Source organism: Pogona vitticeps, chromosome 1 (genome assembly GCF_051106095.1).
Source record: "Pogona vitticeps strain Pit_001003342236 chromosome 1, PviZW2.1, whole genome shotgun sequence".
NCBI classification, from domain to species: Eukaryota; Metazoa; Chordata; class Lepidosauria; order Squamata; family Agamidae; genus Pogona; species Pogona vitticeps.
In genome coordinates, this window is record NC_135783.1 from 151,529,809 (window position 1) to 151,651,704 (window position 121,896).

At 41.6% G+C, this 121,896-nt stretch overlaps 1 protein-coding gene across 4 annotated transcripts; it reads left to right on the forward strand.

Annotated features, from left to right (window-relative positions):
* Window positions 1-33,457: 33,457 nt before the first annotated feature.
* On the forward strand, window positions 33,458-109,668 carry SNAP25 (synaptosome associated protein 25). Of its 4 annotated transcripts, none has more exons than XM_020806845.3 (8): window positions 33,458-34,014; window positions 83,003-83,138; window positions 84,383-84,424; window positions 92,848-92,896; window positions 97,993-98,110; window positions 103,467-103,592; window positions 105,603-105,747; window positions 108,103-109,668. In XM_020806845.3, exons 2-8 carry the CDS (start codon window positions 83,067-83,069, stop codon window positions 108,169-108,171), a joined length of 621 nt encoding a protein of 206 aa, XP_020662504.1. In that variant the 5' UTR covers window positions 33,458-34,014; window positions 83,003-83,066; the 3' UTR covers window positions 108,172-109,668. The 4 variants fall into 4 exon arrangements, with proteins under 4 accessions (XP_020662504.1, XP_020662506.1, XP_020662505.1 ...); XM_020806847.3 differs by lacking the exon at window positions 97,993-98,110 and adding an exon at window positions 97,726-97,843 and having other exon boundaries at window positions 33,473-34,014; XM_020806846.3 differs by lacking the exon at window positions 33,458-34,014 and adding an exon at window positions 34,772-35,310.
* The last annotated feature ends 12,228 nt before the right edge of the window (window positions 109,669-121,896 follow it).

Consider the following 121,896-nt stretch of genomic DNA (forward strand, 5'->3'; position numbering starts at 1 on the left):
TGTATCTCATGGTATGAGCCTCAGGGGACTGGATTCTCTTGGTCCAACCACTTTCACGACCATGTCTAGTGGGGGCGCAAGAGAAGTCTTTTCTGTGGCTGCTTCCAGAATATGTAACCCCACTCCCTCGGGAGGTGCAGCTCACCCTTTCATTCTTCCTGCTGGCAGGTGAAAACTTTCCTCTTGAGAGAGGCTTTTGGGAAGGGAGCAAGCAAGTGAGATGAGAAAGTCTTTTAAAATCTGACTTGCATTTTTTCAATGATGTTTTTAAATATTTGAATATTATAATCTTAAATTTTAATTGGTATGCTTTTAATGTAGATTTTAAATATTGCTATACACCACCTTGCTTCCTCACTGAGGGAGAAAAAGTAGGATAAAAATTAAATTAAGGATACACTGGCATGCTAAATTGCTTTGATTCAGCTTTGCTGAAATTTGATTTGCAGCCTGTATTATGATTGAATTCATAATCAGTAATCATACATGGGCTATAGATTGATTTGGGAGTTCAGTGTTCACACTTGACGCAATCTGATTCACAATTCAGCCCAAAGCCACCTTATTTCCTTCCTTACTGTGGTCCCACCTCTGCTGATCCCTTTGTGGTTCACTGACAGGCTCCTTGATTTTGAGAAGGTTGGACTGTATTCCAGAAAAAGTGGCAGTGCTCCAAAATTCTTCTTAATGTGTATAGAAATACTTCATACCACAGTAATATCTTTTATTTTGTATGAGGTGTTTCTGTTTTGTTTGTAACTTAATTCTCATCTGGAGGTGATTTAGCACTAAACTAGTATATCAGTGCTTGTGGTAAGGTGGTAAGGTGATCTAGTGCTAATCTCATATATATAATAATAATAAAATTTTAGAAGATAATCAGGGAGAAATAATGCAGGGATGGGTATTCCTGTGGTCCTTAACATAATGCCCCAATGACCTATATTACCATAATGCCACCCAAAGACACACACACCCGTCTTTACAAGAATTAACCAACTGACCACATGGAGAAAAATCCATTTAAATCATTCCAATATGAAAACAATAGAAGCCCCCAGTAGCAAAGTAAAAAAGCTGCATTGAAACAAAAAGGGCTGGACTGATTCGAATAAGTCTTTGTATCATGTGACCAGTAAAAAAAATAATTTGAGCTCATCCATTTTATAAGTGGAGCAAATCCCACTGTATTTGACCCTCACAGCCTAAAACAAAGAAGAAGAAGGAGAAGCAGGGGCCAATTCATGAAGGGGATAATTGATCTGATGCAGGAGGCTCTTCTTATATTTTTAGGGTTGAACAAGATGCCTCAGAGAGTTCATTGTAAGAAGCAGCAATTCCTTAAAAGCTGTTGAACTCTAATCCTGACAGCTTTTCTGATTCTTCATCACATATTAATTAGTTTCTTTCAATTTGTGACCAGCACCAGGAATTGAACAGAAGTTTAGCTTGCACCCTGATTGCTCAGACATGGTGTTCAGAGAGGGTGGCATGGCTGAAACCACTAAAGGCACAAAAGAAACCCCACCCATTTGCTTCTAATGAGGTATTCACTATACCATCTGATTTGGGCTATTTTGATTCACATCATTCAGATTCCCACCCCCGCCCCATCTCGCAATTGGCTCCAAACAGCAAGTTCGTTCACACAGGATACAATCTAGAAAGTCTCCCAAGCATTCACAGTAGGTGGTAAGGCTCTCACATCTTGTTTCCTTTCTCCTTGAAAGATAACAGCACAGATCTAAAGATGATGAGAAAGTTCATCCAATAAAGGCTGCACTCCTTGCAGCCTCTCTTTTGGGCTTGGCTCCTTTAAATGCTGAGATTCTGCCCGCATCCCTGTTTTTCTTTTGTCTCCTGCTCCAACAGCCAGTCAGTGGAGCCATTCACAGCACATTCTCTGAGCATAAGATCTATGATATAACAGGTCAGATCCCTGCAGGCTTGAATTGACAAGGAGGAGGAGGCAAGCAAGAGAAAGGGACAAGCTGTTGAAGTAGTGCCGGCGTTCAGGCAGATCTCAGCTCTCTTAGGGCACAGGAAGGAAGGGGCAGCAAAAAAAAGGGGGGGGGACTAGGGAAGCAAAGCCAGCTGCCAATGTTGGGGCCACATTTGGAAGGGTAAATTTGTGTCATGAATTAGTCACAGAGCTTGGCAAGCTGCTTTGGGGGAAGAATGTGTGTCATAGCAGGCTAGAATCCGGAGCATCGTCGTATCGCTGTTCAGTCATGAATAGCTTTGTCAACTGCTGGATAGCTCAGTGGGATCCCACTGTGCCTCCTTGACACGGGCTGGACTTGATGATCCATAGGGTCACTTCCAGCTGTGCAGTTCTAAGATGATGCCGATGCTATTGATGATGATGTCATTACATTCATTGTTCTCATCTCAAAAATAACCTTTCTGGTTTGCCATCCCTGTATCAGGGCAAGAGATGGAGATGAAAAACTGTGATTATAACTAGAGGCTGGATGCATTCCTCTGGAAGTTTTAATGTACAGTAGCTGTTTGATCATTGCCTCGTGGCGCAGTGGTTAAACCGCTGTACTGCAGCCAAAACTGTACTCATGACCTGGGGTTCAATTCCCAGGTAGCCGGCTCAAGGCTGACTCAGCCTTCTATCCTTCCGAGGTCGGTAAAATGAGTACCCAGCTTGCTGGGGGGGGGGCAATGTGTAGCCTGCATAACTAACTTGTAAACCGCCCAGAGAGTGCTTGAAGTGCTATGCGGCCATATATAAGCAGCACGCTTTGCTTTGCTTTATTTTTTATAAATGTTTTTGCATCTATGTCAAGTCATGTGTCCTGCGGTTCGTCATTGGTTAAAGTTTCAGCCTTTTAAAAGTAATTTCCTAGAATTCGAAGGTTTCAGCTTGAGTATTATCTTTGGAAAGAATTAAATTAATTATATTGTTCTGCAACATTGGGTAACAAGAATGTGGAATTGAAGAAGGCAGGATACATGTGCCTTGATTGCTCTGTATTTTTCTCACTCAAATTCAGCATCATTTTTTATCTGGAGGTTCACTTTCCAATGTGTTGTGACCCAGAGGTTGTAAAGTGTCATGAATTGCTTACCACTGTGCAATTATCTTGATTCAGAAAGATTTCTTCAGAGCATATGGGCATAAAAGAACATTATCACAATAGCTGCATTCCTACCATCTGTTTAACCTTTCGGTGCATAAACATTCCCCTTCACTTGCTAAATCAATTATGTCAAGTTTAACTGCACATAGTTGTTGGGCTCTAGAAAGAAAATGTTTAAACAGTCTTAAGACTACAAAGCCCATGTCACTGTGTGACTGTAAGTGCAAGTAGCTACGAAGCTTTTGCATATGTGAAGGCCTAAAGACTCGGCTGTATCGGCCTAATCCACACAAGTGAAAACTTCTGATGTTTTAAAAGTAAAGCAAACAATTTTGAAAAGAAAATTGAAATACAGTGGTGCCTCGCTAGACAGTTACCCCACATGACAGTTTTTTTCGCTAGACATTGGCTTTTTGTGATTGCTATAGCGATTCGCAAAACAGTGATTCGTATGGGGGAATTTCGCTGGACAATGTTTGGTCCCTGCTTTGCAAACCAATTTTCACTAGACGACAATTTTGACAGCTCCCTCCGTGCTCGCAAACAGGTGTTTTCGGGACCTAAACTTCGCAAGACAGCGATTTAAACAGCTGATCGGCGGTTCGCAAAGCGGCTTTCCTATGGCCGATCTTCGCTAGACAATGACGATTCTTTCCCATTGGAACACATTAAACAGGTTTCAATGCATTCCAATGGGGAAATGATTTTCGCTAGACAATGATTTCGCTAAACAGCAATTTCAGTGGAACAGATTATCATCATCTAGCGAGGCACCACTGTAATAAAAATCAGCCTGTATGATCTTAGATTAGAACATGTTGATTGTTTTTCTGTGAACAGTCCAGTTTTTCAGCATAGGCAAATTGGATTGGAAACCAAACCCCTATATTCATTTCTGGAAGGTGTTGCAGATGCAATTCACAGTTCAGCTAACAAGTGAGACAGGGGGTTTCAATGTGCGACGTCTTCTGATGAAGCTGAGAAGTGACTGTTACCTCAAAATCCTCTGTTTCTACCTGCTTTGTGGATGAGACTGCAATGGGATGAGTAATTTGGAGATCATATGCCGGCATAGGTAAGAACAACTGAAATGCAAAGGCTTGGTTACCTGCAGACATTAGAAATCAAAGGATCACCTTTTCATTGCTTTTGAGTGGAGGATCATCCCTAACAGAAAAAAAAAGCAATAGAAGCATCTTGTGTCACATTAACTACAAGCATGTTTTGTATAGCATAACCTATCATGGACTGTGGCTGGGTTGCAGCCTGCAAAAGGTTATGCCACATAAAAGGTGCCCATCTTTAAGGTAACACAAGATTACTTTTTACTCAGTGTTTCTTATTACTCTTGTGCAGTCTCAGTTGCCCTGAAAGAAGAGGTTTAAAAAAATTAAAAACCAATCCAGATGCTAATGTAACACTTTGGATGGCTTTCTTGGCAGCAAACATGTTCTTTTGCTGGCGTGTGGGAGAAATTTATTTCTGTTCTAGATTCCTACTCTGTGCCATGGAGGTGCAGAGAGAGAGAGAGAGAGAGAGAGAGAGAGAAGCCGTAGCAGCTATAATTCCCAAATAAGCGGCAGAACTGGTGCATTGCATGGCAGAGATCCCAGCAGAAGGAGGACGAAGCCAGGGAGGCAAAAACTAGCAACTGTCAAGAATGTGAGTGAGTTAGAAGATCTGCCATTCCAAAGAGAAATGGTCTCTGGTCTTTGAATACGAACTGGGTACTTTTGCCTCCAGTGTCTGCCTACAGGCTCATCTCTTCTGCATGCTAATAGAGCACAGGAAAAATGAAGTATCACAATGTCATGCTCAGCAAGCTTTATGACACTTTGATCCTGGCAAGACCTGACTTCGGGAGCAAGGTATGGCACAAGCAAAGGGATGTGGTGAGGAACTGGCTCAAAACAAAAAGCCGGAAAGCCCCTGACAACCCTCCCTTGCAAGCGGACTGTGTTGTCGCACTGCCAAATTGCATCAAATATACAAGCCTATTTTAAGTACTGCAAGTACCCAGAACACCAGCAAGAAAAACACAGAAATCTAGAATACATCATCAAGATCTTAATGGCAATGCAGAGCTGGGATGGGGGACATGTGGCTCTCCAGATATGGCTGAGCAGCAACTCCCATCATCCCTCAGTACTGTCTAGGATGGCTAGAAATTTCCATTTCACAGAGTGACTTTTTTGCATACTTATTGATCTTTGCCTTAATATTGCCTATTAATATTGCAAGATGCCTCCATGTTCATTGTTCATAGATTTACATATTGTCTTTTATTGATGTCAGTCACCCTTATATACTCATTGATTTCAACTTTCAGTATTGTTTGTAAGCTACCTTGGGTCCTTTTCAAGGAGAAAGGTAGGGTAAAAAGTAAGTAAGTAAGAAAGTGAGCGAGCGAACGAGCGAGCGAACGAACGAACGAACGAACGAACGAACGAACGAACGAACAAACAAACAAACAAACAAACAAACAAACAAACAAATAAATAAATAAATAAATAAATAAAAATAAATAAATAAATAGGATAGCTAAGGCTGATGAGAATTTCAGCAGAACAACATCCAAAAGGCAGAGCTTGTGACTGGCGGATCCTTGTAGTTCAAAAAAAAGTGATTTCCCCAAGCTTAATCTGAAGGGACACACCTCCCCCACTACTGCTGTGTGGTTTCGTGCTTGCACCTTTATGCTTATTAAGGCAGGAGAGGGAATTGTGTATTGCATGTTGTCCAAAATATCCTTGCCATCTGTTCAAGAGCTCATCTGCTGGAAATTCTGTTTCAGGGCCCGCTCAAGATTAGCTGCTGAGTACCAAAATTGGTCATTTCTTTACATCCCTAGTCCTGCTTTAATGGCTCAAAGATGCACTGGTTCCTGGCTACCATGGGCATTTGGCTGTTGGCAAGGTCATATCCTTTGGTGATCTAACATAGAGAAATGAGTCACAAAAAGAAGCATGAATTTGAGAGCCTATGAATTGTCCTAACATGTCCTTAAAGAATTGGATCTAGTTGACACAAGATTAGGAGAAAAAAATAATATAAAGAATGTCGATTTAGAGCAGATTAGAGTACTTGTCCATGGACCTCAGTATTGCCTGTTTAGACTGGTAGCAGATTCCCAGGGTCTTGGGCCAAAGTTTTTTCCCATCATTGTCACAGGACCAGGACCAAAACTTTTGCTAGCAAAGTCCCAGGATTTTCTGAATAGAAGGGATCACAGAATCATATACCACCTTGCTTGCTCTGAGTTAAATCGCAGTCCACACAGTAGTTAGGACAGAGGATTTTCCCCTGGAACAGTATATTGTTGCAAGCTGTCAATGCTATAATGCAAAGCATTCGAAGGTGGTTTGGTCTTGAAAGGCCAATTAAGAGCCATTAACTTTAATAATAATAATAATAATAATAATAATAATAATAATAATAATAATAATAATAATAATAATAATAATAATAATAATAATAATAATAATAATAATAATAATAATAATCCCAGTCATTATTTCTTGAGATGGACTGATTCAGTGGTCAGCATTTTCAGCATGTCCTGAGAGTTGCCTGGCTACAGGGACTGTCAGGCTAAGCACCTACACTTCCAAATTTACCACTACATCATCCGTGCGGTGAGTAGTTAAAATGTTGGCTTAGGACAGGGAGATACAGATCCTGGTTCCCATTCAGCTATGAAACTTATTGGGTTAAATCTCAGTCTATACTTGTTTGCATGATCTACCACACTGTTTTGAGGACCAAGTAAAAAAGAGAAGAGCCATGAACACCTTTCAAGCTCATTGGAGGAAAGTAAAATTTTTTTAATGCTTTTGATTGTATTGTTTGTTTGTATTTTATTGTTTTTATTTTCTGTTCTGTCAAATTGGGCTTTTAATTGTGCTGTTGCTGCGTTTGTTGTAAACCACCCAGAGTGGCCAGATGGGTGGTCAAACAAACAAGCAAAGCCAAGAATATAAATTTTACTAATAAAGTAAAAATAATTATGATTATTTGGTGAATTTAGACAAATCACCTGCTGTGTCTTTTCCCCTAGGACAATGGCAGACAGCTGCAGCCTTCTACCTTCGGTCTAAAGCAGCGGTTCCCAACCTTGGGTCTCCAGATATTCTTAGACTGAATCTCCAGAAGCCTCCACTGCTAACTGTGTTGGCCGGGATTTTTGGGAGCTGTAGTCTGAGAACATGTGGGGATCCAAGGTTGGGGACTGATGCAACTCATGATCTGCTGATTGTTAAAGCTACTTTTCCATTCCAAGGCCATGTCTGATTTCCCATCCCTGCTTTCCTCACATAGTAAAGTCATGTGCCCAGGTCCTGGCAATCCACAGAACTGCAAAGTCTCTTAAGGCAGTCTGAGAAATAAGGGACTGAGAAGGAGATCAAAACAGCTCAATACCTCCACTTCCATCTACATCTGTCAATGCTGGGCTCAGCCCCCTTAGTAATAGGGTGCCTAAGCCATGCTTCCTTGTCCCTTTAGCAGCTAGTTTGAGAAGCAAATAAGTAAGAACAGCTGCTCCTTCATCATTAATGTTATGACTGCCATAGGCTGGCACATGGGTAGGAGGTCTTCTAACTCTGAACAGAATCTGGAAATGTTCCATACTTTTGCTATCACTGTCTGATCTCATGGCTGCTGGCCATGCTGGCTGGCAGATTCTGAGAGATGTAATTCAGATAAGGAATTTTTCCATGGCTCCAGTTCTAAAAAATTACTATTCCAGCTCTTCTGGATCAGAAAGTTAACTTCATCCCATGTTTAAATTCAGGAACATTTGCCACTTAAAAAGATTCTTATATTTTATTTAATTACAAATGGATAGTTTAGATGATTTAATTTTAAATGTTAGCAGGGTATCCCAGTGAGTTAGGCATCTGATTGTGGAGCCACAGGTTGGGAGTTTGATTCTCCACGGTGCCTCCTGCAAGTACAGCCTGTCTGTGTGGCCTTGGACAAAACTGCACAGCCATAGGATGCCCTCAGAAGAAGGGAAAGTTAACCCACTTCTGAGTATTCTCTACCTGGAAGATCCTGAAAAGGGTCACCCTAAATCAGAATTGGGTTGATGGGTCAGTACTACTGCTACTGCTACTGCTACTGCTGCTGCTATGATGATGATGATGATGATGAGGAGGAGGAGGAGGAGGAGGAGATATTTTCATGTTGTTCAAGTTTGTCTGAAAGTAAGGACACTTACGCAAAAGTACATCCCACTGAACACAACGGCTGAAATCTTGTAGCTTAGTCTAGTACCTTGTGCTAGAACAGGCCCATGGAATCAATGAGAAGTTGGTAAGCCACCTCCATAAATTCCACTGAATAGAATGGACCTACTCTAATACAACTTACTATGCCAAGCAACAGGATTTCAGCCAATGAGATTTCCTAATGAATATGCAAAGGTTTGCCCTGCAAAAATCATTCACCTTTCTAGAAATCCTATCACCACGTCTAGATTGTTTATGGACTCCCCATGCCCACCCCAATACCACAGGACTCTTCATGATTGTAACCATGCAAACATCAGAAAGAACATTTTTCTTGTCCAGGTTTTCCCTTTAAACGGAACTGAGAGTTGCTTAACAGATATTACAAGACTTTTCTTTTTAAGGGGGTAGTGGGACAGTGGTAGGAACTTTCTCTTCAATATAAACAAATTGCAGGGTACAGAAGGGAATGGTCAACATTTTCTCATAAAGTTAAGGACTGTGAATTTGTTTTGTGAGATAGTTTTCCTAAAGGACTCCTCACAGCCTTACTGTGCATCTCCGTGAGATACAGAGTGTAATGAATCCATTTATTCAATAGGGGCTTTAGCTGTTGGGAGGGCTGTGACTGCAGAATACCCAGAGATCTATTACACAAAATGTTGCTGAAATTTGAATGACTGAGAAGTGGCACTGATAAAGTAACATAGATTTTGTTCTGGAATCAGATTCCACAGACAAGAGCGCTTTTTCTGAGGTCGGCTATGATTAAAAGCCTTTATTTTATGTCCAGTCAGCTTTCTTGGGAAATGCAAGTCTTCATGGAATATTTAAGCATTTTTAAAAAATCTGGCCTCAGTCAGTGGAAGTGAATATGGGCTCCCAGATCTTTGCTTTGGAAGATGATGCCCATTCTAGACCAGGGCCCAGAAAAGCTACATTTTTTGGACAGAGACTCATAGAACCCCTGAAGTAGCCTATGCAGTTGCTCTGTTGGCTAGAGGATTCCATGAGTTGTAGACCCAAAAAGTAACTTTTCCAAGCTCTGTTCCACGATATACATTTTTAGAGATTCTTTCTTCAACTGTATATTCAGTGAGACATTTCTTATGGGAAGAGGTTAAAACTAGGGGTGGGGAACCTTCAACCTAAACTGGTTGAAGGAGATTTACCATGAAGTACATGGAGATTGCTCAGAGGCTGCTCTCCAACTTCTCCTTCTCCAGAGGCACAGAGATTCTCACAGACACTACTGCTTTTCCTACTTGGGAGGGTGATTAGGAGACTCCTGTTGTCTCTGATGAGTTGATTAGCTACTAATCCTTATAAGAGGGGTTTTGGCTTCCTCCTGAGAATGTATTATTCTTTTCCCTCTCATCTCCACCTAGCAGCATAACGGTAAGCTTGGAAATGCAGGCGCTCATCACAACAATCCTCACAGCAATGTAAAAGTATAGGCAACTTGATCAGTCCGTATCAGTATATGAGGACTTATGTGAAGTTAATGGCTCTTAGCTACCCATTAAAGACCAAAACAAGCTCAGATATTTTTCATTGCAACAAGAATAGCTCACTCTCCTAACTATGTTGAGGACAGCTGCCAAGGGGAACAGGGAACTCAAGGGGTGGGGGTGGGGTATGGATAATGTCATAGTCCCTGCTACTCAGAAAGGACCAAGGCTTCAGCTCTATGAGCCCTGATTCTATTACCTCACTGTCCCCATCATCTGTCCATGCATTAGCACAAATATCTATATTGAGGAACACATGGATAGAAATGTGTGTGTGGAGGCTTCCCCAGGTCAAGGAACCTAATCATGTAGTATTCTGGGGTCCAGGGAAGACTTTACAGATAAAATATCTAAAATATGGATAGCTGGACAGGGAAAAGCTTAGTTTCAATGGTCACATGTTATCAATGACCCCGGCATCCACTTTCTATACACTCTGCTCCTTCATATGAGCCTCACATGAAAGAAGGTGTTGAACCACTCGATCAGTCGGGATGACCTCCTTGTAACTATTGCTTGAATCAGTTGATGGCTCATGCCTTCCATAAGTCAGATACTAACATCAAGGAAATGGCATCTGGAAAGATGTTTGTTGAAGGTGGCAACCATCCTGTCACACCTTCCTTCTGGAAGTCTGCCCACGTTCCACTGCGTGTATTTCCCAGAAGTAATGAAAAATATTTTATTTCAAAACTTCTAATGCTGGGGAGATTTTAATGGAGAGTGAGTAGTATAAACATCTGAGGATAAATGGAACTGAAGAGATATTTCCCATACAAACCTTTCTTTATCCAATTGTGTGCCCTGAAACTCGTGAACATCTTTGAATGAATCCATCCATGGTACGGTAGTTGGTGGAATCACTAATATATTTCAGGTGAGGAGTAAGATGGGTCAAGAAACCTCATGCCTACTGGTTCTCAGATTCTTGGAAACCAGTGCTACTGTTCAGTATGATTTTAGCCTGATCCACAGAGGCACTTCTTGTACTTGTGAGCAAAGGATGTGTGCTCAGGGTTATTTAACACATATCAATTCAGGCTCAAGTGTTAGGAGATTCTGTGTGTGTACTCTCCTGCTTTGTAGAGTGAAACACAGTAGTGCTTCAGGAAAGAAATATAAGCTATGCAGGATTGAAATTAGGCTTTGGCTATTCTGGGGCACACATTTCTCATTAAGAATGGAAGAATTTGAGGCTATACATGTGTTGTTGGGCCACAGCACCTATCATCCCTAACTATAGGCCATAATGGCTGGGGCCAATGGGAGTCTAACACCATTTGGAGAGCCACCAGTTCTCCCTACCTCCTTTTTTTGGTTCTTCTCCAAGCAGGTGTAACTGTGTGAGGAGGAACAGCCACCATGCTGTCCAAGGTCAAGCTTGGGAATGCTCTTCTTCTGCACAGCTTCCAGTGACCATGCTGGTTGGGGGCTCTGAGAGTCGTAGAACTGGGGGGACCTATCTGTAGCTGGGAGTTGTTTCTGCTTCTAGAACTTGGTATATTCCAGGCTTGGTACAGTCATAGGGCAAGCAAGCATACATGTGATTACAGTCATGTAAAACCAGCAAATGGAAAGGTATTCCATTCATGTTCTCCGTTCATGTTAACTTTGCTTCACCTTCTCCCTTAAATTGTTGAGAGCTTATCCTAAGATCCATTCCATGCCCCCTTTTTGTTGTTTAGTCGTGTCTGACTCTTCGTGACTCCATGGACCAGAGCACGCCAGGCCCTCCAGGGAAGATCAGCAAGCTTACTGGGAAAGTTGTTTGTCATGGCTGATCTTTGTGACCAGGAGCCATAAGATACAGTCTGAAAACCATGATGAACTATGGGCAAAGCTTCCCTGAATTCATGTATGTGAAATTGTTGTAAGAATGAGAGAGGGAGAGGGAGAGAGAGAGAGAGAGAGAATCATGCCCTTCTGGAGGGCAGGGCTGCTACTATAATGTATTCCCCAGGGAATCCACAGAAAAGTCAGCAAAATGAGAAGCGCAAGGAACTGCAGTATTTATTGTAGACATTTCATCATTATATAACAATAATAAATCTGCACTTAATAATGTTGTATAGAGACGGTGGAGTAAAATGTGACATGTCAATGAATCACTCATAAGAAATGCATGAGAAATTACATGCTACGGACCACGAGTTATTATGTAAGAGCTCAAGTTATTTCTGAAGACGGCAAAGGGCGGAGGAACTCCTTCAGGCAGGCTAATTGGCTAAGCAGCATTCAGAGCAAGAAACGCTTCAGTGCACTGCTGCAACCAGAAGTGTGCCAGGTCTGTGATAAGTACCATCCTAGGCGTGCCTAGTGAGTTCACTGGGGCTCACTCCAAAGCACATGACCCTGAGTTTGCAGCTGAAGAAGCAATGATTGACATGTTTCATGCATGCTGATGAAACTGATTAAGGGGCTAGAGAATGCATTTACAGTTAGGATTGCTAAGCCATTATTACTAGCCATGTTATCAAGAAATTCAAAATCCCCACACTAACACATAGACCAGAACACCATTATTCTTCTGATTTTATCATTCTCTAAATTCTGCGCAGTGCCTACTGGAAAACTGCACTGTGTGAAAAGTTGCATACACTAAAACGTGTATGTTAGGTAAAGATGGGAGAAAGATGTCTGTGTTAGGGAATGTTGCATAGGTACATACAGGCAGATGGTTATGCAATTTGGAGGGGCACAGAAATTGAATTTTCCATCAAGCTAAATTGACAAAAATGTGCTTTCAAAATAAAAACTGAATATATTTTTTTCTTATTCGCATTTTGCCCAGCATTCTCAATATTGTCTGTTGTTGCTTTTGTAAATCTCCCAAGTTTAGAAGAGGATCTTAAGTGTTGCCATAAACTATGAGCAAGATACAGATTTTAATCTCTCTCTGTGGGGTTTTTTTTTTTTTTTTGACATTTTCCTGGAATAAAAAAAGATGAATGAATACTAATTGTGTATCTTATTATAATAAACTATAAAATTTTAAATCATGGAATGGTTGGGTTATTTTTCCACTTCAGCTAAAATAAGATATACTTGTTGATGCATATGCTTTGGTTCATTTCTGTGTCCAGTCTTCAAGCTGCAAGTCTTGTTGCACCAACACTGCCTCATTGAAAACAAAGCACGTTGTTGGTAGGGTTGGGAGATACTGAGGCTTAATAGAAATATTTTAAAAAAATTAAGAGAAAAAAACATTTAGGAAAATGTTTCCCCAAAACAACCCAGTGTGTGCTCAGACAAGGATTCATCCTATGATTTGGTCTGCTCTGGAGACAAGCTGGTTCACTCTTTTTTCTAGTGACCACATGCCATATGAGCCAGTCCATTCTTGATCCATGGCTACCTGTACCATTTTGGGCCCTTGTCTGTGGCTACTGGTGTTTTTTGTTTGTTTGTTTGTATTTTAGTGTAGGTAGGATTCCTCTGTTTTGTTTGGTTCCGACGTGTGTGATTGCTGGGATCAAACCAAAGTGGATGGCTTAAGCTGTCCAAATGCTGAAATCACTCAACAGTATCAGGGACAGAGAAGTATATCAAATGTGGTGTGCCATTTGAGGTGATCAATAAAAACGTGCACACACGCACACATGCGCGCGCGCGCGCGCGCACACACGCACACACACACACACACACACACACACACACAAACCTGTTTGTCCCCTCCTGTCTCCTCCTCCATACTTTGCTTAAGCTACATCACACCCATGAGAAAGCTTCCTCCCACTCCTCCATGGAGGGGGAGAGACAGAATGCAAAGGGTTGTTGAGTTTTTTGTCCCTCAAGGCAACACTGATGTAATATTTATTTATTTATTTATTTATTTATTTATTTATTTAACTTATATGACGCCCACACTACCCGAAGGTCTCTGGGTGTGACTTAAAATATTGACGCTTCCTCTTTCTCCCCCTCCTCAGGGGAGTGAGAGGAAGCTTTCAATTTCCCATGAGTGTCAAGTGGCTTAAGTAAAGCATAGAGAAGGAAACAGGAGGGGACAAAGAGGGTTTCTTTCTCTCTCTCTCTCTCTCTCTCTCTCTCTCTCTCTCTCTCTCTCTCTCTCTCTCTCTCTCTTTTGGACCCATCACCTCAAATGGCATGCCATAACTCAAAGTGACCTGAGTAGCCTGATCCAGCCTAATCCAGGCCAGGATAATTTGGCCATTTAATTGTATTTCTAGCATGAAACTGAGCATGCTTCGTGACCAAGGAACTATCTTTGTCTTTTAGGTTTGTGGAAGGAAAACAGAACAAATGGGAAGGAGAATGGAATGAGGTACATAGAATCCTGACCTGAAGCATCTCACAATGCCATCTTTTTCTATATAATTGCATTCAATATTTAATCAGTGTTGAGAGACACCCTAGACTATAGTCATGGTCCTCAACCAGTGGTACACATAGACTACTTCTCTGTCCAGCTGCTGGTGTACATATCACTAGTAGGACATAGAAATATTCTACCTGGAATGCAGGTTGATCAGAGCAATTCCTAAGAATGTATTGTCCCTCAACCCCCATGATATACCACCTCCTGCCTATCTTATCAGCCATGGACTATTCGTCTATAACCTTTCGGCATGCTAGTAGTGACTATAGACTATATACACAGTGTTTTTCCTAGCTCTCTGTCCACCCTGCCTACTAATTTACCAAAAATGATTATATTTATCATTGGGATGGCAAATGACAAATATAACAACAGAATGTCTGCAAATATATCAATGGCCTTCCAGAGTGAGGTGGACTTTTATATCATGATGGGAATTTAGGCTCTTTGATCGGGTAATTGGTGGGACATGAGATATAAAGGTTGTGAACCACTATGCGAGAGCACCATCAAGGCATAGGGAATAACTGGAGAGAAAAGATCTCCAATGATCACAGAGCATATGAGAAAGTGTAGCAGTGGTAGAATAAGGAGGAGAGTAAGGCTGTGATCACATGAGGAACTAGATTGCAGTTTGGACCACCTGAGGAGTGGTCTGGTGTGATCTATTTCCCAGTGAACACGTGACACATAGGGAAATATGCTCCCTCCCAACTCTGATCTTTGCCTGTATGATTACTGCTTTTGGGGGCTAGGCTGGAATGATTCCCAGCCTAGCCCCCAAAAGGATTACTTCAAGAAGGATTGAAGGATTACTTCAAGGGAGATCACTCCCATTAAAGCAACCCTTTCTGGTGTGATCAGGTGCACCTTGGCAGCCATCTGACTGCACCCTGAGTCTAAATGCTTACAATCTGTAGCCACAAAGAAGAAGAAGAAGAAGAAGAAGAAGAAGAAGAAGAAGAAGAAGAAGAAGAAGAAGAAGAAGAAGAAGAAGAAGAAGAAGAAGAAGAAGAAGAAGAAGAATTTACTTTTCATCTTGGTCAATGAAAGCAGACTCTATATCGGCATCAAAAGCTTGTTCTCATGCAAACCCAAGCTACATTATTCAGTCAGAATAAGAATCTACATGTGTGTCCGTACAAAGAGCAAGGTCCAATTTGATCATTTCACGATGGTGCTGCTTCCATTAGCAGAACCAGACAGGATGATTCCCTCTTCCTATGGAGATCTTTATCTCCCCCCCCCCATGTCTTCCAAACCTTTTCTGCAAGGCTGGGAAACTATCAGGGCCAGGTGTTTCGGAGGAGAGGAAAGTCTTGTCTTGTTGTCATTGATAAAAACTCTTCTTTGCTGCTGTTTCATTGCTTCCAAATTCTTCTTTCCCATTTGCTGAGTCACTGAGTATTGCCCATAATTTTCACTATCTGGGCAAAGAACAGCACTACTTGTCTTCTAGCTGGAATGAATATCAACAAGGTGATACAATCAAGAGAAAGAGGACTCAGTGAAGGCTTGTACTCCTCTAAAGAGTAGATACCTTTGACAAATGCCTTTTATGGATGATTAAGAAATGGGTTCTCTCTCTCTCTCTTTCTTTTTAAAGAAATCTCACTTTCTACTGCTGCAGTGAGCATCTTTAGGGAAGAATTAAATTGCAGATTCTGACTGTACCAGCACCATGGCGGTGAAACATTCAGACCTCCAAAATCCAGAGAAGAATCTGGCAAAGGAAAAAGCTATTATGTGGTTACTCAGCATCTGAAGCGTCAGCCTATGAACGAAATTGAAGCGCTCTCACAGGACTATTCATGAGCCTATTATAAAGGAAAGGAGGAGAGTCTATCCTTTACCATGGAAATCCCAAGGTTTCACAACAGTGGGTCTGGAGACGGAATGCTTCTGTGCTCTGATGCAGAGGGACCTCGGGGCAGCCATAATCTCTGTACTTGACCTATCTCCAATTGCCAGGGTTTGCAGGGTTAAAGTACCTGTATTGGGAGGTAGAAGTCACATCATTATCATCCATCCCTTTCAAGCTTCCCTGTAAGCCTAGCTGCAGTCCTCCCAGCCTGAGAGAGAATCAGATAGTTCAAGGAACAATATACCGTTGCAAGCTATGGCTATAATAATGCAAAGCATTTGAGATGGCTTGTTCTCAAATATGCAATTCGGAACCATTAGCTTTACAAAAAACATGCCTCTCTTTTATCTAGATGAATCTTTTTTGAAACCTCTCTTTGATGAGTGGATGGCTATGGAGAAATAACACGATGGGCACCTGCACTTTGCAACGTACCAGCACACTCCTTGCTATCTCACAGGCTGCTGTGAACATAAAATGAAGATGAGAAGAACATGTACAGAGGCTTGAGCTTATTGGAGGAACGGCAAGATACGAATGAAGCAAACAAACAAGCCACAGAGATACTGTCAATACTGTCAACTTCTTATGCACAGTTTAAATTGGGGAAGGGGGAGAGAAAGGTGCTCACTTTCTGCAGTCAGTGGATCTTAAACCATTTATGTGCCTCATCAGGTATAGGCTGGTATTCAGTGATTTCCACCTGCATTCCCAAAACAACTTATCTCTGAAGAACAGGGAAGGAGGGATCATTTCTCCCTCTCTCTGCAGCTCTTTGTAGAGCCTCTGCTCTGGAAGTTTTAGGACAGAGCTCAGAAAGTTATTTTTAAGAACAGTGAATTCAGTGACATGCTGAAGCCATCCATAACTGAGCAGACGTGGGATGACAGATGTAGATCATTGCTTGGCGCATCTTCACAGGGAAGGATGAGGAATTGCACCATTCTGAGATTTCACAGCATATTTGAATGCTTCCTTGCATTTGCAAGGGTCTGTGTGTGTGTGTGTGTGTGTGTGTGTGTGTGTGTGTGTGTGTGTGTGTGTGAGAGAGAGAGAGAGAGAGAGAGAGAGAGAGATTAAAGTAACAGAGCAATAAAGCAAAACAAAACAGGATAACTGCAGCTTTGTTTCATGGGAACTTGTCGTCTTTAAGCCTTGGATGGGTTGTTTGCCTCTTTCTTAACAAACAGCTAGTCCTCCTGTGCTTTAATGGGGGGAGGGAGGGTAGCCTAGTCTTGTTTTCAGCTGGAGGCAAACAGTCTTGCAGGATGACAACATTCTTCATGAAGACTCTCACGCCATGGAAACACAAAGACTTCAGAGAATGCTCTTCACATCCCTGGATTTGGTTCTATCTTATCCCATTACTGCTCATCCTGGACAGCTTTGGCATGCCGTTATATTTAGCCTTCTTAGAAGTAACCATCTATGCTGAGGACCCTCTAAAGAAGATGATGAAGGAGGGGACTGCAGCAGGAATGAGAGGACAGGAAGGCCCCTTTGCTTAAATCCAAGTCCATCCATGCAGTGTTTGATCCTGCCCAGAATATAAACAATTCCAAAGTGATGCCACCACTGCTAATGTGCAGTTTCCTGAAGAGCTGAAAATTCCCCTTACTTTCTGGAGTTCCTGAGAACATTTAAGTGCTGCAATGCAGTGCTTTTTAAAGAGAAACAAATTGAGAAACTGGTCATAAACAAGAGACACTGTTACTCAAAGAGTTACCTCAGGAGTTCATGGGAAGATACCCTTTTATCAAAGGCCAGTTAATTCATCTTTCTCCTTCTCTGCTTCTAAAAATGATAGCTTGCCAAACACAGTGCCCTTTACTGCATCTTTTAAGATGCCTTTATCAGGGCTGGTGCACATTCTTTAATGCTTCACTCCCAGGAGTTATTGCAGTTAGATATTATTTCAAAGTGTGTAACATCAGCACAATTCGGTGGGAGGGAGTGGCTGGCTATGAGTGGCAGCAGCATGGATGCCATCTTTGTAAATAAAATGGAGGGGTGTGAAATGTCGCTTGTCACACCCTCCCCAGCAAGAATGAGAAACTACAATATTCTTTGCCTTGCCATTGAAGATAGTAAGGAATTTTATGGCATGGACATTGTGTGCAATAATGAAACAAATTAATACTGCCTGTAATTTTTTTTGGTGCAGAATTGTCCAGCCCTAGGATGACTGCTGCTTTATTTAAGGATCTGAACCATGAGGTGGATTGTTGGTATCTAGTATTTTGTCCAGCCCCTGCTAAAAGAGCATCATGGAAGGAGTCACCCCGCATGGCCATTTTTGGCCTTAGAACCCATGGGAAATGACACTAGGCTGAACCAGTTACCAGTTATATTAATGGGGGTGGGGGGAACCACACTGGTTTTCTAGAATGCCAGGAGGACTCCAATGGCTTTGGCCAGTTTTCCAAGATTTCAAGAAGAAACAAAATAAATGCTCCAGTTATCCAATGATAAAACTGCAACCCTACAGCACGTTACTACAGCATTCCCCAACTCTCTCTCTCTCTCTCTCTCTCGCTCTCTCTCTCTCTCTCTCTCACACACACACACACACACACACACACACACACACACACACAGAGAGAGAGAGAGAGAGAGAGAGAGAGAGAGAGGCAGAAATACAGATTATCATCTATAGCAGGGGTCCCCAACCTTGGGCCTCCAGATGTTCTTGGACTACAACTCCCAGAAGCCTTCACCACCACCTCTGCTGGCCAGGATTTCTGGGAGTTGAAGTCCAAGAACATCTGGAGGCCCAAGGTTGGGGACCACTGATCTATAGTACACTGAGAGTTAATGTGGAAGAAGGGGCTAAAAATGTGATATCAGACCTCTGTATAAATTGGCTTGGACTTTTGTGGCCCCTTCTAGTCCATGACAAGTCAGACACATGGAAAAGTGTCAGAAAGAAGTGCCAGCCCTCTTATGGGCAGAGCCTGCTTAGAAACCACATGTGGGTTTAGCACTCCAGGGATGCTGATCAGTCTCTACCTTGCAGTTCCACAAGTCAGAGACCAGTTCACCACAGCAACAGGGCTTCTGCAAGGGGGTAGTGAACACCTCCTCGAACAAACAGTGAGGAGTGTGCAGCTTTGTATGCAGGGAATCATTGTGTGTGTCATGAAAACAAACAGGATTTGGGGCTATGTATGTGTGGGCGGGGATGCTTGCATCTGAAGAATGGTTCATCTAGAATTCTGTGTTAATCTCTGCAATCTATTAAACAGAATAACATAATATGTTGTGTGTCTCTTTGTGTGTGTGTGTGTCTCCCTCTCTCTGTCTCTCTCTCCCTCCTTCTTCCCCTCTCTCTAGATCTGACACCACACTATTAGCCAACGCCTGAGCAGCCTCCAGAACAGATTTCGAGACTGTCCAATGTGGTGCCAGCAGGAGGGAAGAGAGGATGGGCCTTGAACAAAAAGCTACTATTTCAGGGGTGGGAGATTTCTTGCCTTCCAGATCTTGCTAGCCAAGTGCCACTTCTAGATTAGGAGTTGTGAGCCTTTGTTCCTCCAGATGTTGTCCAATTTATACAGTCTTACTATCCATAGCACACCTGACACTGTCTGATTTCAGAAGTTAAGCAGGGTCAAGCCCAGTTAATAGTTTGATGGAAGACTGTCAGGGAACACCAGGGGTTTTCAGGTAGAGAAGGAAAGACTCCTGATGAACAACTCCTGCCAGTTAGAGCTAACAATACTAGGCTAGATTGCTCAGTGATCTGATACAGTATAAAGTCCATCCACCCCAGATGGGATGAGCAATGGTAAAGGAAGGGGTGAAATGTAGCCCTAAACATCTGAATGGGCAAAGGAGCCCCATCTCTGATGTTAAAGATAGCCCACATTTCCAGGGGTGGGGATTCAGGGGTGGTGGTACCTGGTGCTGCTGGAATGCCATATTATGCATATTTATTTAGCAGGCCATAAGCCCAACTGAACACACTGGGGTTTAATTCTGAGTAAACACAAACAGGATTATGAATCAGCTCTGTGTTCAATACCTTCTCAGAACAGAGTAAACATTCTTCAATCTTTATATATGTTGCATCCACCAGTGCATGTTAATTCTTTTTTTTTCTTTCTCTCCACCTGCCTCCAGCCCCTTTACTTACTGGGCCCACATGTGTTTGTTCAGTTTATAGAAAAGCTAGCAAGAAAACTGCTTCTGAAAACAAACTGAATTCCTATTCTCTCTTTAATTTCATGACTTCTTCTGTAGAAAAATACTCATTTCAAAGCAGGCCATACCTGCAGAATACCTGGAAATGCAGGTACTTGTGTGTAACGTCACTGGTAGCGCTGCATTTAAAAAAACACAGCACCCACCCACAAAACAAAAACAATCCAGAAAGCAGTGCTACCAAGTCAGTTAAGAACAACTAGCTGCATTTCTTTTTCAATTAAAATGTACAGTTGTTTTGGCTTTTTAAAAAATAAATAAAAATAAAGCCGTTTCCCTCACCACCACCACCCATGATGAAATGCTGCTATGGACCATCTGCAAACAACATCAAACAGGACTCTTAGCTCTGCAGTTCTTGACGTATTACCTCTTCCCCCAACTGTGATTCCACAGCCATTGCACCAAGCTGGGGAATTAGAAGACGAACACAGCATCACCATCTGCTCTCCTAGGAATGACTTGGATGACATAAAATTTATGTTAAAATGTGATTGTTTTTAATATGATATTAGTTCAAGAATATGATCTAGATTGGAGGTTCACAACTGTTTGTGCATATAAGATAGGGTTTTTGCAACAATGATCAACTACTAATGGAATTATTATTTTGGTTGGCTTGGGTATACTCCCAATTTTTTGTTGTTGGAAAATAGCAATCTTGCATGCACTAACACTGAGTATCTGTGGGAGGTACTTTGCGGCCTGAAGTGATGATTCTTTGCCACTAGTTTGACTGGAAATGCTTTTCCTGCCTCTGGCATTGCAGTCAGCCCCTTCTTTCTGTTTCCCTGGTATCCCTCTTGATTTGTTAATTGCCTTCTTCCCTGACCATCCTTAAGAGGTAACCATGGAGGTTCTTTCCCTGACAGAACACTCTACATTGTCCTTTCCCCTCTAGCTATAGCTACAAGCCAATGACTGTGAGTAAAGATACTTCTCTCTATCCAAAAATGCACCTAGAATGACTTTTACCACAGAAAGAGTTAGATTTGTCTGTTAAGGGAGGGCTGTGACACTGGACTAAGTCTCTTCACATTTCTGCCTTGGACTCTGATAACAAAAGGAATACCACATTCCTGATCCAAAACCCTTTAATAAAAAATTCACAATAGTTTATGTCCTTTGATTTTTGCTGTATATACTAAATCTAGTAACATTACGTAGGTCTCTCTCAGACAAACTAAGCTTTCGTCCGGGCTTCGACTTCTTTGAAATAGAGTGAGTGGTGGGATGTTAGATGTGGAAAGTTGGTTCCTAAAGAACGTAACTATTCTGAAGTCAAAGCATGCACAAGTTACTTTTTAGGATGGTAGCCCTCAAGACTGAACTGCTGGATAGCTCAATGGTTTAGGCATCGGAGGGTGGGAGTTTGATTCCCCATTGTGTCTCCTTGACAGGGGTTGGACTCGATGATCCAAAGGGTCCCTTCCAGCTCTACAGTTCTAAGATTATTACTATGATTATTATTCCCCAGCAAGCATTGTCAGGTGGGATAATCCAAAGCATTGTTGTCCCACATGGTAATTTTCCCAAGCTTCATATTAAAATACTTAGAAAGACAAATATTTCTGAAAGTTTGTTGATTGATTGGTTTGTCCATTTGCCTTTTCTGGCAGATCTCAGAAATGGTAAAAGCTAGAAACACAAAAAGTCCGAATGGATACTACAGATTCCCCAAATTAAACCATTGGATTCAATTTCCCTAAAGCCCCAATTTAGCTGAGTGCAGGCATTTGCTGAACTGTTTGGTTAAGGTGGAACAAGCTGAATGAGTAAAGAAGTGGACAGTGAGAGGGAGGGAGGGAGAGGGGGAGAGATGGAGAAGCCATTTGGAAAGGGGGGAAAGAGAGGGTAAAAAAGAGAGAGGGTACAAAAGTGAGATTGGGACTCCTGGGTTGTTAATCTGGATAACTCTGGTACTCTGGCTAGTAAATCAGTAAACATGAACCAGAAGGGTACATGTTTTTCCCATTAGGTCTAATGACTGTTGCTTACCACTGAGCTACATAACTATTTTACTATGGAGGATACCCTGGTGCTCAAAATGCCACCTAGAAGACAACATTAGCCGCCCAGAGTAGCCAGAGTAGTCAATTGACGAGATGGGCGGGGTATAAATGCAATAAACAAACAAACATGGACATTTGGCATCAGCCAAGCATGACTGCAAACTGAAGAAAATATCTGCTTCCAGCCACTAGGCAATACTATTAATTTGGCTGCAATTGGCTTCACCTAGTGTATAGACTAAATTGTATTCCCAATTCTCTGGTAGTAGGTTTGCCATATTTCTGTGTAATTTCATACCATGGCCAAATAGGAACCTTGAGTTTCATAAGATGATGGGGAAGGGGGAAAAGCAAAATCCCTGGCAGCCATTTGCTTCATGGGTTGGGAAAGGAAATCCAACCAAAGGCCACCAAAGATGGAATTTGAAACCTGGACTCCAGCCTGCATTTTGGAACTCACTTTTGAGAAACAGACCTGGCACAGACATCCGCCATGACCTTGGGGGACTTTCATTTTTATTTTCCTGCACTATCTGCAATATATTGGTGCACAGCCTGATGAAGACTGGTAGAGGTTGAAAGCTAGCTGTTTTATAAAATTTATTTCTAATGGTCTAATAAAGCCTATCATCTGCCCTTGCTTTTGCATTGTGTAAGGGCCATATAGCTTTCTTTGGGATTTTTTTGCTCTTCTTTTATGATGCCACAGTATTTGATGTGTTACATCACAAAGAGGAACATAAATAGAGACATTTTCTCTAGCCTAACATTTGGCTTTATGGTCCTTATGACTCGAATCCAACATACTCCTTTGGTGCTTCCCAAGGACTGCTGTATGCCCAAGTGAATATCCAGCCATTTTAGTTTGGCCTCTGGTTCAATCTTCCCTCCCTCCCTCGCTTAAATTGTGTCACAAATTGCTTTCAACTCTTTTCTTCATTTTGGAAGTAATTTGGTTTGCAGCACGAGAAGAACGCTCTTCTGGGTTGGAGGTGGAATATAAAAACTCCAGCTGGCCCACATGAGGTCAGTCACATAGTTCTCTGGGAGTATGGCCTATTTTATTCACCCACAAAATAGGCTTCTGTGATGTTGGCCAATTTCACAGAGTGGGAATAGAGGCCGAAAGAGACTTGCCAAGATTTTCCAGTAAATACAGGCTTGCACTCATTTTTTTTCACCCAAGTGCCATAGGCTGAAGACCAATAGCCATCAGTTAACACAGGTTTGGGAAACCTGTGGTCATCCAGGTGTTGTTGAAGCACAATGTCTATCATCCTTATCAGTGGCCACTGTAATTAACACCTAATGGGAAGTAGATTCCAATCAAAGATGGCAAGCTGAAGATTCTCAGAGTGATTTCCTCTTTCTTAAGAAGAAAAGACTGGTTTCCTTTCACATGGGTACTTCTCGTATATTTGACTCTAGGTTCCCCCACACATGTAGCTGTTATAAAGATATTAGAAGACATGGCATCCTCTTCTCCTCCATGATCCCTGGGAAAGTCATCTTTCCAAATCTAATTTTAATATGATGGGACACATTTGAATACATCCAGAGAATGGTTCCAGAATCTGTGCGATCCCATCGGAGTATTCCCTCTGAACATTTTGCAAGAATGTATTATTAACCTGAGTTGGTATTCATCAGTATTGTTTTGCTGTGGGAAGGCTGGAGCAGATTCACGGGGTCTGTATGATTTATGGGCTCCTCAGACTTCAGATCACGGCCAGCCTTACCATTGGACAGAGTGAGATGGGCACCTTAGCCAGCACCTTTTGCATGTCATGAAAACCTAGCAAGACAAAGATGGTCTGCAGTGCTAGACTTGTACAGTATGTGTGTATCCCAACCAAGCACTAACAGCATAACAGAGGTCCTATCCAGCCTGTATCTGTAATGGATATTGTGAAATGCTGCAACTTGTAGTCACATAGAAGAAGATGGCGTCTGTTAAGTTCTGTTAAGGTAAGTTAAAAGCAATCGAATGTGTGAGATTGTTTTTCCAGAGTTGCCTGGTACGAGAGGAGCTTGTTAGAGAGATAAGAAGGCAAGGCCAGAGAGAGGCCTGGAGGAGACCAGACAATAAGTCCACTTAATTGGAAACAAGATAAAAACACCTGTGGACTCATGAGAGATATGGGTGGAGAGATGTGTTAAGTTTTCTTGCAATTAATTGGACAACAGCTGCTGTCAAGAAGAAGGAGGTCTTAAACATGTAGAAAATAATTGTATTGTATATGTGAAAAGTTCTAAGTTGGTTTGTGGTTGATGTGTGTCGAAGAATGCCTGCAGGATGTAGTAAAGAAAAGTGGTTTGTCTTTTTGAAACTAGAAGAGGGAGGGAATAGCCCAGCTTAGAAGCAAGATGATTACCTAGAGATTTTAGAAGTTATTATTTTATGTAGAAATAGCAGCTTTATTTAACCATTGAAATGGATGAATATGTAATGCGAAATGCTTTTGCACAACTGTATACTAATAAAACTATATTAATAAAAACAAATGCTTCTTAAGAGAAGACTTGTCTTTGATACAGCAGGGCTCACATTTAAATCCAGGGATGATTTGATAACAGGTCCTACTTTGCTGATCTGTTGTGCTGTCTAAGGAAGCACAAAGTCAATGTTTAATTACTTGGAAAGTAAGCATAGGTTTTCTTTTAAGGTCAGGCTTGTCCATGGGGCTTATGCTATGCACTTCTGAGGCCTAGAGGACCAACCTTAGAGATAAAGATGGTAGATCTGCGCCCGCAGAGACTCCCTGTCCAAACATCACACTCTCTTTAGGGAGGGGTGAGTGTCACAGTCTCCACCTCCTGAAGCTGCCTTGCTTATTTCAGGCAGGGCAAGTGTCACACAGCTTTGCTCCACAAAAGCATCTGCCATTTTCATTTCCCAAAATTTATTTATTTATTTATTTAATTTATATGCAGCCCACACTACCCAGAGGTCTCCAGACATCAGATATGATACTCCAGACATCATATCAGTGCTCTCTGAAGAACAATTGAGTTAGTTCAGTACATTTAGCATGGAGAAGACAAGACTAGACGGCGAAATGATAGCGATCTTCAGATTAGGGATTTTTTTTTTCCTTCCGTGTGCTGTTGGACATACAGTGCACAGTTGGAAAAAAAATGAGTGCCGTTGGAGACTGCCAGATGTGCAACTGGGAAAACAGGAAAAATGGCCAAGTTATGCACATCTGTTTATCGAGAATGTGCTACGTAACACAATTTCCAACTGTACATTTTGTATCCAACTGCACACTAACAAAACAAAACAAATATCTGCCTCAGATATCTGAAAAGCTGTTCCCAAGAAGACAGAGCAACCTTGCTGTTGATGTTCTAGAGAGTGGGGCTTGAAATGGATTCAAGTTACAAGAAAGGACAATTCAATGGAAACATAAGGAAGAACCTCTGGATAGTAAGAGTTGTTCATCAGCAGAACAGACTACCTTGGAAAGTGGTGGCCTCTCCTTCATCAGAGATTTTTCAAACAGAAGTTGAACAGGCATCTGTCATGGATGCTCAGTTGTGGATTCTCTGTGAAAGGGAGAAGAGTACGAGTCATCTTGGGATCCCTTCCAGGCTACTGTTCTTGCATCAGAGTAAATTAAGATAGTCATCATGCCTGTGGAGCTTTGCCCTACAACAATGGACCCATCCTGCCCAAAAATTAGTTGTTAAAAATATAAAGGAGAAAGAAATTGTTACATACAGCACTGATGTTACCTGTCTGTCATGGGTTTGGAGGGAAAGTTCCATCCTATGGGGAGTGGAAGGCGGGACATCAGGAGGAGGGGCTGTACTGTATATAAATGTGAAGCCTGTGTGGAGAAGGGAGACGCTGGGATGTGACGAAGCAGCAGCTGGGAAGAAGAAGCTGGTGTGGGAGTCTGTGTGTCAGACAGGGTACTACTGTGTGTCAGAGTACCAACCTGATAGGTTCAGGTGTCTGTTGGTTAGCCAGAACTGATAGGTTCAGGGTCTGTGCTTCAAGTTAAGGGTTCTGTGTGAACCAAACTGTATGCATGTATGAATGAGAATAAGCCACGTTACTTTATCTTATTCACCTGATCATTTTATTTTCCCTGTGTGTTGTATTTAAATAAACCTTATTCTTTTATTTGTTAAAAATCCATCCCTGGTCTGTGTGACTTCTTACAGGGAATGGTTGGTGGCAGCTTAGTTAACGTGTGGCAGATCCCAGTAGGTCTGGGTTTGTCACATTGATTGGTGTCCAGCGTGTGGGATACGACTGGTCCAGTTGTCCAGTGGTCCAGCAAAGCCTTGGCAAGTGTGCCCAGAGCAAGGGGGGTCTAGTCAGGGACAATCTGAGGCGCGTAGGTAATCTTCTAGGTGTACCTCACGGGGGGGGTGCGCTAGTGGAAGAACGTGCCAACTGGGAGACTAGATTAGAGTGCTCTGAGGCAGCCTGTTTTGGCGGGAAAAAGCTGAGGCAAAACTGTGTAGTAGCAGTGATTTAGCCTGCCTGCTGAGAGGCCTAGCAGAGGGGGGTAGGCTCTGGCTCGCAACTGTTGCAAGTTAAGTGCTGAAGAACAGCAGCAAGCTATAGAAAGCTGGTTCTGAGGCAAAAGAGAAAAAAAGTGGTCGTTTTATTTTGAGGCTTGACTTTTTAAAGCAGCCTGTTCTGAGGGGGGATTATGCCCCTGACTCGAAGCCAAGGGGCAGAAATGGGTGAAGTGAAAGACCCCCAGGTTGACCAAGGTTCTGAGGATGAATTTGGCTCAGTGCAAGGTGACAGCACAGGAGAGCAGAACCCAGAACTCAGAAAATTGCTCATAGCCCAACAGCATGAACTGAGGGTGAGGGAAATGGAGGAAAGATTAGAGAGAGAAAGAAGGCAATTTGAATTGGAATTGCAGAGAGAGAAAATGGCGTTTGAATTAAAAAAATTGGAACTGATGAACCAGAACAATAATAACAATAGGGATTCTGAGGGAGGCCAACTGTCTAAAGCTGACCTGAAGAAATTCCCTGTGTACCACAAGGGAGATTGTCCTGAGGTGTTCTTTTCCTTAGTGGAAAGAGCGTTTGTGGACTTCTCAGTGAGGGAAACTGAGAAGATGACCATCATGCGATCTTTAATCAGTGGTAGCCTGGCTGAGGTCTATGCCGAGATGCCTGAGGAACTGATGAAAGATTTTGCAGAGTTTAAAAAACTGGTGTTTGCAAGACATGGGATAAATGCGGAGCAGCTGAGACAAAGATTCAGGTCCCTCACAAAAAAACCAGAGCAGACTTTTACCCAAGTGGGGGCCCAATTGGTGAGGCTGCTTGAGAAATGGCTATCGCAGGAGGGGACAGAGACCTTTCAGCAGCTTAAAGATTTGATAGCGCTGGAACAGTTCTATTCAGTCCTGCATGGGGAATTGAAATTCCAGGTGAGGGAAAGGAAACCAAAATCTGTGGCAGAAGCCGCCGAGATTGCAGATTTTATTCACCAGATAAGAAAGCCCTTAGGTGAGGAGAAATCTGTAGGAAAACCCAAAGAAACCTACAGCAAGTACTCTCAGGGACCAGGGAAAAGCCAGCAAGGGGGAGGGGCCCATGGTGAAGGGAAGCCCTCAGACATGAAACCAAGACCTCAGATTTTGGAGGGAAAACCAAAACAAGATGAGAGAGAATCAAAATACACCAGAAAATGTTATTTCTGTCAGGGAAAGGGCCATCTAATCTCAGAGTGTGAGAAATTAAAGCAGCTAAAAGGAATTGTGCCTCAGGATTCTAGTGGAACCAAGCCAAAAGCTGTGTTCTGTGTCCAGAGAGAGCAAGGCTCATTGTCACTGAGGGAGCCTGTTGCCATGGCTGCTCAGTCTGGAACGGCTGCATCGGCTGATCAGGCTGAGGAAGGTGGTCCTCTTGTGGAGGTCAAGCGATGCTTGCTCGTGAGAACAGATTCTCAGTTGTTTGAGACAGCAGGGGTGGACGTAGGAATACTTGGCCGTCAGTATCGGGGGCTGCGGGACACTTGTTCTCAGGTGACCCTGTGCCATCCAGATATTATTCCTAGGGAATATATAATCCCAAATGAGAGCATAAAGGTAGCAGGGATTGAGGGGCAGATAATCTCACTCCCAGTCGCGGAGGTACCTGTCAACTTTCAAGGCTGGAGGGGAGTTTGGCGGCTAGCGATTTCATCGACTCTGCCAGCAGCCGTGCTCGTGGGAAATGACCTGGCTGAACATGTGAAACGGGTGCTAGTGATTACACGCTCACAAGCCACCACGGGGACAGTTCAGGGGGGTAATGATGAGCCCGAGACGGAAGCAGAGGGGAGTTCAGAAGCTGTGGTGGAAACCTTAACCACAGACAGCAGATTTGGACAAGAGCAAAAGGCAGACGCCACTCTCCAGAAGTGTTTTGAACAGGTGACTGACGCCCAGCTAACACCTGAAACCCCAGTGAGATTTCTGGAGAAAAAGGGGATTTTATATAGAGAGACCCTGAGGAGTATCTCAAAAGGGGGAGATGGGATCAGAAGTCAGCTGGTGGTACCTGAAAAGTATCGCCCCATGATCTTACAAAGGGGGCACTCTGACATGTTTGCTGCACACTTAGGGGTGAACAAAACACAGCAGAGAATCACACAGAATTTTTACTGGCCTGACATAGGGAAGCAGATCAGGGAGTTCTGTAAACAATGTGATGTGTGTCAAAGGCAGGGGAATAACCGCGACAGGACCAAAGCAAAGTTGTGCCCTTTGCCTGTGATTGACACTCCGTTCAAATGCATAGGGGTGGATATTGTGGGACCTTTGCCCAAGGCCACAAAGAGGGGGAACAGGTTCATTCTCACCATTGTGGACCATGCCACGAGGTACCCTGAAGCCATACCCTTGACTAACATTGAAACTAACACAGTGGCAGATGCCTTGGTGGGGTATATGTCCAGGATGGGATTTGCCTCAGAAATAATCACAGATTTGGGCGCATCGTTCACATCAAAGCTCATGAAACGCTTATGGCAAATCTGTGGAATTAAGCACAAGGAAACCACTGCCTATCATCCTGAAAGTAATGGGTTAACTGAGAAGTTCAATGGGACTCTAATGCGCATGATTAGGGCTTACTTGGCAGAGAATCCAAACAATTGGGACCAGAAGCTGCAATCCCTTTTGTTTGCTTATCGATCAGTGCCACAAGCCAGTACCGGGTTCAGTCCATTTGAACTTTTATTTGGGAGAAGGGTGAAAGGGCCCCTTGATTTGATCAAACAAAATTGGGAGCAGATCACCCAGGATGACCCACAAGACGTTGTGACATACATAGACACCTTGATGAATGACCTAAAGAGGAATCTAGAGCTGGCAGCAGAAAACCTGCAAGCTCAAAAGGTCAGAAAGAAAGCTTGGGATGACCAGGAAGGCAGGGAGAGGCACTTTAACCCAGGGGAGGGAGTGCTTTGGCCCAGGCCCTGCAAAGAGAGCAAACTGCAGCTGGGTATCCCAGAAACAAAATACTTGGGTCACATGGTAGGGGGAGGAGTGATAAAACCCCTGGAGGCCAAAATAGAAGCTGTTCGTGATTGGCCCAGACCCAACACCAAGAAAAAAGTCAAATCATTTCTTGGGTTGGTGGGCTACTACAGAAAGTTCATCCCGAGGTTTAGCGAGATTGCGGCTCCGCTGACCGATCTGACGAGGAAGAAGGCTGATGACCGCATCCCGTGGACCAGCGACTGTGAGGCGGCGTTCCAGAGGTTGAAGGAGGCGCTCATCCAGTATCCAGGGCTGTGTGCTCCAGACTTCGACCGGGAGTTCATCATCTACACCGATGCTTCTAACAGCGGGGTAGGAGCAGTTCTTTGCCAGGAGGATGAAAATGGTGACCAGCATCCAGTGTCCTACCTGAGTAGGAAACTTCAAAAAGGTGAGAGACATTTGGCAACCGTGGAGAAGGAGTGTTTGGCCATAGTCTACGCGATCCAGAAGGCCAAGCCTTACATCTGGGGAAGACATTTTATTCTGTGCACTGACCATTCACCACTGCAATGGTTAAAGACAATGAAAACCCACAATAGCAAACTTATGAGGTGGGCTTTAAACCTACAGGACTATGACTTTGAAGTGAAGGTGGTAAGAGGGTCAGTGAACTGTGTTGCTGACGCCTTGTCAAGAAGACCTGAAGAATGAAGACGGCGAAAGAAACATGGACTATGTATATATTTTGATGACTAAAGGTTAAATGTACCTGTTTTTTGAATTTGGTTTGTATGAATAAAGGTAAATTGATGTAATGTATATGGTAAATGTTTAAATGCCTAATTGCTATGGTTAACTTAGAATGTAAGTATAAGTAAGTATGATATGGTATGTATAACTGTTTTTGTGTGTTTTATCCAGGTTGTTTTTTGGGAAAAAGCACCTTAGCTTTCCCCCTACAAAACAACTTATAAAGAGGGGAGGTGTTACATACAGCACTGATGTTACCTGTCTGTCATGGGTTTGGAGGGAAAGTTCCATCCTATGGGGAGTGGAAGGCGGGACATCAGGAGGAGGGGCTGTACTGTATATAAATGTGAAGCCTGTGTGGAGAAGGGAGACGCTGGGATGTGACGAAGCAGCAGCTGGGAAGAAGAAGCTGGTGTGGGAGTCTGTGTGTCAGACAGGGTACTACTGTGTGTCAGAGTACCAACCTGATAGGTTCAGGTGTCTGTTGGTTAGCCAGAACTGATAGGTTCAGGGTCTGTGCTTCAAGTTAAGGGTTCTGTGTGAACCAAACTGTATGCATGTATGAATGAGAATAAGCCACGTTACTTTATCTTATTCACCTGATCATTTTATTTTCCCTGTGTGTTGTATTTAAATAAACCTTATTCTTTTATTTGTTAAAAATCCATCCCTGGTCTGTGTGACTTCTTACAGGGAATGGTTGGTGGCAGCTTAGTTAACGTGTGGCAGATCCCAGTAGGTCTGGGTTTGTCACAGAAATCATTGCAACTTCCATGATGGTGAGGTCCTCTGGGTTTTGAGGGTTCCAGATCTGCACTTGAAGGACCACCCATGGTGGCACTACTGCCTACAGAGCAGTGAAAGTATCTGGAAACCTTTCATAATTCCGGTTTCCTCCACCCATCAAGATTCTGCCCTGAGGGGATCCTCTCTGACCTGGCTAGTTCTTTAATGCTACCTCCTCGCCAACAACCATTTTATGTTTCTTTCCCAATCAAGGCCCACTTCTTGTTGTCTCCCAGTTTCCTCATGATTGTAATTTCCTGCAAAAGAGTCTTTGTTGCCTGGAAACAAGGCTGACATCTCTTCCCCCCCCCCCCGCAACTGCTGCCAGCCTTAGCTTCAGGGCCGCCTGCGCACATCTGCTAGGCATCCTCAGCCACTTTTTGAAGTACTATACTAATAAGAAACCAGATGGAATGATGCATTAATAAACATTCCCTTTACATGTAGATTGTGGACATCTCTTGAAAAAAACAAAAGAAAAGAAAAGAAAAAAGAAAGGCCACTTCTATGGGATTTCTCAGTACTGATGGGATGTTTGCCAAGGCCAGTAAATACAGACACACTCCAGACCTTACCCATGAAAGGAAAGAAGTGGACACACTTTGCCACCCAGCATAGCCAGGGAGAGTGTTGAGCAGCCAGAAACAGGCAAGCCAAAAATATATGGAAGGCCATATTTTCTCCAACTATGCTCCAGCCTTTTCCAGCTCTCAGGTACAATGTGAATCCACTGACACTTTGAAACAAGGAACAGCTCCTGTACATTAGCTGCACCATTCTCTTGGGCCAGCTGTTTTTTTTAACACTTTCCAGCCACATGGGTGTCCAGGTGATGCATTCTGGTGCATCAGCCTGCCTGCATGGGACCTTCATGCTATGGCTTCTACTAATATCCCCTGTGGGTTAGGTCATGCCTACCATGAAACATATAAGAGATTACCCAGAGTAAAAGTTGTCCCTGGTTCCAAGCTGTCATCTAATCAAGATACTTGATTAACCCAATACACTTCTGCCCCTCAACCCTCTTCCACATGGGGCCATTGCCTCCATCTGCCTCAAGGTAGGGCCTTTCTCACACTCCAGTACTGTTAACTTGGCTAAACTAGGATTCATTGGATGTTTGAGACTGTGATCCTTGTTCTACTTCACTGAAAGGGAGTTTTGTGGTTGCACCTCTTCTCTCCCTTTGGACACTTTCTTGGAGTTGTGACATACTGAGGTCACATGTGCAACCGTGGGAATTTTTCTCTCCATTCCTCTTCCTTGGTCACAGATAGTCTCCGTCTAGTTCTATAATATCTACATTTAAATGAGAATTCTTTAATTTATGTGCACAATCAGTTATCACTTTTTGGGTGAGAGAGGGAGGAAGAGAAACTGCAAAGAGGTACCCAGAATATCTCTATTTCTGTTTTACTTCATAGTCCACACAAGCACAAGCTTGATGACTGCCTGATTTAAAAAATGCATATAATTTTATTTCTGTTGTGGAGAGCTTTATGAATAAGGTTGAAAGAGAAAATTCAGTATTGCAGTGGGGTGGGGGCTTAACTTCTTTATATATTTTTTGTAATTCTAAAGCAAGAATGTATTGAGATGAGTGATATCTAGGCATCTTAAACTATGTGCTAGGAACCTGTCATTATTTATGTATTAACACAATGTTGACATTGTGGCTGGTATCAGTGTGAAAAATATCTGGAAGAAATAGAGGCTTCTAGACTTTAGCTCAAAGTTTTAAAATGAGCAAAGACCAGACAGAGCAAGCTCCACTCAATTACGTAGTGTGAAACTGCTCTTTCAGCTAGTTGATTTAAAAATAAAATATAAAAAAATAGATTCTGAGGAGGCAAGCAGCTGCTTGACAATCCTACCCAATAAGGTGCAGCTTTTTAAAAGATCGGAAAATATTTAAACTATTTAAAAACGAACATTTGAAAGTTAGTAAAAAAAATATTTAAAAATACTTTGGATGAAATGGGTTTCCAACTGGCCAAATGGGCGTGATGTGATCCTCTCCCCCCGCCCACAAGCACACTGAAAAGATGGTTTGTTGGGGGCAAGCACGAGAAGCAACACAGAAAGACGAACATAGACATAAAAATAGAAGTCCACGTCGACCGGCCATATATGGAATCCTGAAGACTTCAGAGGGATACCCTTTTTGGGCCCACCCCTTTGGCGAAAACAAATCACTACCGCATTACTGCTCTCCCCTGCCTCCAACTTCATGAAAACAGAGCTGCACATACCAAGGCGTACTTTCCAAAGGAGAAGAACAAGCTCTGTTTTAGGGTCGTAGGTGGACACGAATGCCACACGCCACCGTGGCCTCTTTAAAACCATTTTCCAAGTAGATTTCTCTCTTTCAATAACGGGATGGCGGCGGGGGCGGGGAAGCAAAAGATTGCGGTATTGTGCAGCAACAGCAGCTTCTGATGAGTCAAGCTCCCACAGACGCCGGCCTGCCTCTCTCGCTTCCCCGCCCCTCCTCGCCCGCCACACACACACACATACACACACACACACACACACACCCTCCTTTTCTCTCCTCTCCTCCCCCATCCGCCCCTCAATAGATGTCTATTAAAAGCTGCTGACGTTGGAAGCGACGGCCATCTTTGATGAGGGCAGAGCTCCCATTCCATTGAAGAAGGAGACTTGGGGAGCTCCGGAGCGGCTGAGCTGACTTTCTCTCCACGGCAGCCGCACGCCCCGGTCTCTCTCGCAACCTTCCGGCCGAGGCAACCGACGCGAACTCTCCTTGCAGCCAAGGTAAGGGAGAACAACGGCGAAAAGCCTCCTGTCTTTCCTCGGGAAAGCCGGATCTCTGTTGCCCAAGGCGTGGAAGAGAGGGAAAGAGATGGCTGGCTGGGTGGAGAGCACTAACCTCCCCATCCATGTTGTTGTTTTTGAAATTGCCAACCAAGAGGAAGAAGGAGAAGAAAACAAGTCTTCCTTTCCTCTGGCTTTCTTAGAACATAGGCTCAGATTTTTATTGCTTAGTAGGCTCCTGACATCTTAGCTGCGGTTGAGTGTGCGGGTGAATGTTGTTTTCCTCTCTGAGGGTAACATGAGCGGTTATTATTATTATTATTATTATTATTATTATTATTATTATTATTATTATTATTATTTTATTTTGCTGGTTTCTCACCCCCCGCCTCTCGTTCATCCTTTCCAACATTTTGGAGCATGGCTGTGTTCTGCTTACCCAGCAAGGTGGCTGGGTCGGAAGCAGTGCGTGTGTGCGTGTGTATCTCGGGGGGGGGAACTGTGGAGGGATGTCTAGTGGCGATTTCTCGCTGCCTCTTGGCCGGCCGTCTTCGACTGCAGATGCCGGTTTCAGCACCCTGGACAGCGTCTGATGGCGCGGCCCCCTTGTCGCAACGGCCGCAGAGATCCATCAGGACAGCCTGCGCAGCTCGAAGCTGGACTGCGGCAGCCAGCTGGGATTCAGCACCTCGGACAGCGGGGCGCCGTCCACCCTGGGACTCCAGTCCGCGTGCCAAAGAGGCGATCCAGGGTGGGCATTGTGGACCGTGCTTGCTTGGTGCAGAGAGAAGCTATGAGAATGCAAACACCGCAAAGTGCGCGGGAGGGGGGGCAGGAAGGGGGGGCGAAACGGGACCGAACTCCCTCTCTTTCTCTACCGAGTCTACTCACACGCACTAACAATGTGTGGCTCGCATTAAAGTAAATACGATTTAGTACTTCGTTCCCGGCTCCTCTTCCCCTCTCGATCAATACTAATCTCCTCCCAGCGGTTGCTCTGTTTACACGCCATCACCTTGCCTCGGGTTGTGCTCGAGTCTCTCCAAACATCCGCATTCACCGCCATCTAGGAAAGAGGGAGCCTTCCCCGACCTCTGTATCGCAGAAGCCTCGGCGTTTTTCTCTTCTCCTTTCCTTTTCCTTCTTTTTCGTTCCCTCCTGTTTCCGGCCCCACCCTTACAAGAAGGAGTGGGTTCTCGTGTTACAGCGAGGAAAGCCTGCTATTAAGTAACTCAGTAATTATAATGTGAAAAGAAAAGTGACGGGGGAAGCGAAAGAAGGGAGCGGGAGACTGTGGTAAGCAAATGTTTTACGTCTTCAAACTGCAATATCAGAATCCTGCTTGTAGCTTCTTCTTCTTTTTTGCTCGGTTTTCAAGACGTTGGGTAAGCCTATGAAGGAGGGAACCCGGAACACTTTTTAATTCCTATGTTTAAATTTTGAATGACCGACGTGGTGGGCTTAAGGATCACACTGTGTGACACTTCTGCCCGAATTTGGGAAGCACGCCTAATCCCCGCGGCCGGTATTTTTCCTGGAGGTCCGCTGGAACAACTTCATTCATCTTTTCGTGACTGATGCCAGCGCCTACTACAGCAACATGTCGGGAGGCCATTCTTAAACAGGATTATGGGCAGCAGCACTGGGAGGGGGGAGCAGTCTTTTGGGAACAGGAGACGGGGGGGGGGAAGAGGGAGGGAGCTCAGAGCTGAATGTATGAAGATAAGCTATCCCACCCTCTCCCCTTGCCCGGAGGGGAGGGAGAGGAGCCGAGCGAAGACTCCCCCGGGGCTCCCACGTACTGCAGATCTCCTGTTAAAGGGCGTGAGTGCCATCTTATGTAACAATCAGCCGGGTGTCTCACGCAGTGGTCGGGCTGCTGCCGGAGCAAATGCGGTTTCCCGATGATCACGGATGCTTGGCTATGGAGGAGGTCGCTTTGCACCAGTGGGAAAGGGGCAGGCTGATGACACGAGGGGAGTTTTCTAGAGAGGCTGTAAAAAGCAAGCAAGCAAACGCAAGGGAAGAACCTGGAGGAGGACATCACGACCGGGAGGTTTATACTTCCTCAAACAGCTCCAGGCCAAACAGCTCTTTGCGTCCATTTGCGTCAAAGGCAAGCCCTACGTGCCCGAGCAGCCCTGATGATTTTCCTGAGAAGTTGTGTCTGTCTCTGTGTGCCTACCCGTGTGGTTGTGTTTCTTGACAAAAGGAGAAAGAGAAGGGGAGAAAGAAGCCCGCAGTGTTTACGGGGGGGGGGGGGACGGGGGGAAGCAGCCTCCTGGGCGCTTCCGCTCCTGGACTGGTATTAAAACTAAGCGACCTGGAGGGGTTGTTGCCCATCTAGCGTCTCCCTGGCTTTCTGTAAGAGGAGCGGCGGGGGTGGGGGGGGCGAGCTCCCAGGTGGTGCCCCGTTCATGGGTCCAGAGGGGAAAGAGAGAGAGAGAGAGGGAGGGAAGCGCCAGTTTATTTGACAGATTAGGAAAGGAGGATGGATTGAGACAAACTCCCCAAGACAAACAAGCGAAAGGCGCCGGAGACCGGCTTGTGCGTCTTTCCGCGGGTCACGTTTTGCTGGCCTCTGCGTCCATCTGCTGCATTAAAGGCTGGAGAGGAGGAGGAGGAGGAAGATGAGGGGAGGACACGCTCACCGGAGAGGAGCGAAGGGAAGCTGCTCAGCTGGGCCAGACCCCCCCCCCTTCTCTCCACACCTTCTTCCCACCCTCGCACACGACCTCCAGTTCGGTTCCCCGATAAGCCTTGAAGTCCCATTCGCAGGGTCCGTCCCCTCTCTCCGTTTTAGGGTTTGCCGGTTAGCTTCTGCTGCTTCCTTCTCTGGATTGATCGTCACGATCAGGTGCGGGGCGGACGTGGGGGGGGGAGAACCTTATGATTCAGGCTTGCGACGGCTGCTTCCCAATCCAGCCGAGGCACACGCAGCAAAATTTTTTTAAAAAGTTAAAAATGTGGGCGACAGATCACCCCACGTGACCACTATAAACACAGCCGATGCGCCTTTAAATCAGATCAGATCAAACCAAATCACATCAAATCCACCCGCCGCGTGTCCATGTCTGTGGGGCTTGGCAGGCCATCTGGCAAAGCAGGTAGGGGGAAGAGACAGGGCGGCGAAGGGCAAGCGGGCCAAGGGTGGCGGGGCGTCTGACGAGGAAAGAGCGCCTTTCTCAGCAGTCTCACGCCGACGGAGTCATCATCATCATGATCTTTGCCACTAGCTCCAGGAGCAAGCAGCAGTGTCCTTCGGCTGCCTCGTGAGTCAAGAGGATAGAGCCCAGCACCATCCGGAGGAACCACGAACAGAGGCGTAGCACCTGCCAGTTAAGAAAGAAAGAAGAGGAAGGGGAGCAGAGGGAGAACCCAGTAAAGCTCTGAGGGGGGGGGGAGGTACGTTTGGGATGGGACAGGCTCTAGACTCATTTAAACGCCCAGTCTCAGAGCTGCTTCCTCTGAACCATCTGTTTCTGAGCATGTGCAGAATGCCTTTCTTGACGGATCACTGGGATTACTCAGGAAACTTCCAGATGTAATTTCCAGGGACTCTTGGGCCCAGGCACCAGGCCAGGGAATCAATCACTTGAGAGGAGTGAATCCGAGGCTGCTAATATTTAAAGAGAGAGAAGTGAGCCAGTAAGGCCAAGGTTAGCAGCATTGCAGACCCGAGGCACCCCCTGCCCCTCACTGAGAAATGGGGAGCATCCCTCTGGGAACAGCAGAAGGAGCCTCTCAGTTTGGACTGGACAACCGCAGAATTCCACAATAGCTCAGGGGACAGCCAAAAGCTGCAGGTGATGATGATTGGATTAAGCTGATGGCTGCTTGCTTTGGCAAAGACTGTGGATCTGCCAAGAGGGTGCTATCCCAATGGTGCAATGACTCGGAGTTCTTCATTCCAAGAAATGAATTGGGGGGGTGGAAAGGGGGGAGGGAGGGAGGGAGGGAGTTCCTGGGAGAAAAGGGGGAATGCGTGGCTGAGAATCCTAAAACCTTAGTCCTGAGAAGATTCCTTTGGTCCATGATGAAAATTAAAGGCTCTCTGGAGTTAAAATAACAACAGTGATAACAAAAACAACAACATATTGTGTTGGCTTCTTCACTCAGTTGTTCTTACACCATTGCCATTGACAGGAGGAAGCCTAAGGGAAACAGTTGAGCGCAGTCATCTCCTAATTCCCCTTGCTCTCTTTGGTGAGCCCACGTTTGGCCCCTAGTGATTATGTCTGAAAGCAGGACTTGTTCTGTATGCACAGAATGCTATTGCTCACCAAAACCACAGCATTTGCGTCTGAAACAATAACAAAAATATGTCTAAGGACTGCGGAAAAGAGCTGTGACATGGCAAAGCCGCACCCCCATACAGTACTAGCAACAATATAGCTGAATACAGTTCTTTACAGCTTTATATCTTTTCACCCATCCTCTCTGTAGCTTCCATTGAAGTCCTGGAACTAATGTCATGGAAATGTATGTAAACACTGAACAGAAACGATATGAAAAGGGAAGAAAAAAACAAGTTCACAGTTGTTGGTTTCAATATCTCTAAAGGATTTCGGTGAAATTGCATTCTACAAAGCTGTGGTATGCTACCAAATCAGAGGACTAGTATATTTTACCTGTCTTGATCTCTCTTAACATCAGCTGCTGTCTAGGAGAGCCTTCCTCGATCGTTTGTCCTTTTGACTTTGATTCCCAGGATGTCTAATTGAGTGTCTGTATTGGCTGGGGCTGATGGGATCTGTAGTCTAAAATATTTGGAGGGCACCAAGTGGTGGAAAGCCTGGTCTAAGGCCTCAGCCAATGTTCTTTATCAGCTGAACTTATCAAGATGCATTTTCTTTAAATCATCAGAGAAAAAAAACTAGAAGCTTTAAGGGCAAGGGAGAAACCATTAGATATGGAATTTAATAGTGTACTTCCAATGATTCCTGGAAAGTTTCAGATGTTTTGATTTGTTCTGCATGGGATGCAGTCTTTTAACGGTCTTTCCTCCCTCAAACTTGTCTTCAGTCCCTAAATAAATACCCATAACCTCTAAATAAAGTCGTGTGAGATGTTTTATTCCTGCCTTTATGCTCAACATAATCTAGATAAGAAAAGCCAGATGAAGCATGCTTAATTCCCAAAATAGTGGCCAACTTTGCCTTGCCACCATGCAAAGCATCCTGAGGAGGAGTGGGTGTGTGGGGAAACAGTTGTCCATACTGTTGCCAGATTTGTGTGGTAACCATTCGTTTTTTGTATGGTGCAGGAAAGGTATTTTAAGTGTTTCCCCTAGATCCGGGTCAGAATGGGATGACAGAGCCATGCCTTGGTACTGCCCCACAGCAAAGAACTTCCACAGCTTTACACTAATAGCTCAAATCTAAACATGTATCTTTGATGAGAAGCCCTCTCTTGTAAGTAGATTGACCTGCTAAGGAATAAATGTCGAGGCAGCTAGAATGCTGCTCATGTAGTGATTTTTAGGTATTAGATATGAATGAATTTAAGCATGTCCTGTTGAATCTCACACAGAAAGGAAGCAAAGACTTAACATGAAAGACACATTCTGTCAGCAGTAGCTCTGTGTGCTAAACCTCTTGTTGGACTGTACCATGGTAGCCTGTGCTGAATACAGAATACATATAAATGAAAACCAAAACAAATAGAACTTTTCAGATGTCCAAAACCAGCATCTGCTAAGGCTAGAGTCTTCTCTCTGGCACACGATTATTTCATTATGTATATTATGTATATCTTACATATCTTCTGGCTGAAAAATTGCTGATTAAATCTGGTAATCTGAGAGGGAAGGATGGGGTAGTCAAAGACTCCACCCCACCTGAAATGGTACAGCTCAGCCATGAACATATATCTCAGAAGGCACAGATTGTGTAGCTCGGCTGTCAGACCCTTCCTTACCCAAGCTGTCAGATTCTGGGCTTTAGGGCTCAGTCTGACAACCTTTTGCTGAGACTTGAGGCAATATGACTGACGTAAATAGGTTTCAGTTAAAGAAAATGTATTCTGTTGTTATTAATTTGCTCTGGTTTGAATCCTGTTCATTTGTTTGAGCAATCATCCTTCCTGGCTAAACATCTCTTGTGTTGATGAAAAATTTTGCCGAACAGTGTTATAGCACTAAGCTATTTGCTTTTCAGTTCACTGGAGTGAGAGGGCAATATACGTATATATCTGGAAATATGAGTCCATCTGTTATTCTAGCTAAACAGAGCTACAGATAGCAGGACTCAACCTTTCAAAGGTTATATAGCTTCTGTGTGGAATATCTGCCATGCTGAAGATTTTTTTTGTTATCTTCCACACTGGGGGTTTATAATCCCCCTAATTAAATCCCATATTATGGCTGAACAAGATGGCATTGTCCCTTGTCACCAAGGTGCCGGACATGCACAGTGGTGGAGGGGTATATTATAACAGGTCGTTCCACAATGTGGTATGAATTCTTCACTCTACAGCTCATGTTTGCTGCAAATGTTGAAAACATTGTGCCACTGATGTATGAGGAGCCGAGCAAAATGCTGTGTCTGTGCATAGGTCAAATATATATATGTTATGTTGCACCCTTGAAAAGGACAGCATTATCATTGTTTTTATACGATGCCTACCTTGTTAGTTATAGATACCGTATCTTTTCCTACCCAGGAGCAGAGGCTGAATGCTAATCCAAGAGAGAGAAAGAACAGGAACCATTTGTCATGAATGATTCTCTGTTCTTTTTGATGACGCGTCTTCATCTGGAATGGGCCAAACTGAATTCATGCTGGCTGCAACCACCAAATGTATTTAGGTCTTCTGCTGGAAATCTTCCAAAATCATGTGTGTTTTGTGTTTTAAAAGAGAGCTCACATTAATAGTGATTGAAATGGAGCTGAGAAGTTATACTATCTATCTATCTATCTATCTATCTATTTATCTATCTATCTATCTATCTATCTATCTATCTATCTATCTATCTATCTATCTATCTATCTATCTATCTATCTATCTATCTATCTATCTATCTATCTATCTATCTATCTATCTATCTATCTATCTATCTATCTATCTATCTATCTATCTATCTATCTATCTATCTATCTATTTATTATTGGTCCAAAACTCTCAAAATTCCCCCAGTTCATTTGGCTCTTGGCTCACTGGCTGGAAAGATCCTGTGGACTGTAGTCCAGAAAAGTAACTCTCCCAAGTCTTTCACTGAACCCGCTTCTCAATATGAAGTCACATTAATGAAACTCAATGGATATATAGCAACTTAAAGGATCCATTTCGTTTCCAGGATCTGTTTACAGTTATAGCCATGAAAATAGAATGGTTGCAAATCTGAGCTTTTTCTCTTGCGTGCTTCATAGATCTGGAGTATATGAAATGTGAGCATTAATTTGAGTAAGTTGAATGCCTTTTCCCCCAGCTCCCAATGTTGTTTTTTTGTTTTTGTTTTTTAAATATTGTGATGATGATGAAAACTGTGATGTTGGTGTTCAGATAGACAGACAGACAGACAGACAGACAGACAGACAGACAGACAGGCAGACAGGCAGGCAGGCAGGCAGACAGACAGACAGACAGACAGACAGACAGACAGACAGACAGACAGATAGATAGATAGATAGATAGATAGATAGATAGATAGATAGATAGATAGATAGATAGATAGATAGATAGATAGATAGATAGATAAAAGATGACTTGCAGCACTCTTGACATGCATAGTTTTAACACAGTTAGTGGATTACAACCCCCAGAATCGCCCAGCTAGCATGGCCATGGTCATACTGTCTGGGTGTTTGTGTGTTTGTATGTTCTGCAGCTTATAGTTTCCAAAAATAACTTTTCCACTGCTAGCTGTAGGTTAAAAGCTGTGTTTCTTATTTAGATATAAGCATATGTGGTTTTTAATGATCTTCACACATAAGAACCTAGTGTCAGCGCTGACTGTTTAAATACAGAAAACTGCTTTCAGCATCTGAAGATTAACCATTCAACCATTAAGAGCAGGGCTGGAAAACATGGAGGCCCTCCAGCTGTGGAGTTTGGTGAATCAGCTCTAGGCTTTAGTTTGACCTTTACAGGAACTATCCAAGATGACCTTTACAGGAACTATCCAAGATGCAGAATCCATTTTGTGGACAGCTCCTGTATATTTCAGACCATCTACAGCAGATTTACTGCCCGCATGGAATTAGAGTGACCAGTCTTCAATGCCTTCCATGTGTGACTGAACCAGGCTGTTGGTTATGCTGAGCAGAGCTTATGGGAGTTGTAGGCCAACTGTTGGAGGGCCACATAATCCCACCCTACTCTACTCCAATGAGACCTGGGAACTGGCCATATTCTGAATGGCAGTAACTTCCCAGTCTCCCTGCAGAGAGCCTTGCGCACACTGTCACCATGGAGCATCATGACCTAAACCTTGTGCATGCATCGTGTGTGTTCTGCCATTGGGCTATGAATGCATTTCTCAGCATAATTACATGCAAAAATGAAGGGGAATAGAAATAAATCTCTCACATTGAAATTGATGTTGTTGGTATCATCTTACAATGTGTGTATGTGAGTCTTTTACTAATATTTTTCAGATGAAACCTTTTTCTCAAGGCATTTTTGGTGGGGGGAATAATAATTCATACTCCTATCATTTTCTCCCTTGGCCAGCTTACTTTGAGCTGTATGACTCAACATTAAATACAGTGATACAGCAGCAGCAGGAGGAGGAATGGCCATTAAGATTGGACTGCTAATAAGTAAAGGAGATAACATTTTATACATGTTTAAGTAATTATAATTTTCCATTTCATATTATATCTTATCTAAAAATTTTCCTACTAGATAATCTGGGTAGTAGAACAATCACTGCCAGAAGCGACACAGAAGAATAGCTGAAATGCATTTTCCTATTCTAGGATGAATAAAAGACTTTTCTTAATATAGAATTTTGGATTTTGCCATTTGGTATTTAATGTCTGCTTTGAAACTTGCTTAAATAGGAATTGTCTGCCAAAGCCACTGAGTGTTATAGTACAACAACCGATTCCTAGGATCACAAAACTTCAGCCTTAATACAAAGTTCCTTTGACTGTCTTTATCTGATCTGTTTGGATTTTGCAGTCATATAGAGATCCATGGAATATACTTTTGTCCTGTGGGTCCTAGAAGCTCCCTACCATCCTTGTTGTGCTCAGAGCAAGGGCAATTCTGGAAACACCCGTAACCCTAGAGATCCTGCATGAACTTGCAGCCATTGTGAGCCATGTCAAGTTGATTCTTTCTTCATCATTACAGGTAGCCTAGGGACATGTGGAGAGATACCCTTTGTCAAAATACCCACGGTACGCTTCCTTTTCCTATTCACCACTTCACTTGGTGTCATTTCTCACTGTTATGACTTTACATGGCCTGTCTTCCACTGGGGAAGCTGCCCACGGGGAGGGGGGCAGCTTTGGGGGCCACTAGTGAACTTCATGCTGGGGTGTAGGCCTCTGCAGGTCCTAGACAATGTTGAATTCTGACACTGGTCCAGCCTGTGAGAGAGCCAGGCAACATAGCCACAGTTGTTGCATTATCATGCTGTCCTCTAACCTCCTTTGCAATGCTGAATTATGGTTGTGTAATTAGGTGGAAAAAGGGATGTGGTGGCACTGTGGGCTAAACCACAGAAGCCTGTGCTGCAGGGTCAGAAGACCAGCAGTCGTAAGATCGAATCCACCCGACAGAGTGAGCTCCCGTCGCTTTGTCTCAGCACCAACCTAGCAGTTCGAAAGCATGTAAATGTGAGTAGATAAATAGGTACCACCTCAGTGGGAAGGTAAAAACGGCGTTCTCTAGTCACACTGGCCGTGTGGCAATGGAAACTGTCTTCAGACAAGCGCTGGCTCTACGGCTTGAAAACGGGATGAGCACCACCCCCTAGAGTCGGACACGACTGGACTAAAAATGTCAAGGGGAACCTTTACCTTACTAATTAGGTGGAGGACCACAGGGCCAAGAGCCATTATGAATTTAACCACAACATTGCACAGGCAGTACATGCTACCTATCCTTTCATACCTCTTTTAACGTACTGAGTGTAATATGATTAAAATATGCCATAGAGTGATGATCTGGTGCTGAGATAGGATAAGTTAATTTTTGAGACTGTAACTTCCAGAATGGTTCCATTAGCATAATTGTGGTTGCTGGGATATTCCGAAGATGGCAGTCCCCAAAAGTAATGCTTCCCATCTCTGATTTGGTGCTGTTACAAACCGGTCTTTTAAGAAACAAGCAAATGATTTTGGGAGTGATGGATTTTTTATGCACGAGTTAGTGCAGAGAAAGCTTGGTAGCCCATTCCTCTTTAAAAACAAGAGCAGCAGGAAAAAGAGAATGGAAAACCCCATTCTCCATTTTGGAAATTCAATGAGAATTCATTTCTTTTAAAGGGACCCACAGATATTGTATTTTATCTTGCACTATAAGAAAATCTTAACATTTGGATAAAAAAATTTTCCTGCATTGCAAGGCAGATTTCTAATCCATTACATATGTTCTCTTTTGTGACAGAAGACAGTTAGGCTTCATGTCCACCTGTTCTCTTTGCTAATATTCACAGTGTTTCCCCCTTTGCTCTACGAGTGCTCTAAGACTGACCTCGGAAATGCTGCCTGTCTATTCAGGCAAAATTACTCCCAATCTGTATGGACACTGAAGAAGCAGAGAACCATTCATTGTCTAGCTGCAAAGACCAGGGAATGGCCTAGGGAAATCACTGATAGGATATCATAGCTGTAGGAAACCAGACCAGGATTCTATCATCCTCCTGAAAGGCATGTACAGACAGGATATACTGCGAACTGTATCTTCATGATGCACACCTTTTATACAAGATATCCATGATAATCCTGAAGGAAAACGCATTCGCCCATGCTGCAGAATATCAGTGAGATTTCAAGCTAATGTTTCTCTAGTCATTGTTTCTCAGCCTGTCTGAGATGTTTAATCTTGCAGTGTGTTGCAGAACAGCACTGAGTGACTGACTAATCAGGGTATAGTGAGAGAGGTGCGTCATCTCAGATTTCTGCTTTCTCTTTGAATTTGTATTCCATGCTGCTTAAGGAGGAGAAGGGAATACGATTATGGGATGCTACATCAGGTCACATGCAACTTAAGAAACATAATGAACTATACTGTGACAAAGAACACTATCTGGATTCCCTGCCCCCCCCCTCCATCTTTCCCGTAATGTGCTACAAAAGATGGAAATGGCCAGTACAGTATTCCCAAGAAAGATTGAGGAAAGGTTGAGGCCAACCTCTGTTCTTTCCAGCCTTTGGGTCCCACATGTTTTTGAAGCACAACTCCCTGATTCTTTGGCCATACTGGCAGAGGCTACTGGAAGCTGAAATTTAGCAATATCTGGAGACATAAGGTTGAGAATTAGGAGCTCAGAGTGACATTACATGGGGCTAAATACAGTATGAGCCCTGATTAGAATAGACTTGCCTCTCGGGGTACCTACTTGACGTTAGAGTAGCAGCACAAGGTGTGGGGGGGGTTGGTTCCTGCTTGGTCTCCTGGGACAAGCAAAGAAGAGAGTTGCTGCTGGGAAAGCATTTTCCTTTGTATGTGTGAAGTATCTTGCACGAAGGATGCTGGCACTGCATTGACTGGATAGCAATTAGTGTCCTGTGTGTAAGAGTTTCTGCAAATCTTATTCGTCTGTTATCGGCCAGAATTGTGTTGGTGTCACATACAGTTTGCATAACTTGCCACTGCTAATTGCAGGTAAGAATGAGGTGCTAGGACAGTGGTTCCCAAACCTTGGTTCACCCAGGTCTTCATGGACTGCAGTTCCAGAAGTCTTCACCACCAGCTGTGCTGGCCGGGATTTCTGGGAGTTGCAGTGCAAGAACGCATGGTTGGGGACCACTATGCCAGAGCATGTCTTGGTCCTGTGCCTGGTCACCCACCTGACATCTCAATCAAGCTTCTTGTCAATGAGCCAGAATTAGTTGTGGCATGGTGCCCAGACTGTCCCGAAATCTGATAGAGTACCAATCATTACAGTTATATTGTGCCTTTGCAATGGTAAGCAATGGTAACTCTCTTCCTCCATCTTCGAAAGTACAGCCCTGCAAAGTAGGTCAGGCTGGGAGAAAGCAGCTTTTTAAAAGCAGGTTGGATAGCTGCCTGTCAGGGATATATTAGCTGTGGATTTCCTGCATTGGCAGGGGGTTGAGCTGGGTGATTCTTGGCACACCTTGCAGCTGTATGGCTTACAATTAACGTAAGTTTAAAATATGCTCCAATTAACCTAATTAAATAATTCAGACAAGTTTTAAGAAATCATATACAAAATGTGCTGCTTATGTATCCCCCTCCCATAGTGCTTAAAACACTCTCTGGATTGTTTAGAATTTAATTATGCAGGCTCAGGCTATACATGGCCTTGCCCTCCCAGCGAGTGGGGTACTCAGTATACAACAATGGAGGGTACCAACAAAGAAGAGGAAAAGAAAATACAGCCCACCCACTTTTTAGCCCTAGATATATCATCACCTGCTTAAACAGGGTATAAAACCCAAAGTTTATTAAGCTCAAAACAGGGTATATTGCTTTCTTCCTCCCTGCTTGATCTTCACTACAAACTTGTGCCTATCCTATAGACTTGGAAAGTGCACAGAGCTGCTGGCCTGGGCTGTGCTCAAATAAAGGGATGCAGATCAAAAACTTGCCCATTTGTTGCCCTTTTGGAAACATCCCAGTTAGACCTTTCTCCTTCTCTGTGCTACCAGTTATCATTTCCTGACCTCCTTGAAATGCTCCACACTTGTAAAGGATAGTGGGAAGTTCAATGGCACCATCAGATGTATTTCTGGCAGAGTTATTCATTGACCTGCAGCCCAAACCACCATGGCATCCTTCAGTCTTGAAAGACTATGGTATCGTGCTCTGTATCGAGGACTTGGAACAGCATCTAGTGCGACTGAGAAGGCCAATTCAAGAGTGACAATCCCTTCCACACTGAAGACAAATCCAGTCTTTCCCCTGTCCAGCTCCCTGATTTTGCTACTTTCGTAACTGCCTCTTTGCCTCAACCTGCTGGACAAGGGTCTCTTCAAATTGGGAGAGGCCATGATGCACCGCCTGCCTCCAGGCTGAACGCTCAGATGTCAATATTTCCCATCTGTTGACCTGCAGCCCAGAGGACCAAGAAAAAGAGAAATAAGAGTTCCTGCTGTGAACGTCATCCATGACATTGCTGCCCTAACAAGAGAAACTAGGGGCATGGGCAGAAGAAGAGATCCTAACCTCCTAAGGTGAAGTTCTGATCAAACCACAAGAATCCATACATTCACCTGGGTGCATGCAGACACACAGTGCTAGGAATTAACTAAGCCTTTCTGAAGAAGGAAAAAAAGGAAAACACAGGCAATCTGCTGCATCTGTGGAAGTGCTTCTCTTCTCACTGAAGCTAAGAAGAAAAAATGGTGAAGTGTAGATATTCATTGACAGGTTTAACCTATGAGTCTCCTTCTCCTTTGGTCCCAGCTCAGCATTTTCTTTACAAGGCGTTGATACTTTTGTTGTTGCTGTTATTGCTTTGTTATGTGCCATCAAGTTGCCTATGACCCATGGTGACCCTACGAACAAGTGACCTCCAAAACATCCTATCATTAACAGTTGTGCACTGCAAACTCAAGGTAGTGACTTTTTATTGAGTATTGTTGTCTCTACCCCCGTTCTTAATGGCATTTCTTTCCTTTTTTTAATCTTAATTTTTTAATCCTGTAAATACCAAATTTAGCACAAAGGATCTTTTGGAGTGATTCTTTGCCCCCTGAGCACCATTGGGCTATTTTCTCTGCCCCATGGTTGCCATAGAGATGCTTAAATAGTACTAATTGGATTAGTAAAGAATTAAAATTGGATATACTGTTATATCTTGCTATTATATATTCAGCCAATTCCTTTCTTTGTAGTTAGTCCAGCCACCTAGTATATGAAGGTAAAACAATTGCCAAACGGCGTTTATGCCAGTGAATTCAATGGTTGCATTTGGTTATCATGCTAAGCTATAGGTTTGAGTTTTTTGTGCTTCCCCAAGTCCTCTTCCAGTGCAGCAGGGAGCACAAGATCAGAAGCTTCTGTTCACATTGTAGATTAAATACAGTTTGGCATCATGTCTGAGTGCTAAACTGTGGTTAAGCTTAACTATCGTTAGTTGAGTCACATCAGCTTTGTAAACTTTGATTTGAAGTGGCCTTGTTTCCACCAACTATAGTTAAGAATTTTTGGATGACAGAGCAGATTGTAGATAGGGAGTTCTTTTGAATTCCACCATATGGCTACATCAAAAGGAAAGAAGAGATCATGTGAGCATTTCCATTTGTATTCTAAAATATCTGTGGAAAATTGATTCTGGTGAGTCAAATAATGATATTTGAGGTCTGCAAAATTTACTCAGAATTCAGTCAAGTAAGCAATGAACACCACCTAAGAAAACCAAGATCATGATAACAGTTAAGAAACAAGATGCCCAAGAATATAAAGGTTCAAAATGAAAATGTAGAGCATGTTAACAATGTAAGTACCTTGGAATTTGTTTGAATGAAGAGTGGAATGATAGCCCAAGAGTAAAAATCAGAACAGAGGTGATCAAAAGCAGCTTCCTGAAGATTACAAATATAATATCTACAGAATTTAAAATTGCCTTTGAAAAGGAACATGGTGTTTTGTAAGATTCTATTGTGTGGCCTGAAATCATGGACTGTAACATAGGTTATTATAAAAAAAAGATGGAAACATTTGAAAAGCGAATTTGTTATGAATGCTAAGAAATTCTTGGACAGATCAGTTTAAGAAGTACTAAAGCAAATGGATAAGGATCAAGAAACCATGAAATACAGAAAGTTAGGATACTTAAGTCAGATAATAAGAAATGAAAGGAATATATTTTAACAGCTGACCTTTCGTGGCAAAATAAATGGGAAGATAAGTGCAAGAATGAGAAGAATGAATTTGCTGAAGGACCTAGGAGATTGACTGCCACATCCATGGTCAAAATGGCCGTGAAGATGTATAATTTCCAGTGAGAAATGAACAACAACAAGAGCAACCTGCTGTCAGTATCGTTCAGTTTGACACTAACTCTTGGCAGTATGTATAAATTGGACAAGAGTACAGTGGTGCCTCGTTAGACAGTTACCCCGCATGACAGTTTTTTCGCTAGACATTGCCTTTTTCATTCGCAAAACCGTGATTCCTATGGGGGAATTTCACTGGACAATGTTTGGTCCCTGCTTCGCCAACCAATTTTCTCTAGACAACGATTTTGACAGCTCCCTCCATGCTCCCAAAATGGGGACTTAAGCTTCACAAGACAGCTATTTAAACAGCTGATCGGCGGTTTGCAAAGCGGCTTTCCTATGGCCGATCTTCGCTAGACAACGATGATTCTTCCTCATTGGAAAGCATTAAACAGGTTTCAATGCATTCTAATGGGGAAATGCTTTTCGCTAGATGATGATTTCGCGAAACAGCGATTTCAGTGGAACAGATTATCATCGTCTAGCGAGGCACCTCTTGTATGTATAAATTGGATTTAAGGAAATAAATATAACAAGTGACAATATTGTAATGTTTTAGGATACAGTGAGAAAAGCATTATGGAATGAGAAGGAGGTGACATCAGAGCCATCAGTCATTGCTCAGTAAGTCCACCAAGGAACAAATGTTTTGATATCAGGATTATTGATATCCTTAGTTATATCTGCCTTATTGCAGGCGTTATTTCCAAGCTTCCTTCAATTATGAACTTCAGGGGCTTCTAAAAGCATCCCTTTTATGAGAGGTGAGGGTTTTCAATTGTAATTGCAACAAACCACCTGAGAACAATAACTTCCAGTGGTCCCCAGGAATGGTGCACTGATGCACTCTTGTTCAAAGCATCAGCACAAAAGGAAAGAAGAAAGAGAGAGGAAAAAAACCCTGCTCTCATGGTCACTGGAAGGAAAGGGAAAGGGAGAATATTTTGAGAAAGGAGGGTCACAGAGAGAGGTAAGGAAATTCTTTTGGCCTGTGAGAAGGGTTGAGAAAAATACCTGAGCTCTCTTGGTCTCCTACACAGAGGTAAATTCTCAATTAATCCAAGAAGAGCTTGGGTGAATTTATCCATCTTGAATGGCCTTGTTTATGCTACAGAACAATAGTTTATTTCTTACATGTCTGCCCCACAAACATATAAAGCTGAAGATACAGGCAGTTCATGCTGTGAGCAGGTAGAAGGCAACCTGCTACCCTCCAAAATTTGAGAGATAATACATCCCCTTTGTCTCTATCACAAGCTGTCCAAAGCAGAGGACATGGTCTAATTTCCATAGCATTGACTCCTATACATGACCACTCCATTCTCCATTGCTTCAGGGACTTTTCTTCTAACTCCACTCTGATAATAGAAATGGGCTGGGTCAGAAGGGCCAGATCATGAAATGACAGATCAGGGGAATGAAAGGTGGGAGATGAGGTTGCCCATTTCTCCTTGCATTCATATGCACACAGGAGTGAACGATGCTTGCAACACCATCCTGGGCAGGCTAGATGGCTGCCAGATGCCATCTATGCTGACTCTGATAGTGACCTTGACAAGAAACCAAAAGTAACATTCCTATGACCTCGTTTCAGCCCATTTCCCTGTGAAAACTGAGATGTTCTCAGACCTTGAAAGTGATTTATTGCAAGTTACAAGCACTACTTGTTTTTCTTTTTAAAAAAGTAATTCGGCAAGTAGTTGGGCAAATAGTGGCATTGTTACATTTTTGTGTCATAAGTTTTAAATGTAATATTTGTTACTTTCCAAAGGTTTGGAGCATTTTTCAATTTAAATGACTTTAAAAAAAGAAAGAAAAAAAAATAACATGTTATTCTGAAGCAACAAAACATAATGTATTATCCTTGGTCTGACATCTTGATTTGTGGAAGGAAGCATTTACTCTTAGGGATGTTACATGTACATGTTCACATAAACAGCTGAAGCCAGTATGATCAACAGAGACCCAAACATTGTCTGGTGATAGGAAACACGTTACCTTACAAATAGGGTTGAACTGGAACTTCCATCAACCCCAACAAGCACGAACAGTGGGGAAAGATGATGGGAATGACTGGTCAACCACAAGTGAAAGCCACACTTTTTCAACCTCATCTAGAGGCATTATTGAGCACATATTCATATTAATTAAAATTATGGCCATGCAAAAGAAACAGCTGTCTATGAATCTGTGTGTCATTATTCTACGAGAGAGAGAGAGAGAGAGAGAGAGAGAGAGCAAGAGCAATTGGGTAACAGATTTAATAGTAGCAGATGATATCACTTAATCTATATAATCTATGTGAAACAAGATAGTTTCATGATTCATGATTAATTAATACTAAGTAGACGATAGACAGATATAATCTTACCTTTCTTCTAATCTACTATGTTTATAACCCCCCCTTTTTTGTTTAAAGGACTCATTACACTGAAAAGTAATGTCAGGCAGAATGGTTTAACCTGGCTAAGTCCCCTCATGATACTTGCATTTTGCCCTGTTTTTCTGAGGCAAATTCAAATACGTGAGCCCTAAATTGCCATCAAGAGTGGTTCGCCTGGTCCCCTCACTGGCAGCTTCCAGGAGTAAATTAAAGACCTGGTTCTTTTGGCAGGCCTTCCCACCAGCTAGTACTTAGCTCCTACTCTTGTTTTTCCCGTCTTGGATTTTCATATGTCATTTTTGCTTTATTTTTATCATTTGTTTTAATCCTATCTGTGTTTGATTGTAAACCACCCAGAGTGGATTCCTCCAGATAGGCAGTGTAAAAATCAAATAAATAAATAAAAAGATATCCCAGAAACAGGGAGACCTCCTCAGTAAGAACTAGGCTAAACGACTCTTTATTGCTGATGAAGAGGTTAGGATAAATTGGTATTTATATTTATAGTGGCCTCATGCTCTGCTTGTAATGAGTGAAGAGGAATGAGCACTCTAGAAACTGGTTTTAAGTAAACATTGTGCAGGGCAGGAAGGAAACACATATTGCATTCAGAAATCAATTTGTGGATAGAACACGAACAAAAAGATTTCTGAAGTTATTTACAGAAGCCCCTACCGAGATAGCTTCCTTATTTACAAGTCCACCTGGCAGCTTTAACAGAGGAGCCATGCCCCTCATGCTGCCCTCTAATAAAAAGAACAAACAGGGTGGCCTTATACAGGAAATAAAAGGAAGGAAAGTGCTCACTCTGCACATAGATCTAGAAAAGATGTGAAGAGTAAAAAATGTATTCAGTTCTTTCTGTTCATCTGACTGCCGTCACCAGCCCAGATTACTTGCACATGTTGGAGCTCTGTTCGAAAACACAAAACAAAGCAGATTTCAAAAGGGGGCTGCAGTCTGAATACCTGACTTAACCTGAGCTTTCCATATGAAGCAGTCAGTCATGTATAGTAGGGAGAATGCAACAATTTCTTTATCTCCGGCCAAACCAGATTCTAACAAGAGGATCAATAGTAACTTGGCTGCTGCATAGACTCTAAGCTATGCAGCAGCCTTGACTTTCAGCCTTTAATTAAGTGTAACAGAAAGGCAGGATCTAACTCACGCAGCACAGAAATCACCTGCTCTTCTGCAAACCCATTGCTTGACAAAATGGCTGCTGCCCAAGCAGCCTGCCAACATTGTGAGCAGTGCTGTAAGACAACAAAATGGCTCCACCTGCACAACTTTAAAAGTGTCATCGAGGCAAAGTGTGTGAGGGAAGGGGCTTCTCTTTCTTTCCTCAGAAAAGGCCATATGTGTACCCAGTCCTTGTCCACCTTCAACAGTGTGAGAGAATTCAGCATTTCTGTCTGCTCTCTGTAGTATCCTAGAACTGAGTTATGGAGGTGACAGCAATTCGTCCTATACACTACAAAATAGTTATTACCATTAAATATTAAAACGACAGCTTCAAACTGACCTACATTTTCTATAAAATGCCTTGGTCGTTTGATGTGTTTTGTGTTGGAATGCAATGTATATTTAGAAGGCATATATGGCTAAAGGCAGTGCTGTAAAATCTATCACTAAAATAACATTACTGGATGTTGAAGGTCAGTATAGATTTAATAAGCATCAGTGATGCTCATATTTCTTCTACAGTATTTGCAATTTTGGACTTATTCTGTGCTACAGTTAAGACTCTACTAGCCCCATTCCGTCATAAGAATCCCATGTTCTTTTATATTCCAAAATGATGGCACACTTTCGTTGGAGAAAGAAGTGACAGCATTACTAAGTTTTTCCTTGAAGGCTGAAAAGAAATGGAAAAAATTTGTGGCTTCTGCCATTTTCTTAAAGCTCACTGCAAGTGCATATACCTATGAAATTATTATGTATGTTATAGGCAGTAGACGTATATGTGAACATGATTATGGCTGGTGTGTGTGAATGTGTGTACATTTGTAGCTTAGGTCTATGCAACAGATGGCTGGTGAGGGGGCTGCATGTAAGACATGCTGAGCTCCCAAAAGTTTTTCTTCACTGAGATCCCAAAAGCTTTTTTTCTTCTTCTTATAACTCTCACTTGCTGTGCTGATTGAGAGTTCTGGAAACTACCATCTAAAAAAAGCAACTTCTCTAAGTTCTGGTTAGTAATAGCCAGGCCACCCAGTGTTATGACCTCACTGCAATGGTGATGACACATATCTGCCCAAGACTGTATTCTATCTCTATTGCAGTGGTTCCCAACCTTGGGTCCCCAGGTATTCTTCCTGTACTAGCCAAGATTTCTGGGAGTTGCAGTCCAAGAACATCTGGAGACCTAAGAGTGGGAACTATTGCCCTACTGGAACAGATAACAAATATTGATGCATATGGGGACAATCCATCAACTTGATCATTGTCTAATTGTCCCATTTTAATGGGATCTAGATCACAATGCACGGATAGTTTTAGTTATGAAAATTGGTTCATTGTCCTTCACAAAGCATTTTTTTTCTAATGGCCAGAATCCTATTACTTATGCCTCCTGGCGTAAGTTCAGCAGAGCAAATATCAATAGCAAATAGCTGCTAGTTAAGAAACCAGAGGTTGCATTTCTTGTTACATACCAGTCATGTGACATGGCGAGGGACAAGAAATGCAAATGCTGATGACTTCATAAGTGACAATTTGTGGCTGAATGTATGCTGCTCAGCTTAGGTAAAGGTAAAGTTTCCCCTTCACATTTAGTCCAGTTGTGTCTGACTCTAGGGTGCGGTGCCTATCCCCGTTTCCAAGCTGTAGAGCCAGCATTTGTTCAAAGACAGATTCCGTGGTCACGTGGCCAGCACAACTAGACACGGGGCACCGTTACTTTCCCACCGTGGTGGTACCTATTAAGTTACTCACGTTTTTACATGCTTTCAAACTGCTAGGGAGCTGGGACAAGCAACGGGAGCTCACTTCGTCGCGTGGATTCAATCTTACGACTGCTGGTCTTCTGATCTTGCAGCACAGAGGCTTCTGAGGTTTAACCCGCAGCGCCACCATGTTCAGCTTACATTAGTGTAAATATCCAGCTGGATTCTGGCTGTTCTGTTTGTAAGATAGTAGAATGCCAAACTGAAAAAAGCTCCATTTTCTTGTGTGTGTTTCTTGAGTATGTGGACTGTCTCTAATCCCTCCTTCGGTAATCAAAGAGGGGCTGTTCAAATTTAAAACAAAACTGCCAATGCCACAACACCACCATCACCACCACACACATAAACATTTATACAGGTATCAATGTTTTTGAAGGTTTGAGGCACTGGCAGTTTTTCCACAGTATGTATGGACCAAAAGCCTTTGGGTTTATCTAGCATTCCATGCTAGAATTTTTTCAAAACACAACTTTGGAAATGTAATTTGAAATGCTCAGAAATCAAAGACAATAGCTAATTCTAGTGCTTATATTTGTTTGTTTGTTCTATTCAAAACATTTTACTCCGCCTTTCTCCTCAGAAGGACCCAAGATGACTAGAATAGTACTACTGCTTAGAGTAGCAGGTCACACTAGAGTAGACCCCGAAAGAATTTGGTGAGTCAACTCCTCTGTAATTTCCATGGACTCAAATGGGCATATTCCTGCTGTGATTTAATTTAGCACAGTAAGTTTCAAATAGAGTAGGTCTATTCGAATCAATTGAACTTATGGAGGAGTTGACTCATCAGATCCCTAGTGATTCAGTGGGCCAAATCTAGCATGACGTACTATGCTAGGCAACAGAGTTTCAGCCTTTTTTTTTTTTGAACATTTGTTTTATGGTTTACCTATAGATTTTGAGACAATTATGCTACAGATTTTTCATTAAGAATCAATAAGAAGTTAAAGCTCCCCCCCTCCCCCCATTTTTTTTCTTGGTAACACAGGAAGAGTGAGTAAAGGAGGGTCATCTGGATGTGGTTGAACTACAGCTTCCATAATTTTTATTAATGGCCATTTACTAAGGACCGGAGCATTACTTTGCTCAGGTAACAGGCCATTATCTGCAGCCCGAGGAAATAATAATGTGTTACATTTCTCATTAACAGTGTGTTAATGTTAGCATTGCCATTGCACTATTGAATAAGAAAGGAAATGCTCTCTAGTTCACTCCAGAGAATCTCACAAGTAGCCTTCCGCCTCCAGAAGTAAACATTAATAACATTAACTTGTTAATCCTGTTCACTTTGGTGGGAGTGTGACTCTCCACTCTTAGTGTGCATGATAGGATTGAGGAGAGCCATAAACAGCAACCCACCTCTGTTGCCCTGAATGTTTAGAGGCTAAGGATTAGAAATCCTCCTTTTGCAATTTGCCTTGGACTAGAGTTCAGGAGATGGAAAGGAGAGGAGGGAGATAAAGGTTAAGTGGGGTGGGGGGAGACCAAAAGGAACGGCTAATACCTGAAAGAGCCTTCCACATCATCCTGGGAAAAGTGTCTGATGATCTGGCAAATAGAAATAGGTCACAGAGGCAGATATAGGCTCCCTTTCTCCTTGAGTCAACTTCCTCCCTTCTGCCCCCAAGGCAAAGTGAGCCATCTGGTGATTTTTCCAACTCCTCCCTCCCACTCGGAGCCCAAACGCCCCTACTCCCACCAGACCAGGAATAAGAGGCAGATAGCCTGTTCTCATTCCATTGAAAAGGAGCAAATTTCAGGTATGGACATTGTAGGGGGGGGGGAAGTAACTTGCTACAGCTCATTCATTCATTAGAGAAGCAGTTGCCTCCGAGCTCTGACTACAGCTAAATAACATGGGTGTCTGAACCCATTCATTTCTAAAGGTTCAGCATGAACTTAGTTTTGTTTCCAGAAAACTAAATACAACAATGAATTCCCTTTTTACTCATGCTTCTACCTAAAGCTTCCATGTGAACACATGCACAAATTATAACACCTACTCACCTCTCATATACTGTAGTAAAAAATGAATTAAAAGTCTTGGCATACATCAGCTTTTAAATATTTCTCCTTCAGCCAGGGAACAAAAAGAGGTAAAAATGTTACCGTAGCAATTAATTTGAAATAGTCAGCTAGCCGTCAGATTTTATGCTGGGAGTATGACTAAAAGGGTAATTGAGGTTGACTGCTAGGGAGTGGAGGATTGCATCATAAAGGAATACCAGACTGCAGTGTCTAAAATGTTTCCAGGTTGACATGTTTAGTCATTATCCCATGCCATTATTTATACTGATCATAGTATGAATGAAACTTCTGAATACACAACAGGTAACTGTTTATATATGCTTACTTACTTTCATTGTCCGTTGTTTCAGTTCTTAGCTTTGTAAATTCACTACTGTCCTGACTGCATGAAGTAGGGAAATGGAGATATGGCCATAACTAATGTTGATCAATTCAGTTATCACCTTAAATCATCATTTGGACAAATCATGATTTGCAAATCCAATTCACACCATGTTTTCTAATTTTGATTTGCCAGCCAATCATACATCAGTGGGCTAAATGTAGTCTTAGTCTCACCTAGAGTATATCCTCATTTGTCATTGTCAAGTTTTAATTGATCTACTCTAGATAGGAATAAAGTTCGATCTAGCTTACTTTTTGTTATTTTAGACTTCATACCTAACCATAGCTACACCTTCTTGACCAAGGTCTGGTGTTATGTCTAAATGGAGCTATAAAAATAGTAATCCTGTGCCATCAAATCAATTCTGCCTTATGGCGACCCTTTTCAGGGTTTTCCAGGCAGAGAATTCTCTGAATTAATTTAATTTTCCCATTTTCTGGCGGCATCTAGAAAATGGGCAGCTTGCCCAAGGCCATACGGCTTGGCTTTACGTGCAAGAAGCATAGTGGGAAACTCCTAACTTCTGGCTCTGCAACCAGATATATAAACTGCTTAGCTTTCCAGCCAGCTGAATAGAGCTATAGCCTGAATAAAATTTCTCTGCTACTGGAAGCACTGTAATAGCTATGGCTGATACATTATTATATTGGTCAAACAGTATGTAATGAGCTGTTTGAGAATAAGTGCTCAGTACTGCTTCGTACTGTCTTTGCTTTAAAACTAATTCTGCATGACTTTTGTCTTCCATGAAATACTATTCTCATTTTTTTAAAAAATCTACATTCCTGCATTCTTTTATCTTCCACTTTTTGCTTCATAAAGGAAAATGTCATTTTGGAGCTGTCCATTGTTCTGATAACAACAGGTCTGCATTTCTGAAGATTTTCAGTCCCATAAGAATTAATGATGTAAAATAGGCATCCCACTTTCATTTCTGGAGATCTTATATTTTCAGATACAGGTTCAAATCCCCACTAGTCTTGTAGAAGCAGTAGTTTTCACACTGAGGACATTTGGAGGAGGTTGGCTCTCCATAAATGAAACTGTAAGTGGTGTTGTTAAATCCCAGTTCCTGTTAGTCATTTCAAGCATGGCCAATGGTGAAGGCTTGTGGGAGTAGTAGTTCATCAGTACCTGGAGGGCAACAGATTACCCAGCCCGATCGCAGCAATTTACAGAGCTTGAAGCTGTGATTGTGGTTGCTCTTTGCTTGTCCCTAACAAATGGCATTTAGATGGAGACCATTTCTTGACGTAGATGTTCAGTTTTGGCAACCATGGCTCATTGGTGGCGTTTCCATGGGCGTGGATGAGGTGAGCAAGAAGAGCTTTGGATGTGTCGCATGACATCAGTGTAGAAAGGATGGCTTCACAAGGTCAGTAGATTGTTTTAGGAGACACCAGTTTCCGGTGTTTAGATGTACAGAGCTGTAAACTGAGATTGGCAGTAGGTTGATCAAAATAGATCAACAAGGATTTCTGAGTCCTAGCTAGATAACAATAAAACCAATAACCATAAAATGACATATTGCTACAGCCCCAAATTATGCGAGTGAAATGATGAAAGATTGGGATAGCCAGGAGTGGGATTTTGTCTGGAACAATTAAGAATTCCATGCTTGGAGTAAATTCCAGAGCTCTGGATTCTCCAGCCATAAGTGTATGCCTTTTCCATCAGGTTAGAGCTTGGTGTATCTCAAGGTTCAAGTAAAAACACCACCACCCAAAGTACATATTGCAAATCTGCTATCCCCTGTTTTCAAGATGGTGAAGGTATCCTAGCATATCTATAGGTTTGCAGCCTGTAGGCCACAGTCCCAAGTATGTATTTCAGCACATGTCCCAAGGGGCCATTCTTGATGTATGAGCATAAAGAGGAAAGCAGGCAGTAAACAGAGATGTTTGCTCTGATGTTTGTCCTGTGGAGCCACATTGCACCAAGGTGGTGGCATCAATGTGGACATCTGAATGAGAGTACGTGCAGAGGGTTTTCCCCTCTGACTGAAGTCGTGCTGCTGCACATCACCTTCCATGTCACGGACAACACTTGACAAGACTCCTGACGGGGTGGGTCACAGGAGCTATGAAGAATTCATTGCATTCTTTGGAAACTCAGAGCCCTCAGATCAGAGCCCTACAGATGACAGTGCCAAACATAAAATGCTTTGTCACCCAGAGAGCTCCATTTCCCACAGTTCTCAGTAATCAGCAGTAGTGTCTGGTTTCCTGCTGTGCCTACTGCAGTGGCTGTCACATGCTGCATTTGTCTTACTCAGGCTTCTCCAGAAACGTAGCCTGCGGTTTCAAAAGAGTCCTCCCTGTAGCACTGTATCCATGATGATCTTTTGCCACGGTCTGTTGTTTCCTCAGCATTATTGTCAAATCCGCTTCTTCATCAGACCACTTCTGTGATGCAGTAAGAATTCTAAGCTCAGCATTCTCAGCACTGCCTGACACTGTGAAAGCCTTGTGACTAAAGATGCCCTTTTGTTTCCTTCTCTGGATGGTAGCCGGCTCTGAGTCATGGTTGCTCTCTCTTTCTCTCTCTCTCTCTCTCTCTCTCTGTGTGTTTAATATCTTGTTGTGGAGTCATTTCTATTCCTATCTTTTTTGCCCTTGGCCAAATCTGTTTCTAATTCCTAATGACAAGAGTCTAATGTAGCTCTACTGAAAGTTACTTTGGATTTCTATCTATCTATAAACAAGAACAAATGTAGCCTATGGAGATTTGGAGGCACAGGTGATTAATAATAAATAAGAAATAAGAAATGTGATTAATAATAATAAATTTGATTAATAATAAATAATAAATGTGATTTTTTTTTTTTTGCAATGCTTCGGGCTGTCTTGGGGTTGTAAGGAGTTGTGAGCAAGTGCTCCTTAGAGTCCCCCTCCCGCTCAGCTGGGCCTACCTGCCATTTTAACTTCCCACAGTGCTCTTGATGCATCGTCATGCCAAAAGTATGATGTGACATTTAAATGGCAGCTAGACTTCATAACTGTTACAAGAACCAGACTGGGGAGCCAGCGTCCTGAGGAGATGAGGGGACAGTGGGCCTTATTAGGTCACAGATGGCTGGACAGGTCAATGAATTTGAATATTTGAGGTTCTAGAGCCAGGGATCAGGAGTTGTGCCTCCTGGGAGAAAAGTCAACCTGTGTAGTCTTGGACAAGCTGTACAGCCCCAGAGTACCTCCAGAAGGTACCCTGTTCCCCCGAAAATAAGACCTAACCTGAAAATAAGCTGTACTATGATTTTTCAGAATGCTCGTAATATAAGCCCTACCCCCAAAAGTAAGCCCTAGTTGAATGAAACCCCGCCCTCCACCATTGTGCAGCAACCAGAAGATGGCATGACTGCATTTGAATAAATGTATATTGTTGTACATGAAAAAAAAATAAAACATCCCCTGAAAATAAGCCCTAATGCTTGCTTTGGAGCAAAAATTAAGAACCTGTCTTATTTTTGGGGAAACAGGGTACTTCTGATTAATTTATGTCAAGAAAACCTGCAAAGGGTCAGTTTAAGTTGGAATCAACAGCACTTAATAATTATTTATTACATTCCTGAGGCCCAGGGATGCTAGGTGGTGACACTAGTTATATCTTTATTAATGCCAATTCCCTTTAATCTCAGACCTAGTAGTCACTAAAGTGGACAATTTGTTTCTGGACTGTACCAGTTAGAGTCTCACACAGTGCAGTACATTTCTTTCAAGCTACCACCACCATTACCACCACAACCAACAACAGAAAACTATTTAGAATACTAGAGAAAACTAAGGTAGGCTGGAAACTGTCTTCTCCAAAAGCTGGTTTTCTACATGAAAGGAATTTTGGAGGGAGAAGTGCAGGAACATTGAACAGACACATTTCATGCCAACTGTGTGAGTACAAACCAGACACAGATTGACTAGCTCAATAAGAACTAGGCTTCTGACATTGGCTTTTGGGGAATAATCCATGCTTATTTACAGTTTTCTTTTCTTGGAACTTATGCTGCAAGCCAGATATGAGAACCCATGAATCTACAGCTTAAAATGACACTGACCATATTGCCTATGGCAGCAGAAGTCTCAATCAATCCATTCCACCCATCTGTTCTTTACAATGTTTCATTTCGTAGGGTTGGCATGTTGTAAAAATGATCACAACTTGCCTTGCCTGTGAGCGTGCATGTACACGTGTGCATGCTTCTGTCTGTTCAAAGCACTTCACACCTATCCTTAGCGCAATAACTCTGTCCCATACCCGTATTTCAGGCAACAGGCTGAGAGGCTGCTGTCACTCACACAAGACAGCTCTGAAGTTCATAGTACAGTTCGATTCAGAGTCTTCAGATTTCATGGCTAAGTGATACATTTTTGACACCGTTTTTATCTAACTGTTTGGCATAGGCTTTTTAGGAAATATATGAAAGCCTCAGGTAGAAATCTTTCGACAGTGATTCTTCCATGTGCACCATAAACTTAGCTAGAAACCTCAAATATAATTTCTTTATTGCTGAAAAGATTATGTTAAAAATTAAAGTGAGCTAACCCTGAAGCATTTATCCTTGCCTGGAGTCTACCCACTTACTGTACTTGGTATGCCAGAAAATACAACTAATCAATAGCATCACCTGAAGAATATAAAACCAGATATGTACATTGAAGCCCTGTTGTGATTTCAAACACAGATTTGGCAATTTACTTTCACAATTCAAAATATTCATGTATTTTTTAAAATCATTGATTTTTCATTTGCTTTCTTTAATTATATTGTCTGTTTTCTAGATTCTGGTCCTTGCTTACTTTATGCATCGAATTATTTCATATTTGTTGTGGTCATGCTATGTTAACAGTTTTTTTTAGCATGAAAACATGTTTGACATTCTTAAATGATGAAAGCCCACAATATCAATATTTTAGCACATCCTATATGAAACAGTAGCCTGCTGGACAGCACAGTGAATTAGGATGCTTAGCAGCAAAGCCAGGCATCAAGAGTTTGATTCCCACTGTGCCTCCCAGAAGAACCGCCAGCCTGTGCAGTCTTGGGCAAGCTACACAGTCCACAGAAGAAGGGAATGGTAAAAGCACGTCTGAGCACTTTATGCATAAGACACCCTGGCAATGGTCACCATAAATGACCATAAGTTGGAAGTGACTTGACAACACATCGTTAGTTAATACATGGAAAAGCACAGCTCCATCCCAGAAATGCTATTAGCTGAGTAAAGATGGATGAAAACAATCTGGCATATCTAACCTTTTACTGTAGGCATCCTACGGTCTCGAGAGACGATGGTCTTATATCACTCTCCAGAGGAGAACCAAATCAATTCTAGGTTCTGCAGAGCATGCGACAGACACCCAACATGGAATAAATATTATACTATGTCTGTCACTTTTAACTGGACCATCTAATATGCCTGTATATATTTGAACCAGTAAAATATTAAGTAAATGACTGACCTCCAGATATGCAAGATTTTAAAAAGGTGTGGGGGACAATGTATTGGAAGATCGACTGAAGTCATTAAGATTAAATGACATCTGCAGCTTAATTGCTTTTAGAGCAATGAGATAAAAAGGAGAAAGTGAGTTCTGCAGCTTGTGTGGTAGAGCGCAAACAGCAGCACCTGGCAAGATTCCATCTTGTATAAGCATGAAAAGCATATGAGATATTCCTTCCTGTTGTTTTTTCATCATCATTGGTTTTAGGAGTTATAGCTTTGTGAAGAAGAAGAAGAAGAAGAAGAAGAAGAAGAAGAAGAAGAAGAAGAAGAAGAAGAAGAAGAAGAAGAAGAAGAAGAAGAAGAAGAAGAAGAAGAAGAAGAAGAAGAAGAAGAAGAAGAAGCAACAGCAGCAGCAGCTGCCTACAAGCCAATTCTGATTTATGATTACTTTTTTCCAGGGTTTCCTAGGTATAAAGTACAGAGAATGGTTTACTATTCCCTTTCATGAGGGGGTGTCCTGGGACTGTGCAGCTTGTCCAGGGCCACATGGACAAGGCAGAGTGCCAAATCAAACTCCCAACATCTGGCTGACTCACAGAGCTATCCAGCCAACCTTTACCAAACAATTATGATTATATATATATATATTTTAAAAAAACACTTCATGTAGACTCTCCACTTCTGTTTATTATGTTTATATGTGGCTTAAAATGAATTGTGTCCCCCATTATCAAACAGCCCTGCTTGCCTGATTTGGCACTTCTGCTGCTTGTTTGTCACCCTTTTTGGATGTCCTTCTCTTAAAGAACTGAGAACCAGTGGACAAACGTGGGCTTTGTGTCCCCTTCCCACTTTTTCCCCTGCTTGCAGCCATCCTGCGAGGTAGGTTAGATGGAGAGATGATGGTTGACCCAAGGTCAGGTTGTGAGTTTCACAGCTGAGCAGAGCTTAAACTCTAGTTGCCTTTGATGCCAGCCTCATTGCACTGCACCCACAATACAGGACTGCCTTTATATCTGTAGCTTGCCTGTCTCAAAACTGCCTGATTTATAGTTATGGCCTTGCATTTGCTGTACTGCTGCCTTTCAGTGAATATAGACTCCGCTAGTGAAGGAAAGAGAGTGTGATAAACCCAAGTCTCCTTCTCGCAGGACAACCTCTGTGATTAGATCTAACTGAATTATATCCATATCTATCTATTTTACCTGTATGTTTGATGAACAAGCACAATTACTTTACACTGAATCAGACTTCTGGTCTCCAATCCCAGTATTGTCAGCTGTGACTGGGAGGAATTATCCAAGGTACTGGGCAGAAGTCTTTTCTGGACCTAATACTCTCTCACGAGAGAGAGAGCATGAACAGAATCTGGGAAATCACTGTGCAAAGTGCTCTACAAATCAACCGCAATTCCTTTCTTCGGTCATAAATAAGAAGAGGAAATAATGCTCAGGAGATGCTTCTGTAATACTAGAACCAACCAAAATATTCCATGAGGTGATATTAGGGTTGCAACTGCAATGGAGCAACTAGAATTTTGCCATACGGCATCAAAATTTAAAGATGACTGTATTGGTGAGTGTGAGGAAAATAACCAGCAGTACTTTCTGGCCCTGTTTATTTTTCTTTTCTTTAAAACCTTAAACTTTCTCTTTCTTTGGATGAGACATTAACATTCTCCTCCTCCTTTTGCATGGGGGATTCCAGAGTGGATGGAGACAGGACTGCTTGGCCTCAGGGCCAAAATGGAAGATTATGGCTCTGGTATGTATATAGATGTAAATAGTTTTAGGAGAGAACAGCAAATGACATAAATCCGGGGCACCAGCCATTCAGGATTCAACTGTAGTCTGAGCTGCAGAATCTGTGGTTTGTTTGTTCCATATTTCAGTGTTGATAGAAAACAAGACCATCCCCCTAGTGCTGATATCCGGAGTCTTAATCCCAACAAATCACAACACAAAGTGGCAATGGAGGGGGATGGTGGAGAGCAAAGAAAGAAATCAATAATGCCACCTGTACAGAGGGAAAGGTCTCGATTCTCTGACAGAAACAGTCTGAGCGGAAAGGATTTTGCTGCATTTAATCTGTTGGCCACATGACAGAAAGCAATGCCCTCACAGCACAGTCCACATCCTTGCCGAGCTGATTGGTTATGGTGGGGGGGTGGGGAGAGAGAAGTTCTGCATCTATATTAGTACGAGATAAATCCTCCCCTGCCAGTATCTGATTTAATCGCCTGCACACACAAAGGGGGTGTGTGCCTCTGTGTTTGGTACTCTGAAGGCTGGAAATGAAGTTTGGTCTTAGCAGTCTACCCTGCTTGCTTGAAGTGGGATTGCCTAGCCCCCAATAAATGATCTTTCCTGTGCTATGTAGATTTTGGGCTTTCTTCATATTAAAATTCCTGAATAAAAGGTGACCTGTAGCTGAGAATTTAAAGGGAATCAGCAGCATGCTTTGGAAGTGAACAAACGAGTAATGTGTATCAGTGGGGTTCTGGGTTCTCTGAAACACCCCTGTGGCTGATACAATTTGCTGCTCAGCCTACAAATGACAAGGGCTATAAAACATGTATAAATGACAAAGTTGTGTCTTTTTTATTTTATTTTTCCAGTCATCAGCCTTATTGCAGGGGCAATTTAACCTCCAAGTACTGGGTTGGTGTAAATATTGATATGCTTTTTCTATTCAAAATTATCATTGTGCCTGCTGATGGGGACAGTGGCACGGCTAAATCAAATAATGTTTACCTTTTTAATGATTCATATTGAGAAAGGAGAGGTTTTATTTCATTGTTTAGTCATTATACAAGGAACCGCTAAAGTTGGTATTTCCTTACTTTTTTCCCGACCAGCAGGCAAGATCATCAGCAAATTTAGTGGAATAGAATCTCTCTCTCTCTCTCTCTCTCTCTCTCTCTCTCTCTCTCTCTCTCTCTCTCTCACACACACACACACACACACACACACACACACACACACACACACACACACACACACACACACACACACACACACACACACACACACACACACGTTCTTTTAGAGCCTTCCTCATTTTGGCAGAACAGGAATGATACAGAATTCACTAATTAGTCTTTTAGAAGGCACAAAATGGCTGACATGGACTGCCGCTGGTAAGCATACATGGTTTATACCTCCTCCTATTTCATATAAGGTTCATCATTCTTACTCAAGCCTGCTGACAACATTGCTCAGGCAACTCATCCCAACTTTTCTACTGACTAGGGGTGCTGTATAGATTTTTTTTTTTTAAAAAAAAAAAACAACCCTCTTGATTCTAGCATGGACTCCATGCCCCTAAAACAGCTGACAGGCAGAGCCATTAAGAGTCCCGTTTCAACCATCTTCACGGGCAAGCCCATCAAAGCTTGAAAAGAATTTGAGGAAAGAATTTCTGAAGTGGATGTGAGGTCAGGTTCTTATTCCATAAAGGGAAACAGACATCATCATAAGTTGCAGTTAGTGTCGGAGACAGTGATTAAGGTAGTCTTTCATGTTTGAGAAGTCAGACTTTGAACAAATCCTGTAGTTAAGAAGAAGAGTTTACAAAACAAAACAAACCAGTCTGCAAGTATTGGAAGCAAAATAAGCTCCCACTGTGACACTCAAAGACAATCAGCCCTTAAGGAGCTAATGCTTCCACTCATGGGCTATCTATATACCTGTTTGCTCCTCAAGTCTCTTGCCAGGTTTAGGATGCTTTACTGGTTATGTTCCTACAGCTATGGCAGTTATGTTGCCTAGGGCAGCCACTTTCAACCCTTTTTTGTCCATGGACATAAAATATGAAAGAAATATAGGCTGAATCCGGACTGTATAAGTCCTATAAGAAACTGTATTAGGTGATGTATGAAGAATTGTTTACAGTCTGAGGCCCCCTTCAAATGTGCACGGGGGCCTCCAGGGCTCCCATTGAGAATGACTGGCCTAGGGCATAATTTGTGGTTGTACCGGACTGCAATGCACACCAACTCCCATGCATAGTCTGTTTAGTTTTTTTTTTTTTTTTTTTTTTGTCGCTCTTTCTTCCAGAAGGTTAGTAATAATATTTTAGTGAAGGTGTTCTTTGTGTGGTGCTGTTTCCCAAATTCAAAATCATTGGTGGTCCTCGAAATGCCCCACAGTTTTCATCAGCCCCCCACAGTGGAGCAACGGCAATGGACTTTCAGAGTTGCAGTCCAAAATATCTTGAATGTCAACGTTTTCTAGCCTCTGAAGTACATAGGGTTGCCAGGCTTCTCGGCGCCAAGTACAGTGTCAGGGAATATGCTTCTGCAGGTCTCCAAGCAGAGAGAGAGGGAAAAAAATCACAGAGTGAACAGCACTGAAGGAGGACATTTTGTGTATATGGCGGCCTAAGTGCCCATCTGCATCCAGCAGGACTGCAGACCTTTCAATTCCCACAACCCGGGGGGGGGTATATCTAACAGGGGTCTCTGCAGGCAGCCATAAGGAGGTGAATGTTGCTTGTTCCATCACACATTTGCCTTAGTTAGGCTCTTATCTTATTGGTCATGGCTGAATATTGCACAGTTTTGCTGGCTCTGTGATACAACAGTACTAAGTTGAAATATAGGTTTGGGCAGCGATCTGAGGAGAAGGGTATGTATTTTCTCCAGTGGTGTTTTATTGGGGTGAAGATCAGAAAGTTTCCATGACAAAGGTAGCTTTGGTTACTTAAATGGTCATACAAGTAACCCCACTGGTCAGAAACCTCCATTCGGGAAGGCAAAAGGACACCGTTTCCTTTCCTTCTCAACAAAACAGACAGGCAAGGGAACTATTTTATAACACACAATTTTGCTAAACTAGGCAAGGAGTTTGGGAAATGGGGCCAGAAGAGAAGCAGCAACATCAACCTTCAGCTTCAGGATGATAATTAAATCTTTTCATTTCTCTTCCTGTAAGACATGGGTAGTTTTCAAGTTCTCTAGTGCAGTGGTCCCCAACCTTGGGCCTGCAGATGTTCTTGGACTTCAACTCCCAGAAATCCTGGCCAGCAGAGGTAGTGGTGAAGGCTTCTGGGAGTTGTAGTCCAAGAACATCTGGAGGCCCAAGTTTGGGGACCACTGCTCTAGTGCCATAAATGCTGATTTGTTGCTGAGATATGAGAGTATTTTATAGTTACCACAACTGTGTTGTCTGGGCCAGCCCAAGATATTTTGCAGCCTGAGGAAAGCCCCACTAAGGTCATCATGTCCCAGGATATAGGGCGAAATCTCTTGACATAGCTATATTTCATTGAGTCTTCTGGTGCCTGAGAAGGCTGACATTCCATAGTAACTAATCAATCCTTTTGTGAGCTTCCTCCTTTCACCTTCTCCCTCCCAGATTTCTTCTCCAAGGCTATCGGCACCTTCCCTCTGTGCATGAGAACTTTTATATGGGGTCTATAAATGAGGAGGAAAGAAAACCTGAGCAACAAAAATTGACTGAATGAATAAAATGGTTAAAGACTGTAGGATATAATGGATATAAAATGGTAGAAGAACATTAATGCTCAAAAATTAATAACTATTAAAGAAAATGCAGATAAGATCTTTTATTGACATATGATCCACTGATGGTACACAATGCCAACAAAATTTAAGGAAAAAAGATATAAGCATGTTCTTAAATAACGTGTAAAATACAGGAAGAGATATTTATTATGTTTGGTGGATATATAGGGAATGATTTCATAATTGGAAGATAGCCTGGAAAGCATAGATTAAAGAAGAATGTGAAGGTCCAATTAGGGAAAAGATAGATTAGTAACTATAGTAGTACTGGAAAATTTGCTATTTTTCTTTTTATCTCTCTTTCTAATATAATTGTACAAGTTGATGTAAATGTACTGTCTCACTCTCTGGAATTTTACCCTATCCCTATCCACATCTGCCCCCCTAACCCTAAATTCCCTAACCCCATAATCCTACCCCCATTGAAAAGAATTTAAAAAATTAGAAATACTGTATAAATAAGAGAATACAAGAACTGAATCAGAATCAGAATAAGTATACAATGTATAAGATACTTATATCCTTCCTTCTAAATATTAGCAAACTGTTCCAGAAGCAGTTATTATATGCATGTAGACACACTTTAAAAGTGCATCATGTATATTTGTAGGGTTGATTTTGCAGTAACAAAATTACAGTACTTCAGCCTACTTACCTGACTTTCCTGCAGTGCACACACTTTTCAGGCTATCCTGCCCTTTCAAGTTAACTAATTGTACTGGAGTTTTCCCCTTCTTTCTTATTGTAGGAACAGATATGGATGAGAGAATAGCTCCATTGATATAATATGGTATTCCTTATGAGCCTGAATTAATCTGAACATTTATATAGTAAGAAAGTTCAAGTTCATAGTTTAAAATAACCCCAAAGTGAAGCCCTGAATTAGCCTAATTGGATTTCTTTTGCTTTCTTGAAATGTTAGGTTGAGCTCTTGGAATTGTCTGCTTGCATTTATCACTAGATTACATCCAGAGTCAGGAATCTGGGGCTTTCCAAAAGTGTTGTTCAACTACAACTCTCACCATCCTTAAACATGGACCTAATAGGCATTGTCGTATGGGAGCTGCAGTCCAGTAACATTCGGAGAGTCATCTTTTCTCTATCCATGCTCAACGTAATTTAAATTGGGAATTAGGATGATTTCTTATTGGGCCCAATGCAGAAATAATCTATTTGGTTGTGCAGTTTGAGCTGCATTCTTCAGTCTGAACCCTCCTAATTTCATACATACGGCATCCAGGACAGGTGTAAGATCTTTATTACTTTATTATTATTATTTTGAAAAAAAAGTATAAATAGGCTCCAGTTCCTAGAAAGAAGGCCCACAAGTGGATGGCAACTTCCATGCTTACAACTAAAAATGATTATTTTTAACTTTGTCTTCTTTATTGAAAGTATGTATAGGCCATTTTTCAGGCCCACCCATTTAACATCACAAGATGATAGAGTACACAGTAAGGTTTCCCCAGATGATCCTGGGAGGGAGTCTTTCAAACCTCTTGGTCCCAAGTCAATAAATGTTCCTGTAAGCACGCATGGCAGTGTTTCATTGCAACTCCACTGAACTGGCTGATTGTTTCCTTTGGTGGTCATGGGTGTCCCTGGCCAGACCTGCTACAAGTAAATCAGGTCTGCAGAGTTTCGTACAACTGGTCCCCATGCACCTCTGCTTTTTATATATCTACTGTGATCAGTACTGACTTGCTCAGTCCAGATCTATAAACTGGAGTCTAGTGGACAGAGATGCTTCTCTTTCACACAGTGAGCAGGGTCGGCTGGTGTTTTTTTTTAAATTTTCTTTCAGAAATGTCAGAACAAGCAAAGAGTTCTCTGTCCTGCAGTTCTGCTGGAAGAGTGAGGAACGTTCTTTCTTGAAAAGAAAAGAAACGTGAAGGGAATGGTGTCCATTTTGTTTTGGACACCTCTGTGTATGGATCTCAAATATGCAGGAGATTTATTTATTTTATTATATATTTAAAATCTTTTTACCCTGCCTTTCTTTCTAAAAAGGACCCAAGGCAACTTACATCATTCAATGGCAGTATTTAAAGCTAAAAAAACACAAGTATACAAAGGTGGCTTACATCATAAAAGAAAATAATATTCAAAGCTAAGAACAATAGGTATATCAAAAAAGAACAAATACCACTCTGAGAAACTGTAGACAGCAAGCAATACTAAAAAAAAAAATCTTTCAAAGCAGTAAGGCATGACAATCCATTTAAAAATCCCTGTCAGGCAGCCAGTCACTGAGGGAAACCTTGCCTGGAGAGAAAGGTCTTCGCCTAGTTGCAGGACAGCAAAGATGGGGCCAGCCAGGCTCCCTGTGAGAGAGACTTCCAGAGTCTGGGAGCAGTAACAGAGAAGGCCCTCTTCTGTATTTTTTGCATAATGATTTTGCACTGATTTTGCCACTCTATCATGTCTAATTTTGTAATCTGTTTGTGCAATCTTTGGACATTCACAAATGACAGCGTCATCTTTTTCTTGGCAAAGTTGACATTTGCTGTTAACACTCATTCCTTGTATCTTAGCTTTCATAACATTAGTTTGGGGTGCTTGTTCTTATGTAGCAAAAATCAAACCTTTGGTTTCTTTCTTAATGGTCCACAATTTTAGCCATGCCCATGTAGAAGTACTATTATGCCTTCTATCAATATTATTCAGCTCTTGTCTGTGTAGTGGCTTATTTTTCAAACTGTTTAATTTATTTTCAAATTGTTGTTTCTCATACTGAGTCTTTGTTTCTGTTGTTTTCAAAGCATTCCCCATTTTCACCGCCTTAAGTAATTTTTCTTCACCATTTAATTTTGATTTTAAGATTTTCCTGATTCTTTTGATGTGTTCCCTTTCTTGTCAGTTCTTTCACTTCTGTGTGCAGGTTATTATCTGCTTCTAGTATTCCAAGTTATTTATAATTTTCATCACTTGGTAGTGATTGTAGAATATCACCATTTTTAAATTCTATTCTATTTAGTTTTTGAATCTTGTTACGTTTTATAGACAGGGCTGCATATTTGTCAATTCCAAATTTCATTTGCATATCTTCACTGAATATGTTTAGCAGTGATTTTAGCTCCATGAAACTTTTGACATATAGTTTTAGTTCATCCATATATAACAGATGCTTGATTTTTTTCCTGCTTGTTCTGAAATATGATAACCCAATCCAGTTTTATTTAAAATTATTGGCATGGGAATTAGTGAAATGTTAAACAGCAGTGGTGATAAAGAACCCCATTGAAATATTCCTTTTTTGATGCTGACTGCTACTTATTCTTCTTGTTGTTTTGTTGTTTAAAAAAAACAGGCACAATCAAACATTTAAAAACACTGACTGGTATTATATATCAGATACAAGTTTTAACCAAAAACCTAAGTATGTGTTAAATATCGGCACAGTACCTCCTCCTCCTCCTCCTCCTCCTCCTCCTCCTTAATGCAATTACAACAAGAGATGTCAGCAGTTTAATGATGTTTTGTTTGCTAAACGTAGATTGCAATAGTCACTAAGAATTAGACATCTAATTGGCCAGTGGGGAACCGAATACTGAATTAGGCAGGTTTCTATGGCTCTTCAAGCTGCTACTTCATGGCAGGAATTCTTTCCATGTTTGTGTAAGGTTTGCATAACGTGCCACAGCTAATAGTGGCTAACTGATGAAATACTGGGGCACACCTCAGTTGCACTATCAGTTTGGTTTTGTAACTCACGGTGATGTTTATATTGACATGAATAACACTATGTCTTTAAAAATGTTATCATACAAACCCCTATCTTTCACTTGTTCACCTATTTGCAAACCATTTTCCACAACCTCTCACTACGTGGGATGGGAGAAAGAGAACATTTTCCTTTCCTAAAGCAACCAGACCGATATTTGTTTTCACTGGGCAGATTCAGACACATATTGAATTCTTCAAGAAACCTATGGGTTGCGAACATGAGAAATTGTGCTTCTGTACCCACAATTCAAAAAGTCAGGAAATGACTTGATATTGCTGAATGATTGTCCTGTAGACTGATCGCTACATCACTGCCAGATTTGGTGCTGATTAGAGACCCTTGTTATCTCCACCGGTGCTGGGGTATTCATATATGAATACCCCTGTCTCTATATTTTTCTCTTTTTCCATCTTGAATAACTTGTCTATCGATGTTTAAAAATTTTTGTTATATTTTACATGTTGTTAGATATGTTGGAAGCCGCCTAGAGTGGACGTTCGACTAGATAGGCGGGGTATAAATGCAATAAAATAAATAAATAAATAAATCCTGTTGCAACAAATTCACACCCTCTCTCAAAGGAGTCCGAATTTTGCCCCTCAAACCTGGAGCTTATTTCTTGATGAGATGAAGGTAATTTTTTTCATGAATCACTTCCACCAAAACCATCTTTTCAAGCTGATCCAAGAAGATGTTTGAGTCTCTGAATGTCCTTCTTCTTTATCCTCTGCTCTGTAACAGAGCTGTAAAATTAATAGTACATCATTAAAGCAATTGATTGCAAATATATTGCACAGCAGTGAACTGCAATCTCAGGGGGGGCACGTGTAGCTGGAAATCACAGATTGGTCTTTTGGGTGTCATATTTTTTGCAAATTAGTAAACCCATTCAATTATTGCATAGTGTTCTATAAACAAAAATCTCTCTATGTTCATATGGAGTACCATTAATTATTATTAAATTTTCATACCCCGTCTCCTTTCCTTAACAAATTACTGGTGATATTTTACATGTTCCAAAGTGCTTGTCTAAAGAAGAAGCTATTAGTTCTTTTCTGATCCCTATGGTTCTCAGTTAACTGGAATACGCTGCTAAATTCATAATATTATAAGCTCATTAGAAGATATATTTCTGTGAACAAGTATCCATGATTCAGCTATATAAAATGTAACCACCAAAACAATATGTAATAAATCATGAATACATAGTTTTTGGAATAACTGTACCTTCTGAAAGTTACCGGACTGCATATTGAGCTGTACCTATTCTTGAGGCTTATAAAAAGGTAGCATATTGTGGAGAGAAAATACAGTGGTGCCTCGCATAACGAGTGCACCATTTAACGACGAATTTGCATAGCGATCCGTTTTTTGGGATCGCTAATGCGATCGCATACCGATGGTTCCAATGGGCAAAATTCGCTTTGCAACGATCGGTAAGCGTTTCGCTTACCGATCTTCAAATTGCGATGTCGGGGAACAGCTGATCGGCGGTTCCAAAATGGCCACCGTAAAACCCAAAATGGCCGCGTGCAGTGTTTTCGCGCCCTGCCCTCGCTTACCGAGGGCGCGAAAATGCCTGCGCTATGGAGGAACATCACTGAACGGTGAGTTTGGGGCCCATTGGAACGCATTAAACGAAGTTTAATGCGTTCCAATGGGTTTTTCTATTCCGTTTAGCGATGTTTCCGAATAGCAATGGTTAATCCGGAACGGATTAACCATCACTATGCGGGGCACCACTGTACATTTTAAACAAACTTGGGATGTAGTTTACTAGGACTTCAGTGATATACAGTACTAGAAATTCGTCAGACACACCCCTATGATTGTTGGGTCATAGAAAAGTGTGAACCTCCTTCTCTCTGGGCGTAGCAAGAGAGAGGTGCTGTGGCAGTTCTGTCTTGGCCACCGGGAGCAATCTCTTCCAGAGTTGCTGTTCCACTACTAAGCAGTATGGACACTATCAGATCATAAGAAGAAGAGGGCAAACATCACCAAAAAGAAATGAGAAAAAGATGAAACTGCTATGCATGCAACTCCGTACATATACTAATTTCTATATACAAATTCAAAATTACAAGTTATTTTGATAAACTAAGCAGTATTACAATGTTTTTCCCAGAGGGGGAAAGTCTGTGACCCAGGTGACTTCTGTGCCTCCTAAGTTGATCATCTGGGTTCTTACTGTGGATGGACATCTTCAAGGTCCCTGATCTCCCTCCTTGTCCTTAATCAGATTTGGACTGTCAGCTATTCAAACAGAGGAGACCTTCCCAAAGAGAACTGTGACCTGTCTAAAACAAGCCATCTGGCCATCCTAGGAGGAAGAAGAGAAAGGCGATGCTCTGTAGATGTTCCTTCCCTCCCCCCCACACACACACTTTAGATCTTAGCACCATACCTCCTAGTCTTGATGAAAGTGGCTCTTACTCTTCTTTGGCTCACAAGCTACTAGGAAAATCTAATTAAAATTATGGATCCTTTCCCCAGAAAAATGTGTAGAAACCCATGTAGCCCATCCATGGATCCTGTGCCAGACATTGGCCAAAATAAATCACACTAGAACAAGCCCATTGAATCAATGGGGACTTAGTGAGTCTCCTCCACAGGTTCCACTGATTGAAATGGGAGTATTCTAGTGGTGACTTACTTGAGCATACGGTAGTATGTTGCAGTTAACGTGAGTCAACTCCTACATAAGTTCCCACTGGAATCAAGGGAACCTATGGAGGAATTGAGTCATTATATCCTTATTAACTAAATGGGTCTACTTTAGTGTGATTTACTACACTAACCAAGAGGATTTGGCCCACAGCAACTGCTAAAAAGAAACTTTGTTTCAAGCAAGCAATGTGAGAGTTTGTGGGGGAATAATCACAAGGTAATTTGTAGCCTTTTGGCCTCAAGAGCCAGGGTGTAGAAATTCCAAATCTTGCCACAGAGACAGAAGGGGCTCAGCCTTACAAAAAGAACTGATCGTCTCTCTCAGATATGTAACATTAATTTCTGGATAATTTTTTCTGCACAATCCATGAAGAGAGTGTGCTTAGAGCCCGAGGAAATGGCTTTCATCTACGAAAGCTTGCTGTTTGTTTAATTTTTTAGTGGTCCAATAAAAGGTAGAGTCTAGTCTTGCATTTGCACACAGAAGATAGCTAACTTTAACACTTATATATATTTAAAGTGTATTAATTTTTGTGTGAGAAAAAAATGAAAACAGTTAAAATCATAATTTTGATACAAAAAAGAAATAAAGACAATAACATAAGGACATTTCAAACAAAAGAAAATGACATTTTCATGTTCAGAAGTTGCCGGATGTATTGGCTAAAATCCAGCAGTAAGCAGCAACTACAGCAGGCCAGTTGAATCAGTGGGGATCTGATAAATCAACTTCTCTCTAAGTTCCGTTCATTCAATGGGCCTACTCCAGTTGCAACTTACTACTGAATTTCAGCCATTATGTATCTTTTAAAAATCTGTTACGTACCTCATCTTGCAAAGTTTTATGTCACTTTTCTGTAACAATTGCTGGACTGTGACACAGCTAAAATTAAAAATCAATATATCACACAATGCCTCTAATCAATTCTTTTTGTTTGGTTTATTGTGCCTTGTGAAATAGCACCAGTTATGTCAACATCCTCTTCCCCAGGTTTAATTAATTGGTGCATGCTGGCAAGCAGTGCCCTCCTTTTCCCACAGACATCATTGTTGTCAAAGAAAAGTGAACCTTCATGATGAAATCATACTCAGAATGACCTTTTGCTCAAATTGAACTCACTCACTGCCAATGAACACTGATTCTGTGGGACTACAGTGGTGCCTCGCTTGACGATGTTAATTTGTTCCAGCGAATCACTGTAGAGCGAAAACGTCGTCAAACGAAATAAAAAAACCCATTGAAACACATTGAAAATCGTTCAATGCGTTCCAATGGGCTGAATACCTGCTCGTCCAGTGAAGATCCTCCATACGGTGGCCATTTTTGGTGCCTGTAAAGTGAGGAATCCATCCTAGAAAACAGCGGGGGCCATTTTCTTCAGCCGGTGGCCATTTTGAAACCTGACAATCAGCTGTTTGTTGATCATCATAAAGTGAAAATCGGTTCCTGAAGCAGGGAACCAATCATCGCACAGTGAAAAAACCCCATTTAAAACATCATTTTGCAATCGCAAAAGTGATCACAAAAACATCATCGTGAAGTGGATTTGTTGTTATACGGGGTAATCGTCCAGCGGGGCACGACTGTATTTTGATTATTCTCAGTCCCTCCTCTTCCCTCTATTTCCTAATGCCAGTGCTCTTACATCTACAAGCCATGCTACTTGGTCATAATAGGAATAGCAATACAACACATCCTATGTGATACTACACTAGGTTGGGGAAAGGAGGTATTAGAAAAAGGGCACAGAATTTCCTTTTCTAATCTCCAGTCTGTCGGCCAAACTACAGGATATGCTACTGTGATGGTTGCCCCACGTCACTCCATCACTCCCAGTTCTCATTTGCATGAGCCTATGAGAAGAGTGGAGTGGTGGAGTCAGCGGATATAAGGAGGCTTGGCAGAAGAGAGAAAGAAGCAGAGAGAGAGAGAGAGAGAGAGATCTTCAGGGAGATAGTGAGAAGAAATAATAATAGAAATAAGCTGGTCAAGATAAACAGATAGAGCAGGTGGTGAAGGTGGCAAGATATATGATATTTGCATGATTATATTGTATGCATTGAATAAAGAACATCTGTGATTATAATTAAAGTTAATACCTTTCAATAAATCAGTTCTGTTGGCAGCAACCTGACAAGTGTCTGACTAAAGTTCATTATTGATTGTGGATAAAGGAAATCCACTGGTGGCAGTGAGAAAAAAGGGGGAACCTTCCAATTGTTATCTGCTGGTGAGAAGACATAACGTGAGCCCTTTGTCTGAGGAAACAAGCAGGGGTTAGGTTGTAAATGTCACAGCTACCTTTACAATCAAAAGGTAATGAAACATTATTCCTCCAGAGACAAATTCCTTCAAAGCTACCATGCCTGTGCAATTACACTTGCAAAATTTACCTTCCACATTCAAAATAAAAGAAAACTAATTTTCAATGTGCTGGCCTGGGGAAACTTGGGTTAGGATAAATGTCTTTTTACTTCTAACAAGAATCCCACTTCCAATACAGTACTGACAGTATTGTTTAGCATGAGCCCGGTGAGAGACAGACAGAGAGAGAAAACAAATAGCAGAAGTGATTAATTGTGACTTGCATTTTTTTGTTTCCTTGGCCCTCCCACATTCAAAATGGTTTATCTACTGAAAAATGATAGATAAGCCGCTTCTCATTTGATTATGCTTTGCATGTCTGGGCTACACCACACTGAGTTTTACATTATGCCATTTATAGGCTTTACCCCAGCCTCCTTCCATTAATCTACGTAATTTTTCCACTGCCCACACTCACAAAGACAAATGATCACTGGGGAATGGACTAATGCAGTCCATTCCACTCCTTGTGCTAACTATATTAACAATCTATTTTATTTTTGTACTGAGAATTACTTTTAATACCTTGCCTTTTGTCCCATCTTTTGACCAAAATCTCCCTAACTAAGCCCCCTTCAAATGCCTTGATATGATGATATACAGTATTTGTGAGGATTTTCATTGGCCTTAAGCAAAAATGTTAGAATAATCTCAAAACTGCAGACCTGAATGGACCCTATACCTCACTGAGTCCAGCCCATCAGGAAGTCACAGTGGGAAATTGAACTCCCAACCTCTGGTAGAGACCTAAACCACCGAGCCATCTTGCAGTTCATCCACCAGAAGCCTTTTGGATGTAGACATAATTGTCTCCATTTGCCTTAAGCAAGAATTCTTTGAATGGTATCTGAAGCAAGACAAATGAAGGGCACCCTGGTCTTAGAGGAGTTCACAAATAACACAGCAGGGGAACAAATGCAACCACAGACCTCTCTTCTACACTACAGAGAGCATCCAACCTTAGTGCTTAGTCTCATATCCGTACTATAATGGGCATCATGATGAAAAGAGGTAAAGATATTTTACAGCAGTTGCTTTTGGTCCCCCTACCTCATCTTCACAATTAAGGTGATGCTATCAATGGATGTTTGTGTATATGTTTCTGGGTTTAAGGCACATCTGGAATCATGACACTAAAGGTGTACATGGATGTAGGCATATAGCTCGCATTTGGAACTGCTAATGGCACAGACTTGTGTAAGCTATTTCCCCACAATTACATGGTATATGGGAAACAGAGTTCCAGCCTGGCCCCAATCTGTGCCCAACTGGACTTTTTTTGGTCTAGATGAAGAGCTACTGCTTTTACCAGCTGGATTGGAGCAATTTACTAACAGACAGAAGAGTCACTTTAAGGAAGATTGCTCCTGGCAAAACGATCCTTTCCAATGCAATCAGACATGTGCCTTTCCTGACTTCTGATCGCACTCTGACTCCCCTCCCCACTGCTATTCTGTCTTGTTTCTGCATGAGCCTTAAGCAGAAAATATTTATAGGAAAGCATACCCATAGATTTTAAAGGGTGTTGTGTTAAGATTTGCATATATTTGGGGAAAGAGGGGGGGATAACCACATAAAGACGTCAGCAAAGCTTACCTTTCCAGGGATAGTTCAGTGGTTTTATTGATTGCACAAAGATGTAGCTACAATGTTGGCCAATCAAGACAGATGTGCTAGTGACACACCCTTATCCATAATGAAACCACAGTTTTCTATTAGTTAAAAGTTCTGGCTCTAGATTTCTATGAAAGTAGGACAACCGGTGGAAACATCAATAGCTTGAGAGCATTTCAGGTCCATTGTCATCTTGAACAAAATACACATCCGACTGAATAATTGTCCAGCCATGTGGAATTGTATGAAACGTCTACAACTTGACAGCTCTCCCTTTCCTCTCTCATTTATATTTCTAAAAGTCAACGAAACTGACTTCCTCGTTGTCTGGTTTAAGATATGTGAACCATTGACCCATAGAATTATAAGCCCAAATTCCAATTGTGTCATTTGGAAAAGAGAGAGAAAATGTGTAAAAGAGAGAGAGAGAGAGAAGGGAAATGCAGAAATGTTGGGGTTAGCAAGTTATTTCTTGCCACTGCTTTTATTTTTGAGGAGCAGGAAAGGGAGGAATTGAAGAGAGAGGAGTTGACAATACAATACAAAGTGGTTTTTGTGGTGATAGAAGAACATGGGGCTTCCTCTTCTCAGAGAGTTCCCTGAATATGTGTGTTGGGAGGCTCACATTCCACGTTCAAAACCTGCTTCATTTAAATCCCCACAATTCAATTCTGAACAAGGTTTAGTTTAACTCTTGCTCCAGACCGGTCTAGTCTGCTAAACTATACAAACAATGGCAACATATACGGTAGATCAGAAAAGTACTGTGCAGCCCTGCCCTATACTCCCTTTCCCTTACTTAAAGCAAGTTAATAAATTACATATTTGTAATATTTTACAAAGTAAAGTGCTTCTTTCACTGTGTCAGTAATCCTTTCAACAATTCTGTAAGAAATCATACCCACCTTGTGTTTGGTGTGAGGCTAACAGCCAGTGCATTATCTAAGCTCGTATAGTAGGTTTATGGCTGGAATGAGATTTGCAACAAGAATTTCTTGGCATCACAGCTCTGCGGCACTTTGTTCTAGAGTCTTAAGTCAGACTTTTGAAGTGTCCCTTTGTTTGCTGTTGGTAATAATTGTTTAACCATCTTCAACCTTGGCAGTAGATGTGTTTCACCTGTTTCTACCAGCAGGGACTGCCTCTTCTGTGATGTTTGTCAAAGAAGAGCATTGGTATGGCTTCCCACCCAGATCTCTGCTGCATTGTAGAGCAAGATGGGGACTGCACATCACCCATGATGAAAAGGCAGGGTGTTCTTGCTGCTTCAGTTTTGGAAATGTTAACAAACACCATTTTTATAGTTCCCTAAGGATTGCATTGGGAACAAAGTAGGACATGTGCTGACATTCATCCTTCAGTAGAAATTTTTTTTTCCTGTAGTTAAGGTTTTGGCAATTTTATTTGGTAAAATGCACTGTGACACGTCGTCTAGTCGTTTAGTCATGTCCGACTCTTCATGACCCCCATGAACCAGAGCACGCCAGGCCCTCCTATCTTCCACTGCTTCCCGGAGTTGGGTCAAATTCATGTTGGTTGCTTCGATGACACTGTCCAACCATCTCATCCTCTGTCGTCCCCTTCTCCTCTTGCCTTCCCACTTTCCCAACATCAGGGTCTTTTCCAAGGAGTCTTCTCTTCTCATGAGATGGCCAAAGTATTGGAGCCTCAGTTTCAGGATCTGTCCTTCCAGTGAGCACTCAGGGTTGATTTCTTTCAGAATTCATAGGTTTGTTCTCCTTGCAGTCCAGGGGGACTCTCAAGAGTCTCTCATCTTTCACCCTCATTATGATGTTCCTTAATTCCTCCTAACTGTCTGCCATCAGTGTGGTATCATCTGCATATCAGAGGTTGTTGATATTTCTTCCAGCAATCTTAATTCCAGTTTGGGATTCCTCCAGTCCGGCCTTTTGCATGATGTATTCTGCATATAATTTAAATAAGCTGGGGGACAATATACAGCCTTGTCATACTCCTTTCCCAATTTTGAACCAATCAGTTTTCCATATACTGTACAGTTCTAACTGTTGCTTCCTGTCCCACGTATAGGTTTCTCAGGAGATAGATAAGGTGATCAGGCACTCCCATTTCTTTAAGGACTTGCCATAGTTTGCTGTGGTCCACACAGTCAAAGGCTTTTGCATAGTCAATGAAGCAGAAGTAGATATTTTTCTGGAACTCTCTGGCTTGCTCCATAATCCAGTGCATGTTACCAATTTGGTCTCTAGTTCCTCTGCCCCTTCGAAATCCAGCTTGTACTTCTGGGAGTTCTCAGTCCACATACTGCTGAAGCCTACCTTGTAGGATTTTGAGCATAACCTTGCTAGCGTGTGAAATGAGTGCAATTGTACGGTAGTGGGGCTACCTTTGATGCTGCTGTGGAAATTACAGGTGGTGCAGAATGCTGCGGCCAGATTACTCAGTGGAGTGAGAAGATACCACCATATTTCACCCACTCTGGCCGCATTGCATTGGCTGCCCATCCGATTCCGCATCGACTTCAAAGTGTTGATGCTTACTTATAAAGCCCTAAACGGTTTAGGGCCTCGATACTTGGCAGAACGCCTACTCCCACCAAGATCTACCCATGTCACTCATGCGAGCCAGGAGGTGAGGCTGAGGAGCCTAACACCGAGAGAGGCCCGGAAGGAAAAGACAAGAAATAGGGCCTTCTCGGCGGTGGTTCCTTGCCTCTGGAACAACTTACCTCCTGAGATTCGCGGGGCTCCCTCGCTGGGTACCTTTAAGAAGCAATTAAAAACTTGGATGTTTTGGCAGGCCTTCCCATCACATAACTCATGACCTCTTTCTCTCCCCCTTACTGTTCTATGTTTTGTGTTTTGTGTATTGTAATGTAGTGTAGTGTTTTTATGATTTAGAACTGTTTACTACATTTTTACTGTATCATTTTAAGATTATTAGCGGCCTAGAGTGGTCCTTGCTCGATCAGATAGGCGGGATATAAAATAAATAAATAAATAAAGTTGGAGCATTCTTTGGCACTGCCCTTCTTGGGGATTGAGATGTAGACTGATCTTTTCCACTCCTCTGGCCACTGTTGAGTTTTCCAAACTTGCTGGCATATTGAATGTAGCACCTTTGTAGCACCTTAATAGTATCATCTTTTAAGATTTTAAATAGTTCAACTGGAATGCCATCACCTCCACTGGCCTTGTTGTTAGCCAGGCTTTCTAAGGCCCACTTGACTTAACTCTCCAGGATGTCTGGCTCAAGGTCAGCAACCATATTATCTGGGTTGTCCGGGATGTCCAAATCTTTCTGGTATAATTCCTCTGTATATTCTTGCCACCTCTTCTCGATGTCTTCTACTTCTGTTAGGTCCCTCCCATTTTTATCCTTTATCATGTCCATCTTTGCACAGAATGTTCCTCTAATATCTCCAATTTTCCTGAACAGATCTCTGTTTTTTCCTTTTCTATTATTTTCCTCTATTTCTTTGCATTGTTCATTTAAGAAGGCCCTCTTGTCTCTCCTTGCTATTCTTTGGAAGTCTGCATTCAATTTTCTGTAACTTTCCCTATCTCCCTTGCATTTTGTTTCCCTTCTTTTCTCTGCTATTTCTAAGGCTGTGACACACCTGGCCCCAAATCAAATAATCAACACAATTAAACTTTGGGGGCGCTGCAATATTTAGGGTTTGGGGGTACTTCCAGAGAAGTCTTTTTATTGTACAGTTTTCTTGCCACAGTGGATCCCAACCTTGGGTCCCCAGATGTTCTTGGACTAGAACTCCCAGAAATCCTGGCCAGCACAGCAACTGGTGAAGGCTTCTGGGACCTAAAGTTCAAGAACATCTGGGAACCTAAGGTTGGGAACCATCAACCTACCTCATTCATTGATTTATGGGATGTGGAGGGGTAGTCCAGGTGCTGTCATCTTTGGGAGTTGGAAAAATTACTTTTTTGGACTATGTCTCCTAATATCTCTCAGGCAGCATGAGCACTGGTTCTAGGACAATAGTCCCAACCTTGGGTAACCCAGATGTTCTTGGTTTGCAGCTCCCAGAAGCCTTCATCACTAGCTGCACTGGCCAGAGTTTCTGGGAGTTCTAGTTCAAGAATACCTGGGAACCCAAGGTTGGGAACCATTGCTCTAGGAGCTATAGTATTTTTAAAAAATGCCAAGCTTTCATAATCTCTCCTTTTAACCCAACCACATTGCACCACTATTCTTTTCCTCTTTTTTTGCACAACCACAAAAAAGGGTTCTCCCATTAAAGAATGAAAGAGTAACAGCTTCAGAGTGTCTGTCTAGAAACACCCCCATTTATTTTACTTACCAAGGTTTATTTCTCTTCTGGTCCTAACTTTGGAGGTGTTTGAAGGCATTTGGGATAAAACTTGAAGGTGAATTCTTCCCTGAGGCCATCTTTGCTTTCCATTGGCTTTGTGGTTCAACAAAGGTTGACAGGAGGGTGTTTTGACACAAGAGAAATGAATCAGTTCTGCTTCATGATTGCACCAAGCCTACCGTTGGGTTCGTCTTTAAACAAATGACTAATCGCCCAGGAATAGAACAACATCACCTTGGGAACAATCTATGAGTGTTCTCCAGCTCATGAGAATTGCCAGCCACAGTTAAATGACTGGATGGCAAGAGCAGTAATCTAAGAGGAGCTTTTGAAAATACTGGCATTGACGCACACAGCACCAGAAACAATTTGTTGGTGAGAACACTCATCTAATGGTGTTTTTCCAAAGTGCTCTGTAACACAGAGATGTCTAACATGCAACACGTTTTCACTTCATTTCACTGAGTTCATTCCTCTCTGTTGTGATGTCTTTTCCTGTGTTCTAGGCTTGCAGGCAGGATAAAGGAAACCTCTTGATCTGCCTGACCTGCCGACACACTCACCACCAAAATGGCGGAAGATGCTGACATGCGCAATGAGTTGGAAGAAATGCAGCAGCGTGCTGACCAGATGACTGATGAGGTGAGGGAAGAGGGACCAAAACTATAACAAGCATCTGCTGTCTTGCCCAAAAGCTCAAATCCCCACCACCACCACCCAGAAACATTTAAGACTCATGTCCTACTTCCTGAGCCTCTCCATTTCTGATCCTTAGATCAGGAGAGGCTGGACCTGTGAGCTTTTCCATGACAAGCAGGCACTTATCCGCTGAACTACAGCACAAAAAAATAAAGATATGGTTGAAAATTTAAAAATAAAAATCCCAAGTTTCACTATAGCCTTTCCCATAGAACAGTGAAACAGAGAAGGGTAGTACTGAAAGTCTTTGGCTTCTGCCTAGTTACGGCTGCTTTCCAAGCTGCCCGATGTAATAGGGATTGTATCAGAAGGTCATAAAATTGGAGAAGGCTGTTCTAGGTTGACCACAAACTGACAGTCAGTTATAGCTATGTAACTAGCACTGCTTGTGGGCTTCCCATAGGCATTTGGTTGGCCATTCGTTACAGAAACAAATTGCTGGACTAGATAGGCTTTTGATCTGATCTCCATGGCTCTTCTTAATATTCTTATCTAGTTGTACATTATAACTGGGGAGCCTCTGGACCTCCAGATGTTGTTAAATTCTAGTCAGCACTAATTATTATGTCCAGTGATCAGAAACAATAGGAGTTGTTAGTCCAGCAATGATTGGACAGCCAGAGTTGCTCCATTCCCAATACAGTATAGGTCTATCTATTTATCTGTTTATCATCATACTCCTTTTTAAAGCCATCTTGACCACTGTTCTGGGTGAAATATGGACTTTCTAAATAAATAAGGATATACTGAACTATTTTACTAAAGGCTTGTTGCTTCTTATAAGAGTTTTGCCTGTGCAGTACCACCACCTAGAGCAGCTCCATAGTAAATGGTACCAGCATTGTTCTCTGTGGCCACTAACAATATTGCTGTGTCCCACCGCCTTCACTCACAAGCACTGTGAATTTGGCACTGCAATATTCTTCTGCTTCCCACACTTAAAGCTTAGATAAGAACCGTGTCCTTGTCAACCTGAGGAAGCTATAGTTGATTCTGGAAAACCAACCAGGTGTTTTAAGAATAAGTGATAGGATACAGAACCAAGTCTACCATCTTGGATTGCATAGTCTCAGGCTTAGCGGAAAGTGGGATAGGATTGCGTTTCTGACTGCATGTGATGCAATCAAGTTTACCAAATGTAACTTTCTTTTCCCTTTGTTTTTCCTTTTGTTTCCCCCTCTTCTCAGTCACTCGAAAGCACTCGTCGTATGCTGCAGCTTGTTGAAGAGGTAAGGGGTTCATGGCTTAGCAGGAAAGCTTTTCTGGGGCATGTAGTGGCTTTCAGGACAGAATCCGCCCTTCTTGAAGTCCATGAAGCTAAATACTAGAAACCTTACTAACTGCCTCAGTGGGATTGTTGGATCTACGAGACAGTCTTTCCTAACACAGGGCATAATTTGGTATTTCTCATTCTGTGAGTATACACAACGTTGTCAAAGGTTTTCTGGTAACATGCGTACTAACCTCACACGGTGAAAAACAGCTTTGAGCTGCTACTTGACAGTATACTAGCAGCAGTATACATAATGCAAGAAATGACATTCCTATATATTATGTGCCTTTGTACCTATCATCATGGTAAGTTAAGCAAAAAAACTATATGCTTGACAAATGAACATAAGAAACCACCTTAACTTATTTCACTGTGTTGGTCTGTTACAACTGTTCTGGGCTCGGCGACAAATAATTATGAATGGCATACTAGTCCACAATATGAAAGGTCAAATGTAAAAGATTGCAGGGTGGATCCAAATACCGTCATTCTTAGAGTGCATTGATTGAAATAATGACTAAACTATACCTTCCTGATTTCAAGTATGAGTAAGGCAGGATCCACTCCATTGAAATGAAGTAGCTTTCTACTCTAACTCCAATGATAAAAAGCCAGCCTACAATAAGGTGTTGTACGCTGATTCCTATACGCCAGATATCATGTTAGGAGCACCTTTAATAGAGAGAAATGATGCAATGATGGTGTGGCTATTGAGAATTCCTCCATTATAAATCAATTAGGGCATAATTGATTTGACACTCCGTTGACATGGTCGCTGACTTCCTACTCAACTTGTATTGAGTAGCTAATTTGTAGCTAATGTAAAAATGTCACTATGAAACTCAAAGAAGCAAACTTCTAAGGACTGGATCCAGGTTTAGGTGTGTACAGCAGGGCTGGCAGAAGCAAGCTCCCTTACACCATTCTCTCATAGCACACCCCCTTCCCCTCTGAAAATGCTAGACAGAGGATTCACATTTCAAACTCTCAGGAAAAGTAGTATTTTTGAGCATGGTGAGATGAAACATTCCTTACCTTGAGAATTCACACATTTGTGACGCTTATAGGATGTTTTGGAGAACTCATATTGTGACTGCTGCCACCCCTGCCCCGGATAGGGGTGGGCCAAGTGGGCTTCCTTGACCATAAGCCCCATGAAGTCCACTCTTGTTGCTGCTGAAATTCTTCTTTGTCAGGGTAGAAGAACGGGGTGTGAGGGTTCCTGAAGATGAATGGCTGTATTGTGTAGAATAGCCATTCTCAATGGGGGCCATGTGGCTCCCCGGGGGGGGGGGCTGGCACATTTGAAGGGAACCACAGACTGGAAACAATTCTTCACACACACCCTTATAAAGTTTGTTGTGTGACCTATACAGTCCTGATTCAGGCTGTATTTTTTTTTTTCATATTGTCTTTGGGAATGGCTGGTCTTGAAGACTGTGATGGGGAAAGCTCCCTGAGGAGCAGACTGCTTGCTTCATCACAGGTTCATGCAAGGGAGCACTAGCAGGCCTTTCTCCCTTGCAAAATGTATGATCAAAATGGAATTCCCCATTCAAAGAGAATTTTGAATGGAGAATTCCATTTTGATCCTGCATTTTGCAGGACCACCATTTTATTTCACTTTCCAGACCTTTTCCGACATGGAGCAGTTCTTAGACATGAAGCCTTTACAGCCCCCTGGCCCATAGTTCTTGCACTGCAGACTGAACTTGGAACTTTATAGTTGTTGTGGTTTTTTCGGGCCCTTTAGTCGTGTTCTGAAGGTTGTTCTTCCTGACGTTTTGCCAGTCTCTGTGGCTGGCGTCTTCAGAGGACTCTGAAGAGGCCGGCCACAGAGACTGGCGAAACATCAGGAAGAATAACCTTCAGAACACGGCCAAAGAGCCCGAAAAACCCACAACAACTATTAGATCCCGGCCATGAAAGCCTTTGCGAATACACTGGAACTTTATGTTTACAAAGCAATCCTTCAACCTCTGTGCTATAGCCTCCTCTCTCTCTTGCAATCTCCAGGGCTTCTGTGCTGTTTACCAACTCCTTTTGTCACGTATCTGTTTCACAGTAAAGGGACAGAAAAAGAAAATGCTTGCATTTGGTTCTACTCCGCTTCGCCTTTGACACCTGTCCACCACACCATACCCACTGATCAGAAACAGTATTTCCAGGATGTGGAAGTCAGAGAAAGACTGAAACAGAGGCAGAGATAATCATGACTTCTTTCCCTTGTCAGAGTTGTTGAATCGTCTGCACAGAAAGTCAACAGGGAGCTATCAAACCACGGCCCTCATCATGCTCTGAGTAAACACAGACAAGAAAAAACTGAAAATAGTTTGATTTAGTTAACCAAGCAGGCTCTTTGCAAACACAAAAAGAAGATAACAAAGGGGCAGATTTTTAAAAAAATACAATTAAACATTGGGCAAAATCAAATTGCAATATAGAAGAAAATGCTACATCAATTAATTATTTGACTAAATAATTAGTAATTTAAATGTTTCTGGGAGATTATACTGACACTGGAGAGAATGAAACATTTCCTCCTTTATGAAAATAAAACATGGGGGCAAATCCCCAGGAAAGGCAGTAAAATTGTTCGTACAGTTTATTAGTGTGACAATAAACCTGAAGTTTGGAAATAGCTTGGAAACCAGCACTGATTAGATGCCTTGTAGCTTCCAGTGAGGCATGGCTGTAGCTTTGTTTAATCGAAATAGGCCAGTTCAGAAACAGTTCAGCTAGTGTTGGTAGCCTATGATTTCGATCCCATGTTTTCCAATGCTATTAGGACTAAGGAGGATTCAGCTCGAAAAATTATACTCTGGTGACTGATCATCAAGCAAAAACAAGCTAATTTTCAATCGATTGAGGATAATCTGAAATCTCACTGAATCAGTTGTATTTTACAACCTGAGGCAGCTCTACTTCTATTTGTGAAAATGTCATCCTGGCTTCTTTGGATGCCCAACACTAGAGAGCCATTCCCACTCAGTGCCAATAGCACTGAACTAGATGGATACGACATAAGGCAGTTGCCTATATTGACAGCTGGAATGGAGCTAACCTGTTTTCGGAGCAGATTTTAATTGCCCGTTGCCTAGACCAGTGGCTTCCAATCTTGGAAGCTGCCCCAGCCCCAGTTACACCCTCCAGATATGACTCATCCACTTTTGCACTCCCACCTGGGGCTCTGCTCTTGCTCTCTGCTCCCTCAGGCTGCCTTGCTCCAGGAAGTCCACGGGAAGGGGGGGGGGGTTTAAAGGTCCAAGACAGGGACAGCCAGAATGTCCTCATCAAAGGTTATCATGGCTAATTTCGATTAAAACTATTAACATTGGAGGTCTGCTTAAAAATACCTCCAATGTGAAATCTAATTTTAAAGCTGTCTCACAATGAAACGAAGCTAAACAAAGCAACTAAAATAAAATAAAATCAGAACATTAAAATAATCCCCATATTTAAAACAAACCTAGAGGATACATTTATACAATTTTTAAAAATAGGCTGAACCAAGTTTTAAAGCCTTCTGGAAGGTTGGCAAAGATGCTGCCAACATCCCTTCTCTTGGTGGGAGACACACAAGACGCCCCTTGATAGAATGTGGAAATTACAGGCAGGTTTGTGTGGAAAGAGGCATTCTTTTAGACATTGTGCCCCCCCCCCCATTATTTAGAGCCAGGGTAGGGGAACTGTGGAGCAAGCCACATTTCACACGTCTCTTTCTGCAACGCCCATAACACTTTCCCCACCCCAGCCCAACACACCCTTCATCTGCATGACGTCGAAGGGCTGTGTTAAATATGAAGTAGGAACACAATTGTTCCTCTCTCCCTTTTTTGAGAGGCTGTCACAGAACAGTGAAATGTCCAATCATTGGCATGAGAAGATAAGCCGCTAGGTGCACTCACTCTGAGCGGAGGCGCCCCTCCCTTCTTTTGGTGGCGATGTCTTTTGGTGTAATGATCCCCTAAATATATCAAGGGAGTAGGAACGAGGAAAGAGCTTTTGCAAAGGACAGTGATGCCTGCTTTGCATATACGTCAGCACCACTAAATCTGGAGCAAATAGTCATTCCCATAAAAATGCTTGACCTCTGGGCCAATTCTAAAGATGAAAACCCTCGCAGAAAAAGGCAGGCCTTCTGGATGAATCTGTTTGGCATTTCACTCTGCTGCTTCAGAGAAGATCAGTTATCGAGGAAAATGCCATGATCTGCTGAGATTAGTTAAGCCTCTACTGAATGTTTGCAAGATTTACACATTGGGGGAGGGGGGAGGAGCAGTGATGAGTGATGTGTACGGGGGAGGGGATGTGATTTCCTCCCCCCTCCCAAATGCCAGTTGAATATTGAGCATGCTTTGGGGTGTATGTGTGTGGGGAAATAATCCTTTTTTGGACTATAACTTCTAAAATACCCCAGCCAACCGCCTCCCCAAATTTTTCCACTCACGTAAGAGTAAGTTCATGAAACTAAGGCGATTTAGAATGGCACTAAATGATTGATTTTGTTGTGGAGCCATTATTTCCCTTGTCAACAGCATGCATCTTTGGCCACATGCCAAGACAAAGGGAAGCAGGGCTCATGCATACAGCAGCTGGCCATCAGGGGGCAGAACTAATGCCTAGGTTCACATGCCCCAACTGAAATGGGCAGCTCTTTCACAAGAGGGAAAATAAAATAATAATAATAATAATAATAATAATAATAATAATAATAATAATAATAATAATAATAATAATAATAATAATAATAATAATAATAGTAGTAGTAGTAGTAGTAGTAGTAGTAGTAGTTATTGTTGCTGTTGTTGCTGTTGTTGTTATTATTATTATTATTATAACAACAGCAACAGCAACAATAACAACAACAACTACTACTACTACTACTATTATTATTATTATTATTATTTAATCATTAATCATTAATCATTAATCATTAATCATTAATCATTAATCATTTACTATTATTATTATTATTATTATTATTATTATTATTATTATTATTATTATTATTATTATTATTATTGCCCCAAATAATAACATTCCCCAAAATGTCTGCAGATGCCCTGGGACTTGGGAACCCTAAGGAAAGAGGCAAGATTTACAAAGTGCTTGAGCTTCCTTGCAGGGGACAAAAGAGTTTGGAAGCTTCTCTCATACTGTATTAGATATATCTGTCTGACTTTGTTGATCTCTTTAGTTATAGACATCTCTGTCAGTCTGTCTCCAGTGTTTATATATTGCAGGTTTAACGTGCCTGAGTTCTGCTGTAGGTAGTGCTCAGGTTGTGGCTTTAAACCCACCAATCCAGATTCATATATAGGAACTGCTAGGAGAATCAGAATGAAGTAGATAGATTTGAGATGGGCAAGATATGATATACAGTGCCTTTCAAATGAATTCATTAACAGATTCCCTTAGCCACTGGGCAGCATCATGGCGTTCACACAGACTGTGCTTCAGTGAAGCAAATGTGTGTCAAGGGAGGAGAACTACGGAAATAAATCACAAGACATGGCGAGGAAATGGTTCTGCAAGCCCTTCTTGTGTCTTCAGGCAACTGACACTTGCTTTTAGTATCTTCTACTGGCTGGCACTGTCAGACTGTCCTGGTAGATTAATGTCCCTGTAGCCTCATTTAGAACAAAATGGCTAAACTACAGCAAATGAAATAAAAGTCATTTAATTGCACACCAATTTCAGAAAATTCAAAACAGGCCTCCATCTGATGTCCACAACCCAATGTGGATTCATGGCAAAAGCAACATTGAAAAACTAATCGAAATAAATTGGTAGCTATGTTCATTTGGCTGATTTGACCCTAGAATTACTTTCTATTTGTTTATTTTGGGAAAAGTTACTTAGAGTTCTTATTCTTTAAACCTAAAAGGAGATGTGGGTTTTTTACTATCTTTTCCAATTCTGAATTTGCCAATTCCTGCAAAGCCTACTTGTAAGATTTTTGATCTGTGCTACCTAGCAGCTCGCGGGAGGGAAAATTGGGCAACATAACCAAAGTCTTCTGAAGACTGATGTCTTCTATTTTGACCAAGCAGCTCAGTCTTCCTTGATTGTTTTTGGTGTGTGTGTTGGGGGGGGGGGAATTTCAACTTCATTGCCCCATCACCATTGGAGAATTCTGTCATAGACACCCCACTGGAGAATTTTCTGCAAAATCCCTCCCCCTTTCCTTTAGTCTCCCATAATTAAGATTAAGAATTTCAGCAGGCCAGCTTTTCTCATTTCCTGTATTAGATCCACTAATCAACATTTGCTAAATCAGCATCTATTCTTTGTTTTTGCTTAGACTGTTCTTTTTTCTTGTCCACATTCCTACCTTTATTGTCTTTCACTCTGAACACCATTTCAGTATCACGCCCCAACAGGAATGGGTACTTAATTTGGGGGTGCTCATACAGTCACTAGGCGCTCAAGTAACCTGAATGGTAAAGAATGCCTGTTACCAGCTTGGTATGACTATTCCTTGATAGAGACAACTTGGATACAGTAATCCATACATTGGTAACTTCGAAATTGGACTATTCTCGTGGTCTTCATGTGGGTCTCACAGGGAGAAGCCTTTAAACCACTCCTTAAATATCCCACATAACTTGCAAACCCTGTGAGGGTAACTAGAAATCTGATGAAACTTGATAACACATACGAATAAACACATACATGGCCATACCCTTGAGCCTGATTCTGAGGCTGCAGATAGCTGCTGGGCAGATTGGCAAAGTTTATATATGGTACACACAGGATTCCTGCATTGAAATATCTGCACTGGTTGCCAAGCAAATACAAATCCTGTGCAAGGGTTTACTTTCGGCTTATACTGTCCTCCAGACTGTCTGAGGGACCATCTCCTCTCGTATAAACTGTGCCAAGCTTTATGTTTTCAGGATCCTAACAATTTTACTTCAACCTAATGTAGTTACTGTGCAGAGAAGGACCTTAACGTTATCTTATTGTGTCCACTGAGCGGAATGGTCTTTCTGATGAAATCAGATGAGGCCCCAATGCTGGATGAGTCCTCTAGATCCACCCAGTTGCCCAGGCATTTAATTCATTGTTAACCTTACCGGATAGTCCTGGTTTTTAATGAATTATTTAGATGAACGGTATCATCTGTATTGTTCTTTAACTCTTGTTTGCGTTGTTACATGCTGGTTTGGAACTTTTCAATGAAAAGCAGTATAAAATGCTATAAAATAAATGCATGACTGTTTGGGTGCCATTCAGGCTGACACTGGATTATCTATAAGTCTGGACATTTCACTCTTAGCCTTGACTAAGCCCTGCCTTTGATGAGAGATCTAGGGATCCATTAGTGTCTCCTAACTTGTCCCTTTTGCCCAGCTAGGATACAAAGGTTCTCCTTCTCCTCCTGTGGATCTTGTTAACTGGGCCTACTTTTGAGTTAGCTGGCTGTCCCGTATATGAGCATTACATTTGAACAGAAGGTGCACATGTCCATTTTATGTAGTTGATTCTTGGACTGGATGCAGAATACTAATGATACTGCTGAAGCTTATGCAGAAAGCCCATATATGCCATTGTGTGGGCACCCAATGGGATATACTTTGTCTGGGTTGGGTTCTGGAGACATCCCCTCACATCACCATAATTTGTATATTAGAACTGTTGGGGGAGGAGGGGAACATATAATCCACACTGAGCCTAGACAACAATTTGTGGAGACTAGGTATCCAACTCAAGACCAACTGGTGTCAGAAGAAGGAAAATATTTTTGTTTGGAAATGTTAATTTCAGACTTTGTCCTGCTGGACATGGGAAACTAACACCCATGTCCAGCAGGACAAAGTCTGAAATTAACATTTCCAAACAAAAATATTTTCCTTCTTCTGACACTAGTTGGTCTTGGCGTTGGATACCTAGGAATTAATCACCTTTCTGTGCATAGCAGCTAGATAAACGATTGCTCAGTCATGGAAAGTGGCTGTAAAAAAATCTTAATCAGCACTTCTTGGAAATGTGGAGTATGGAAATTAGCATCAGTGGAAAAACTCACTGCACACTCGCAATTAAGGCATCAGAATTTTCAACAAAGATTCACTGAGCCGAAACCTGGCTCCTTTTCATTCAGTATTGTAATAATTATGCAGATTCTTTTGGTGATCCCGCAACCTGGTGATCCCCCAAAAGATGCCATGAGGAATGTTAAGTTTTTCTATACATTCTCAAGTATGGATGTAACCACTTCCTGTTGTGTTCCTCACCCCTCGTCATGCCTTTTGCTGTTGATCCTTGATCCTGTTTTCCCCCATATCAAGGACTGCTCGTTCTCTCACTAATTTCTTTCTTTCTTTCTCTATCTCTGTCTCTTTGCTTCATCTTGATATTCTTGCTGGAATGTAGAGCAAAGATGCTGGTATCAGGACTTTGGTTATGTTGGATGAGCAAGGAGGTAAGTTCAGATCATTTACCTAAGAAATTAAAATTATCTTTCGAGGGAAGTGAATCATTAACTGCGGTTATCGATTAAAGATCATAACCAAACCATAAACATGGCCTAAACCTGGTCTTTCATCCCAGCTAGAACAGACCGGTTGAATCCATAGAACTTACAGAAATGTTGATGTGCTGATGTTCCATTAATTCAATGGCTATACTTTAATAGAAACTGACAGATGGATTTGAGCCAAACTTATTTTGTAGAACAGACTCCCTAACCTGCTGGCGAAAGAAGCAATCTGGGTAATAGTTCCAGTTGCACGGCGGCACCTGAAGAACAAACTGCCACAAATATTGCAAACAGATTTCGCTGAAGTGTCGTTACATTGGTAGCGGTCATGCTTTGAGATGTCAAATTAATTAATTCTCTGATCGAAGGATTATTTCTTAAGTGAAAGGTTGGTGATGATTCAGAACTTGGAAAAGCTGTGATCACTGCACTGTGCTCAGGGTCCTTTAACCAAATTTGCATTTGTTTTTAGCAATGTACTGTATATATTGGATAAATGATTTCTCTGTTTCAAAGAAAAATGTGGCACTCCGACATGCGATTGAAAAAGCTGTGTCTCTGCTAGCTTCTGGGATTCTCTTGGTGTTTGTGCAGTGCGCCTAAACCCTCTATGTGTCCACAGATGATCTGATTAAAGAGGCCATTTGTTAACCTTGCCATGTGATCTTTTTTCAGATGACCCTGGCAGCAGAAGTTACTTAAGGTTATGAGGTGTTATATAGCTGAGGACTGACATGGATTATTTGAATGTGCAGATGACCAAGTGTATCACATCTCCCCCCCCCATGTTTTTAGATTTCCTAATTGACTTGTTTAGTTTGATGTGGCATATGACTTGCAAGACAAATGCCTCACGTGTCAGTCTCAGTGTAATTAGCACAGAGCAAGAGTTTACTGTATTTCTGGAATGAAAACAGGAAGCACTACACAGCTATCACAAAGGGCCTCCTCATAGAACCCGTTATTCAAATTCACAGACTCTATAGACATTTGTGGCATTGAAATTTGGAAGGTTGGTGTCATACGGTGAAGGACCAAACGTAGCTGATGCAAGGTGAAGAATTGTTAGTACTAATATTGCACTCTGCTTTTGGTTGCTATTTAAGATATTGGTTTCATGATTGCCACCAAATCTTCCTGTAGTCAGTGAGGACTAGATCCTTGTATACACATCAGAATACCTGTACTTGGCACATCATCTCCCATATAAAACTATGCCTTTAGCCTTAGTCTATTTAAACACGCTTCTTGTCTGCCAAGGCTCTCTTGTGAAGCACAGCCCAGATTCCTTATCAGTCCTATTGATGGGAGCATTTATGAACATTTATGAATGGCATCAAATGTTTTGCCATGCCCAGCATATTTAGTTATCCTCTGGATTATAAATGTTGCAGTGGGCAGTGCCTGAGTGGGTAACTGGAGTGGATAATATGGCTGATTATCCCTTTTGAGTACAACTAAGTTAAATAGCTAAGGGAGAATGCAGTATGCAGTCCAATCATAAACGTGTTTACTCAGAAGTAAATCCCATTGCTTTCAATAAGTCTAACTCCAAAATAAATGGGCATTGGATTGCAGTTGTGGAACACAGTCTGATGCATGTTTACTCAGATGTAAGTCCCTGTAGGGGACAAATTGATTTTACCTTCTAGTAATTGTGTTTAGGATTGCACCCTAAGCTAACAAAGCAAGGAGAGGTGATTTAATCAACATGCCAAGATTAGGGTGATTATATCCTATTGACCTAAGGCAGGGCAGGAGTCCAAATTTTACTCAATCCAAGCCCTTTGAGCGCATTGGGATTTGGACAGGACTGCCACTTTTGGCTGTGCCTCATGAATATACAACGTGGCCATGGCTTTTACAAGGACCTAACTGGAAACAAGTTTCCCCAGCACTGAGTCCTGGGAATTTTTTTCCCAGTGCCAGTGATGTCATTGCAAGATGCAAGGAACGACAATATGTACTTGTGTCACCATGTGTGTGTGAAGAGTGTAGTCCTCATCACTGAGTAACCCCAAGTAAGCATATATACAACTTAGAGTGGTGCTTAAGAACCCACATCAGAGAGAGCAATTTTCCAGGCATGACTGAGGTATACCCACCTTCCTCTTTAAAAACTAATTAGCTGTGCTGTTAGGCATTCTACCCACTCATCCCTTCCTCTCCTGGCAATTATCCCTGAGCTGGCAGTGCAAGTGTTGAAACAGAAGCTGCTACTGCTCCAAAGCCGCCTGAACATCGCCCTGAGCTGAAGTTTATCTTCCCAGGTCGGCTAACAAAAACCTGGCTTCTGGGAAGATCTGTGCTGATAATTGGAAACTGGTGTACAGCACAAAGAACTATGCTAGATCTGATCTCAATCATTTCAGCCATTTCCCCCACCCGAAGAATCTGTTTCCTTTTTTTCCCCCAGGAAAACATGCTTGACTGTCCCCCAGTCTCCCTCCTCCACCAGCTTCCTGATGCATTCCAAATGTTTAAGACTATAACTAACCAGCATAACCAACAGGAGTCAGAATCCGAGAAATTTGGAGGATGCCAGAGTCAGGGAAGCTGCCTTATATTTTTTCCCCCAGATGTAAAAACAAAGCAAAAACGTACTGCTTTTATATCGCCTCATAACACTTAAACCACTCTCCAGGTGGTTTATAATTAATTAAGCAAGTTACATCATTTCCCACCCCCCCAACCCCCAGCAAGCTGTGTAATTAATTTACTGACCTTGGAAGGATGGAAGGCTGATTGAACCTCAAGCCAGCTACCTGGGATTGTAAACCAGGTTGTGAACAGAGTTTTGGCTGCAGTGCAGCAGTTTAAGCACTGCGCCACAAGGTTTATTTTGTAGACTGTAACAGATCTGGAACTAGTTTCTGTTTCTTTCAGTTTTCCCACTCCTGTTTGCTCCTCATTGCCTGCCAGACAAAGATTTGGAGAAGGACAATTTAAGAAGTCAATAAACAAACTTCAATTCCACCAACACCTCTCTTTTTCTCCCCAGCATTTTCCCATTTCACTTCAGGGACTGGCCTTTTATTTGATGTTTATGACTCATGCTGTCTTCTTCCTATTCATGTATGTAAATATGTAAGTGGTATTCTTTTGGTTCCAGTGAAGAAAATGAAACAGAACCTGCTTCCATAGTCTAATGCTTCTTTCCCCTTCATTTGTTTTTCTCTTTATAGCTGGGATTAGTCTTTCCTGCTTGATTAAAATGCTTCCTGTCTATCTGTTCATCATATTAAGTTAGAAAATTCATGTAGAGGTGAATAACTGGTGATGTCCTGGTGAAGTGAAAGGGTTTATGACAGTACAAAACTATTGACAAGCAGTGGCTTAAATGACAGTCCTATGCATGCTTAACCAGATGTAGGACCCACTGAACTGTGTTTTCTCCTATGTAGATATGTATAGGATTGCACTGCTAGGTAGCAGCCCTATGTGTACTTAACTGGGAGTTAGTATTATTGATACAATGGGGCTTCCTTCAAAATAAAAATGTGTTGGATAGTCCTGGATGATTTTTAGTGCTTATCTTACTCCATACTGCTATTATGAAAGATTTTGGATAACTTTTGCTTATGCTGTAATAATAATCACTAATTTCATGATATGAAATGATTCTCAGCTCCTTGTTAATATGTGGGTCATGGTGATGCATAATCAAGGACCATACGTTTTGCGTTCATGAAAGCCACGTATTATTTGCATATAAACCCTCTGTAGTGGGCTTGATGCTTATGTTATGTTCTAATGCAAATCAGGTGTAACTTCATTAAAGTGAAAGGAATTACATTGACCCTAATAATGTCCTGGAAGCCATGGAATCACCAGGTAAGCAATAAAACCATTACTTTACAGTAGAAAAGAAAGCCCAACAGCTTGCTGTATTAATATATTCGTAGATGTAGATACACATGCATACATATTTTCCATCTGTTCTAAATGCCTCTGAGTCTATGGCAGTCTATCCATCTGCTTCTTTGGACATGAAACTGGGTCCTGTGATTATTATAATTCCTTCTACTTCACTGGGGTTACTCCTGGCATATAACAATGTCACTGACAGAGGAATAAGACCCATGGTCTTCTCTTCTTTAGAGATGGACCACGGCCAAAAATTCAGATCTGAAGAGCCTCAGTCTTTGAAAAAGTTTGTATCTGGACATGGATTTTAACTCAACTACTCATATCCATTCTTAATACCATTATTAACTGTGCACTCTCTCACCAACTCTCAGAATCAAACCAATTACATTTCCAACCATCATCAAAATCAAAGACATTTGTTAAGTGGAAGTACTGTAGATATTTTCCATAGAAAGCAATCATTTAAATATGTTATTAGTGTACATAAATACATACAAGGTAATAACCCCATTTTTTCTTTCTCTTGGATGTCACTGATGTCTTAGTAACTGGGTGTATTGTAGTATGTTTCTGGACTCTGAGGTATTTGATGGCTCCACCACCATTTACATTTTTTGTTCCAATTAACAGACACCAAACCATTCCTCCTTTCTTTTTCTCTGTACGTGAATGTGTGTGTGTGTTTTCCCATCTTAGTACAAGGACTTGTTCTTCAGCTTCTAGAGTCACTTCCATCTTTGCTTCAATGCATCAGTTGCAATTAATGCATTGAAATGCTACCATGACAATTCAGTTCCTGCATCCATCATTTTTTTTTCACATTTTGTTGACGACAAACAACTTACAGCAACAACCAAAAAATTACAATTCATTCCATACTGTCATCCCTTTGTCCTGACCAGAACAACTCGATCGTGTTGAAGAAGGCATGAACCATATCAACCAAGACATGAAGGAGGCCGAGAAAAATTTAAAAGATTTAGGGAAATGCTGTGGCCTTTTCATATGTCCTTGTAACAAGTAGGTACTGGGTACCAGCTCTGCTCTGTAGTGTCCAGTTCTTTGTCACAAGTGAATGTCTGAAGTTCTTTTTTTTTCTGTCTTTTTTTTTCCTTTGTCCCTTTCCATCCGCTTCATACTGTGGGGATAAATTACTTGTGTTTAATCAGAACAACTGGAACGCATCGAAGAGGGAATGGACCAAATCAATAAGGACATGAAAGAAGCAGAAAAGAATTTGACGGACCTAGGAAAATTCTGTGGTCTTTGTGCCTGTCCATGTAACAAGTAGGTGCTGCCTGCCTGCCTGCCTAACTACTTGAGCACCCAAGGCTGATCTCAAATAAATCACAAAGCCTTGTGATGTTCATCCTTGCTGAAGGCACCTGGGCAGGATGAGCATGTGGCATGCAGAGAGAACAATTCTAGTTCCAATGCGTTCATCTCATAGTGTAGACCAGAGGTTCCCAAACTTGTTTGGCCAACAAACTACTCTTCCCAGCTGCCTTTAACATTCCTCCAAGGAGACCCTCTACTTCCATCTGTCAGTATTCAAAATTCCCAAATACAGGGGAAACAATGTTGGGGCAGCAGCCTTGTCTACTCCCCATTTTAGAACCGGAAACTAATTGCCTGGAAACTTGAATACTGGCATTGGGGTGTGTGGCTTCTCATTAGACCCAGCAGAGAAGAGGAAGTGGCATTTCTCCTGTCACTTCCCCACTGTGGATGGGTTCTTTTGTGACATGGAGAGCTAGGTAAGGCTGGGATGAACATGGATTCATTAATTATTTGCAAAATGCTTATTATCATCTCAAGAGATCAACAGTGGCTTGTGGGTTTGCAGTTTGGAAACCACTGGTGTAGACAACAGCGGGATTACTGTAGATGCATTAAAATCAGGCATACCACAGTGAAATCTTCACTGTGAACATTTTTTTAATGATGAATATTTCAACATTTTATAATGTGTGTACAGCACAGCATCAATTATCTAAGTGGCCAAATTATATCAAGTCTATACTTTCCATTTCTGAATACTTTCCCCTCAAAAGAGCATTAAAAGAAAATACTGTGTTGCCCATGACATGTGGCCCAAAATGCACAAAGTGGTAATCTGGAACAAAGCAATGTCACTATTGCTATTTCTGAGTACAGTTTTTTACACAAGGTCTGGAAACTTGACATGGTTTCCTTGTTTGAATCCCAAGCTGTGTGGAATTTAAACACTGGCAGGAAAACTGGAACAAATCACTCTGCAAATGGTTGTTCCCTAATTGGGTAGTGTACACCAAGCAGAAATGTTGAAATGTGCTGAGTTTGCTTGCATGCAATGAAAATGAAAATGCATAAAGATACTGCATAAAATGTGACATGTGACTTTTGCAGTGAGGTTATAGACCTGGAAGGACGAGCTTTCTGAGGAGTATAAGAGCTCTCATGCACTGAATTATTGCATGAATGGGTGACTTAAGACTACATTTGTAATTAGGCAGCCCTAAATTTCTGTGTATTGGCAATCCTTTCTATGTTAGCATTCTCATTCTGCAAATCTAACCTTATAGTCATCTACTCAATTGTGAGAAATTATTTCCTCAAACAGGCTCTTCCTGTTTCCTCATTCTATTATGTGGGGACATTAATGTTTCCAAAAAGCAAAGTGTGCTGTTTATATACCACCCCATAGCATTGAAAGTGATTTCTGGGCAGTTTACAATCTAGTTATGGAGGCTACACATTGCACGCACACACACACCAATGAGGAGGGTACTCAGTTTACTGACCTCGGAAGAATGAAAGGCTAAATCAACCATGAGCCAGCTACCTGAGCTTGTCGGGATCGAACTTAGATTGTGATCAGAGTCTTCACTGCAGTACTACAGTTTAACCACTGTGCTGTGAGGCTTTTCAACGTTACTATACTTCTTGTATTGCTTTGCAAGACAAGCTCCGTCCTTCAAAGCTATTCTATGTGGAGCAGCAAAAAACTGTTCAGCTGTCTGGCAGGTATGAAAGAGCTTTCTGAATCTGTGCAGTTTTTTTCTTCCAAAATACATTTCAGACCAAGGGCACAATGCTCTCATAGTAAATCAGAGCTACCAGCACATGGAGCACTTATTTTAACACAGATGTCACCCTGAGGAAGAAGAGTGCACTTGAGCATTGCTGCCACAGACCTGTAGAGGCAAGAGAAAATGGAATTAGTGGTATTCATTGGAAAGAGAGGAAACAAAGACTGCTACTGAACTTAGTAAGGATTTCTAAGCGATGTGCTGCAGCCAATTTGTAAAGATTTTTCGGATCAATTTGTAATTTTCTAAAGATACAAAATGGCGTAGTTCACCAGTGGCTCTACCACCAAACAGGGACAGAGTACTGTACCATGATGTCTGAGCATTGCGATATAGTTCTGTACATACCCTGTTTCCTCAAAAATAAGACCTAACTTGAAAATAAGCCCTAGTATGATTTTTCAGGATGCTCAAAATATAAGCCCTACCCTAAAAATAAGCCCTAGTTAAGTGAAACCCTACCCTCCACCATCGTGCAGCAACCAGAAGATGACATAACTGTAAAATAAAACATCCCTTGAAAATAAGCCCTAATGTGTTTTTGGAACAAAAATTAATATAAGACCCTGTCTTATTTTTGGGGAAACACAGTATCTAGTGAGAATGAAGCCCCACTGAGTTCAGTGAGACATCCTCTCCTATATGTGTGCAGCTGTGGCATTGCAACTGCTTTGCCCAGACAGTGAGAACCAACCCAGTACAGTGGGGTCTTGACTTAAGAACGGCTCAAGTTAAGAACATTTTTACTTAAGAACCGCTCTCATAGGAAAATATTGACTTGACTTACATACTTAGATTTGAGTTAAGAACTGAAAAAAAACCACGTGGGAGGCAGGGAAAGTGCAAAATGTGAACTTTCAGTTAACTGTTGGCCAGTGAAAAGGGTGCCTGTCTGCTTCCTCACTCCTCCCAGCGTTTAGAGAGTGGATTGGGAGACAGTCTTCAGACTGCCTGGACTGTCTTTTCCCTGCCTTCCCTGAACCTTTCTTGACCTAAGAAAAAAAGAAACAAAATATCCCCCTCTAGTGGTCGAAGGCAGAATAGCAGCTTCCCATTAGTTTCTATGGACGGAAAAGAGCAGATACAGATCAAATGGTTTTCAATGCATTCCTATGGGAAATGCAGATTTGACCTGAGAACTTTTTGACTTGAGAACCACCTTCCAATACGGATTAAGTTCTCAAGTCAAGACCCCACTGTAGTAAATTGGCAACATGTTTTGAAAAGAAGAATGTGTTGTTGTAAGAAGAGCCGCCAAAATGTTTCAAATGACAGCTTATCAAGCATCAAAAGCTATATTTTCACGCGAGTCACGTGAGCCTACCTGTGGTTTATTTTACAATCACATTCTTAGCATCCCATTCAAAGCTGTTTATGTACCTATTCTATAAGATGCCTAGGCATGAATAAGTCTTGTAGCACCTTAAGACCTTAACAGATGTATTACTGCCATATGTTTGCTAAACATTTGTTGGATTGGGAGGGTGATCAAGAAAGAAGACAAAAAAAATTCACAAAACGATGCAGAAAGCTAGACTATATATTATTAATGCAGCGAGAATCAAAATGCTGGAGAGAGTGTTACAGCTGATCTTTCAAGGTAAACGCAATAGGACAAGAAGTGCCAGCGGGTGAAGAACATGTTGGTCGATGACTAGAAGAATCTAGAAGCCTGGTACATACCATTGTTTCAAAATAGCTATGGCTATATCTAACCCCTGGTAGAAGAGGAATAAGAATAAGAAGAAAGCATGTTTACTTGGAAGTAGATCCTGTTGAGTTTGATGGGGTTGACTCCCAAGCAGGTATGAGAGCAAACAGCAGCTGTGCACCATAATCCTGCACATATTCAGAAGCAAGATTTCAGTGAGGTTTACTTCTGTCATCATGCTTCCTATTGCCATACCATGCTGTCCTTAGCATGGTGGTTTACAATTTGTTCTCACTGAGTTTGACTAAGCTAGGGAGTCCTAGAGTTAATAAAGATCACTCACTGTACTCCTTCTCCAGAAGCTGAAGGCAGAAACAGCACTTTTTTGAAGCCATTTATAGAATCTCGTTTGTGAAATCTTTTGAAGATCTGACTATATGGCCAAGTGTGTAACATTTTAACCATGTTCAGATCCTATGCTCTGTCATTACCAAGTGTTTAGGTAGAGGCAATATTAGGCTATTATAAAAAAAGTGATTCAAGTTATATACAGGACTATGCATACCTCGTTAATAACAGTATTCAACTTTTTTAAATTGTTGTTTTGACCTCAAGAGCTTTGATGAAACTGACACCGTTTCTGGGTGTATGATAAACTTCTCTCAAATCCAGTTTGTAATCTTGGATAGGTTTGATCCTTAAACAGCACATAAGGCTGCTGCACATATTAATATTGCTCGTCACTGATGGTATGCCTGAATTTTAATTTCTCTGTGGTGGCCCAGTCAAAGATGGCTCTTCTGGAACACTGTGTGCAGCTGAATTCAGATGGTGGCTCTGCAAGATACTTTCCACAGCCTACTGTTTATGGTTCTCAACAAAGTTCTGAAGATCCATTTTTGCCTGTGCCTCCCTTGCTGTGTAGGCTGTTCTTGCTAGTGCATTAAGAGAATGTTGAACCACAGAGGCAGCTGTGCTTATGGAGAATGCTTCACTTATTCATGCCTGTAGCTGGTGCATGAAAAAAAATAGAAGAATTTCCCTTTCTGATGCTTCACATGCTTGTATTATTATTATTATTATTATTATTATTATTATTATTATTATTATTATTATTATTATTATTATTATTATTATTATTATTATTATTATTATTATTATTATTAATCATCTGCACCCAACCCACTCCGGCCTGATTTTACTTTTTGTCTCTGTGGACAAAGGTTTGTACATCAACTCCCAATGCATAGTTATTCTTTCAAAGTACCGATATATTATTAAAAGATCTAAGCAAATTGCTCTAACTTTGATTCCTGAAGGCAAACAGGCCAACAACTCTCACAACAACTTCATAACATTGGCCACTTTGATGGCGATACAGGTTCATAATGCCACACATTAAAGAAAGGAATCTTGGCCGTGAAATACTATGCTCAATGAAGGCCAGATCAGATCTGTTTTGTTTGTGTGTTTTTCACATCTAAGATGATGTGTTGCTGTGATGTGATGTACACACTACCCTTGGCGGTTTTGTTTTATGTCTGTCCAGCACTACGTTCTCTGTGTTATGTGTCCAAGTTTTTGTGTGTCATGAAATACAGCTGAATGTTCTCTAGTTCTGTTTGTTTCTGTTTCTATTAAATAAACCAACAACAACAAGAAAAAAAAATTTAATTGTTGCCAATTTGGCAATTAAAATTCACTCCATTGGAAATGAAATTTGCAAGCATTACAACTGTGGCAGCAAAATGAAATGAAAATGCTTTAGTTCAGGTTTATGATATATCGGTATACCAGAATGTCCCCCTTATCAAACACGCATTTGTTTGACTCAGCAATTGAAACGATAATAGTCAGAGTATTCTTTGGAGGCGTTGCTCCTTGTTTGGTACTTGGTTACTCAACTTCTCTTTTTGCATAGGCTTAAATCAAGTGATGCTTATAAAAAAGCCTGGGGCAATAATCAAGATGGGGTTGTAGCCAGCCAGCCTGCACGTGTTGTGGATGAACGGGAACAGATGGCCATCAGCGGTGGATTTATCCGCAGGTGAGCATTGTGGAGTTCTTCTTCTCTTTTAAAAATCCAGGTTGTTGGAGGGTTTTTTTTTTACTCCTCCTTTCCTGTCACTGGTGTATTGAGAATGTTTCCATATGCTCCTACAGTGAGTGTTTGTGTTCTTGCTGTTTATTCCCGGTTGTTATTGGCCAAGTTCATTATTCCAACTGTTTCAAAAATTTCCACTGACTTTCCATGCTTCCTGTCTATCTGTTCATCATATTAAGTTAGAAAATTCATGTAGAGGTGAATAACTGGTGATGTCCTGGTGAAGTGAAAGGGTTTATGACAGTACAAAACTATTGACAAACAGTGGCTTAAATGGCAGTCCGATGCATACTTATCCAGACGTAGGACCCACTGAACTGTGTTTTCACCTATGTAGATATGTATAGGATTGCACTGCTAGGTAGCAGCCCTATGTGTACTTAACTGGGAGTGAGTATTATTAATACAGAGGGGCTTCCTTCAAAATAAAAATGCGTTGGATAGTCCTGGATGATTTTTAGTGCTTATCTTACTCCATATTGCTACTATGAAGGATTTTGGATAACTTTTGCTTATGCTGTAATAATAATCACTAATTTCATGATATGAAATGATTCTCAGCTCCTTCCATGCCCTAATTTTAGGAGACAATGGACCAGATCAGATGGCAGCCCCCAATTAGTCTAAACCAGGAAGCTTTGGGGAGAGATGGGCTTTTAATTAGCCTCCCTCTTTAGATCCAAGAGCTGAGGAAGGGGAGAGATCACACAACCATCCCTGCTTTATGTACACCATGATTCCTGATCTAAGAAGAATGGAAGGCACTCTATCAGCACTGCAGCCTGGGGCACGACTCTCTTTCCTCTCTTCTCCTGCTCCCTCATCGTTTCTACCAGCTAAAGGAACAAGTGTGGTGTAGTGAAAAGAGTAATAGAATAGGACTTAGGAGGGCTGAGTCTGAATCCCTGCTCAGCCATGGAAATTCACTGAGAACTGGTTAAGTCAATCTTTAAATGTCTTGCTTCGAAAGCCCTGTTACAGTTGCTGTAATTTGGTTCTGACTTGACAGCACATAACAAGGAACAAGTTGCTCAGGCGGTAACCGGGGGGATGTTGGATGTGATATGAAGATATGGGGCAGTCCCAAACCCCATATCTCAAAAAATATTGCTTGTTACTGGAAAAGCCAATGGTTAGGGACGGGGTATAGAAAACCATAACAACATATACAGAACACAGGAAGAGGTAGAGGAAGAGGAAGGGGTGATGATAGCGGTGGTAATGGTGCTGCTGCAGCAGTGGCTCCAGAGACAGGAGTAGATGCAATATTGCTTGGGTCTATGAATGGTTTCCTGTTGCCTCAAGCAGCTCATCGTACATCCATGTTTGCTAACAAGATAAAGATTATGCAGCCATTGGTTCTTTATAAGGCTTTTAATGAACTTTTCCAGTGCATACAAGTAAAGTATAGATGGGGACAGGAAATAAGATGACACCCACTGGCTTAATATTAGTGGACCGTGCTGGACACCATAGCTTATTTTTGTTGACCATCTTGAGTGGATCCTAACCATCAAAAGGCTTTTTTCATCAGGGGATAATCCTTAGGGAACTCTCTATATTAGGCCTAGGAAATTGAGAGAGATGCCATGGCAAGTATGGGAAATAAAGTTCTTTTGTATGAGCATTAAAAAAAAGACACATTAAACCCTAACACCAAACAGAATAGCAAATTTAAGTATAGCGGATATGACACCACGGTGGGGACTATGTCCAATGTGCCCATTTTACGGTGTATATTATCGTCATTATTTCATTATTTTAAGGCCATGTGTGCTGCACTTCAGTACAAATATTTGTTAAATAGCTGACTAACAAGCACAGTTTCAGGGCTTAGCAGTAAGAAATGAAGAAGAATATTCTTTTCAGTGAGCCAGAAAGACGAGCAGGCCTGAATGACTGTGGGATGTTATGGTATGGTTTGTTCTACCTTTATCCCTCATTCTTCAACAGGGTAACAAATGATGCCCGAGAAGGTGAGATGGATGAAAACCTTGAGCAAGTCAGTGGCATCATTGGAAATCTCCGTCATATGGCCCTGGACATGGGCAATGAGATTGACACACAGAACCGCCAGATTGACAGGATCATGGAGAAGGTATGGGCTGACTGCCATTTGCTGGCTACGTTTCTTGTGCTGGGCCCAAGAAGCTGTGTCTTGAACCCACACCACCCATGAAGTTGTTTAGCGCCAGTGCAGGATTAATTCCACTGGGATGATTTTTGGTTGAATGTAAAGAGGTGTCATTGCTGTGGAATAGGGGGCTAGGGGCTGTTCCAAAGACTTTACAGAGAACATGAGTTTTCATGATGGATTTTAAGAAAATAAGGACCGTGGATCCCAAAGAGATTCTCAGAGGCAGTTCTAGGCATAAGGCATAGGATAAGAGGGGGAGAAGAATGATTATAGAGAGCAGGACAATTTTGGATATCTGAGGATGTCAACATTGGATGACAGACACTCCCATGTATATCACCGCAAAACAGCAAGGAGATCAGAGCTTGGGAAATAAAATTTTGAACGGATGGGTAGGTGAAGCAACACCTTCCAATGAATTATGCCAGGTGGGAATTCTGAGAGATGTTGCCCCAAAAAGTAACTTTTCCAAGCTATAGGAGAGACAAAGCTATGCAAAGTATTGAAGTTTCTGCTCATTTGAAGACCAAACAAGAGAACAAGTTATGGATTTAAGGACATTTGTCACCCATTTGTCACAAGGAAGCACAGGGTGAATAATGTTGGTGTCTTCAGGTGAATAAGGTTAAAAGAGGTGAGTAGATTTGAGTGACTTCTAAAGTGAAAAAGGAATTTTGTGCCTTAAAGGGAGATAACCTGAGTTGCCACCTTGAATATATTTCAAAATACAAAACAGCTTGCTTGAAGGATGCATATCTTGAGAAATAACAACGACAGGCAAAACTGTGTTGCCTCTAGTCTGGATTGTCTATAATGCATTTTGATAGTTACAGATATTAAATAAAATTATTGTGGTGTGTGTGTGTTTTTAAAAAAGCATTGGTTTAGCATCATCACCCTCCAATAGAATTTCTATATTTATCACTGGCTGTTCTGGCAGTGGCAGGCTCACCTATAAGAAGAATGTAACAAGAAGAGACAGGATGGATAAGATCAAGACCTATCTAGTCCTATTCCCTACAGTGGTATATATTGGTTTTAACTGGCTGCCCTGTCTACATCTCCTTTTCTCCAAAATTGAACAGGCTTGGGATTTTTCTAGAGTAGCTCTTCCAACCTCACAAAAACATTACTGCCCACTGATGGAAAGAAGAAACTCTTCTGTAATTCACCTTAAATCTGTTCCATGGATTGCTAATGTCTGTAGTAGTGGGCATCATCCGAGTTTGGGTGTGAGTCCCCTCTTGCTAGGTTCATGAGCTGCTCCCTGCTCTTTTCTACCAGAAGCATCAATTTCAGTAGGGATTCATTTCAGTCATGAATAGTGTACCTAAGTTTGCCTTCTAGTTGCCTCAGATTAGTCCTAGGTTTCTGAAAATATCCTCTCTCTTTTGTTGTTGTTCATGTTTTGGAATGAGTTTGCTTCATTTATCTTTGAGTAATAATATCACAATAATGATAAATGACTACCTGGAGGGCAGAGGCTTCCAACTTTGGCGTATGTCTCAGCTAGAGGAGACCCATCGAAATGAATGGAACTTATTACTCAAGACTGTTATATGTTTAATTTTTTTTAAGTGTGTGTTGTAAGCCACCTAGAGTGGTCACAACTGACTAGATAGGCGGGGTATAAATGAAATGAAATGAAATGAAATGAAATGAAATGAAATAAATAAATAAATAAATAAATAAATAAATAAATAAATAAATAAAATAACATACATCTCACTGATTCAATGAACCTACTTCTGATTAAAAGGGGATTTAGCAAGCACGTATCTGTGGCTAATTACAGTGGTGCCTCGTAAGACAAATGCCTCACAGGACAAAAAATTTGCAAGACGGTTTTGGCAATGGGGTTGATGACTCGCAAGACAAATGTTCCTATGGCTGTGCTTCGCAAGATGAATGTTTTTTGTTTTTTGTTCCTGCCTCATGTTTGCTGATTTTTAAATGTTTTTCTATGATGTTTAAAACGTTAAAGTTTTTTTATTAAATTTTTTTAAATCATCTGCACAATGTGTATGGCTTTAAAGAGCTCTTAATAAACCTTTTGTAAACCAAATTTGACTTTGTTCTGACTTTTTTCCCATAGGAATGCATTAATTAGATTTCAATGTATTCCTATGGGAAAACCTGTTTCGCAAGACAATTTTTTCGCAAGACAACATTAACCGCAGAACGAATTAAGCTTGTCTTGCGAGGCACCACTGTACTTTTTAAAAGTGATTTCCCAAGCTTTGCATCTTCCATTATTCCATTTGTCATTGTTTCTTTTTCACCTTCTATCTTTCTCTTCCTTTTTCTGCCATCCAGGCTGTTTCCAACAAAACCAGGATTGATGAAGCCAATCAACGTGCAACAAAGATGCTGGGCAGCGGTTAAAGACAGCAAGTGCAGGCAGATTCTTCTTAACACTGTCCCCGCGGGCAGCACTTTCATGCTTTTCTCATGGTATTTACCAACTAGGTTTGCACACATGCACATATCAAACCCTGTTCAGCCCCTGACCCCAACCCCTGTTGTAAATGTTGTCCTGTGTAAGTTGTCAGCTTTCCAAAAATGATACTTGTAAATTTATTTTTATTTTCCAGATCTCTTTGTTTCCAAAGGTTGTATATAGTATTGAATGGATGGCTATAGCTCATGACAATGTTCACTCCATTTGTTGGGTTGAATTATTTTTTTCCTCCGTTTTCTTCCCTCCCTCCTTTCCTCCACCTTCTCTTTCTTTCTGTCTGTTTTTGGTCAGTGAATTTTTTTTTAACTTTATGATGTTTTTTGCTGAATGACAAAAAATGTAGGAATGCTCAACTGTGCTGTTAAACTTTTAACTATACAGTATTGTTCTTGTAAAACTGTTAACATTCCACAGAGCTACTCCTAAGAAGTCTTTTCTTCGGGCGTCATGTTGTTTAAGCACTTAAGAATTTGGTGTTCTCTTGGTTCCTCCATTGCTGTCATCCGTTGTTATGAGTTCATGATTAGACAATGTGGAATTATATAACTTATAACAAGCATTGCACTAAAACAAAAAAAAACAGTGATGTGATTTATGCATTTATTGCATGAGAAATAGACTTTTAGACTCCTTAACTTAAGTGAGACCTTTCCATGGCAGTAGCAACATCAGCGACAGCAAAAAGAAAACAAAAATATTCGCATGCTCGGTATTGGGACACTGTCAGGACTATGTTATACCAGCAAGTTTGCAGTAGTGCCACTTTAATTTCTTTATATAGTAACTATATATATATAGTTACGAGCCATGTTCATTTCTGTTCTTTACTCTTTTTTCCCCCCTGAGTTGAAAATTTTTTAAAAAAATTAAAAAGAGATGGATTTGGCACTCACCATTTAATCATTGCCAGCAAATTTAACGTTTGGCTGAAACTAAGTCAAGGATTTTTTTAAAAGCAAGCATCAACAAATAAGAAATAGGTGTAATATACAGAGTTTGTCTGCTGCTTTCAAAGACTGTCTTTTTTGGGGGGAGGGAATGGCTACACTATGAAATGTTGCAGAGAAATGTAATTTTTATAAGGCTCTCTTTCTCTTTTTAGCTGCTCTCTCTCTCTTTCTCTCTCTCTCTTTCTCTCTCTCTCTCTCTCCCCTTCCCTCTATGTGGTTTGTTATTGGTACAGTTCTCTGTTGCTTACCTAGAGCTATGCACACCAAAATCACTGCGATGTTTAGTAGCTGTTATTAATTTAAAAAATAAAACAAAACAAAAATAACCTACATGAATGAAATCTAGATAAAACTGTGAGATTAAATATAGTTGCCGCATGTAATATGAAATTCCTTCTGTCTCCTGTCAGTTTGTGACGTGATTGACATTTTGTAGCTAGTTTAAAAATATTAAAAATTATCGACCTCAGACTTCCTTAGGCTTTTGTAATCCGTTGGTTGGCTGTTTGTTACTCGTACAGTATAATTTTTTCCCCTCACTGAAAAGAAAGCAACTGATTCCACGTAGTGTAGCCTGCCGGCTGCTTACTAAAGCCCGACAACCTTAAATTCAAAGGAGGACTGGTGTCCAGGATTAGAAGTATAAATAAACTGAATGGTAAGAATTCAATATTTTCCCCATCCCCAATAGTATAATCTGACTTTTTTTTTAAAGTATGGTGCTTTGTGGATGTAGTTTGCTGAATGACAGCCCATACCGGGGTGGGGTGTAATGGGTTGCGGTAGTGAGGGCAAACTGGTCAAAACGGAATTAATTTTTGGAGAACAGGGAAAATGGGCTCCCTCAAGCTTCCTTCCAAACGCAGAGCTCCTCCAGATGCAGCATTTGTGCACTAATGATACTGGTATTTTTCCTACCATCCAGACAGTGCTTAAGCCATTTCGAATTATAACAAAACCTAATTGCAGCTGCTGCAACAACAACAACAACAAAACCTGTTCTTCCATGGTTGTACCACCACCTCTGGGAATTGGGTTTAATTGACCGAAATCCTGTTGCTTAGTGTAGTAAATTGCACTAGATTAGGCCCATTGATGCTTTTGAATTGTGGTGCTGGAGGAGACTCTTGAGAGTCCCCTGGACTGCAAGGAGATCAAACCTATCCATTTTGAAGGAAATCAACCCTGACTGTTCACTGGAAGGACAGATCCTGAAGCTGAGGCTCCAATACTTTGGTCATCTAATGAGAAGAGAAGACTCCCTGGAAAAGACCCTGATGTTGGGAAAGTGTGAAGGCAAGAGGAGAAGGGGACAACAGAGGACGAGATGGCTGGACAGTGTCTCGAAGCAACCAACATGAACTTGACCAAAATCTGGGAGACAGTGGAAGACAGGAGGGCCTGGCATGCTCTGGTCCATGGGGTCATGAAGACTCAGACATGACTTAATGACTAAACAACAACAACAAAAAGGCCCATTGAACCAGTGGAGGTTTTGTGAATCAATTCCTCTGTAGTTTTGCTTCATTCAGATAGGCCTAGTCTTCCTGCAACGTACTTGAGAGTATTATGTCACGACTAGAGTTGGCCCACTTGAAACAATAGAATATACAGTGGGGTCTTGACTTGAGAACTTAATCCGTATTGGAAGGCGGTTCTCAAGTCAAAAAGTCTGTAAGTCAAGTCTCCATTGACCTACAGTGCATTGAAAACCGATTAATCCCGTAACAGGCTGTTTTTGTTCCATTTTGGGCTTTTTCTGGTCTGTAAGTCAATTCTCAGGCTGCAAGTCAAACCTAAATTTTGCAGCCAAAGAAGTCTGTAACTCAAAAAGTCTGTAAGTCAAGGGTCCACTGTATGGAAGAGGAGACTCCCATCTCCAAAGATTCAGTGGGCCTACTCAAGTGCAACTTACTATACTAAACAGGATTTCATCCACTAAATCATTTGCTTCACTTTTTACCTTTGGCAGGCTTCATGTGGCCTGAACTTCCACTAGGAAGCTTTCAATTTAGTGCTATCCCATTTAAAGAAGTGGGGGGGAACAGCATCAAAATCCAACAAAAAGTCATTTCTAGGATTTCCTCTTCATTTTGAAAATTGTTTTTTGAAGGCAGCTGATTTCTAAAGTGGAATAGCAACAGCTGTCTGCTGTGAGAGTAGCTATCAGTTTATCACTATTCCAATTAAATGAACAACAACAACAACAACAACAACAACAAGCTTTTAAAAAACAGCACAAAAAGTCAAACAGCTCATTTCTAGGGTTTTCTTTGAATGTTTAAAATAGTGGTTTTGAAGACAGTTGATTTCTGAGGTGGATTAGCAGCAGATGTCTGTTAACATCAGAAGCTTTCCATTTAGTGCTCATTTTTAAAAGCAAAGGGCAGGTGAATCGTCCAGCAGACAAGTTCGTTTTAAAGATTTTTTGAAGGATTAGAAAGAATTTTTTTCAAGCTTTTTGGAAGATTAAAGAGATGATGATTACTTAAGAGGAAAGAGAAGCAGTGTAGTATGAACAGAAATTCCAGTAAGATCTGTACCTAGGAGGTACTAAGACCACACGGTCAAAGATCATGGGATTTGCTTCAGTTATAAAATGGATGATTTTTTTATGGATCACATGACACAAAGTCCAATTTGCATCATTCTGGCCTTTTTTCTGCCACCAGGGGCTTCTAATTTTTTTTTTCAAGCCAGAAAAATTCAGGCGAACTTTTCCCTGTATGATCAGTTGTTTCCTTCTGTAAAAGGATGGGGACCCATGTGTGGGGGTGCTGTTATACTGACATAGGTAGCTGTGGCATGATGTTCAGAGACTATGGGAACACCTGTCGCATGATCTATCCCTCAAGTGTCTGCAAATTATATATATAATTTTATATATAATGTGTATGCTATGGAGTCATTGCATTGATACACTAGTTTAGTGCTAGATTACCTCTGCAGAGGAAAAAAAATGCAATGAAATAGGAAAAAACCCTATAAAATACAGAAGACTGCATATGTTTCTGTGGTATATGTGTTTCTGTATATATTATGAAGAATTTTGGAAAGCTACTGTCTTTCCTCTTAACACTAAACAACCTTTTAAAAACAAGCAGCTCAACAACAAACCATGAAAGGATCGACAGAGGAAGGAAGGAAGGAAGGAAGGAAGGAAGGAAGGAAGGAAGGAAGGAAGGAAGGAAGGAAGGAAGGAAGGGGATCTGTGAGCTAAAATGCAGCTCCGAATCAATCAACATCCACTGTGTGATCACTAAAATCAAACTGAACTGCAAGATAGGCTGAAAATCATGCTGCAATCACTTTGATTCATCTTGTCAGTGTCATTGCAGCCTAAGTGACACCAAATGGAACAAAGCAGGGGGGAAACAAAAAGGTCTGTCCAGACAAGTACTCTGCTGTCGTTCTGACAGTAGCTGGGATTCGTGGTGATGGGTTTTCCAAGTACAGTATTTTGTTGCCATGATGTCACAAATACCTGCTGAAGTCTTCCTTTTTCATGATACTGAATCTTTTAACTTGACAAGATGGCTTGACAAAGAATTTGCAACTTTCATAAAATTCTTCATCTGCAGCTGGCAAGGAGGAGTCCTATTTTCCCCCCTCATCAAGATCTCCATTATCTTCACACACTGTCTGTATAGGACGAATCTTTTCCTTCAAGAATCACACATACACATTTACATTCAGAACAAAATGCTGGCTGATTGTTTAGAAAGATGGAAACATCCCCTCTAATGCCCCCGTCCTTAAAAGCCACTGTCAGTTTGGACAATTTGTAGTGGTTACAATTGAAACGTTACTGGTAGATTTTTTTTTGTGGCTATTTTGCCCCTCAACCCATCATTCTTGTTCTCTTCTTCCATCAAGAGCCACACAAACTACTTTGTTTCAGTTCCTCATCCTCTCACACAAGGATGAGACACTACTTCTAGCCCTGCTCCAGAAATTGTGTGACAGTCTTCCAGTGTCTTGTGCCCTGAATGCAGTTGTTCACAAAAGAGCCTAAGTGTGTTGGGGGCTGCTTGTGTGAGAGAGGTCCACTTGACTGAGATATCCCTTCACTTAGATATACTGATAGTGTGGAACTCACTTGGCCTCTGCTCATTAGGGTTTTGATTCTGGGAAATAGGAAGACTCCAACAGTGTTAGAGGCCCCCAAAACTGGGGGTGGGGGTGGGGGAGAAAGGCCTCTTTGGACTATTAGAAAATGGAATAGGAGGCTTTCAGTTGCTTTCAGGGCTCTCCAAAAGCACTCCCAGTGAGCCCTATTAGTTTCAGGGTTAAGGTGTAGCTGACAAGTTTGTTTCTGTGGCTGAAGTAAAAAGGGTTGATTGTCCAGATAAAATGCTATCCTGGCAGCCATTTTTACTTAAAGGCATGGCAGCCCATAATGAACAAGATCTTCCCTCTCCCCACTTCTGCTTCACAATCTTTACAGGTGAATCTCTATTTTATTTTATTTTATTTCTTTATAAGACAGTGGTAAGAGGTTTGGCTAATGATGAGGCAAATTAATTGCGACTCATGTGAAGGCGTGGGATCTGATCACTGCCTCCTCAGGCATTCTGTTCTTTTACAGAAAGAGACATTGAGAACAGCTTGTCTGGCATTTCTCTGAAGAGGATAAAACTAAATTATATACAATATTTTAAAACTGGGGGGTGGAGGAGCAACCCTTCCCAGTTGAAAAGATTCTAGCAGACAGATTTTAAATGGCTATACTAGTGAAGTAGCCTCAAAGTACATATTACAGTACATAATGACCAGCAGTAGAGTACATGTCTGAGGAGCCCTTTGCTGTGGAAGAAACAAGAAGTGGTTGTGAGAGTCTCAGACCCCCCAATGGGTTCCATGCAGGAACATTAGGAGGAAAAAGAGATTAGTCATCTAGGAGAACTGACTCATTAAAAAAATAACGATAATATGCTAAACAATGCAACAACAAGGAAAGAGAACAAGATAAAAATAGGAATGTCTTGAGCATGTTGGTAATAAAGCAGCATATTGATCTTGGCAATCCAACAAAGGTTTAGGAATTTTCCATCTGAACACTCAGAGTGCATCCAACACTAGGCTTGTTGCTTTTTGCAGAAAAATGGGTATTAGAACTGCACAACATATACAGTTTCTCAAGACTTTAATGGGCAACATTGACTGATAAGGACATGGCATCACAAGTGGGGCTTCTGCAGGTGTGACCCTGCTCTCCAACTCTACGCAAAGGTAATCACTATGTAAATAAGGCCTTTCCATCTGGCATACATAAGGCCTGCATATGATTTTGGGGGGAAAATATTCAAGGTATACATGAGCACAAGTGTTTCAAATGTAAATAGGCTGAGATATTTGTATTGACTTGGTGTCCTTATGACCACATCTGCAGCCAAAATATATTGCTTGCTGAGGTTGAGCGACAAAGAGAGCCCTTCCCCAACATCATGGTGTACAGCACTTCAGGAGAACCAAGTTATTTTGGGGAGGCAGAACATCCCCCCCAGTGCCTTTCTCCATCTCTCTGTGTTTCCCCCCCTCCATTAAATGGATGCATTCAGATTATTTTTTATGGCACAATGCAAAGGCTGATCTGAATCAGGCGAGCTGTTTTTGCTTCCAATGCAATTTTTTTCCCTCTGCCACTGGGGCTTCTACTTTTTTCAAACCAGAATTATTTGAGCAGGCTTTCCCCCATGTGATCAGTTGATTTGTTCTTGCAAAGATGTGATATGTGTCTATGGGTGCTGTCTCAATGATGCAGGCAGTTGGAGACATGGTGTCCAGGACTACGGCAACACTTGCCCCTGCGTGCTTTCCCTCCAAGTATTCTCCAAAATTCTTCTTTATTTTTTTACATATGTGAGATTAGCACTAGATCACCTCCAGATGAGAAAAATAAATTAAAAAGATAACAAACAAATTAGAAATCACCCAGACAAAATAAAATATGTTCCTGCAGTATGTGGCATTTCTGTACATGTTAAGAAGAATTTTGGAACACTGCAACATTTTCTGGGACACCATACAATCCTTTCAAAACCAAGCAGCCTGACAGTGAACCATAAAAGGATTCACAGAGGAGGGAGCAGAGGAAGGAAGGAATTAAAGTGGGTTGTGGACTGAAATGTGAATTGGATCACATCAAATGTGAACACTAAACTTCTAAATCAATTAGCCCCATAATACAGGCTGCAAATCAAATCAAACTGCAGCAAATCAAATTGCAGCTTAAAAAAAAAAAAGAACAACATAGTGTAGTCAGATCACTGGTACATCTAAATCATTATTCTCCGTAAGGGTTAGCAGCAATTCTCTAGGGCCCTACACAGCCTACCTGGAGATGACAGATTGAGACCTTGTACCTTTTATAAGGTAAGTATGTGCTTTACCAATATGCTATGCTCTCTGCCAAAGGAATAGATGATTGTCACTAACCAGAAATCTCTATAAAAATCCAAGGAGTTCTTTTCTGGGGAGCAGAAAAGGATGTACATTGCTTTAAAGTGTCAGAGCGTGTCTCTCTTAGGTCAGCCTCTTGTCACGGCTGCATCTCCTAGACTTTGATGTTGCAGGTGGCCACTCCAAAAGAGGCCCATATGTCATCAACAAGAAACTGGACCTTCTTGGTAGTGGTCACCCCACTTTGGAACTCCCTTTCTGAGGAGGTGCTATTGACCCCCACTCTTCTGAGCTTTCAAAAGCAAGTTAAAACCTGACTTTTTACACAGGCCTTTACACTCCTCACCTCTTTGTAAAATTATTTTGTACTAAGTTTATGATGGCCGTTGGTCCGCCATTCTGAGTCTGGAATTCTTCCAGACTGGAGGTTATATGAGGGGGTTTGTTCTTACATGTTTATTTTTAAACCCCTGTTTGTATATTCTTGTTATTTTTTTGGAAACCGCCCATAGTGACTTGTCCGTTAAATGGGTGGAGCATAAGTTTAAACAAACAAGCAAATAAATTAATAAACTTTCTGTCTACCACACTTGTAGTTTCTTGTTAGCAGGAAAGGGAAAGTCAAACAGGTTTTCTTTCTTCCACATTTATGTTTTAAACCTAAGATTCTCTGTGTCCCTTAGATAACTTTTACAACTTTGGTAAATTCATCTAACTGAAACATAATCCTCCACTCCCCTTACCCCCTTTGCATCAGTTACCTATTGCTATTCTGAGCAAGGATGTGTCTATGTTGCACCCGTCTGCCATATATCTGTTCTTGATGAGAAACCTCAGAAGAAAAAGTCACAAATACTGTTGAATACACAGTTAGGTTTGGTTTGTCCCATACTCGTTTAAAAAAAAAAAAAAAAGATCTAAAGAGCAAAAACACTGAAGTTCTTCCCATTTTACAACATTTGTGAATGTTTGTGAAGATATTTGTGATTTTCATAAATTTTTTACAGAAAACTAACTGACACAAAACTGCCTCTTGTCCCTAAACAAAACAACAAATACAAAAACATGCCAGTCTGATCCACACTACAGAATATAAATTGATTTTAACTCATTTATGTGAAAAGCACAGAATCTGGTTTACACCTGGCAACAAACTGCTTATTGTCTTCCTAGGAATATGGGTATGAGGAGAGAGTTCCGTGAACAAGATGCTGTCACTGAGAAGCCTTTGCCTGTGGCCATCATCCCTTTCCCCTCAGAAGGTGGGAACCATCCAGAGACAGGTCTCTAGTGCAGGCCTTAAATATCAAGAAAGGTCATATTAAAGCAGATGGCTACCTTTTTTCATCTAGGCATGAATGTGCCAAAATATTTTGAAGAGCTATTTTGGACTCAATGAAATGGTGAAGCAAAGTTGTGAGTAGGTACAACACGTAGAATGAAGAAACACACACACCCTTTAACCAATCCGGTAAAATAATGTCACCATCTCCACTTCACAGAATGTAGACTAGAAAGATAAGTTCCAGTTTCCAAGCCCTCTCCTTGAGTTAGGCAAGCTGAGGAAGAAAAGCTTCATTGGACCAAAATCTCTATGGACATGTTGTGTGCCTGTTTTCCAAAAGATGTCCCTTTGCCTTTTGAAATGTTTTAAAAAGGAGAGGTTGGAGTTAACAGTGTCACTGGAAACTAAGGCCAAATTATTCATGCTATGTGAAGAAAATGACAGTGAAGCAAGACAGGGACAAAAATCAACTCATTTGAAATGTGGTGTTGGAGGAGACCCATATAGATACGAAAGTCAGCCAAAAGAACAGAAAAGTGGGTGCTTAATCATGTCAAGCCTTAATTCTCATTGGAGAAAAAATGAGTACTCTGAGCCTATTCTACCCTGCATGTATAATGGAAATACAGAAGTGACCAGAATAGACTATAAAGTGGGGTGGAGCAGTAGGAAAAGAGGAAAACTTAATATGAAATAGGTTGGTGCCATAGAAGAAGCCACAGCAGTTAGTTTGCAAGATCTGAGTAGAAATTATTGGAAAAGACAATATTGCTAGGAAGGTGGGCAATAGGAAGAGAGACAAACCTACTGCTGTTGTTTTGCAGGATCTGACCAAAGCTGTTAATGATAGGACATTTTGGAAGTCAGTAACTCATATAGTCACCACACAACAGAAGTGACTTGATGGCACATAGCATCTCTGGAGGTTTTTTTTCTTAATTATTGAACAATGGTGTAGTGATAAGATGGATGAAATAGGCATCAAAGCTCTGTGAGACCATCCCCAACTACAAAGCAAACACACACACACACACACACACACACACACACACACACACACACACAGTAATTTCAAATCTTATATGAAGCTTCTGAATATTTAGTCTCCATTTTAAAAAATAATAAATTATTTTTAAATATTTTTACATCACAAATAGAAACTGTTTTTAAATTATTGTTTGGCCAAGAAGGAGTTAAATTTTTTTCCACCTGAGAGTCATTTAGTTTCGGTCCTGACTGGCAGCGCCAAAAGCTCAGCTCTCTCTTCCCAGCTCTCAGCCTTGCAACAATGTTTATGATTAGCATATTCATGCTGATAAGAACATCAGAAAGTCAAAGTTTTCCCCCTTTGAAATCACTTTTCAGATTCAATTTAACCCCTCCCCAAGCTTGGATTCCTTCCAAATGAAAAAACAGGGACTAGAACTAACTATTCTCTTTCAAGATGGGCAATATTGGCATTTTCAGTGTATTTGATCTGCTTTAAATCTGCAGACAGAAAAGGTTATCACTGTCTGCATAGCAGTGGGCGGGGGGGGGAACAGTTTTACTTTTTAAAAAAACTTAAGTCAAAAATCTTTTGCCCAAACACCCCCAAATCTGACTCAGGGCAAGGCCAGATTGTCTGCTATATATTTGCCAAATTTTGTGCCAGTGGGAGAAAAGAATGTTTCCCTTCCCTTAATCAACCAGACTGACATTTATTTGCACCGGAAGGCAGACTCAGATGCATATTCAATTCTTCAAATAACCTCCTGTTTATATGAATGTGGGATATTGTGCTTCTGTAACCACCATTCAAAAAGCCAGGAAATGACTTGATATTGCTGTGCAATATCTCTGTAGACTTTCTTCTACGTTTGTGCCTGATTTGGTGCTGATCCAATGTCCAGTTTCAAAGTCAGCATTTTTTTGGGATGCCCCCATTTTCTGTGTTGCCTTATGGAATGCTGATTAGCTCTGTTGCACATTATCTGTTGCTGCTGCACTCCCACACACTCTCATACAGGAATAATATGAAATTTTGGATTAAAAGAAATAAAAAAGAAAAAGAGAGAAAACAAAAGTGAATATAGGTTTGTATTAAACGTGCTTGGGAGTAGTGCAGGGATCCATGAGCGTCTCAAGGGACCATGGGGTGAGTAGTTATTTGAGAGACATCCCTTCTAGACCCTAATAGCCAGCAAGACTACCCATCCCATGACCCCTTGAGACCATTCTTGTGAACTCGTACCACTCACAGGCACTATTGGAAATGGTTTCCTTCTTGAAAGGTCAATATTTTGGCCAGGGAGAGGCACATGGATGTGAGAAAAACTCTTCTTTAATGTACAGTACTGGTTTTGGGCCACAGTTCCCAGGATTTGGGGGAGGGGATTCTGGAAAATGCTGGAATTTGCAGCTCAAAAGAAATGAAAATCCAGGCTAATGCTGATGTCCAACATTCCAGTCTGTCATCACAGTTTTCCTAGCCATAGCTCTGCAGGAAAGACATTCACAAACACATTGCATATCCCCTTAGCTCGTCAGCATTCCTGTCAACCCAAATTGTTGGCCTCTTTATTAACTGTTTGAGTCTGCTGCCTTCTAGACATATGCCAATGTGTTCTGGGGAGCCAGAGAGGAGGCCGGACTCTCCTAGGCATTGAAGCCTGAGCCGAAAATATACGCAACTGGGGTTGGTTAATTCAGCTCTTCATAGAAAGTGCAGGATTAGCCTGGCTTAGCTAGCTGTCAACGTCATCTGAGCCACACATATCAGGAATTATGTAATGTGATTCTCTTTGTAATACAGCTCCTGAATAAGAGCACTATATTTAAATATGGATGGGAATGAAATGGAAGCTTCTATTCTAGAAACTGAGTGGAACACATGACAAAATTGAGAAGCAAGATTCGACAGGGGAAAGATGTCTTGCAGTCTTCCTGGATCCAGGCCCTCCAACTATTTCTGGTCTACCTACTGCAGTGTTTCCCAGCTTGGGGGTCATGACTCAGTGGGTCACGAGTCACCTTATATGTATTGTAGCCCTTATTAAATAATTTCTTCCTAGACCTTTCAGAGCGAGATATTAAAGTTAGAGTGTATGCGCATGTATGCGAAACAGGCCCTTTGGGGAGCAAAGAAGCCTCTACTTTCTGTGAAGGGATGATTTTGCCCCCATTAAAAATGTCTTTTTATGCAGACATGGTGGTGTAGGGTCGCAGGTTACTTGGCTATTATGTCAGATTGGGCTGTTGGGGCTTATAGTTGACAGTGGTGGAAGGAGAAGGCTGGTCTGTTGAAAAGGACATATCCTCAAGAAGATAATTGTTGTAGCTGTGTCAGGAGGGCATGGCATATTGCTTGCCCTGACATGCTAGCACAGCTTGAAAGAGTACTTCCCTTTGGAAGACTACAAGGAGTCCTGTGGCCATCTTCACAGTGTAAGACATTTTTCCAGGCATCAGCGTTTGCAGACTGCCACGCACGTCTTCAAATAGATGGAGTGTGTTGCCTCAGAAGATAATAATTTGAGCACACATGGAGAAAGAAGCATAATGTGATAGAAATACAGAAGGTACCAGCATTATGTGATGGTGTTAACACGCACAGTTACTTATGGGACATTTTAACAGCCATTGGGAAGTGACAAATACAGATCCTGATGGTGGTCATTAACACTCATTCAAAGATTACAGATGGATGACAAATACAACCAAGCATAGATAACATGAGTGTGGCAGAGAAAAGTCTTTATCTAAATCTTTCTCTACAGATGAACCCAGATAGTATGGGACTGAATTATGTGAAGGTGGGGTGGAACAGGAAAGCAAACATCCTAGGTAGACTGCATTGTCCCAACAGATGTCATGAAACATGCAACAAATGGGTGGTATGACAAACTGTGCAAGTGAGCTGATTAATATATGTAGTGAGATAAAATTCGTTTATCTTTTGTTTGAAGGGCATCCAGGAAATTTCAGGCTCTGAAGAGTGACAGCAAAGGCTCTGCAAGGGTGGTGTGAAGAGTGGAGAATTTGCCAACCTCTGTGTCAAACTGCCTTAGGTGGTTGCCACACACAGGCTCACAGGAAGGCCTGCCTTATTAATCAGTTGGAGAAAGATGGCATTTTGCGCGCTCTCTCTCTGTCTCTCACTCTCTCTCTCTCTCTCTCTCTGTGTTGTTGTTATTGTTGTTGTTGTTGTTGTTGTTGTTGGGTTTTTGTTTGTTTGGTTTTGCTTTGCTTTGGCTTCCTTCGTTTTCTAAACTTTATCCCTTTCCTGCTCTGCAAATGTACTATTTCTGAGTGCTTACCCAGAAATAGAAGTATTGAGTTTGAATGGGTTTATTCTTGAGTACGTTTGCAGAGGATGGCATCCTGAAGGGGTTTCAGACAAGGTGCCAACTGAATATGGCAAATAAGTACTGATTTGGTCTAAATACCATCACAAACAGTGCATTCCTATAGACTTTTCCCCCCCAGAAAACAGACTTCAAAAGGATTCAGTAGGGAATACTTGCAGAGAAACAGTACGGTCTTACAGCCTAAATATCTTTCAAAATGGGACTGGAGGGGGACAATTTTATTCTTTGCCCCAGACAATTTTGCTATGGCAACTATCAATGTGATTGAAAAACAGATGCATATGAAAACACAGTATGCTGTAACAGTAAAATACCTAACTGATTTTTAAAAAGACTGTTCTTAAACCGGATCAACTAAAATAATAATAGCTACAAAACATAACACTCCACAATTAAACGGTCTGTTTCCAGCAGCCAGACAATTGCCTTGAATAGAGAGGTCCTTACAACCTGGAGCAGCCCACCTTTTGTAATTCTTTCTCCTAATCGTGAAGGTGTAACTGCAGCATATTGTAAAAGTAACTTAGCAGAGAATAATTACATCTATTCTGCAGTGTAACAATAACCTTTAGTTAACCTCTAATAGCTACAGAGTATGTGACCCTGTTCTGTGGTGGAGGCAGGAAATCACAGTGGCTTGAGTTCCGGTTCATGCATCTTTCT

Excerpts from the sequence above, each read along its gene's own strand:
- SNAP25 (XM_020806845.3), top strand. The coding sequence starts at position 83,067 with ATGGCGGAAGATGCTGACATGCGCAATGAGTTGGAAGAAATGCAGCAG. Across the intron at positions 83,139-84,382 it reads CTGACCAGATGACTGATGAG|TCACTCGAAAGCACTCGTCG; the intron begins GTGAGGGAAGAG and ends CCCTCTTCTCAG. Across the intron at positions 92,897-97,992 it reads TATGTTGGATGAGCAAGGAG|AACAACTGGAACGCATCGAA; the intron begins GTAAGTTCAGAT and ends GTGTTTAATCAG.